General features: G+C 40.3%; 1 protein-coding gene across 1 annotated transcript; it reads left to right on the top strand.

Moving 5' to 3' along the window:
• The first annotated feature begins 75,435 nt into the window (after nucleotides 1-75,435).
• Nucleotides 75,436-119,322, top strand: RPL36A (ribosomal protein L36a). Its single transcript, XM_044057124.1, has 5 exons — nucleotides 75,436-75,526; nucleotides 90,814-90,919; nucleotides 116,367-116,434; nucleotides 118,738-118,860; nucleotides 119,253-119,322. Exons 1-5 carry the CDS (start codon nucleotides 75,524-75,526, stop codon nucleotides 119,271-119,273), a joined length of 321 nt encoding a protein of 106 aa, XP_043913059.1. The 5' UTR covers nucleotides 75,436-75,523; the 3' UTR covers nucleotides 119,274-119,322.
• The last annotated feature ends 24,857 nt before the right edge of the window (nucleotides 119,323-144,179 follow it).

Genomic DNA, 144,179 nt, shown 5'->3' with positions numbered 1-144,179 from the left:
CAGTTTTGTACCTACCATAAATGTAGATGTTCGAAGATCCACATTGCTGCAGTCCAATTTACCCTCCCTCCTTCCCCTCTGTAGTTAGAGGCGGTTGTGTGGGTTGGGTTGTAAATATTATGTATATTGTCTATATTGTACATATTATTAGTGCAAGGGTGGTTGGTTGGTTGTTTGCTGTTTTTTGGTTTTGACCTTTCTTTGTAGGGTCTTCTGACATCTGGGGCAAGAAAAGACTGAGGATATGACGTTGGTCATGCGCATTTGTACCCTGACGTCCTGATGTCAGTCTAATGCGCCTTGACCGACGTCAGCCTTATACTTTGATATTCGGGCCGACCGAGGACAGCGGACTACCCAAGTGTAAGGACTGCAGCAATGTGGATCTTCGAACATCTACATTTATGGTAGGTACAAAACTGTACTTTTCCTGGTTCTGTACAAATGACAGGACCTTCATATTGAATGCTGAAGTACTCTTCGCATGTTGTGTCTAGGCCTGTGCAGTTTTTGATTCCTAAGTCTATGCCGAGTCTGTGACTATTCTTGCCATGATGCCCCCAAATGTCATACTAAACTTTAATACTAGCTTTTATACCTTCAGCATCAGAAATACCTTCTACTGAGCACAAAGCCCCACAGAATGTCATGCAGAACATATACAGAGTGAGGTCCTTTCACAGCTCCCTGGGCACATTTCAACCAATAAAAGGTCTATCCTCTGACTCACTCCCTCAAAATCCTCATTTGGATCTTTCTGACATATTACTCATGACTGACTTAAATGTTGATAATTGTACAAATTTCTCTGCATTCATTCCTGATTATGTTGAGTATGGAAATGGCTTGGAAATGATGCTTCAGGTAAAGTGTAGTTGACAGGCACAATGTTTTCCCCATACCAGATGCTGTAGAAGATCATCCTGTCAATCCACCAAACACCTTGAGAGATTCCACCATTGCTGTATGTTTTAAAGATAGCCATACATTCTACATGGTAGAATCAGGATACTATAGCTTCTATCCTCATATAAATAAGACTGTGACCTGCCTCACAGGGACTGGACTTTAGGTCAGAGGCTTCCAAATCAGACACTTAGGTTTCAGCAGCTGGTCTTAAGATGGCTCCCACATACAAGCCCTTACAGACTGTAGAGGTCCACCTCCCCACCCCCCCCCCTGCTGAAAGGAGTTCAAAGCATTGGACTGCCTTGGGAAGAATATGTACATGTGTACTATTTCTTGGAGGGCACTCTGTCATCTAGCTGATGTGTAGTAGACTTTCTACTTTTATCATGGAGAGCAATCTGTCATCTAGCTGATGTAGTGGACTTTCAGAGGAAGTATCTCTAATGTCATGTATGTTAACCAGCTGTCAAACAGCCCAATCAAGAGCAAGTTACTATCCCAATTGACAACAGTGTTAATGGCAAAAAACATGATGTAGGAATCTTATAGTGCTGTTGAAGATTGTGTCTGGGCCTTGTGATCTACTGTAATGAGTGCAGTCATCTAATAACTTTCAACAGAGTGTACCAAGGCAGCCCTTTTAAATGCTGCTTTTCAAGGTCTTGACTGTATTGGAGCCAAAAGTGGAAGCAAGCATAGAAAATATGGAGAAAAATTATAGACTCTGACAGTTGTTGGTATGAGAAAGAATAAAAGACTTACAAACGTTGGTTTTAAGTTCCTGTCATTTCAATTCTCCTTTCTTTAGGAGGCAGAGTAGCCTTCACCAAATATGCTTCAAACTTGGTCAACACCCACAAAGTTAACAATCTGGAAATGTTATTTCTCTGGACAATTTTCAGAGCGGTCACAGACGTAGAAGAAGGGTTTTCAGCAACTGTCTTAGAGCGTCTGAACTTCTTCAGGTAATCAGCCATAGTCTTGAGGTCTTGCCAACTACTCCACTCTGGAGACACTATGAAGTCACGTGTCCCTACATCTGTCTCTGTGGCAAACCATAACCAAAGACGATGGGTCAGGATAGTTATATGCATAGACTGGAAAAATTTCCTTTCTCATGACTCCTTTCCCCCATTCAAACTGCCTGAATGTTCTACCCCAACAGATGAAAACAGCAAAGGGAGTTGTCTGAAGCATGTTCAGTACAAATAGTCATTTGAGAGGGCTCATTTGTCCAGACATGATCTGTATTTTACTATAGGATATTTTTAGTGCCCTGAAAAAAAGATACTACGTCAAACCACTTTTCGGAACAAGCAGTCAAAATACTCTCATTCCCCCCAAAAAACTTTCAGGTGGTGTGACAGTGCACTGAATCTTTCCATGATTAGTACAAGACAGCTGGATGTGATCTGCTGACCTCCATGGAGTACACCTATCTGCACAAGATTGCAAAGGAATCTAGGAAGTTTCTGTCATGTCAGAAGCAGTTACTTTCAGTTCTGAACTGTACCATTTGATCTCACTTTAACCACCAGAGCATTTCTCAAGTGCTTGCTAGTGGTAGCAGTTTCTATACTACTGAGTAAGAACTGGCCACTTTCAGTTCTGAACTCTACTGTCCAGTCTCACCACAGCCACCAGCTGTTTACCAAATGCAAATTGATGTAAGGTGATTAAAAATAAACAAAACACTGAAGAAGTATATCAGCTCAAATAAAAGTCTGGAAAATGGAAATATTTAGATGACCGGATAAAACTGTAAAAAAAAGCTGTATCCTGCTGTCTTCAGAATATTTTTGGAGGATCTAAGTTTTTTGATGCAGAAAAGGCTAAGGAGGAAATACAAATTTTTGTCTAACCACAAAATGACCCATCAAGGAGAAGGGTACTCTGCTTCTCATTCTTCTGATAATACAGAGAGATTTTGTCTGTGAAACCCTTTCCACTGTTTCAAAGAAAAATGCTTGAGAGAAAAAAGCACAGGAGTTGACTAGATCTCAGAAGTACCATGGAATAAAACTAGTCTAAAGTTGGGAGATGAAGATAACAGGAAAAAGACCAGCGACGTGTAAATGTGTGAATATAGGTGAGACTGCAAAGCATCAATCACATTTGTGAAATACAGCTGTATCAGGATAAGTGGAAAGAGTGGACCCTTTGCTGACTTTGTTAAACTTGTGAGGAACTGAAAAACATTTGCCTTACTTGATGTCAATAATGTTTGGAAGAACTCTGAGGGGAGAAAGAAGGAAAAGGGTAACTAAGTAAAACAATTTCTTAATAGTATTTCTGTAACATTTTACTGTGAAATATGCAATTTACATTGTGAAAAGTATTTTAGTTCTTTTATGTGATAAAATTATTAAAGTAAACATATGCCTTTTTTGATTTAAGAAATGTAGGCATTACAGTGCAAAGAAAAGAAAAGTAGAGAAAAGCATGTTTAAGTTAATGGGTTGTAATCTTGGGTTGCTGAAGTGGGGGCTGAGGTGTAAAAGTATACAGATCATAATTTATGTACAGTGGATATGTTTTCTCTTACTTTTGCATAGATGATTGGATTAAGACCCTTGACTTAATCTAATAAAACATTTTAAGTGGTAAGTAAATATGAGAACACCAAATATAATGAAAAGTTTTTCTTTAGCAATAAATGTTTCAGCTTATCTTTCAAGCTGCAACACAGGACTATATTTTTCTTTTTTCTCTTACTTTTCCATGGAAGCAAGCTGATAGTGGAGCAATAAAAGACAACACTGGTTAAAAGTTAATAATTTCTGAATGCATGCAAGTAATTTTCATATGGGGGTAAATATTACAAAAAAAGAACACACAAATTAGTGTAAGTAGAAGGACAGGTAATAGCATGCATCTTAGCATGAATAACCTTAATTTCAGGTTAATTAGGGCCTATGCCGGCAGCTGCCCATTTGGCCCAAATGTTCCTTTTAGGAGGATTAAACTTCATTATTTGAAGATGTACATAGATGTGTATGTTTGTATTAAGTTATGTGGTTATGGGGGTTTTCTGGGGGCATTTTTTGAGATTTTTTTTATATTAAAACAAAAAATCTTGTAAAATGTGACATAGGGTCCAATGCTGATTAGAAAAAAAAAACTATATTAAGGATTAACCTGATACATGTATCACTAAAGCTGGAAACCGACATTTAAAAAAAACTGTCATATATAATAGGTAGGAATAATGACTTCTTACCATAATGGTGACACTTTCCATACTATCTTGGAATGTGAATGGCCTCACAGGTATAGACAAAGTAAAGAATATTTAAATATATTAAGAAATGCAGAGTGTAAATAGTAATACCACAGAAGACACATTTGGAAAGAACAGAGCACGTGAATTTGCTAAAGAAAGGATTTCAGGGTGGATACTCTGCAGAATATCAAGATCAATAATTGCTAGAGGATTTCCAGTAGTGATAGAAGAGGAAAACTATAATAATGGCAAATTTGTTGTAGTAAGCAAGGATGATGGGATTATGCTAGTATACATTTATATTCCACCTAAAACTGCTATTTTGGAGCTCAAAAGATTTGGGAGAAATAATCAGCTTTGAGCAGGAAATATTACTTGTAGATGAGGACTGGAATTTGATTTGGAACAATGATATATCTGTGGGGGTCTAGAAGGAAAAATATAACAAAAGAGGGTAGATATTTAAAGAACTTTATGAAAATATTTGGTATGAAAGATGTGAATTCAGTATTAGGATCTCAGACAGACTTTACATACTATTCTGCAAGGTACAGTAACTGGGCTAGACTTGACAGAAATTATATTCCACAGGAACATGTGCATTTAATCACTTTAATTAATTTGATACACAACCAATGATGCTTTCAGTTTATGTGCCAATTACTAAGATAACAATGCAGGGTAAAGAAGTAAGGCTGAGACACTGGCGATTTAAGGAATGTGTGGTGGAATTTATACAGTAGTTATAAAGGAAGATAAAAAGTACTCCAGAAGGTATAGCTTGTGAATGGGATAAAATGAAAGGGGAGTTTAAAAATAGAATTGCAATAAAAGAAAAAAGAGCTCTGGTTAAGAAGTAATAATTATTTAGAGGGGATGACAAAGAAAGTATTACAAAATAGGGTCAGTCTCACAGAACAAGAAACACAATTGCAGAGAACTAAAGAGAAAATATGGGAGTACCTGGATAATATGCACAAGTTTATAAAAATTGCTGTTCAGCAACTTTTTTTATAATAACTTCAAAGCACAAAAACTTTTGGCACAGTGACTTAGGCAACAGAAAGTAGAAAAGGTTGTTGCTAAACGTAGGAAGCCTGTAACAGGAAAAATAACCAGAGATCCTGTAGAGGTATTACAGACATTTCAGACATTTTATGAAAATTTGTTTAAAACAGAGAAGTGAGGAAAACGAGAAAAATTATGAAAGGAAATATTTATGGAAGACTTAATATGCCAATGTTAGAGGTAGATGAGGATCAACAAGCAAACATTTAAGATAGGAGATAAAAATGGTGATGTGTAACTGATCTGCAGGAAAAGATGGTGTTCTGGTGGAAGTTTGGAAGTTAGGAGGGAAGAAAGTGATAAAGATCTGGAAGGTTTGTTTAACAATATTTTAAAAAGGAGGGGAGACACCAACTTCACAGAAAAAGCTGTGGTGGCTGTAATACCTAAATACAGTAAAGACCCATCTGATCCAGCTTCATATAGGCCCATCTTAATTTTAAACCATGATTATAGAGTGTTTCTGTCTATAATGGCTAAAAGAATGGCAAAGGTGATGCCATAATTGATAGATATGAAACAATTAGTTTTGTGGAGGGAAGCCAAACATTTGACAACATTAATAGAACAATGATAATCCAGAGGGAAGAAGAATGTAAGAAAATACCGCTGTTATTGGTGGATCTTGGTGCAGAGAAAGCATTCAACAGAGTAAGCTGGGATTTTATGAATAGGGCAATTTGATTTTATGCATTTCCTAATACAATAATAAGATGAATTAGAACACCGTATAAGGGATTGCAGGCAAACCTCAAAGTAGGAGGGTTCCTTTCTACGTTGTATCGAAACATTCCCTTTATTTGTGGTATATTTAGAACCATTGGCAAATAAAATAAGGAACAGAAGTTCAAGGATATAGTTGGTATGGTGCTCAAGAAAAGTTGTCTTGATTTGCAGAAGATATTTTGGACCTGATGGAACCAGAAAATGACATCTCAGTGTTGTGGAATATTCTGAGACACTTCTGGGGTATAAAATTAAAGAATATAAACCAAAAGCTATAGCTATAAACTACACATCCACACATGGATTGGTGCAGCAATACTCATATTTATTGGGACATGATAAAACTAAGTTATTTAGAAGTATGGATTAAAAAGACTTCAGTTATGGCAGCTAACAATACGTAGAAAGAGATGAAACAAAACATAATACAAAAGCTGAAAAACTTGAAGCTGTTGCCTATGGATATGGATAGCAGGATACAAACAGTAAAAATGTTTTGGTCCATATATACATATGTCAGGCATATTTTTATCAATCAGAGGAGAAGTTATGGACCGTAATTAATAAAGGGTTGAAGCATTTTATTTGGGAGGGAAAGAGGGCAGAGTCAAGTTGATCCTCCCAACAGAACAAGGACATTTAAGATTATCTGATTTGAAGGAATATTTTAGAGCTACACAGTTAAGGCTCTTATACATAACACAAGTAGAAAGCTACAATTCAGAGTGAAAGGGATGCTGATGAAATAGGGGGTAAATAAAGAAATAAGGAAAGAATGGGATTTTGGATACAGATCTTTAAAGAGAATAACTACAGTCATACAGAATATTATATTCATAAAGTAGCAGAAAGTATGCTAAGAACTAAGCAAACAATGAAATGGAGAAGGTAGAGTCTGCTGATAGGGATGGCTGCAATTAGGGGTACAGAGACCAGACAAGAGAGGGATGGAATTTACTGGAGGAACATGACAAAGGAACCAATGTATTGGGAACAAATAATTAGAAAAGGAAAGGTAATAGAATGGGAATAGACCAAAAAAAAAATTGGATTGCAGGCTAGTGATTGCTCTGACTGTCAGATACTGGTATCAGAGTATAGGCAGAGAGAAAGGGATAGAGGGATCCTAAATGAAAGGCCTGCACTGGTTGAACATTTGGTTGAATCTAGAACAGAAGCTGTTTTTAAAAATTGGATAATTAGTAGGGCATATGAAATATTGCACAATAACTATAGGAAATCAGAAGAGGTCAGAAAAGATTGGAGAGAGAGATTAGATATGCAATTCACAAAGAAACTATGGGAGGACATAAGTGTGGCTCCCAAATATGCAGCAAAATCTTAAAGATTTAGGATTTTTGCGGAAAGTGTTAGCATATATACATTTATACCCCAAGCAGAATCTAAATAATTTTCCTCAGATAGCAAATGTTGGAGGTGGGATGTGATGAAACAGGTAACTAGGAACATATGTTATGGAAGTGTAATGAGTTGGCAGACTTGAAAAATTCTCAACAGGGTGCTCTGTCAATACTGGGTGTAACTAAGAAAAGTTTTTTTTTTTTTAATCCGGGATACAGCATCTGAATTGGCTAGACACAGTAAGGCAAAGTTAAGTTGGCTGCAAAAAAAAGCAATTACTAAAAAATAGAAATCTAAATCAGCTATACTTGAAGTAGTGAATATTGTGAACAGAGATAAAAGAAAAGGAAGTGGGATCTTTAGAAAAGGATAAGAGTACATTACATATGGAAAATGGAAATTGTGGGAACAATAAATGCAGAAAAATCTTTTGGAAGAGGAGTGGGGTTTAAGAGAAGGCAGGATTTGAATAATTGATGTAATTTGCTTAGATTATAGGATATAACAATATATGTGATATATAACGTTTGTAAACATGAATGTTAATATGGTTTGATTAATTTTACATAAATGTGAGTTAGCCTGTGTTGCAAGTGATATTTTAAGCACCTTTATTGAATTAAGGAAAATGAAGCAAGATGGGAAATCAGAAAATTGATATATGTCCTTTGATTTTAAATTATGCAAATTATATACTTTTGATAGTGAATAGTAAAAGAAGGTTAAAAGCAGTCAAAAGGCTAGAGTTAGAATTAAAGAGGGCTAGATTGGCATTAAAGATAAGTGTAAAAATTAGATGACAAGGTAAGGAGTGAAGGCTACAACTCGGAAAGACAGAATACATACATTGTAACCACAAAGCACCAAAAAATTGTCACACCAAGTAACAAAAACCTGTTCCACGAACAATAAAGGTCTTCCTCCCACAGAATTCCAAAAGGATAAAGTCCACCAGTAAAGTTATGTAATCTATTTATTTTCACACCAAACAAAAAACAAAAAATCTTAGCGCTTTCGTCTCCCTCCGGAGACTTCTTCAGAGATGAATTAAAACCACAAAATGCATCAGTTTTTATACTTTATCTAGTGGGCTGGTCAATAGGTTAATTAATTGATTAACACATTTCATTCATTTCCTTCTAAAAGTGAAATGCACACTATTTTCATTGTGTGTAGAAAATACAATTTTCTCACAGAAAACATTGGTCTTTAAATTCAGTTATCAAATGTCTGTCTACAAATTCAGTATAAATATAAAATATATAACGTTATATTGAATATATCAAAATACGTTGCAATATATTAAATGACTTCAATAAATCATAAGTACATTTAATATACTTATTATAATGAAGAAAAAAATGAATGCAAAAAGATCAACATAACTTTCAATGCTTTTTCTAATAAATGAATACTGAAAAAATATTTTGAGCTCTCTCTGCTTACTGCTTGCTGTGATGGATCTGCAGTGTTCTTAAGACAGTCTTGCTGGCTGGATTCTGCTAAAATTTAAAGTCTGGTTATATTTGCATTCACAGTCTGTTGCATACAGAAACTTGGAGAATATACACTGATGAGAGAATATACTTTGCAGCACTTGTCTTTAAGAGCAGTAACCAATAACTTTTTTATAATGAACCAAACAGCATAACGTTGCAGCTTAAAAGTACTGTTCCAACTTTACTTCTCATATAGTACAGATGATGTGAGAGATATAACATTTACCTTAGGACTTGTGTCCCTACCATACCTCTAACATAGCTGGATTTATACAGCTCTTTATATACACTTTTTAGTCATGCATAAACATATTTTTGAGGAAACACATTGTTCTGTATTATATTTTGGATAATTGCTTATCCTGTAGAAACAATACTAAGCTTCCTTGTTTAACAATGTCTTGTAAGAGACCAGCTTTTCTGACAGTGTGAATATCCTGTAACAGTGTCCTGATGTCCATGTAGAAAAACATATTTTTGAGAAAACACATTGTCAGAGATCAGCTTTTCTGACAGTGTGAACATCCTGTATTTTATTTGGATCTTTGTATAAAAACATCTGTTCTTGTGCCATATCCTGTTTTTCATGCAGAAAAACATATTTTTGAGAAAACACATTGTCACAGTGTCATAAATATATCCTGTTGTTTTAGGAAACACATTGTGTCCATTTTTTATATGCAGAAAAGCATGTCAGTGTTCTTTAAAAGCAGATTTTGCATTTTTGTTCTTGCATACATCCTGTTTGAGTCTGTAAGGGAAAATGTCCATTCAGCAGATTCCTTTTCCAAGCCATGGTCATTTAGTATGACTGCTGATCACATATTACTAAACTCTGTTTCTGCATTTAAGCAAGCCTTTTCTTTCAGCATATTTACAACATAATTAATTTCAGACTAATATTCATAAAATCTAACAAATACAAGTAGATCCACACAACAGTATATCGTACCAAAACCTTAAGACATATACAGTGGGAGACCACTGTTAACATACTAAAAAAAGAAACACTAATATCTTGTTAAATATATTACATACAATAATAATGATAATATTAGTATAAATAGTATAAAAATACAAAATGTAGAAATATAAAAATATAAATATAAATGGTAAAAATACAAATAATATAAATGGTAAAAATACAAATAATATAGAAAAATGTATAAAAATGTATGTATACACATAATGTGCACACAAAAGACATATGTGCATATACATACCCATACACACATATATATCATGTACCCACACATCTACATACCCACACACATAAACACACATGTATAGCCAAATACATACACACACCCCTCCCCCATGCATACACATACCCCCACATGCATATAACTGTTCTTAATATTAAATACTTTAATTCAATAATTTAATATAATATAAATATACAATATGATATTGTTAAAATGTCCACCTATCTATACAAAATATGATTGTTGTTTGATTATTGTTTCAATTCCTAACTATTATTCAACTTTTTTACAGCCATTTTAGGATCAGCAGCAAACATTTTTAAAACAGGTGAAATAGATATGTGGTCATTTAATCCTTTCCCTCCACATGCATCCAAACGCAATTGCCACATCATTTCCTTATATTCTAACTTTGTTTCCCAGTCCCCACCTCTTTCAGGGTGTCCAACCTCTTCTAATACCCAGAATTTGAAATTAGCCTCCTTGCAACACATCAGGTGCCTATATAATGCATTATTCACATTTTGCTTATTAATATCCCTTATATGTTCTTATATTCTGGCTCTAAAATGTCTCTCAGTTTTACCCACATAATATTTTGAACACACCATACAAAAAGCCAAATAAACCACACCCTGAGTATAACAACTACTATAATTCTTAGCTTTCAAAGTAATTCCTACGCTAGCTATTGTCAAATTCTTTTATTCTGCAATGAAAGAGCACTGGGCACACCGTCCACATTTAAAAGTTCCCCGTTTTCTATTTACACCTATAACTGTATTGGTTTTGTTAGTCTTGTAATGTTCCAGCATATTCTTTATATTCCTATTCCTCCTGTAACTATATTTTATATTCTTCTGAAATATATTAGTTTTACCATACATTCCATTGAACATCCTCCATGTCTCGTCTATACATTTTCTTAGCCACCCCATACCTTTGTGGTAAGTTAATGTAAGGAAGGGTAAACCATCATTTATATTACTATTCTTATTAATTACTTGTCTGTTTTCTTGCATTTCATTAGCTGTAGAAGTATCGTTTTCCTCTAATTTATCCGATCAGTCCCTCTTTTTAATAGTAAGTAATGCTACATATCTATTTTCATTTCTTCCTTTTAGAACGTACTCTGCTACCTTATCAATAACTCTTGATGGATAGCCTCTCTCCTGAAACATCTGTTCTACATTTTTAATTTCCATGATAAAATCACTGTCGCTTGAAATCATTCTTGCCATTCTAATCATTTGCCCTTTTACAATGTTCTTTTTTAAGAACTGGGGGTGATCACTACTGTAATGTAGGTAGGCATTAGAAAAATGCTTTTTCCGATAAATATTGGATTTATAACAACCATTATAATAATCTTTCTCTAATTGAACATCTAAAAAGTGGATGGCATCCTTTCCAGTCTCAAAAGTAAATTCTAAAAAATTAGTAGTATGACTTGTATACCTTATAAATTCGTCAATTGTATTCTCTGCTCCTTCCCATACAATAAAAATGTCATCCAAGAACCTAAAATATTTTATTATATGTTTTTTGTATATGCAAGGGAAGATAAAATGTAACTCCCAATACAACATCACAATATTGGCATATATTGGTGCACAGGCTGATCCCATGGCAACACCTTCCTTTTGATGGTAGTACTCCCCCTGGAAGTAAAGATAATTATATTTTAAAATAAGTTCCATATTTTCCAGAATCACTCTATATTCGTCATGTGTAAGACCATCCATTCCTATTATAATCTCATCAAACCTTTTTAACCCTTCATCATGTGGAATGACTGAGAACAGATCTTTAACATCAACTGTTAAGAATATATAATCATTATTGTATGGGCAATTCACAATTTTCTTTAAAAAATCCCATGAGTCAATAAGAATATGTTCAAAACTATTAAAAATATGCTTGAGTTTGTAGTCCACATATATAGCCAAAGGTTGAGTTTTTGAGCCCTGGGAAGACACAGTTGGCCGCATAGGGGGATCTTTAATAGATTTATGTACCTTCGGAATTCCGAAAATAATAGGTATTACAGGTTTAGGAACACTGAAAAAATTATACACATCTTTGTCAATCAAACCTTGTAGGAGATTGTCCTCATTTATCAGATCAATTTTCTTATACGAAATATTAATTTTATTCTTTGATACAATCTCATATCGATTCTCCTTATCCAAAATTTCCAGCATTTTCCTATTATATTCCCATTTGTCCATTAGTACCACCCCTCCACCTTTATCTGGCTTCATCACTCTAACTTTGTTGTTTCTACCAAACTCATTTAATATATTGAACTCAGTGGGTGTTAAATTGCCTGTCCTTCCCATATTAATATCTTTTCGATTTTTATTGTATAAATACCTAATGTTCTTCATGATACATTTTTCCAAATGAAATAGTTCTTTCTGTAATAGTGGGTTGTAGGTACTAGATCTTTTTAATTTTGACATACTGCCTTTATTATCTTCATATGTTTTGTCCTTAAAATTATGAATAAAATTTAATTTCCTTGTATATAACTTAATATCTAACAAGATATTGTCCAAAGGTGGCATACTACTAGGAACACAACTAAAATCTTTTATAAATAAATTAAAATAGTCTTCACTAATCTGAATGTCTGTATAATTAAATATATTAAAATTGTTAAAAGAATTTATAATATTATTGTCATCAGTCTCTTGATTAGTGCTCTCCTGTCTCCCAATTGATGTCTCTTCCGCATTACTTAAAACACTACTACTAGTTAATGTTGCAGTCTCCCTGTATACTGATTGTTGTTCTCCGCTATCTGTGCATATGTTGGTTGTACATTCCGGTTTCTTATTCTTTCTGATCTCCTCGGTTCGTCTATTTCTAAAGGGATAACATCCCTCCAGTTAAACCTACTTTCATTGCCTTCATATCTTTGATAATCGGTACTGCCAGTAGCTTGCAATTCATTATAAAACTGTTCTCCATCCCTAAATTCATAGTTTCTCTGATATTGGTTATTATTGTAATGCTTACTAGCAGAGTGATAATTTTTCTTTTTATAGTTTAAATCTTGTCTCCTGTCACAATAATATGCTAGATTTAATTCATATTCCTTTAAATCTCTTTCTATTTTAGACAGTTTTCTATTCATGTTAATATTTGTATAATAATCAACATCCTGCAATATTCTATAATATATGTTTTTATATTCTTCTACTGAAAATAAAACATCTGTGCTGATACTCAAATACAAGTTATCAATCTCCTTCTTAGTGTTTTCCATATTCACTTTGTTATATTTAATCATTTCTTTTAAAATGGCCAGCCCACAATCATTTAATATACCAGTAACAATTTTAAAAAACTTGTTGTCATGCTTCGCATTATTATGATACTTATTCAATCTAAGACCTTTAGGCACAATTTTTTCTTTTAAACATTTTTCAAAATAATTATTTTCGACTGCCCAGGCCTTATATTTCTGTAACAATATTTTAAATGTCTTACAGTTGTCTTTGAAAGTAGGGACTTCCTTATTCTCCTTTCTTCTTTCTTTTTCGTCAGATACGAAATGAGCGATTAAGCCAAGTTCCAAAATCCATGTCCTTGTATGTATCTGCTATTAGAGCCACTTTCCGTTGCATGTCCTGTCCCAGGTTAGACCTCAGAACTGTACAGTTCCTTGCATTTGCATTCAACAGCCCATTCTCCTCACCTCGCCGCTCTTTTCTAGCATCTGACGTCATCAATTCTGCGTCAAGTACTCTCAGACTGCTTTGCGCCCATGGAATCTTGCTAGCTGTACTTAAAGGTATAGCATCTGCTTGCGAATGCGTTTGTATTAACTTGATAATTCAGATAATAAACTACTGGTATCCATGGCAGGATATCCTCATTCACAGATCAGGTACCTCCCAAAGGGCAACTAGTAACCACAAAGCACCAAGACATTGTCCCACCAAGTAACAAAAATGTGTTCCACGAACAATAAAGGTCTTCCTCCCACAGAATTCCAAAAGGATAAAGTCCACCAGTAAAGTTATGTAATCGATTTATTTTCACACCAAACAAAAAACAAAAAATCTTAGCGCTTTCATCTCCCTCCGGAGACTTCTTCAGAGATGAATTAAAACGTTATATATTGCAACGTATTTTGATATATTCAATATAACGTTATATATTTTATATTTATACTGAATTTGTAGACAGACATTTGATAACTGAATTTAAAGACCAATGTTTTCTGTGAGAAAATTGTATTTTCTACACACAATGAAAATAGTGTGCATTTCACTTTTAGAAGGAAATGAATGAAATGTGTTAATCAATTAATTAACCTATTGACCAGCCCACTAGATAAAGTATAAAAACTGATGCATTTTGTGGTTTTAATTCATCTCTGAAGAAGTCTCCGGAGGGAGACGAAAGCGCTAAGATTTTTTGTTTTTTGTTTGGTGTGAAAATAAATCGATTACATAACTTTACTGGTGGACTTTATCCTTTTGGAATTCTGTGGGAGGAAGACCTTTATTGTTCGTGGAACAGGTTTTTGTTACTTGGTGTGACAATGTCTTGGTGCTTTGTGGTTACTAGTTGCCCTTTGGGAGGTACCTGATCTGTGAACGAGGATATCCTGCCATGGATACCAGTAGTTTATTATCTGAATTAATCAAGTTAATACAAACGCATTCGCAAGCAGATGCTATACCTTTAAGTACAGCCAGCGAGATTCCATGTGCGCAAAGCAGTCCGAGAGTACTTGACGCAGAATTGATGACGTCAGACGCTAGAAAAGAGCGGCGAGGTGAGGAGAATGGGTTGTTGAATGCAAACGCAAGGAACTGTACAGTTCTGAGGTCTAACCTGGGACAGGACATGCAATGGAAAGTGGCTCTAATAGCAGATACATACAAGGACATGGATTTTGGAACTTGGCTTAATCGCTCATTTCGTAATACGAGCGAAAAGAAAGAAGAAAGGAGAATAAGGAAGTTCCTACTTTCAAAGACAACTGTAAGACATTTAAAATATTGTTACAGAAATATAAGGCCTGGGCAGTCAAAAATAATTATTTTGAAAAATGTTTAAAAGAAAAAATTGTGCCTAAAGGTCTTAGATTGAATAAGTATCCTAATAATGCGAAGCATGACAACAAGTTTTTTAAAATTGTTACTGGTATATTAAATGATTGTGGGCTGGCCATTTTAAAAGAAATGATTAAATATAACAAAGTGAATATGGAAAACACTAAGAAAGAGATTGATAACTTGCATTTGAGTATCAGCACAGATGTTTTATTTTCAGTAGAAGAATATAAAAACATATTTTATAGAATATTGCAGGATGTTGATTATTATACAAATATTAACATGAATAGAAAACTGTCTAAAATAGAAAGAGATTTAAAGGAATATGAATTAAATCTAGCATATTATTGTGACAGGAGACCAGATTTGAACTATAAAAAGAAAAAGTATCACTCTGCTAGTAAGCATTACAATAATAACCAATATCAGAGAAACTATGAATTTAGGGATGGAGAACAGTTTTATAATGAATTGCAAGCTACTGGCAGTACTGATTATCAAAGATATAAAGGCAATGAAAGTAGGTTTAACCGGAGGGATGTTATCCCTTTAGAAATAGACGAACCAAGGAGATCAGAAAGAATAAGAAACCGGAATGTACAACCAACATATGCACAGATAGTGGAGAACAACAATCAGTATACAGGGAGACCGCAATATTAACTACTAGTAATGTTTTAAGTAATGCAGAAGAGACCTCAATTGGGAGACAGGAGAGCACTAATCAAGAGACTGATGACAATAATATAAATTCTTTTAACAATTTTAATATATTTAATTATACAGACATTCAGATTAGTGAAGACTATTTTAATTTATTTATAAAAGGTTTTAGTTTTGTTCCTAGTAGTATGCCACCTTTGGACAATATCTTGTTAGATATTAAGTTATATACAAGGAAATTAAATTTTATTCAAAATTTTAAGGACAAAACATATGAAGATAATAAAGGCAGTATGTCAAAATTAAAAAGATCTAGTACCTACAACCCACCATTACAGAAAGAACTATTTAATTTTGAAAAATGTGTCATGAAGAACATTGGGTATTTATACAATAAAAATAGAAAAGATATTAATATGGGAAGAACAGACAATTTAACACCCACTGAGTTCAATATATTAAATGAGTTTGGTAGAAACGACAAAGTTAGAGTGATGAAGCCAGATAAAGGTGGAGGGGTGGTACTAATGGACAAATGGGAATATAATAGGAAAATGCTGGAAATTTTTGGATAAGGAGAATCAATATGAGATTGTATCAAAGAATGAAATTAATATTTCGTATAAGAAAATTGATCTGATAAATGAGGACAATCTCCTACAAGGTTTGATTGACAAAGATGTGTATAATTTTTTCAGTGTTCCTAAACCTGTAATACCTATTATTTTCGAATTCAAGGTACATAAATCTATTAAAGATCCCCCTATGCGGCCAATTGTGTCTTCCCAGGGCTCAAAAACTCAACGTTTGGCTATATATGTGGACTACAAACTCAAGCATATTTTTAATAGTTTTGAACATATTCTTATTGACTCATGGGATTTTTTAAAGAAAATTGTGAATTGCCCATACAATAATGATTATATATTCTTAACAGTTGATGTTAAAGATCTGTTCTCAGTCATTCCACATGATGAAGGGTTAAAATGGTTTGATGAGATTATAATAGGAATGGATGGTCTTACACATGATGAATATAGAGTGATTCTGGAAAATATGGAACTTATTTTAAAATATAATTATCTTTACTTCCAGGGGGAGTGCTACCATCAAAAGGAAGGTGTTGCCATGAGATCAGCCTGTGCACCAATATATGCCAATATTGTGATGTTGTATTGGGAGTTAAATTTTATCTTCCCTTGCATATACAAAAAACATATAATAAAATATTTTAGGCTCTTGGATGACATTTTTATTGTATGGGGAGGAGCAGAGAATACAATTGACGATTTTATAAGGTATATAAGTCATACTACTAATTTTTTTAGAATTTACTTTTGAGACTGGAAAGGATGCCATCCACTTTTTAGATGTTCAGTTAGAGAAAGATTATTATAATGGTTGTTATAAATCCAATATTTATCGGAAAAAGCATTTTTCTAATGCCTACCTACATTACAGTAGTGATCACCCCCAGTTCTTAAAAAGAACATTGTAAAAGGGCAAATGATTAGAATGGCAAGAATGATTTCAAGCGACAGTGATTTTATCATGGAAATTAAAAATGTAGAACAGATGTTTCAGGAGAGAGGCTATCCATCAAGAGTTATTGATAAGGTAGCAGAGTACATTCTAAAAGGAAGAAATGAAAATAGATATGTACCATTACTTACTATTAAAAAGAGGGACTTATCGGATCTATTGGAGGAAAACAATACTTCTACAGCTAATGAAATGCAAGAAAACAGACAAGTAATTTATAAGAATAGTAATATAAATGATGGTTTACCCTTCCTTACATTAACTTACCACAAAGGTATGGGGTGGCTAAGAAAATGTATAGATGAGACATGGAGGATGTTCAATGGAATGTATGGTAAAACTAATATATTTCAGAAGAATATAAAATATAGTTACAGGAGGAATAGGAATATAAAGAATATGCTGGAACATTACAAGACTAACAAAACCAATACAGTTATAGGTGCAAATAGAAAACGGGGAACTTTTAAATGTGGACGGTGTGCCCAGTGCTCTTTCATTGCAGAACAAAAGAATTTGACAATAGCTAGCGTAGGAATTACTTTGAAAGCTAAGAATTATAGTAGTTGTTATACTTAGGGTGTGGTTTATTTGGCTTTTTGTAAGGTGTGTTCAAAATATTATGTGGGTAAAACTGAGAGACATTTTAGAGCCAGAATATATGAACATATAAGGGATATTAATAAGCAAAATGTGAATAATGCATTATATAGGCACCTGATGTGTTGCAAGGAGGCTAATTTCAAATTCTGGATATTAGAAGAGGTTGGACACCCTGAAAGAGGTGGGGACTGGGAAACAAAGTTAGAATATAAGGAAATGATGTGGCAATTGCATTTGAATGTATGTGGAGGGAAAGGATTAAATGCCCACATATCTATTTCACCTGTTTTAAAAATTTTTGCTGCTGATCCTAAAAGGGCTGTAAAAAAGTTGAATAATAGTTATGAATTGAAACAATAATCAAACAACAATCATATTTTGTATAGATAGGTGGACATTTTAACAATATCATATTGTATATTTATATTATATTAAATTATTGAATTAAAGTATTTAATATTAAGAACAGTTATATGCATGTGGGGGTATGTGTATGCATGGGGGAGGGGTGTGTGTATGTATTTGGCTATACATGTGTGTTTATGTGTGTGGGTATGTAGATGTGTGGGTACATGATATATATGTGTGTATGGGTATGTATATGTACGTATGTCTTTTGTGTGCACATTATGTGTATACATACATTTTTTACACATTTTTCTATACATTTTTCTATATTATTTGTATTTTTACTATTTATATTTGTATTTTTACCATTTATATGTACATTTTTATATTTCTACATTTTGTATTTTTATACTATTTATACTATTTATACTAATATTATCATTATTATTGTATGTAATATATTTAACAGGATATTAGTGTTTCTTTTTTTAGTATGTTAACAGTGGTCTCCCACTGTATATGTCTTAAGGTTTTGGTACGATATACTGTTGTGTGGATCTACTTGTATTCATTTATTAGAAAAAGCATTGAAAGTTATGTTGATCTTTTTGCATTCATTTTTTCTTCATTATAATAAGTATATTAAATGTACTTATGATTTATTGAATTCATTTAATATATTGCAACGTATTTTGATATATTCAATATAACATTATATATTTTATATTTATACTGAATTTGTAGACAGACATTTGATAACTGAATTTAAAGACCAATGTTTTCTGTGAGAAAATTGTATTTTCTACACACAATGAAAATAGTGTGCATTTCACTTTTAGAAGGAAATGAATGAAATGTGTTAATCAATTAATTAACCTATTGACCAGCCCACTAGATAAAGTATAAAAACTGATGCATTTTGTGGTTTTAATTCATTTCTGAAGAAGTCTCCGAAGGGAGACGAAAGCGCTAAAATTTTTTTGTTTTTTGTTTGGTGTGAAAATAAATCGATTACATAACTTTACTGGTGGACTTTATCCTTTTGGAATTCTGTGGGAGGAAGACCTTTATTGTTCATGGAACAGGTTTTTGTTACTTAGAATACATACATTAATGAAAGCACCGATTAGAATAATGGAACAAAACAGTTTTAGGAATCATTAAAATGTCATTTACGAAAGTAATATTTATGCATTCAATTCTGTCAGTTATTACAGGGTAGGATGCAGCTGTTTCCACTGGAATCAGAATTATTAGGCACTTTTTTACAATATTCGGAATCTCAGTTAAAGATAGAGTGGATTGTGTACAATATGACAGGGAATAAAGTTAAATAATTCATCTATATTACAGTGTGCTACTTTTTTATTTCTGCATATATTAAAATATTAAAGCAACAGCATGGTAATCAGAGTCATATGTCAAAATATAAAGATTACTGGGAGAGTTTAATTACAGAGCAAATAAATATGAACAAGAATGTTCAATGTATGGATGCAAAAAATGGGTAGTTAAATTTAACTATAGAGAGAACCAATAGAAAAATGTGTTATGTGAAGATTATGGAATAAAGTAAGTGGCTCGATGTATGGAAGGAGGGCTGTAAATGGCAGCAGAAAGGATGGCTGAAGGAGAAGAACTCCAAGAGTTTGAAATGAAATGGACTGGCATGATATTTTGTAGAGCTTCTGTTTAAGAAATTTACAAGTGAAACAAGAAATGAAATATAATGTGCTTAAAGATTGATTGCATATTGATAAATCAAGCAGTATGGAAGAATTTAAGAAATGTCTTAAGAAGACTGTAAACCCAATAAATTCTGTGAAAGAATTTGAAAAAATGCCGACAACAGAGGAGTTGAAATAGTTGATATGGAAATAAATGCATATTATTATTATTATTACTATTATAATTAAGACAGATGAAATTTTGATCACTCATGTTGGGAATATTTGGAGTGGTTAATGTACTGAGCTACTGCACATCCAAAAGTGAAGTTATTTAATAGATTAAGTTATGGCTAAGGGAAAAAAAGGGTAACACAGGTTCACAGATAAATATTAGGCAATCAGTCTGCAGACCATTACAAGCCTAGCCCCCATTTCAGAAGTTCCCTCCAACCGCAAGCATGGCAAGACAAGGTAGACCAGGGATGAAATTAAGGCTGCCCATCCAGTTATCTAGGTTTACCTTGAAGTTGGCAAGTGTGCTACTCTGTCATGTAGTAGAAGTTTGCTCCAGGGGTGAGGGATACATTGGGGTATGAATCTATCATGCCAATGTATCTTATCTATCTGTTGATGAAGGTGTAGTTCCTTTAACTGTGTATTTCAGGTATTACCTGTTCTGTGAAGGACTAAAATATAAAGTGGGTTGGATGTTTCGTGGCTGAAAGGCTAGACACAGATCACCACCAAAGAGTCTATAAGAGACTGAGTAAAGAGAGGAATGTCGTGTTTTCTGCTAATTAAGATTTGTGTGGCCATTGACCTTTTTAGTTATGAATTTCTGAGATCTCAAACATTGAGTGATGTATTTAGACAAATGCATGCCAAAAGGTACATTATTTTCAATAATGGATCAGATGAGATGCCTGGATCCATTATGGCAGTATCTGATTGCAGTGTGTTACCTATATGGTATTTGAAAATGTTTTATTTACAGAAGTGAATTACATTTACATTTAATTTGAGGTTATTGTCCATTCACCAGTTGTTAACTTGGTCTAACCCAAGCTGGTGCAGTTGAGACTCAGTAGAAGATCGAATAATAAACACCTGATTTATAGCTGTCTGCAAACTTAGATAACTATAGGTTAGGATTTTTGATCTGAAGGTCTGATAAATCGATATCAGATAGGACAGGGACCTGCAAATACCCCTGTGGCACACCACTGATAACTTTTTTCATAAGTTCATAGGCAAATACAAACTATCAGTGTGCAGACTATAACAAGCCCAGAATCAAACCATGTACCTTGTATCTATGAAATAAAGACCTTAGACATCATGTCAGTCCTACCCCCTTGCTTTTAGATATGACATCTGCAACTAACCATATGGGTTCTGTCAGATTACCAGTTAGCTATCTACTGCACAACATAAAGATTCATATTCACATTTACAAGTCTGTCAATAATGCCTGCATGGCGAATAGTGTCAAAGGCTTTGGTCAGGTCCAGATAACCTGTATGCACTGTATAATCACTATCTAGTGCTTCAATTACTTTCAAAGAAAATAGAGAGGTTAAAGAGCCAGGACCTTCTTTTGACAAAGCTAAATTGGTAAGTGTCCAGGATTAAGAGATGTTCAATGTACAGATTAATGAGAGCTGAGAAACTGCACTACATAGCTTTATATATGAGGCTAGTGAGATTCGTACGTCACATAAGAAACAGAAAAATGAAATAGTAATTGGAAGAGTATTTTGTCAGTGCTTTTTGATTAAAGAATACATATAAGGTGTACATAATAAGAGATGCTCTGAATGTAGTGGTCATTGTGGAACTTGTCTCCCCTGTTCTTTACATTAAGTACCACAGTCATTTACATCCATCTGAGGTACCACCAACTCATGCAATTGGAACCTTAATTTAATGCCTTACCCAAATGACAACATCCCTCTTTTTGCTGCACCACAGTGTCAGTAATAAAAAAAGAATTGCACCTATTGTAGGAGCAGATGTTACAGCTTTCATATTGTCCCAGCAAAGGTTGAGTGAGCTATCATTTCAGACACTTATCCAATTACTGTGATCTATTGACTCTAATTTTGATTCATTTCTTTTAGGAGCAGTTGGTAAATTATTTCATTAGTGCAAATTAAGAAGTAACAGAATAATTAAGCCTAAATTATCCAAGGGCAAGAAAGAGTTTTTAAATTATTATTTAAAAACTATATCCCTGCCAATCAAAAGAATATGTATGTTAATCACCCACTGCTAACAAATGGAAATAAAATAAAATGATGATGAAATAACTTGCTACTCGTATAGCACAAGAAACCTGCACCTAAAGTTAAAGGGTTGAAATAATATGTTTTCCAGTTTGTACAGAGTTTGTTTTTTGATCAGGCAGTTCACATCTCACTCTATGAACCAGATTAAAAAATAGTCACTGAAAAACTTGGTTTGTTCAAGTGAAGAGAGTAAATATTTCTCCTTTTACAATAAAATACACTTTTAGCTATACAAGTATTCTGTGAATCTGTCTAACTGATCGAGATATTACAGTAAACAATATATGTCAACAATGCCAACAGGGCTGATGTCAACATTCATTTGGCCCTTCCCACCACTAATGACAAATAACGACCCTCTAAATGACTACCTCAAGTATCATTTCAACTTCTAAAGAAGGAATGACTCCTTTTCTCTTGCACTTCTCTCTTCTCCAAACTAAGCATAGCTGGAAAGTAGGGGGAGTCTCCAAAAATGGCAAGAGTTATGTATGAAGTCCTAACATTAATTATAGGACTCCCACCAAAGCTACATCATGCTGTCCCTACTGGTTTGTGATTTTTCATGGCTAGGATATCAAGACCAGATGAGATTTGGACATTATCCACTTTGGCAGTGTGGGGATTGCATCTTTGTTGTTTGCGGATAATGTCCTGTTGATCTCAAGTAACTGGTATGTGTCCTGCACTGAGACAGTTCATTGCATAGTGTGAGGTGGCCAGAATGAGAATCAGTACTTCCAATGAGGAACCATGGTTCTTTTCCAGAAGAAAGTGGGCTGCTTTCCAAAGGTGATTCAGAGCAGCTAACTCAAGTGGAGACGTTTAAGTATATTGGGTTCTTCTTTGCAAGTGAGGATAGAGGGAATCAGGAGATGGACCTGCAGATGGGTGTAGCAATACCAGTACTGCAGGTATGGTATTAGGTTGTGTGGTGATGCAAACATTGAGTTATGTGGCAAAGATTTCAATTTACTGGTCAACACTGTCTTTGCCTATGGTTACAAAGTTTGGGTAGTGACTGAATTATAAGATCACAAATGCAAGTAACAGAAATGAATTTGTTTTGCAAGGTTGCTGTGATTACTCTCCACAACAGAGTTAGGAGCTTAGAAAACCAAGATGATCTCAGAGTAGAGCTGCTGTTCTTCCAAACCAAGTGAGACCAGTAACTTGAACACCTAATGAGTATGCTCCCTGTTTGCCTACTGTTATGAGCAGTGTACCAGTCACCTACCGGTGGGATGAAGTCCTAGGGCAGACCCTGTCATGCTGGAGAGATATATTTCTCAAATAGCCTGGAAACACATGGGAATACTCAATGTTGAGCTGTAAAATATTGCTTGATATACAGAAGTCTGGTCTATCCTACTTGGGTTGCTACCACCAAAACCATCAGTGGGAAGAGTGGTTTAGAAAATGGATGGATTGTGAGTCCTTTATTTCTTTCACCCTGTTAAGTTATTCAGAGTGGGAAACAAACCATTTAACTGGTCAGCCAACGGTGTTGCTTTCTGGCATTTTATTTTATTTCCATTTGTTAGCAGGTAGATCACAGACCTCCACAAACCATATTCAGGTATAGCCTGAAGAAAGGACAATAAACGTCATAAAAATCGAAGCACAAAAAAAAAACGTAAGTTACATGCATAACTACACATTGTATTGTACCAGTAAGGACCCATTTAGGAACAATAGGTAAAGAATCACTGGTTTGTTGTTTAGTTCAAAGACATAGTACTACTGTTTCAGATTCTACTGTAAAACTGATTACATACAATTGTACAAGTGAAAAGGGGGAAGAGGACAGGGTAGAAGAGGGGAATTGGTGGGGTGAGAAAAAGGGGAAAGTAAGGGGTTAGAAAAATCAAGGGATGCAATTGTAAGTCAGAGAAAATAATGTGTTAAAAGTGAGGCAGTAGGAGATGAGAGTTGTAAGTTTAGCTGGCAAGCCTTTGCCAGGTGAGGTCAAGTCCCATTGTATTATTGGTGCTACCCCAATGGTATCCTCCTTCAGGAGTCCATGCAAGAGAACTCAAAAGCTGTGACCTGGTCTGTAGTTCACACATTTACCAAACATCACAAACTGGGTCAATAGTTCAAAACAAAATGATGATTTGCTACTGCTATGGTACAAGGTGAGATAGTGCCTCCTCTATGAATAATCCATTGCTTGATATTCTACTGCCAAATATAATTGACCAAGAAAAGGAAGTAAAATATAGTACAGTAGTCTGAAACAGTCTTACTCTAGCTGTAGATATCCAAGTTCCTTTGTCTAGTTTTAGTACAAATATTGCTACTCTTTTCTAACCTATGTTTATACAGGGCTTTGTGTAGTAGTTTTGAGTGATCAATGCCAAACTCTCTGAGGGTAGCGGGAGACTTTTTTTTAAACGCCTCTATGCCCAAAATGTCAGACCTGAGCTGCCTGAATTATAACCATGTTAAACACCATTTATCTGAAGGTTTTAAAAGGTTTCCTGAAGATTATAGAAAAAAATGTGGCAAGCACTGAAGAAAGGCAGATGACAGTGTAAGGGGTTATGTATTGTAGAAATAACCATTTACTTTCATGGGGGTGGGTGAGGGGATGCCAAGTCAGTACTTTTGAAATTGTAGAAGAGGTTATCATAAGGGTGCAAGCAATCAGTACTTTGCCTTAGGGCAACATAATTTGGTTGGCAGACCAGAGGCATAACACTGATGAGGATATGGGGAAAAACAATGACCTCTATCATGCTAGCAGGGCACAGACACATAAGAAGAGATACCCAGCAGCACACATCTGTATACGTAGAGCCCATAGGAAGCTATCTACCTTTTCAGAGCAGGTTGCACAGGGGGAAATGGGAAAGCAATGGATAAAGTATATGACAAGGTATTGGAGTAGGAAGTTTACACTGAAACCACATGGGGCATTTAAGATCCAAATATCCACATAGACAAGTTGGGGAACAGCAGCTATTCACTAGAGTTGATAAAAAAACAGTAGTGACATGTTGTCTTGAAACTGCAGGTAATCCAAATTATCTCAAAGGGCTGTAACCTATCTTGGTAGAGAATAGAGAAACCTTTACTAAGATGGATACTGCATCAAAAAGCTAATTATTAAGCCTGCAGTTCTTAAAGGGACACATTTTTCAGGTACTATTGGCCATTTTTTTTCTGGCGTGGTAAGTGGGGCATGGAGACATGGATATGACATATTTTCATGATATCCAAGTAGCAATTCCAATAGGTAATGACTGATGCACCAGTGTCCCATGTGTATGCAGGTATACACAGTCCAGTGTAGAGGCAATCATGAAAAAGGTAGGGGGTAAGACCTAGCCAATGACCATACCTCCAGTACAGGATAGTATGATGACCACTTTGGAAAAAGTGCAAGATGGAAGTGAAAAACTTGAGCCAGAGTCTCAGATGTCAGAAGGTACCGGACCTCCTCTTTAGGATAAAAATGGGTAACAGAAATGAGATAGTAAAGAACCATACAGTCAAAAGGGCAGAACTATCTTTCAAAGGTGCCATGTAAAAATAATGAAAGTTTTCTACCATGTCAAAAACTCCAAAAAGAGTCTTTCAAAACAAAACACTGGGCAAGTGTGACACAAGACTTTTCTCAAAAACGTGCTTGAGTCTAGGAAGGAGGGTTGTGTAAGAAGAACTTAAACTGGGAAAAAAGTTTGTTTTTTTAAGGAAATGCATAAAAAAATGAACTAGCTCAACTAGAGCTGTATCATTTTTTTTAAAAAATGCTTGTAAATAATTGCTTAAAAGATAAGTGAAAGTTGAGGCATTGCACTTGCCTTTACAGTAAAATATAATATATGAAAGAAAATTTGTGAAAAGGTAAACACCTACATTTTATTCTGTAAAAATGTAGTGCACTTTATAGGCGAAATTAAATATTGCTTCTTGACTGTGCAAATGTGTGTTCTATTGCAAAGTCTATCTCTCACATAGATATGAGATCTCTTTATTTGTATTCTAGCTTGTTGAAGCTTACCTTTCCATTGTACAAAGTGGAACAAACATCTCCTAACAATTGTAAAGCAATGACTAGAGGAAATGCTGTTTTGGGAATTATATAAGCAGAGACAGACCATTAATTAAAGTTAGTTAAGGCAGTCTGCTTGCTACAGCATACCTACCCTTGGAGACAGATATTAAGCTGTCTTATATTGCCTGTATGGGGTATATATTACCTTGTTGAAAGACGTTTTCATCGAACACCTTTTCGTCAACACATCAAAAGCGAACTCCCAAAACTCTGAACGGCCACTTGAGCGAATTTTTTTCCAGGGGAAAAAATTGTTTGGCCAGCCAAAAAACAAACAGTCAGACCCTACAATGTGGGGGGCTGTGTTCCCCACAACCCTCCTAACTAAATATACCAACTCTGAGACCACACTACAGTGAAGTAAAGGGCAAATTCCTGATGGCCAAACATTTTTTCCCTGAGAAAAAATTCACTGAAGTGGCCATTTGGAGTTTTGGGAGTTCGCTGTTTATGTGTTGTCGAAAAGACATTCAATGAAAACATCTTTTGACAAGGTAATATAGACCTTGCCTGTATGTAAGGACTCTGAAAACTCTGTATTGAATGTAAAAGCTAGAAATAGTAAGGAAACATTGTAAAAGTTTAGGCAGAAACAGATAGCTTATAGTTTAGATATTGACAGTTTTTAACATTATCCATCTGCTGAATATTTTATTTTCAATAATTTCATGTGCAGAGTCCATGCTGTTTCCATATTTATGTAAAAAGAAAACGTTTTTACTTATTCCAGGTAAATAGTTGTATTATCCAACTCTCAACGCTTGTGGCTGATGTTTTATTTGCTTTTACTGATAAAACTAACTCTGGGTATCCACCTTTCAAAGAGACACTGCTTATACCTTTGCTGTCATTCAGCTGGTAGAATATTGGCTTATATTAATGGTAAATAAAAGTTGTGCTCTTGCTCGTTAGTTCATTGGTTTATAGATTAGTACTAAGCTAACTGCCCTTGTGGGCCTTCTTAAGCCTAGCCAATTACCCCATGTAAGGATCAAACTCTGCACCTTGTGTCTGTAATGTAAACACCTTAACCATTTTACCAACCTCCCACCCTACACCTACCACCCTAATTGATGGCAGCATACCATAAACTTGGGAAGGGATGGTGGTGGTAGTGGGATTTACTCTTTATCTCCAATTCTGGAAAATATTGTGTGTGACTGTGTATGCCTGTTGCACACAAAATAATTTGGTCAGTTTTTAAATTACTGGTGGCAAGATTGCACTGGACTCAGTCTGAGATGGGTGAAACCTCCAGAAGCCAGTGATTATAACTCTGATTTCTAGCCCAGTAATGTAAAGTATGCATTACAGGTGTTGGCCATTACTTAAGGCAGCACTACACTTTTCCTGTAAACCCTTAAAGCCAACTGCCCTTGGTATAGTAAGGTGTGCCAATGGTGGTAGTCAAACCCAATGCTGCTGATCACACTGCATATAAAATATTCATGGCAGAAGTGGAGGAGTTAAAGCCCATAGCCTCTGTCCCTCACAAGGCATCCACTGTCCATTAAGGTTTCATCATCTGTTGCCTGGTTATTTCACTGTCCTTTTTTATCCCAAGGACAGGATACCTGGCTATAGCCTATGAAAAAAATCTTATACAAAAATAATGGTAGAATGCTGCGTTTTTCTGTTTACTTTCTTGCTCAAACAAAACCAATCCACTCAGTCTGTTCCAAATGGACTCACAAAGCACCAGCACTTCACAGATCCAATGTGAACCGTATTTCCTTTATTAACATACACAAGTACAAAAGTTAAGCGCTTTCATCTAATTAAGACTTTATCAGAACTAACTTGGAAATCCAAATATTCTCCTTTTAAAACTAATACATCATCACATGACATTCCTCCAATTGGTATTTAAAGTGCTAGTGCCTATTAAAAGTTCCTTCATCAAAATGTGTATTACATATATTACCATTTGTTATTTATAAATACATTTGTTGTTCAATTCCTACCCTTAGTGTAAACTGTATAAATGCTTACCTAACCATTATTATATATTGTTAATAATACTTGAACACATCATAAAAAATGTCAAAAAATATCATAAAAAATAACTTAATTGATAGTTAAAAATTAATAAAAAATTCCTATCATATACAAATTCATCTTACATATGTTCTAAGTGTCTAAAATAGGTTTAATTGATACATGTTCGTTGATTCCAGGGTATATAGACGCATTCAATTTTATTTGCCACCTGACCTCCTTGTCACTGACTTTCCTTTTTATATCACCACCCCTTGTATTCATTTTTACTACTTCCAAAATTCCAAATTTAAACCCGGAACATGTTTCATTGTCTTTAAGATGTTTCCATAGGGCATTATTACTGTCTTCCTTCTTAATGCTATATGTATGGTCGTAGATCCTATTCCTTAAACAACGGGTGGTCTTGCCTACATAAAAACATGGACATTCGGTACAGGTGGCCAAATATACTAGGTTGGTTGTCCTACAATTCCCCCTCTGATAATATATTCTAGTTTTGTTATAATTAAACAACGTAGTTTCCTTACTTTCTGTTATATACTTGCATTGTTTGCAGGTACCACATTTAGTGGTACCACATCTTTCCAGTAAATCTGATTTCTTATCAGTTTTCCTTTCCAACAATGCCTTCATATTATTCCCCCTCCTTGAAACAAAATGTGGCTCTTGTCCCACAATTTTGTAAATCCTATCATCTACTTTCAAAGTATTCCAATTGTGTTGAATAATTTTCCTAATATCTCCACTAAAATTATTATGTTGTAGCACATGCCATACCATACTTATTTAATGTTTCTTCTTTATTATTACAATTTCCTTCTCCATCTGGTCCTTTTCCTAGACCCACACCTAATAGGAGTTTGTATTTTATTCCCATTGTTTTCTGACATACCCTGTAACATCTTCTATCATATCTCTCGGTATCCCCTATCCATAAGGAAAGATGCTATTTTTGCAAATTCACTATCCACATCCCCTTCAGAGGTCATCTCGTCACCAGATCCCCTTCAGAGAGGTCATCCCACAACTGTATACACTGTCCCTTAATAATGTTCTTTTCTGGGCCGGAAAGGGGAATACAAGGATGATTGCTGGAAAAGAGTAGGGAGGAGTTGTTAAATGTGTTCTTCCTGTATATATTGGACCTAAATTTTCCTTCCTTCAATGTTATTTGGACATCTAAATAGGTATAGTTTCCTGATGTTTGTTCATGGTAAACTTAAAATGTTCACTACAAGAATTTATGTAGTCATAGAACATTTCTAAATGTCGCTTCATTAAGGTCAATTCTCACAAAATAAGGTCACCCCTCCACAAAATAAAAATATCATCTAAAAACGAAAATAACAAGATATATATTGGTACCAATGGTGTTGAAAACAAATTCCTTTTCCCAATCATAGACTACCAGGTTGGCATAAATGGGCATAAAGTTAAACACGCTGCCCCCATAGCACACGCTGCCCCCATAGCCACACCTCTGTTTGTAGTATTCTCCTTCATACCAAATATAGTTGTAACATAATACCTCTTCCATAAATCCCATAATCAGTAATGTTTTGTCCCAAGAAATGGAATTGGACCATATTATACTATCCTGTAGTCTTTGCATACCTTCTTCTCTAGGTATATTCGAAAAAAGGTCAACAACATCTATGGTTACCAACCATTTTACCCTTGCTAGGTTTTGGTCTGCAGCCTACCTACCTTGCTTCCGAAAATCCCATGAATCCAAAACCAAATGTGGAATTTTCTTTACAATAGGTTTCAACCATTTGTCTATGACCTTCCCAAATGGAAAGGTCTTGGACTGGCTCCCAGAAATAATGGGCCTAAATGGAGGATCCCTCGGATCTTTATGGACTTTGGGAATGCCCACAATTGTACTAATAATAGGAGATTTCACCTTGAGAAATTGATATAAGTTGTTGTCACTCCTACCGTCCATCAAAAGATCTTCCAAGTGCAGGTCTATTTTATGGTACCCTATGTTAACCTCATTAACAGAGGACACACTGTACTTTCCAGAATGCAACAAGATACTACTGATTTTATTCCTATATTCCTGGGTGGATACACCACCCCACCCCCCCTTCGGTTTCATAACAACTCGATACTTCATTCTCTCTTTCTTCTCTCACCGACCTCGATTCTTCCTTTGTTAAATTAAACCTGACAGAATAGTTCTTTTTACTATACCTATATATATCCTCCAAAACCATTTTCTCAAAAGTATCTAATAAGTGGTTTAACGGGTGTATAATGCTGCTGTTTTAGTTTGAAATTCATTGTTTTATAGCTTACACATAGCATTTGACTTTCAAATTTAATTTCCTAATGTATTTCTTGACATCTATTACACTGTCAACCACATTAAATTTTACACTTTTGAGGAATAAATTTCATCCCCTCAGAGCCAAGGGTAAAAAGTGTTCTTTTGGGTCACGCCAGTATAATTATAGATGAAAAATTATCGTAAGAACTGATAACATCATCAACCCTAATAATCTCATTGGTTATTACTTCCTGGGGATGTGTAATTACTTTATTTCCCCTTTCTTAGATGGAACTCCCCTGGTTGTCATTTCTCGGGGTACGTAATTTACCCTTCCCCTTTCCTTAGATCCCATTCGAAATGTCTTATTTGATGGTCTTCCCAATCCATTTCTCCCCTAAAAATCATTGTTGTTATTGTTGTTATTATGATCGTTGGCTCGGTTGTTGTACCTAACCCCACCTTTCGTTTGTGTAGGCGTGTGAATGTTGTAAATATAATCATCCCTACCATTCATTCTACCCTGGTGTCTACTTTTAACATTATTATACGGTTTGTACACTTTCCTACCCGTATCCTTTTCCCATCTGTATGCCTCTCCTTTTTTGTATTGTTCTAAAAAATTTTTTTAATTTCCCACACTTCCTATCAAACTGTTTAGTTGTCACACTTCCTACCCAGTTGAATTGTGTGTCATATAAAGTTTCATATTCATCAAACAATACATCATGTACTATACTATTATTTAACTCATCCATTTCAGCCAATAACATACAAATTCTGTTATCATTACACCCCATAATGAATTTCATAAAAGCAAAACCCATCAAACATTTTGTTTCATTCTCTTTTATTATTTTCGCCCATTACTATCTATAGGGGGATTTAAAGAATCGCGAATCTCATTAAATTCACTCTGTCCAGCAACATCTTTACTAAAATGGTTATTGTCCAACGGTTGCTGGCTTCAAATTTATTTAACATGGAATTGTCCACCGTCGGGATCCATTAGAGCTGGAACTCTGAATTGGTCATGACATTCATCCGAATATTTTTACCATTTAGCATTCGTTTTCGGTTCACAATCTGTCAACGCCCACAGACCTGCTGTTACTGACTGTGGGGTTAGGTTGTGTCATCAGATCAATCAACCTTAGCTCTTCCTCAGACAAACGCCATTTCTGACTGAAGCCCCCTTATTTCGTCTCTTCTAGGGGAAAAAATTGAAGGTAACTCGTCAAGAGAGTCCATCTTCCAAGTGCAACCACGAAAAAACCAATTACTTTATTTCCTTTATAATAATATCTAATTTAGAATCTAATAAAGATGAAAGCGCTTAACTTTTGTACTTGTGTATGTCAATAAAGGAAATACGGTTCACATTGGATCTGTGAAGTGCTGGTGCTTTGTGAGTCCATTTGGAACAGACTGAGTGGATTGGTTTTGTTTTAGTTGTTCGCTGTTCCAGTAATTGGTTTTTTTGTGGTTGCACTTGGAAGATGGACTCTCTTGACGAGTTACCTTCAATTTTTTCCCCTAGACGAGATGAAATAAGGGGGCTTCAGTCCGAAATGGCGATAATGCGAGGAGAGCTTACAAGGTTGATTGATCTGATGACACAACCTAACCCTACAGTCGGTAACAGCAGGTCTGTGACGTCGACGCTTTGTGAGGGCCGTAATGGAGTCCAGAAGGATGGTAGGAGCTGCTCGGATGAGTCACACGCGGCAATTGGAGGTTCCAGCCTCTTATGGATCCCGACCGGTGGACAATTCCATGTTAAGAAATGTGTCTGGAGGTGAAGGGAACGGATCGGAGGTGGATTTTAATAAATCAGGAGCGCAACCAAAAAGAACAGTTCCTAAGAAAACGACGCTGCCGGGCGCTTGAAAAGGGTACAGGTACTGTAAAAAAGCCCGTAGTACAACAACCCTTTAGAGTTAAAGGGCGGGCAGAATACAATAATTTTTTAGAAGAGCAATTCGACTTTAATGATAACTTGAAGCCAGCAGATGATAACCATTTTAGTAAAGATGTTGCTGGAAGTGAGAAATGTACACTTAAAGACCTTATAGTGACATTTGGTAAGAAATTGAAAATGCTTAAGACCCTACAGTTGGACAATAATTATTTAAAGAAATGTTTGGACAGTGGAGTGGTCCCAATGGGGTTGCGATTCTTCAAAATCCCTATGGGAATAGTAATGGACGAAAATAATAAAAGAGAATGTAACAAAATGTTTGATGGGTTTGGTTTTGCTTTTATGAAATTCATTATGGGGTGTAATGATAACAGAATTTGTATGTTATTGGCTGAAATGGATGAGTTAAATAATAGTATAGTACATGATGTATTGTTTGATGAATATGAAACTTTATATGACACACAATTCAACTGGGTAGGAAGTGTGACAACTAAACAGTTTGATAGGAAGTGTGGGAAATTAAAAAGGGATTTAGAACAATACAAAAAAGGAGAGGCATACAGATGGAAAAAGGATACGGGTAGGAAAGTGTACAAACCGTATAATAATGTTAAAAGTAGACACCAGGGTAGAATGAATGGTAGGGATGATTATATTTACAACATTCACGATGCCTACAAACAGAAAGGTGGGGTTAGGTACAACAACCGAGCCCCCAACAGTCACAATAACAACAATAACAACAATGATTTTTTTAGGGGGAGAAATGGATTGGGAAGACCATCAAATAAGACATTTCAGATCGGGGGGGGAGTTCCATCTAAGGGGAAGGGTAACAAAGTAATTACACATCCCCAGGAAGTAATAACCAATGAGATTATTAGGGTTGATGATGTTATCAGTTCTTACGATAATTTTTTCATCTATAATTATACTGACGTGACCCTCAAAAAGGAACACTTTACCCTTCTGTCTAAGGGGATGAAATTTATTCCTAGTGTAAAATTTAATGTGGTTGACAGTGTAATAGATGTCAAGAAATACATTAGGAAATTAAATTTGAAAGTCAAATTTGAAGGTGCTATGTGTAAGCAAAACAATGAATTTCAAACTAAAAGCACGTATACACCACCGTTAAACCACTTATTAGATACTTTTGAGAAAATGGTTTTGGAGGATATATATAGGTATAGTAAAAAGAACTATTCTGTCAGGTTTAATTTAACAAAGGAAGAATCGGGTGCGCTGAGAGAACTACAAGAGAATGAGGGTATCCGAGTTATGAAACCGGACAAGGGGGGTGGGGTGGTGTTGTATCCCACCCAGGAATATAGGAATAAAATCAGTAGTATCTTGTTGCATTCTGGAAAGTACAGTGTGTCCTCTGTTAATGAGGTTAACATAGGGTACCATAAAATAGACCTGCACTTGGAAGATCTTTTGATGGACGGTAGGATTGACAACAACTTATATCAATTTCTCAAGGTGAAATCTCCTATTATTAGTACAATTGTGGGCATTCCCAAAGTCCATAAAGATCCGAGGGATCCTCCATTTAGGCCCATTATTTCTGGGAGCCAGTCCAAGACCTTTCCATTTGGGAAGGTCATAGACAAATGGTTGAAACCTATTGTAAAGAAAATTCCACATTTGGTTTTGGATTCATGGGATTTTCTAGGTAGGCTGGAACCCAAACTAGCCCAAGGGGTAAAATGGTTGGTAACCATAGATGTTGTTGACCTTTTTTCGAATATACCTAGAGAAGAAGGTATGCAAAGACTACAGGATAGTATAATATGGTCCAATTCCGTTTCTTGGGACAAAACATTACTGATTATGGGATTTATGGAAGAGGTATTGGCCCACAACTATATTTGGTATGAAGGAGAATACTACAAACAGAGTAAGGGTGTGGCTATGGGGGCAGCGTGTGCCCCCATTTATGCCAACCTGGTAGTCTATGATTGGGAAAAGAAATTTGTTTTCAACACCCATTGGTACCAATATATATCTTGTTATTTTCGTTTTTTAGATGATATTTTTATTTTGTGGAAGGGTGACCTTAATCATTTAGAAATGTTCTATGACTACATAAATTCTTGTAGTGAACATTTTAAGTTTACCATGAACAAACATCAGGAAACTATACCCTATTTAGATGTCCAAATAACATTGAAGGAAGGAAAATTTAGGTCCAATATATACAGGAAGAACACATTTAGCAACTCCTACCTACACTTTTCCAGCAATCATCCTTGGGCCCAGAAAAAGAACATTATTAAGGGACAGTGTATACGGGCGGCAAGGATGACCTCTGAAGGGGATGATGTGGATAGTGAATTTACAAAAATAGCATCTTTCTTTATGGATAGGGGATACCCGAGAGATATGATAGAAGATGTTACAGGGTATGTCAGAAAACAATGGGGAATAAAATACAAACTCCTATTAGGTGTGGGTCTAGGAAAAGGACCAGATGGAGAAGGAAATTGTAATAATAAAGAAGAAACGTTAAATAAGTATGGTATGGCATGTGTGCTACAACATAATAATTTTAGTGGAGATATTAGGAAAATTATTCAACACAATTGGAATACTTTGAAAGTAGATGATAGGATTTACAAAATTGTGGGACAAGAGCCACATTTTGTTTCAAGGAGGGGGAATAATATGAAGGCATTGTTGGAAAGGAAAACTGATAAGAAATCAGATTTACTGGAAAGATGTGGTACCACTAAATGTGGTACCTGCAAACAATGCAAGTATATAACAGAAAGTAAGGAAACTACGTTGTTTAATTATAACAAAACTAGAATATATTATCAGAGGGGGAATTGTAGGACAACCAACCTAGTATATTTGGCCACCTGTACCGAATGTCCATGTTTTTATGTAGGCAAGACCACCCGTTGTTTAAGGAATAGGATCTACGACCATACATATAGCATTAAGAAGGAAGACAGTAATAATGCCCTATGGAAACATCTTAAAGACAATGAAACATGTTCCGGGTTTAAATTTGGAATTTTGGAAGTAGTAAAAATGAATACAAGGGGTGGTGATATAAAAAAAAAGTCAGTGACAAGGAGGTCAGGTGGCAAATAAAATTGAATGCGTCTATATACCCTGGAATCAACGAACATGTATCAATTAAACCTATTTTAGACACTTAGAACATATGTAAGATGAATTTGTATATGATAGGAATTTTTAATCAATTTTTAACTATCAACTAAGTTATTTTTTATGATATTTTTTTGACATTTTTTATGATGTGTTCAAGTATTATTAACAATATATAATAATGGTTAGGTAAGCATTTATACAGTTTACACTAAGGGTAGGAATTGAACAACAAATGTATTTATAAATAACAAATGGTAATATATGTAATACACATTTTGATGAAGGAACTTTTAATAGGCACTAGCACTTTAAATACCAATTGGAGGAATGTCATGTGATGATGTATTAGTTTTAAAAGGAGAATATTTGGATTTCCAAGTTAGTTCTGATGAAGTCTTAATTAGATGAAAGCGCTTAACTTTTGTACTTGTGTATGTTAATAAAGGAAATACGGTTCACATTGGATCTGTGAAGTGCTGGTGCTTTGTGAGTCCATTTGGAACAGACTGAGTGGATTGGTTTTGTTTTAGTTGTTCGCTGTTCCAGTAATTGGTACTTTCTTGCTCATCACACTTTGAATATGTGGTAGGATGGTGGGTCAGTAAAGATCTGTGCCTCACACCTGCACGGTTGGGGGTTCAGTCCTGTTTTCCAGTCATTGTGCAAGTTATCTTTGTGTCTGCATTTATTTTTCTAAGAATGTTTTTTTTTTCTCCTGTGTCTCAAATCATGCTGGTTTATTAACTACTTCAAAATGTCCATATATATTGCATAAACCCTTGCCCTTGTGACCTGGTGAAGTGGATCCACAATGAGCCATTCACATATGTGATAAACAAATGAATAAATTAAATAAAATGTCTTTCCACAAAAGTATTCAGGTGCATTAGAACTCTGTCTTACAATTTATTGTTTCTGTAGTGGGTGTAGCTCTAAAAAGTACTGTGAAGCTCTCGTACTGCATTTTTTATTTATACAGCAGCCTGTAATGGATATAAACTTTAACTGCAGACAATACAATTACTGCTAAAAAGACTAGCTTGATGTCATTAGAGGTGGCATGACCCATATGTGGAACTAAGACGAGAAAAAAATGAGTTACTGAATTGTAAGTCAGTCATATGAATTCCTCATAAAACTGTACTTTCCCCTCTAAAAATAACCATTTTCTATATTTATCATCCTTTCTTTTTCTACTGCCAGACTGCATCATCTCATTTCTTACTATCTGATTCTTCCTTCCTTGTTCAAATTATTCCACCTTGGCTTTTCAATTTTTTTTTTTTTTTTTTTTTTTGCATATCCTTCTCAAAGTTTGTACATATTAAGCTCATTTATTCTCTCCACGTGGCTCATGCTGTAAACTTTGCTTTTGTTCCTCTAAACTGGCTTCAACCTTTAAGATATATGCACATCTGTACATGCAGCACCAACTAAGGAAATACTAGAAGGCCTGTTTTACTGTTTTACCATTTCTCATGTTTACTGTGTAAATGTCACTTGTGTAACAACAAAGCCTTTAATACAGCTTTTGCAGAATAAATAAAAAATGTATAGGTGAAATTTCTTGCTTTGCAGGGGATGGTACCTCCTACCCCCCTGCCTATAAGGAACAATAAGTTTGCTGTACCTCAGCTCTTCCCCTGCCAAGGCCAAAGACTTTGTATATCAGATAGTTATGCACTATCTCATTGCTTCTTTGCAAAGAGGGGATTCACATTACTAGACATTTGCACAAACTTTCTGCACTGCATCTTTCTATGTGATTTGTTACCACTTATAGTTTCTTTATTATTTTCTTATGCTTTGGCTCATTTTAAAGCCATATAATTGCATTATCTCATTTATTTGCTTTTCGTGTTTACTGTGAGGTAATACAATACAAGTTTAAACAATACATACAAATCAGAGGGAAGTATGAATGCACAACAAGTTGTAGATGTAGCACAGGCAGAGTAAGCACTGGGTGTGATGTTATCAGTTTTCATTCGATCCTCAGCTGGTGGATTCAGATCTGATCCCTGGGATCTGACTTGGCCGTTGCTAAAGCTTGTGGCAACAAAAACTCTCAAGCTTCTCCCTTACCCACAATGCATTAACCCCAGTTACTTCAGATCTTGTTTGCTGCTTCAAGCAGAAAGACATGGTTGTCCAACTATCTCGAACTTCATTTGAGATAAGTCCTGAAATGTTTGATTTCCCCTCATATTTTTACTAGAATTTCCATTTCATAATATATATATATATATATTTTTTTTTTTCTTTTTGTTTTCTGCTTCTTCTCTCCTGAACTACTCTAAGCCTAAGTTACTATCACCTTTTTCACTACTACAACAGTCGTACTACTAAATACCATTGTTGGTAGTCCTTTTTCATCCTTCCTCTACAAAACTAGTTCTTGATACCATTGTTGGTAGCCATTTTTCCCGTTTTCTTGTACTTTGCAAAAAAAAAATTTTCCTTCTAACTTTCCTGTCAATTTCAAAAACTTACCTTCCTTTCTTAAGATGGCAGATAAGCCTGCTGGCTTTCAAAAATGTTTAAAGTGTGGTCATAAAATGCCTGTTTCTGATGCCCACACTTTATGCATTTATTGTTTGGGGCCTCTTTATCTATAAGAGACCTGCTCTATATGTCACTGATTCTATCCCCATGCTTTAGTGGAGCATAAGAATAAACTTATTCTGAAGACACTTCTCCCTTCCTCCTTTGGAGAAGCTATTTTGGAGGGTTCTCCTTCTAAGTCTAAACAAAAGAAGTTCTCTTCTTCAAAGCTGTCTTCTTCTTCATCGGCTTTGGAGCCTTTTCAGAAGTAGATTCTCTCATGATCCGGTCTCAACCCCGAATCACAGACCCTATTGGATCCGATGACATCTAAGTCATATCCCAGGAAGTCAGACTTTGCCAGGTCTGACTGTAGCAAAATTGGAGACATTACCTAGAACAGGGTACTCTTTCCTCCTTGGATCCTGTCCCAGATTGAATACCTTCACCCTTCTTGCAGTGTCCAAAATCTCCATCCATCTATTCCACTCGATCTTCTAGAAGCCTAACAGAGGAAGATGTGGAGAGAGTGGTGAGGAAGATTCTTCTGGCAGAGGGTCAGATTGGTATCTCATCAACTCCTACAGGACATCCGAGTGTCTGCAATTCCCCCCCTTACAGGTTCCTCCTCTGACCCCTTTGGCAGTTTCAGAGCTTTCAGATCTGAGACATCCATTTCAATCTGACTCTGATCTGAGGATGACCTCATCCTCGGTTCCAAGGGTCTCTCTCAGAGCTCCGGTCCTGTTGGATCTGGGGAGCTCCCACAGCCATAGTCTGCCCCTCGAATTCGAGGTGCTACATTTAACTCTGAAGCTTTTAGAGCTGTCTTTACACCTCAGAGCCTCTGCACTTGGACAGTTCATCTCCAGCTTCCACTTTGGAGGTTGTGCCCTCAGGGCAGGGGGGGAGGATTACGGATTTGACATCTTTCCCTCCTCTGGGTTGCTCTGCCTTTGAAGCTGAAAAGAGGGTGTTTTCTGCTCTGACAGATCAAATGGAGCTATCCTCCTTAGATCCAAAATATTCTACCATTATGTCTCAGTGCTCAGAACCTCACCTTCTCCTTCCACATGGGCAGCCATTACCATTACCCCAGGTTCCCTCCCAGGGAATTGTAATTTCCTCTTCTGATCTCTCCCTGGAACATCCCACCAAGGAAGTCCCTAAGAAGAGAACATGCAAGAGGAAGCACCTTCACTCCCCAGAGGAGTCTATCACTGCAGAAACAGATTTTGATTAGGGCAAAGGGTCCCCATTGTCTCCTCCTGAAGATTTCTCTTTTGGAGACATCCTTGAAATTCTTAAACAGGGGGTGGCTGGACATCTGTTAACCCTACATATGAGGAATCTGTTCTCATGGAGGATTTTGGTACTCGACCTTCTACCTCTTGGGTGACTCCACCCACCGATGAACTCATTGACTTGATCTTGCAATGGGCGTGAAAGGATCCAGACAACATAAAACCCATTTCTCGGAGACCAGACAGGATCATAGCACAACCTGCAGGTAGGCAGTTCTGGATTAAAGGAGTTGCTGTTGATGCCATGGTTGTTGCGGCAGCCACTAAGAAGGAACTAGACTAAGAAAGTTCCGCTGTCCAGCCTCATAATAGGGAATTATGGGCGATGGACAGATTTGGGAAGCATGTATATGCCTCTTCCACTTTTGCACTCTAGTCTCTCAACTACTTGCCATATCTTACAAGACTACAGGGGGATTTGATTAAGGAATTATCAAATACCCTCTCAGGTGCTGCTTTGGAGCAAGTTCAGACCTCTGTAACTTCCCAGTTGACTACCCTTCAGTCCATATCCAGTTCATCCATGAGGTTGCTCTCAAACATAGCAGAGGGAACCTCAAGGGTAGCAGGTTCAGGAATTTCCATAAGGAGACATGCCTGGATGCACCTTTGTGAGTTTGTGGAGCCCTTCAAGTCCTCTTTCATCAGTGGCCCTTTGATTATGTGAGTTATTGTCAGCTATGCCAGGAGAAGTAGGGCAGTGGATATGTAACATATGCCAGCACACCTAGCTGGAATTTAGTAAAGAATTATATGTTATTTGAATATCAAACAGATTTGTACAGATGCTTTTGTTGAAAATGTATCAACAGTGGGTCTCGGTGGGCACAAAAGAAATATATATGCATGTAGTAACTGATTTAATGTATGCATTGCAACTGTTGAAATGAATATATTATAACAGAGGATACTGAAAGAGAAGATGTTAATCACAGTCCAGCTGCTGCTAACTTTGTAAAATGTTCTGAAATTAAACTACTTGGTCTAGACCATAAAGATGTTATCTCTCTGTTTTGAATGAAGCCAGAGATGTAATGTCTATAAGAACTATGGTTTGCCAGTCTCTGTAGGAAGAGCAGAAGTGTAAAAATTGTTTTACCACTTCCAGATGATGCAATAAACTTTAGCAAAGCTTGAGATATGTATTGTAACACATATGTGCTAAACCCTGGCAGCTTCTAATGATGGGGGTAGTCTGGGAAACACATAACCAGATGTGATGTCATTCTGTAATCTATCACTACAATAATGTTTTAATACTAGCTGAGACTGAAGTCTCATAGCAGTCTGTACCTTGGAACCTGACAAAGAAGGACCCCTTATCTACTTCATCTTGCCTTGCTCTAATAAGTGAACCAGGGAATAGTAATTATTTAGATCAGTCAGGAAAATATACTAAGGTTAGTTACGTACTGTTTTTCTGTATCTGTGAGAATTGATTCATCTGTGTTAGTTTAATGTTTCCTGTGCTTGAAACTCTGGTGTTTATTGTAAATAGCTATTTAGTATTTTAATGTTCCTATATTATTTATTATTAAATATGTTTAAACTTTTCATTGTGGCTGGTCTTTTGGAGAATATTTTAACATTTGAGAGTACTTATGTGTATTTGGTGGCACACTATGGCTGCTCCTGAAAGTCGTGTTGTTTGTTCAACATTACCATTTGTATTAATATTAATTTCAGTTAGTATAAGTGGGTACCCTTGTAAGGGCTTTAGAGTAGCTGCCTTTGGAGTGTTTGGAGGCAGTAACTACCTTATTGACTCGGCAGAAGGGGGCATAGCCAGTAAATCTGTGCCAGTTTTCCCAGGTGTGTGTGTGTGTGTGTGTGTGTGTGTGTGTGTGTGTGTGTGTGTGTGTGTGTGTGTGTGTGAAAATCAAATCTCAAAAAGGTTTTTGTGTCAGCTGCTTGGAGCAGGGACACAAAGCACTGGTTTCACAGCTGGAGGACTTGGCTTGGATACTCGGCTGAGGACTCAACTCTATAGCTGTGCCAGTGGGGAATCTTACCGGGGACCTGGATGGGGAAAAAGGGAGAAATCCAGACCCCCGGATGGAGTGTGTTCCCTCTGTACTCTTAAGGGAAATTGTGCTTGATGCAGAGAGCTGCATCTGGAAATACTGGATGTATCCATTTTTGTTCCAAGTGAATGTCCCTCTACAGTGTTGGTGGTGAGGATTCATGTTCCTTGATTACTGGCCCAGAGTGGGGGTGTCACGTTAATGAGCAGTGGTGCGGATATAAGTTGAACTTTTGTAGCCTGTAATTAGTTGTCACTGAAGGTGGGTGTACTCTCAAGCAGCCACAAGGTAAACATACACGGCTTCATTTCACAGCAGTTTTATTTATTAATGTTTGTTGTTAGTTTAGTTTAGTCAGGGAAAGCAGGCAAAGTTGTCAGCAGAAGATTATGGCAAGCTGACAAAGAAACAGTTGGCCAAGGTGTGTGAAGCCAAGAGACAGGTGCATGCCAACCTGACTAAAGAGGAAATGATTTCAGCCTTAGTCTCAGATCAGACTATCAACCAGGAGGATAAACAGACTGGTGATGGGAATTTGCAGCCCTGAGAAACAGAACAGGTCACCTTTTAATCAGAGGACTTAAAAATCTGTCTGGAGTTAGAGACTTAAACTGGAGACCTAACTTTGGAACTACAATCAGCATGGAGACTGCAGCATTTGGAAGACAAAGAAAATGAGAAACTGCAGCGTGTGGAGGCTGAAAAAAGTGAGAGACTGCAGTGTTTGGAAGCCAAAGAAAAGGAGAAGCAGCATCAACATGAGAGGGAGATGCTAACTCTTTACCAAGGTCATGGAGGTAATGGGGAAGGGAATAACTGAACCCCAGAAGTAATAAATGTCAGTAAATTTCTTCTACAATTTATAGAGAGTGATAATTTGATAGTTGTATTCATATATTTGAAAGATTATGTAAACAGTATCATGCTAACCAAGGGCTCTGGGTATGGTTTCTGACACCCTTACTCCATGATAAAACTCTAACTGCTGTTTCTAGATTGTCTGATATTGATTACTTAAACTATGATAAACTAAAGAAAGGTTTACTTGAATGTTTTAAGTTAACACCTGAAGCTTACAGAAAAAAATTGTGAGCATGGACGCAAGGCAAATGAAACTGTGTGTGATTATATTGCTGTGCTAAGCACTTATTTTCATAGGTGGATGAGTGGATGTCTGGTCACCACTTTTGAAGGGCTGGCAGACCTTTTGGTGAGGGAACAAGCCCTTAGCACTTTGCTTGAGGTCATGAGAATCTGACTGGCAGATGGGGAGTGTAACAACCTACCAATGTGCATGTCTAACAAAGGGGATCTCTACTTAGCATGCAGGGTATCACTGCACAAGAAGGGGATACCCAGTAATGCACATGGATATAAGGGAACCCATGGTGGATAGCCTAAGCCACCCCAACAGATCCACCAATAACAGGGGAAGCCACTAGTTCAGGTACACAGCCAGGATCAAGGGTTAAATGTTTTAAATATAACCAGTGGTGCCATGTATTATATAGATGTCCAAGGAAGCAAGGTGGGGAACAAAATGTTGTGGAGCCAGCAAGTGGGAATAACACTATGTTAGTGGTATGTTTTCTGGAGATAACAGGGGTACCAAACTATCGCCAGAGTTTATATCCAATCTTAGTGGATGAAAAACAGGCCACTGCTAAGAGAGACACAGCCTCTGACATAACAATTGTGAAGTCTGCAGTGGTTAAAGAGGAGCAGTACTTGCTTGGGCAGTGCACTCCAGTAAGAGCTTTAGGAGGGACCCCATTCCAAATGTCTTTGGCCAGAGTTCACCTTGCCAGAGAGGGTAGAAAAGGAAGCGAGCAAGTAGGTATGTTTGAGGATATCCCTGCAGATGTCTTGATAGGGAATTATTTTGATAATGCAGTACCTTGTGTGCATGCAATTACATGTAGTCAGACAGGCTTGGAGACAGGCATATGGGTCTGGTAGCCTGGGGGAGACCCAGACAGACTCCATACCTGAAGCTAGGGCTGGTGTGGTGGTTATTTCAGGGAGGAAGCTACCCTGTAGCAGGTTCATAGGTTGGTACTAGGCTATCAGCCCTAGGGCCTATACAAGCCTAGCCATAACAATTCCCTGGCTATTTCTTCCCACACAATTTACTTCCCTGGACCCCTGTCTAGCAGGGCGACTGACGTGATCCCTGGGGTGAATTTCCTTTCTCCCATCCAATCATCAAGGTTCCTTTTGAAGAGGGCCAAAGAGGCACTCTGCTTGACATGTATGGGCAATCTATTCCAGAGTCTGGGGAGTCTCTGGGTCAGGAACCTATCCGTCCAGCATGTTTTGTTTATTGTGATGACAAGGTTTAGATCCCTGGAATGTGTGGCTCTGAGGGATTGGAATTTCTTTAAATGTAGCATGTCCAACAGCTCTGGGTTTGACATGGCCTTGTATGTTAAGCAGAGATCGCCTCTGAGTAGACGATATGCGACAGAGTATAGCTGGAGTTCTTTAAGGCAGTCAGCATAGGGCATCTGCTTTAGGCCTGTGATTCTTTTAGTTAAGTATTTCTGCAGCCTTTCCAGTTGTTGCAGATGTCTTGAGTGGTACATACCAAATGGGGCATTGTATTCTATAATGGGTCTAATGAGGGATGAGTAAAGTGGGACAATGACCTCCTTTTTTTCTGGATAAAAAGCCCTTAGTGATGAGGTGTGCCATATAGAAGGATTTCCTGACTGTTGTGGCGATGTGGTTATCGAAGGTGAGACCACTATCCACCTGTGTCCCTAAGTCTCTTATCACACTTTCGGTGTTTAGTGTACTGCCACCTATATGGTAATTTATGGGTACATGTTTTATCCCAAAGGGGATAACTATACATTTCTTGGCATTGAGCTTGAGCCTATGGCTCTGGCACCAAGCATCTGTTTCTGTAAGGCCCTTTTGTAGAGCAGTGAGCCTGAAGGTGAGCCACGGCTGCTGGTAGGTACTGATGTTCCTTTGGATAGAGTGATTGCAAGGGCAGAGGTGAGTGGTAGTACTCAGGCTGACAGTGAGGCACCGGTGTCAGAGGATACCAGACTTCCTGTGTAAGGGGAGCTGGGAAGAGTTACAAAGATACAGTTGAGACAGGCTCAGATCTTAGACCCTACACTATGAGGCTTGAGGAAGGTAGCTAAAGAGGCACCTGATTCTCAAGGAAAAGGGGAGTCTGTATAAAGTAACAAAGGGTTACTGTATGGATAGTGGACCCGTGATGGAGGGTTAGAGGGTGAGGTAATACAGCAGTTGGTAGTGCCTACACCCTACCAATTTGCACGTCTAACCATAGCTCACGACATTCCTTTTGCAGGTCATATGGGCATAAAGCATACCAAGAGACATATTATGCAGAACTTTTACTAGCTTGGGATTGCAGGGGATGTAACAGGGTACTGCAGGTCCTGTGAGCAGTGCCAAAAAGTAGGCAAAGCAGAAGATAAGGTCAAAGCTCATTTGATGCCTTTGTCTGTGATTGAGGAACTGTTTCAGAGGGTTGCTATGGATATTGTGGGAACTCTGAGTACCCCAAGTTCCACAGGGAAGAAGTATATCCTGGTGGTAGTAGATTATGCTACTAGATACCCTGAGGAGGTGGCTCTGTCCTCCATCGAGGCAAAGAAAGTGGCAAATACTTTGTTAGAGATTTTCAGCAGGGTAGGTTTCCTGAGAGAAGTACTGACTGACAGAGGTGCCAATTTCATGTCAGACCTGCTGGCTTGTCTGTGGATGTGCTGTAGGGTGATGTACCTAAAGACCAGCCCTACCACCCCAGACTAATGGTCTTGTGGAGAGGTTAAACTACACTAAAGACCATGCTACAGGCATTTACAGACCAGGTTAAGAGAGAGTGGGACAAATATTTTCCCAATCTGCTGTTTGCTTATAGAGAGGTACCCCAGGAATCCATAGTTTTTTCACCCTTTGAGTTGCTGTATGGGCATAGGATGAGAGGGCTTTTAGATTTGATTTTTTATGAGAGGGAAGGTGAGTGTGAATCCCACAAGGAGTCTTTTGTGGCATATGTCTTAAACTTCAGGACAGGGCTTAAGGAGTTCATGGGCTTGGCCCAGGAGAATCTGGCAGGAGCTCATCAGCAGAAAAAGGTCTGGTATGACAGGAATGCTGAAGTCCAAGAGTATGCTGTGGGACAGCAGGTTATAGTTCTCATTCTTGTCCAACACAATAAGCTGCAGGCAGCTTGGGAGGGACCCTTCAAAGTGGTAAGGAAGGTCAGTGATGTCAACTACATGGTAGAACTGCTAAGCAGGAGGCAGGGGCACAAATAGTATCATGTTAACATGATGAAGTCTTACAATCATAGGGAGGCCCTTTGTGCTACATATTTTGCAGTAGGAGGCAGGAGGAGTCTGAGAGGGATCTATGGCTACATCAAGCCGGCCAGCAAAATGCCAAGTTATTAAGGTGGAGCCTAGGTTTGCAGACATATGACATGACAGTGCAGCACTGTAGCAAGGTCAGCAATGCCAATGCAGATGGGTTGTCAAGACATTATATATAGGTTAATGTATTCCCAGACAGGCTTATTCCTCTCAAGCCACATTTCTGAAGGGACACTGGAAAAACTAGCTTGAGTCTTCACAGGTGGGTGAGATGTGACAATGTGAGGTATTGCCAGCTGTACCAGGAGAAGTAGGGCAGTGGGTATGTAACATATGCCAGCACAGTTAGCTGGAATTTATAGAACAGAGGATACTGGAAGAGAAGAGGTTAATCACAGTCTAGCTGCAGCTAACTTTGAAAAATATTGTGAAATTAAATTATTGGGCCTAGGCCATAAAGATGTTATCTCACAGATTTGAATGAAGTCAGAGATGCAATGTCTGTAAGAAGTATGGTTTGTTAGTCTCTGTAGGAAGAGCAGAAGTATTCAAATTGTTTTACAACTTCCATATGCTGCAATAAACTTTAGCAAAGCTTGAGATATGTATTGTAACACATATATGCTAAATCCTGGCAGCTTCTAGTGATGGAGGTAGTGTGGGAAACACAGTCAAATGACCAGATGTGATGCCATTTTCTAATCCATCACTAAAATAATGATGACGCAGTGACGCAATGGGGCAGCAGTCGAGTTGTCGCCTCACAGCAAGAGGTTCTGTGGTTCAATTCTCAGCTGGAATACCTTCTATGCAGAGGCTGCATGTCCTCTCTACATTCGTGTGGGTTTTCTCCGGGTGCTCCAGTTTCCTACCACATTTCAAAAACGTGTGTGGAGCATTTCTCCCCAGGCCTCCTCTGAAAATTGGCATAATTCCAAGTTGGACTTTCCCGATAAACAAATGTTAAATAAATAAATAAATAAATAATACTAGCTGAGACTGAAATCTCATAGCAGTCTGTTTCTTGGAACCTGACAAGGAAGGACCCCTCACCTACTTCATCTTGCCTTGCTCTAGTAAGTGAACCAGAGAATAGTAATTCTTTAGATCTATCAAAAAATATATAGTAAGATTAGTTAAGTACTGTTTTTCTGTATCTGTGTGAATCTATTTTTCTGTGTTATTTTAATATTTCCTGTTGTTCAAACTCTGGTGTTTATTGTAAACAGATATTTAGTATATTCATGTTCTTTGATTATTAACTGTTAAATATAGTTAAACTTTTCATTGTGGCTGGTCTTTTGGAGAATATTTTCACATTTCAGAGTACTTATATGTATTTGGTGACACACTGTGGCTGCTCCTGAAAGCCTTGCTGTTTGTCAACATTACCATTTGTATTAATATTAATTTCATTCAGTGTAATTGGGTGTCCTTGTAAGACCTTTAGAGTAGCTGCCTTTGGAGTATCTGGTGGCAGTAACTACCTTATAGTCTGGGCAGAAAGAGGGATAGCTAGTAAATCTGTGCCAGCCTTTCCTGTGTGTGTGTGTGTGTGTGTGTGTGTGTGTGTGTGTGTGTGTGTGTGTGTGTGTGTGTGTGTGTGAAAATCAAATCTCAAAAGCGAGTATGTTGTGCGTCAGCTGCTTGGAGCAAGGACACAAAGCTCTGGTTTCATAGAGAGAGTGCTGGAGGACTTGGCGTGGACACTCGGTTGAACACTCAACTCTATAGCTGTGCCAGTGGGGAATTTTATTGCAGACCTGGAGGGGGACAACGAGAGAAACCCAGACCCCAGACTTAGTGTGTTCTCGTGTGCTCTTAAAGGAAATTTTGCTGAGAGCTGCATCTGGAAATATTGGGTGTATCCATTTTTGTTCCAAGTGAACATCCCTCTACAAGTGTCAGTGGAGATGATTCAGGCTCCTTGATTACTGGCCCAGAGTGAGGATGTCACAACCTCCTTTGACACAGCATCCTTATTTGACCCCAAAGTAAAGAACACTCTATCCAGGTGTGAGAAAGATGGAAAGACCCTGTTTGCCCTAGGCATGCATTTTTCGACCCCTCAATAAACATTTTCCAGGAATCAGTGAGGTGGTCAGAAAATGTGGTTCAAAAAGTCTCAGGGTCCTTTCCAGGACACACACATGGAGGAGGTTCCCTTGAGGCAGAAGATGGAACTCTAATGGACATCACCACCCTCGTGGCAAAGGTGGCCTGCAAAATTAGGGTTCCAGAGATTCGTTCTTTGACAAACCCTGTCAGTGCTCCTGAAAGGAGGCCCAATTGCCCATCTCTGGAGGCAGTCAGGTGATGATTACCCCTGCACCAGAGAGCCTGGCTAGATATAACAAAAGATACTTGGGTGCAAAGGATTATTTTCAGAGGATATATATAACACCCTGTTCCTTTCCACCTCCAATCTTAAGAAAAATCCCTGATATTAACCCAGTCATAGCGAACAAGCAGCAATTCAAATATAAAAGCTGCTAGAAAAAGAGTCACCCAAGAGGTCCCACCAGACCAGATAGAATGCAGAACTTATTCAAGGTTCTTTTTAGTGCCAAAGAAAATGGGACTGAAGACCAATTCTGGATCTCACCAAACTAAAAAAGACAGTTCAAAGAACCAAGTTTCAGATGGTCATGTTTCAGTTCATTCTCCCTTTTATGGGCAAGAATGACTGGATGTGCTCAATAGATCTTCATGACACATACTATCATGATGAACAGATGATCCAGAAGGTACTTACACTTCCATCTGGGAGCCAGTCATTACTAATTCAGACTATTGCCCTTTGGACTCACCACAGTGCCCAGGGTGTTTATCAAATACATGGTAGAGGTAGCAGCTCATCTCAGACTGCAAGGATTCTGAGTGTTTCCATACTTAGACAACTGGCTCATATCTGTTTTGACCAGGCATCAATTCATATTGGCAAAGGGCCAGGTTATCCAGTCATGCTCGCTTCTGGGGATAACCACAAACTATGAGAAATCTCATCTACAACTTACCCATACCTTAGAGTTTATAGGAACAATTCACAATATGAAAACTACCATTGCATCCCTGACACTATCAAGAGTTCGAACAATAAGGTCACAAGTCAAAAGGATAATCTGCAATGCCATGATTTCGTACCATCTGGTCCTTCAAGACCCAGGATCAATGGTGGCAGCAATAACATTAGTACTGCTAGCCAGATTTTACATGAGAATTCTTCAATGGATGTTAGCTTCCCAGTTCTTCATCAGTCTGTGTCCTACCAGATAACAATTACTCAGATTTGCAAGAGAGACCTGAAATGGTAGATTAATTCAGACCAAGTTCTTCTAGGCCGACCATTCATTCCCCCTCAACCCAATGCTGTAGTGGCCACGGACACTTCCCAGTTAGGATGGGGGGGCATTATCTGGGGAAGACAGTCCAAGGCACCTGGTTCCCCAAGGATGCCAAATTGCATATAAATGTCCTAGAGTTGAGAACAGTGCTGTTAGCATTGCAAGCATTCCAGGATGCTCTCCACTTAGGAACCATTGCAATACAAACAAACAACAAGTCAGTGGTTTGGTACATCAGCAAACAAGGTGGAACCAAATCCTACCCATTATGTTGAGAAACTGTAAGGGTGTGGCAGTTGGCGATCTCTTCCAGCCACTTTCTCTTAGCAATGCACATTCCTGGAACTCCAATATGGTAGCAGACAAATTTAGCAGGTGCATTCTTCTACCCCATGAATGGTTCCTCGGCAAGAAAATTGCAGACAAAATGTTCCTTCATTCAGGCCAGCCTTGCTGTGATCTATTTACTTCTATCCTGAACAACAAGTACAGCACCTACTTTGTCCTGTTCCCCCAAAGGGACAATCTCAAAGAGGTGTTCTACGTCATGACTGGCCCCCCATTCCTTTGATTCCCAAACTCCTGCAGAAAGCTTTCAGGTTGAAGAGCAAAGTCATCTTCCTTGCTTCATGTTGGGCTGAACATATTTGTTTCCCCTTTCTTTGGCCTTATCTAATTCAACCACCTTGGTGTCTGGATCCAACTCCCAAACTTCTGTCTCACCCAACAGACATGATACACCCATATCTGGCAAACCTCAGGGTGACTGCCTGGCTTCTCCAATTCCATTGATAGCCAGACAACCAATGCTCTCTTCTGTCCGTCATATCCTGATGTCCTCCCAAAAACCTTTCTAGTAAATGGAAAAGATTTGTTTTTTGGCCTCACATTGAACCATTTACAGCTCCTATACATAACATATTGGATTTTTTATCAGATCTCTTTGACAAAGGAGTTAGTTCTTCTACATTTAGGGTACACTTAGCAGCAATATCAAATATCCATGTGGGGATAAATGGCTCATCAGTAGCATCTCATAAGCTAAGTAAAGCATTTTAAGAGGCATACTACTCTTAAGGAATCCCTTTAAAGATCTTACATCTCCTTGGGATCTAAATTTAGTATTGCAGAACCTTACTGACCCTCCATTTGAGCCCACAGCTACCTGTGATCTTAAGTTTCTTTCATGGAAGACAATTTTTTTAGTAGCCATTACGTTGGCCAGAACAATTTCCAGTATTGAAGTATTATCTTCAAAACCCCCATACTTGACTTTTCATAGTGACAGGGTGACCTTACATACCAATGCATCATTCCTTCCAAAGGTGTCAGAATCCAAAATTAGTCAGTCTATTAATCTGCTTGTATTCTTCCCCAAATTTTCTAACAAAGGTGAATGTGCATTACACTTATTGGATATTCAGGGGCATTTGTGTTTTTATTTACATAGCACAAAGAACTTAAGGAAATTGGACCAACTGTTTGTTTCATTTACAGATCCTACATTTGGTAAACCAGTTACCAAAGTTACACTATCTAAATGGATAACAAATTGTATTTCCTTTTTATATAACAAATTGGGCATCACTCTTACTAAAACAATCTGTGCTCATTCTACTAGATCCATGGCAACTTCCTCAGTGTTTTAATTGATAATGTTCCTGGATGATATTTGTGCAGCAGCTACTTGGGATACTCCCCATACCTTTATTACTCATTACAAGTAAGATATGGTCTCCAGAGGAAGGACATCATTTGATTCTATGGTACTCAGGAATATTCTTCCTTGAGTCTGCCCTGGGGGTTAGGTAGCTGGGGACTCTGTCCCATCAGTTGAGAATAGAATGAAAATTGACATCATCAGATAAAGAAGTTATGTACTCATCATAACGTTCCATCTGTGTTATCCATTTTTATTCTTCTTCAACTCCCCTCCCACTAACTCCCATCCTAAAGGCTTCTGGAAGATTGGGTGTGCATGGAGACTTTTGCCCTTACTTTGTGTATCTCTGAAGATAGCTTCTCCATAATAATGTTCATCTTTTGCTTTATATTATAGCAGTAAACAAGATCTGAGGTAACTGGGGCTAGTGCATTGTGAGTAAGAGAGATGCTCGAGAGTTTTTGGTTGCCACAAGCTTTAGCAATGGCTGAGTCGTATATGAGGGATCAGATTCAAACCCATCAGTTGAAATGAGAGAACTCTGTTTCAGAAAGCAGTGTTACATATAAAACTAAAAGTGCTTCCAATTTTATGATATTAACTTATCTCATTTTTTCCCTTATTGGTCCTGTAGTATCCAACCTACATAAATATAATGCTAATTAAAATTTCAATGAAGGAATATAAAAAATACAGTATCTAACTGTTAGCAAAGGCTATTGTGGTCTAGTTTTTCAAGTTCAAGTACAGATTTAATGGAACATTTTGTGTTCAGTGCTGGGTGTCAGTAAGCTTTTATGTGAATTTGCCTTTTTCCTCAAGTATAGCTTCTGTACTGCCTTCAAGTGGGCCAAATGTTACTTTTGCCACTATATGGAACACAATTTTTTTCAAAGTTTCTGCAGTGTAGAGCATGTCTGGTTAGTGGATTATTAAGATCTTTTAGTCAGATGTCTGATAAATGTTTAGTAACCCTTATCTTTAGGGCATTGATAGTCTTGCCCATGTAGAATGCTCTATATGCTGTACGGCTGGCCCTGTAAACTACAAACTTGCTTTTGCAGTCATCTCTTATTGTGCTGTAATATCTCTTTTTTGAGTTTGGTTGATTAAAGCTGCTTCTCTTACTCATAAAGTCACAGCATCTGTATCCTGGAGGCATACAGGGAAGGGTGCCATTTGACTATGTAGTTGGAAAAGCATGTCCTCCTACCCAGCTCCTAATATTTTTCCTTTTATGATAGATGAAAGTAGGTTCAGGGTCAAGTATCTTATTAATGGACTGGTCACCAAAATAACCCCCAGAAGTTCTGGCATGCCATCAACTGTTTGCAAAACCCAGTCAGACTACAACCACAACTCAAAACACTACCAACACTACTGATAGTATTGCCTCCCAGTTTAACTCTCACTTTGTAAATTCTATTGTATCCATTATAAAAAACAACAGTCCTAGCCCTCTATACTTACCTACATAGACAACAGATAACCTCAAATCCTTCTCAGTTAAACCTATACAAACTAGCACCATAAAGAATGTACTTTCCAAACTAAAGCCCTCATCCTTTGCTGCAGACCAGCTTCCCAATGAATTTCTCAAAATAGGATAAGATGCCATTTCTTTCTCTATTTCTATCCTAATCAACCGGTCCATTACTGAACAATATATCTCAAAACTCTGGAAAATATCTCATATAATACCTCTACATAAAGGCAACACATCCACTGAATTCAGTAACTCTAGACCAAAAGCCGTGCCCACCCCCCCATTGCCAAGATTCTTGAAAAATGTATCCATACACAAATACTTGACTATCTACTAAACAACGACTTCCTATCTGCATCTCAATATGGTTTTAGGCCAATGCATAGCACCACTACTGCTCTGGTTAGCTTTACTAATACAATCAACAGTCTTTGGAATTCCAGCCTTCATGTCTCCTTTATCTTTCTTGGCATGTCAAAATGTTTTGACACAGTTCTCTAGCAAAAACTATTCAGTGAGCTACACTCATTAAACCTTTCCCAGCCTGCCCTCTCCTGGTTTCTTAGCTATATATCCGATCATCAATAGACAGTCAAGCGGCATAATGAACTCTTTTCCCTTTTACCTGTCTCCGTCGGTGTACCCCAAAGATCCATACTCGGCCCACTGCTTTTCACTATTTTCACCAATAGACTCTCCTCATCCACTCAACACGGAACCATGGTTCAATACGCAGACAACGCCTCCCTTATTTGTTCAGCTCCCTCCATACCAGTACTCCTTCAAACAACCCAAAAAGCTTTCGGTGACATCAAACATTACCTGTCTGACTCACAACTTGTTCTCAGTCCTAATAACACCAAGATCATGCTCCTCACTAATAGCAGAACACATGATCACCCTCCACCCTTTACCATTTATACTTCCAATAAAACTATAAAAGAACCAGTTCAACACACCAAACTCCTTGGGGTGACCATCAACAGCAACCTGAGATTTGACAAGCACCTAGTCCTAACTATCAAGAAGGTACACTCCAAGCTTGGCTCACTCTGTAGAGCCAAGCCTTTCCTAAATGACTCCACCAGAATTGCTATATCCAGAATGCATCTAATTTCCATCCTGCTATATTCTTCACCATTACTCACTAACCTCAGAAAAAGTGAGCTAAACAAATTTGTATCCTGTTATACCAAAATAGCAAGATTTGCTACAAACCTCCCATATAGGCCTCACCATTGCATTTTCACTGCACCAAAACAAAGGCTTGAACTTTCCAATTTTTTTTATTTTTAACCAACTAAATTTCAGTCATATCATCATCCACCCCCGACAACTGCCCTACTTTAAAACACTTCATCTAGCCCTACTCCAACTGTAGATCCCTCAAATCTTCCAACAAAATCCTACTAAAAATAAATCCAAAAATAGCTATGGTGATTCCCTGTTCTCAAACTAAGTATGGAATTCCATACCCCAGCAATACTCAATAACACATTTCCAGATTTAAACTACTTCTAAAGGAACACCTTATCAACAACTGGATTTGCACTTGTACTAAGCCAGGCTGAAAAAGTGCCTACTTACATTTAACACTTCCACACTAGGCCTCTCTCTCATCAACTCTATCTCTAGCCTACTTCATCTTGTTTCCCCTGATTCCTTTTTTCCTCTCTCTTCAACTTTATCCTTCTTCATCTAGCTCTCCCTCTCTTTCTTTTCTTTTTCTATTTTTGTACAAATGCTACATGTCATAACACTTCCAGTATCCCCCCATAACATCTAGTATGCTTACTAGTGTATATCTATCATGAGAACTCTATCCTAAATCTAACACTAAGTCTAATATTTCCACACTACGGCTCTCTCTCCTATTCCTTTTGTATCCTACTTCACCTAATTACCCCTCTTCTTTACCTCTTAGTGCTATAGATAGTTCTTCTCTGGTCCTGCTCCACTTTACTAACTTTCTCTTCTTTTCTTCCCAAGTTGCACATTATTCAACGTATCAGTTAATCTGTTATAGATATTGTGCTCCTTGCTACTCCTTTTTCTCCTCTAAGCCATTTATGTATCAAGTATATATTTATTATCTCTAGTATGTATTAGTTAATCATCTTACATATGTTTGCATTGGTAGATAATGTAACTTTTTTCCTCCCTTCTGCGATAATCCTCCTTTTGAAAAAATGCTTTCTTGTTAAAAATCCTCATGTATAAATTACTTGCATGGAGTTTTTCTCCCTGGGTCTCCGCTGAAAATGAGTCATTGGCCCAGTCGAACATTCCCGGTAAACAAATGTAAAATAAATAAAATAAAAATAATTTTGCTGGGAATCATGAATTTACAACACAACACAACTACCTATATGTATTACTTGGTAGCCATACAGTAGCCATTTTTTGTATGTAGATGTATGTATGCATGCATAGGTATATACGAGTGTGAGTGTGTGACTGTGTATATGTATATATTTTATATATATTTATATACTACGTTTTTTTTTTTTACATAAGTCTGTTCTTATGTCGTCCACATCTCTGACTCTTCCTTTTCCCTTTGTTTTTTTAACCTGAGAATTTCCATATGCAAACATCTTCACACTTGGTTATTCTTTTAACTTGCCTCACAACCAGCCCTGTAAGCATTTTTCTCTCTTGACTCCTTTTACAGAGACTTCCCAGACTCACACACATTTCCTAAATCCTATTTATAACTCTACCCCTAGCAAGAGACTTTTCTTTCCACTCTCCTTCCCTCTCCCATCACAGTATTTCACATAGAGTTTAAGCTTGAAATCCACTTGACTCCGTTCACTAACCCCTCCCAACTCAATCCATGCTAGGGAGATCTAATCCACACACACACATACACACACACACACACACACACACATATATATATATATATATATATATATATATATATATATATATATATATATATAGGTTCCCTTCAAAACATCTAAAACTCATAACATCTAAATCCATAACACTAAGATCAGAACATCTAAAATCCATAACATCTAAAACTTATAACTAAAATGTATACTATGTAATAGTGTATCATCAAATATGTAAATGTTATAGTTTAATCTGTTAATCTTGTGGTATCACTATGAGATGTTGTAGTTTTTATTTCTATAGTTATTATTTATATAGTGTAGGAATTTATCATCTTTCTATAGTGTTTATTTTGCCATTCTGTATGTGTTTTTTGGTCATACAGGTAAGTGATATAGACATTATGTGTACATTCTTTATGGTGATCATCATACAGTGGGGTTAGGAAATTAACTTTTTCCCACTGTAGTGCGACCTCGGAGTTGGTATATATAATTTATGGGAGGTGGGGGGTGCAGGGGGGGCTTGCCGCCCTGCAGAAACGTAGTAAAATGTGTGTTTGGTAGTTTGGTGTTATATGTGGATGGGATGTTATTTTATCTGATTTGTAGTGTTCGATGTTGTGATGCACATTTTAGATGTTATGGGTTTATATTTTAGATGTTTTAGTTTTTAGATGTTCTGGTTTCGATGTTATGAATTTAGATGTTATGGATTTTAGATGTTTTGAAGGGGACCCATATATATATATATATATATTTGTTTATGTCTTTCGGCTTTTTCCCGGTTAGGAGTCACCACAGCGGAACTCCGGTCCGCTAATGATTGGCAGTAGATTTTTACATGCTGGCTTGCCGAGCCTAACGCACAACCTTCAACGAAGGAACGCCCATTCACGCATGTCGCCACACAAAAGATGCTCTAACTGAGAATTGAACGGGCAACGTCTAACTGTAAGGAGACAACGCTACCGCAGTACCACCACCGCAGTATTGGACCTATATATATATATATATATATATATATATATATATATATATATATATCTTTATAGACACACACACACACACACACACACACGAATCTGTCACAAGTTTTGGCACCAGTCTGTATTAATAATTCATATGCCGGTATCAGGAATAACCATTCCTGTATAATTAGTTTTCCTTTTCTGTGTTTTTATATATATATAAATATATATAGGGTCTATGTTAAATAAACAAATGCTTAAAATGTCGAGTGCAGCATACTCTAACACTTTTAAGCGAACATTTACTTAATCGACTGCTCAGAACTTTGGAAAACGGAGTTCTGAAATATTTTGTTTGGCCAGCACTGACGTACGTGACATAATACGTCATGTAAGCTAGTGCCAATGGTGCCGTACAGTGCAGAATGGGAGAATTTCCCTTTTCTGCATTGAAGTGCGGTCTCTAAGTTGGTATATTTAAGTAGGGGGTGTGGGGGGTGCAGGGAGGCTTGCACCCCTGCTTGCAATGTTACAGTATGTTTTCTCCTTTTTTTTTGTTATTATATGTATGTACATTGTATTAGTTGGTTTCATGTACTGTAGCACTTGGGAGGAGTAGGAGGCCAAACAAAACATTTCGGGATTATGTTTTTCTATATTCTGAAAGATCGGCTAAATAAACTTTTGCTTAAAAGTGTTCGAGTATGTTGTACTCGACATTTTAAGCGTTTGTTTATTTAACATAGACTATATATATATATATATATATATATATATATATATATGTACATATAGCGTTGTCGCCTCATAGTAAGACGTTGTCCTGTTCGATTCTCAGCTAAAGCGTCTTCTGTGTGGAGACATGCGTGAATGGGCGTACCTTCGTTGAAGGTTGTGCATCAGGCCTGGAAAGTCGGTACATAAAAATCTACTGCCAATCATTAGCGGACCGGAGTTCCGCTGTGGCAACCCCTAACCGGGAAAAGCCGAAAGATACAACATACAACATATATATATATATATATATATATATATATATATATATATATATGTATATATATATATATATGTGTGTGTGTATATATATATATATATATATATAAATATATATATATATATATATATATATATATATATATATATATATATGTATACACAAACACACACACACACATACATATGAATCTATCACAACTGATCACGCTTATGTGTACACTTACTTTACACTTACTTGTGGTGGTATAGGTTCCCAAATGAATGGAGGGGTAGTGGAAGTCGCCATCTCCTTCAGCTACAATTCCCATTTCGGTGCTGTGTCTGAAGTAAAAAGTGTTTCAATAGCTACACATACATCTCTATTTTACAGGGTTAAGAATACCTGTATGCAGTGCAAGTTTTTGTTAAGGCTCCTAGCATTGAGCATTGCCACCTTAATATTGTTTTGATTTTGATTGGCTATGTAAGTAATTTGAAGAGACTGACCTTTCTTAAAAAAGGTACAATGGGGGAGGCAATAAAGTCTTGGTCAATATATAGAATGCAGAAGGATAGAGAAATGCTGAGTATCCCTAGCAAAGCAGCCAGGGTTGTCAATCATCTCCTCCCAGACTGTTATATATTGGATCCCCTTTCAATGATACCACTAGTGAAGCCAATAATTAAAGTCGATTATCTTTTGATTCTATTTAGGCATCATTCTTGGTGATGGTAGGATACTGTTCAGTACTAGTTTCACATCCAGTTCATATGCACATGCTGGGAACTCCATCATTTCCCTCTTTATATGAGCCAACGAGGTGCATTGTAATCGAGGTGAAGGGATTTGAGAGATCTAGTGACATTTCCCATCCTGACATCTGGCATTTCAAAGGTAACTGTCACTCTTTCTTTGATCAGCCTGGTGAGTGGAGAATATATGTAAATTAACTATGGAATCACCTATGACCAGGACATTGCCAGATGTGCTAGCTTGGTCCTGCTGCTTTAAGAGCTTCTGCATGCTGGTTGTGTGACACATTTTTGTGGCTGTGTTTGCTGTAGTGTCAGAACATGCTGCAGGTTGGTTTAGACCTGTTGGAGCTGAATATCATGCAGGAGGTAGATGTGAGGGTTAAGGATGATGGCGAATTTAGGAGTTATAGTAAGCTTGGGTACAGATGTTTAAGCACATTGTTGTGAGATAATTTTGTGCTTACAGTATGTGGATGTTGTGTAAGCATTGGTGGGGATAAAAAAGTGTTAAGCTCACTGCACTCTACTGGTTTAGTGAGGGATGCCTCATTTTAGTCAGGGCCGGCCTTAGGCATAGGTGAACTAGGTAACTGCCTAGGGAGCCATATAGGATGGCCTCATAAAGGGCGCAAATTAATTGAGTTAAAAAGTTAAACTTTACTTCTCCACTTTTCAGCATTTAGGCAGCATTGCATCAGTTTGTACTGTAGCATTGCGCCCTCCCCCACTTCCGTAATTAAAATCACAATGATTCTTCCACCACAGCACATAGAATGCCCCCTACATTGTTCTTCCATTCCCTCCCCCTGCATCTCTGTGATGAGTCTCTCAGTGGCTGCTGTTGTTGAGCTCTATTTAAAGCATCCAGTCAGTGATGCTTTTGTACCACTAATGTCCTTGGCTACTGCTCCATTCGACAGTATAGAATGCAGCTCACGCCTGCCTCTCATTCCTTTCTTCATTGACAAGATAGAGGCGGGTGCATCTATTGGCTGATGTTGCTATTTACTTCCTGAATCTGATCTCTGGACTGGACCCCATGGATCATCAGCGGCCTGGTTCCCTTCACCATGCAGGCTACCAACTATAATTTTTGTGCAGTCATGCCCTTGTTTGCTGCTTTATTTCTTTTGCTTGAAGGTAAGCTGATTCAGGCAGGCAGCTTTCATGCTTATGCGGTTATGCCATGCAAGAATTAATTATTAATATGCTGAAATTGCTGTATTTTCCTGCCCTGGGTTACAGGTTAGTGTTTAGTTGTGCATCAGTTAGCTGGTGGTCAGCAACTGCATTTTATGATCACGTCTTGTGTGCCTGCCAATTGCTAAAGCTTTGCTTTGTGGTGCTGATGGTGCATTAATGATAATCCTGCACATCGTAAATAAACCTGGCATGGTTTCCCTTACTCTGGGGTTGAAGTTAACCCGAAATAGTATTACTGTCTGCAGTCAGTGGAAAAGAATCTCATTACCGGGTGGGTCTGCAGGTAAAATATAGTTTGCAAAATGAGTCAGAGCTGCTTGTTTTAACACACTGGCTTCTGGCTAACTAGAATATGTTGCATTGGGATTTGGGCAAGATCTTATAACCTGCTAGTATCATTATTTTGTCTTCATTTGCATCCAGTAGATGTTTCCATGAAAAGGCCATGTTATCCCAAACTAGGCAGTGAAATAAATGTTTTGTAGCTTCCTACACATAACAAAATCTCCTATGCAAGGTTGTACAGAATTCACTGAGGCAATGACACAAACACCAAAGCAAAAAATAGAAAACTATGATAATTTAAGTAATTATTAGACTTTTTTTTGTAATAGCAGTTACAATTTACTGCTATTTTCTCGGTACTACCACATTTCAAAAGTATGAAGCTCCAGATTTTAAAGGTCTTCTTCAAGGAGAAAGTACATCCAAAGCAGGGTAACTATCTAGTAAGAAATTGTGCATTTTGACCTGCACATATTATGCTGATGAAAGAAATTCTAGCAGGATCATTTTCTGATGACCTTATTATATCTGCTGCGTGGAAAAGTTATGGCAAAATAATGCAATCTGTTTAATATTAGAACATCTCAAAAACCTGACCACACAGCCTCTAGTAGCCACAGGCCTGTCTTGAACAGCAGACACTTTCATTACTCTGACTGATTTTGTTAGTGAGTCATCTAGTCTCCTGGTGAGCATTTAATAGTCCCTATTTCACTTTCTTTAAGCCTAACATAAAATTCAATCGATGTGATTTTTGCTGATGAAATGCACCCTCAAGGCTGATCATGTATGTAGATAGAGCTATCCACATAAATTCTCTGTTTAAACATGCTCACTGGCATAAACAAATTCATTCCTAATTTTCAAACAGCAGATAGAATAATGCAGGCATTTGGAGAAAGTATGCATAAAAATTACTTTTACTTAATGCTATACTGCTAATTGTAATATTTTATAATAAGGCATTGTACCGAGAGTTGCTTCTACTATCATTTATGAGCTAGATATTGCTAACCCTCCCAGAAAAGCTTTATTAGCATGAGAAATGAACCTCATTCTGCTGATAGTGTTATGCCTGTATTGTCAGGATTTAACTTCTATTAGCATTTTACTTATTTTATTTTATTTTGCAAGTACACATTGGAATGGAAGAATGTTTTTGTTTTAGCACAACATGAAAGATTGTCTGCAAAATGAAATAAAATATGCAATTGAATGACACTACAATTAGCTGTTCTTCTGCTAATCACTTGTTAGACATTTAATTTAAGTTAATTATCAGACAAGCGAGCTAGTTCATAAGTAACACTATTTAACCAGATGTCAGTTGTTTGGTAATGAGCTGGTGCTGCAAAGAGTGCATGTCTGAGATCCAACCAGTGAACGCAAGTTCACAGAAACACTTTCAGTAAATTTGCTGTTAGGGCAAACCCCCTATGCCCACTTCATATAAAGGGATCCTAATGTGTCTTTTACTAATATTATCACCTTTGAATTGCTCATAGTTATCCAGTCCTCAAAAAGGCAGCTCATGGAGAAATAGCTGTCTCTTTTAGCCACAACCTGAGCTATAAACAGAATGGTAACTATCATGTGTTTGTAGCAAGCTAGCAGGTCCTAACTAAGTAATGCTGTTTATTTTGGTGTACAAACCACGGTGCTCCTGCATGCTGTTCCATAGTACCTTGATGGTCTTACACAGATGAATTCAGCCTTCACTTGCAGTTTAACTACACTACAAGGTATCTGTTACAGTATGATTGATTTTTCATGCATTTAAAAATTGAAAGAACTGGAGTGCCTTTGGTGGGAGTGACCCATCTGTGGGCATGGCTCAAATAAGGGTGTTCCTTAAGTACCGTGTGGGTGGGGCTTAAGGGGCACCAAAGCAGTACTTCACCTAGGGTGCCGTTTCAGCTAAGGTCGGCCCTGATTTTAGTTGTGTATTTACACCACTAACATTTAACCACTAACCCATCCTTTGGGTTAAGTAGGAGTTTTTCATTGAGCATGAGACATTTTTTACACTGCCTTTGGATACCATGTGCTATAAGACTGGGAATAGAAGGGAGACTGGTCTGCATTCTCTCCATGATGACCAGTGGTAGCATGTGATGAAGGTTGCTGAAGAGTAAAAGAGAGACTGGGAGATTAACACAGGATAAAAGTCTGTTTGACTTCAAAAATGCAGAACCATGCAGCTAAGAGATGGATCACAGAAATCTGCTCATATGAACTGAGTCAGCTCACCTCAGTACAGCTCTGTGCAGCACAGTGAAAGGTGTTAAAACAGGGTAGAAGTGGATATCTCACTCACAGGAAATAAAAGAAAGCATCCTTTTAATAGTACAAGAGTAGACAACAGAATGTTCTTACGTGTACTACCCACTATGTAAATGCAACTGTTGTGGCATTACACTCAGTACAACTCTGTGCAGAAAGTATTAAACAAGAAAACAAACAGTAGCAACAACAACAAAAAACAATGAGAAACAAGTGAAATCTGAAGCATAAGTGATCTAAGCTACCCAAGACTTGTAGTAATTACTCTAACACGCATTTAGATAAATCACTGCTTAATGCCAAGCAATACAGATTTACTAAAAGAACAAAACAAAATTCAGATTTACTGAAAGTAGAAAAGCAAATGCAGAAAATACCACCTTTAAATGGCTGGATCAGTTAGGAAACAAATGCAGAAACTAAAAAATAATTTTCTGGCTTTTTCTCTCATTTTAAAATGCAGTAGTTAGTCAAACAGCTGGTGCATGTGTTGTAGGCCTCTACAGTCTTATCAGAAAGCCAATGCTGAGCTGCATTCTGTTCAATAAATATTAAACAAGAAAAAAAGAACCAATGAAAAACACATGAAATCTGAAGCCCAAGTGTTCTATGCTACCCATGACTTGTAGTACTTAGTCTAAATCTCTTTTAGATTAATCACTCCTTAAATCCAAGATGACTTCTACACCAGGCCAAGCAGATTTACTCAAAGCAAAAACTTAAATGCAGAAACAGTTCTAAATGCCTTGATCAGTTAGCCAGCTTAAGTACAGACACTAAAAACACTCTCCTGGCTATTTCCTATATTAAAATCTAGCAGTCAGTCTTATCAGAAAGACAAGGTAGAGCTGCACCTTGCCCAGTAAATATGAATGTGTATGTTTATTAAAAGTATATGTACTGTGGCAATTGAGCTCTGGATGACATTATTATCCACTGAGAGTAGAGAGAACGGGGTCGGGGAAGCTAAGGAAAAACTCTGCTTAGTGGAGTATTCACTGAGAAGTCCATTCTTGGGTGTGGATGGTGCAAGCCCATACCCAGCACAGCAGTGCATCTTTCCTGTATGCTTTTGTAGCCAAGCTGCCTTAGTGAATTGTTTAGAGAGTTTTGTTTGTGTGCTTGTTCATTATCTTGACCTGTTTGGTACCACTGGTGTGACTTGATAGGGCACACATCTGGTGGCCATCACATTTAAGATTTATTTTAGATTAAGGGTTTAGATCTAACGCTGAAGAGTAAATGCAGCACAACGCCATAGCACCTGTCAACTTTCTGCCCTTTATTTTGGTATAAATATTTTAATTGGATTCAGCTGGCCTGCAAAAGATATTGATCAGTGTGTGTGTGTGTGTGTGTGTGTGTGTGTGTGTGTGTGTGTGTGTGTGTGTGTGTGTGTGTGTGTGCGTGTGTGTGTGTGTGTATCCTTATCCATTAGAGAGTTTCTGACTTCACAAACATGTCTAATAGCACATAAAGTTGAAAATATTTGCTCCCTTCTGAACCTGGTCCTAACCAATAATATTTTTTTTGTTTGATGAACAATTGTATTTACAACTTACTGGTGTGGCTATGGGTACTTCAGTGGCGAATACCTATGCTAACTTGGTCTTGCATCAATGGGAGAGAACATATGTTTGTAGTGATAGGAATCCCTTTATTAGGTGTGTTAACTTTTATCAGCGTTTTGTGGATGACTGCTTTATGATATGGAATGGATCCCTAACTCAACTTGACGAATTTTTACAATATTTAAATGGAACAACTGAATTTTTGAAGTTTAAGATGGATGTTTCAGATAACATGATTGTATTTTTGGATGTTAGACTAAGACTTGTAGATGGTTCCATTCATACTAGCATTTATAAGAAGGAAGTGTATTCTGGTAGGTATTTACATTCTACCAGTATGCATGCTCCACATGTGTTTAAAGGTGTAGTGACTTCTCAATTCAATAGAGTCAGTAGGTTGAATACTGATGATACTTATTTCAGTATTCAATTGAATGAAATGTTCAATGAATTTTTACATAGTGGATATGATGAAAAGTTGTTATGTGATCTGAAAACTAAAGTAATAGTAGATAGAAACACTACACTAAAACCAATCTTTTTAGGTGGAAATATTGAAAGTGGCAATAATGTACAACAAAAGTTAGTGACCAGATATATTACTTCCTTTAACGTTAAGACACATTTAGTTAGACAAATCATACAAATAAATTGGACAATTCTGATGGCGTCTATGGATGTTAAGAATGTTTTAAGTGAAAGACCTTATTTCTCTTATAGAAATATGAAAACATTAAAACAAAGACTGTGTTATAAAGATTTCTATTCTTTTTCAAACCCTATTGCTGTTAAACCAGGCACTTATAGGTGCATGAATTGTACCTGTTGTGTGGATATTTTTGGTGTAGGTAGTCACCAGTTTAAACACCCTCTAACGGACAAATTATATTGCTTTAATCTATCAGCAGCTTGTGTTACAACCTCTGTGGTCTATATGGTTACTTGTGTCAAGTGTCCCTCGTTTTATATAGGGAAAACAACTAGAAAATTAAAGAATAGAATTATTGAACATAAGTCAGAAATTAGAAGATCTATTGACACAAATGCATTATATAAACATATAGCTGAACATGGGATGGAACACAGGTTTCAGTTTAGGGTTATTGACACTGTACGTATGACTTCTAGAGGTGGGGACATCAACAACATACTTGAAATTAAAGAGTATGAATGGATGCTTAGGTTGGCTTCAGACCATCCTCCAGGTTTGAATGATGTGGTTACATTAAAACCTGTTCTTATTAGGTTACAACGTACCAAATTGCGTTAAATAGTTTATTGTAGTTTTATATTTTTTATATATATTTTTTATTTTATTGTGTATATATATAAAAAATGTTTTTTGAAAATATGTATGTATGTATATATGTATATATATATATATATATATATATATATATTTTTTTTTTTAAGTTGTTGTCATATGACCATTGGACTGCTGGTCATGTGATTTTGACCTGTATATAAACCAATTGTGGTTTGTAGTTGTATGTTATGCACTGAAGAAGGGTTTTTACCTGAAAGCTTTGTCGTTGTGTCATAAAGTGGTTTTCTCAAAAGTTCTTTTTGTTCCTATTTATTTGTTCACAGCCTTTTTTTTTATGTATCCTTATGGCCACATGGTAACTATGCATAGATTTGGACTACAGAGTGGTTGTTTTATTCTATAGCTACAGTAAGCTTGGGAAACAGGTAGAAATGAGCTCTGAGGTATGTTTTAAACTGTTACATCTAGTGAAACTTGAATGGCCATCAAATGGATACTAAATGTGTAATATGATTGGTTTTAGTGCTCTGTTATGCCTCCTATGATTGGTGACACTGTCTTACTTAAATGTTTCACTATAGTGTAACATTAAATCGTTCTGATGAAGGAACTGTTTATTATTTTTATATTCTATTTTATTATATAATTTTAGACCTGGTGTGTGGGTTGGTCTCATTCTTTGCATTTTTTGTTACTTTGGAACTGCTGAGTGGACCATTTCCCTTTGGAGTAATATTGCTCTTGTTTTTTTTGATATTTTAAACTGACTCCAGAAATGTATAGTGAGAAAGTCAGAGTGCCTAGAAAAATGGCAAATGATAGTGTGCGGGGACTTTAGTTTAATTGCTGTTTGAATGGCTTTTAAGTCTCTAAATCTGAAAGGCAAGCAGACATTTTAGTGAGGGAGTAGACAGTACTCTGTCTGAGGATATAAGAATCTGATTGACAGACAGGGATTGTAACACTGATGAAGAAATGGGGAGGAAAGGGAACCTTTATCCAGCAGGAAGGTCACAACCACACAAAAAGGGGGTATCCAGCACTACAAATGGGCATAACAGAAGCCATTTTGTGCAGCCTAAGCCATCACAGTGAGTTACACAGGGATAGAGGCAGTCCACTAGTTCTAACATATGCCCATGTCTTGGGGCCAAATGTTTTCAGTGTAACAAAAAGGAGCACATGTGGCACCGATATTCACTGAGCAAGGTGGAGTACAAAAGTCATGGGAGGCAGCTAGGAGGATATTATGACAATGGTGGTAAATTGCCTGCACCAAACTGCTACAGGGATCTGTACTCTATCCAGGTGGATGGGAAAGAGATTGTTACCAAGAGGGATATAGCATCAGCTATAACCACTGTAACACCTGCCATGTGGTTACAAAGAAGCAATACCTGCATGGCAAGTTCGTTAAAGTGAGTTCTGTGGGTGGGACATATTTTCAAGTACCATTCATCAAAGTTTATTTGGGATTGAAAAGAAATGCAAAGGAAGAGGCAGTTGACAGCATTCAGTGATATCCCATTCAGTGAGTGATTTCTAGTGTTCAGTGAACACACTGCCTTACTACACTCACACTGGAATGAGCACCACTGCCTTATACACTCACAGTGGAATGAGCACCACTGCCTTATACACTCACAGTGGAATGAGCACCACTGCCTTACTACACTCACAGTGGAATGAACACCACTGCCTTACTACACTCACAGTGGAATGAGCACCACTGCCTTACTACACTCACAGTGGAATGAACACCACTGCCTTACTACACTCACAGTGGAATGAGCACCACTGCCTTACTACACTCACACTGGAATGAGCACCACTGCCTTTCTACACTCACAGTGGAATGAGCACCACTGCCTTACTACACTCACAGTGGAATGAACACCACTGCCTTACTACACTCACACTGGAATGAACACACTGCCTTACTACACTCACAGTGGAATGAGCACCACTGCCTTACTACACTCACAGTGGAATGAACACACTGCCTTACTACACTCACACTGGAATGAGCACCACTGCCTTACTAAACTCACACTGGAATGAACACCACTGCCTTACTACACTCACAGTGGAATGAGCACCACTGCCTTACTACACTCACAGTGGAATGAGCACCACTGCCTTACTACGCTCACAGTGGAATGAGCACCACTGCCTTACTACTCTCACAGTGGAATGAGCACCACTGCCTTACTACACTCACAGTGGAATGAGCACCACTGCCTTACTACACTCACAGTGGAATGAGCACTACTGCCTGACTACACTCACAGTGGAATGAACACCACTGCCTTAGTTGACCCAGCATGGAATGAACACCACTGCCTTATTGTTTCAAAGGCTAAGTGGCTTCCAGTACAGGCCAGGTCAAATCTTCTTCTTGGTTCCATATACTTCAAAATGTTCACAACTGACACCCCCTTCTCTCTCTTCCACAATTTTTAATGCCATTCCAACCTGTAACCTAATAAACCAAGCCAGATCTGGTCCCTGCCTACAAACCCCTTCTCTCAAACTGCACTCGGCTAGCCAGTGCATCTCTGTTCTGGCCCTAAAACTGTGGCGATCACTTCCTCCTGCTTTAACTGATCACACAAAGTACTCCCAGTTCAGATCACAGTTCAAACAATAAAACAGTTGGATGGAACTGTCCATCTAAAGGACATGTCACATAAACTGATATCTCCAGCTGGTAGCACCTTTACCTCCCATACATGTGATCCACCTGATTAACTCACATACTCTAAACTGTGATTCAACTTACCACACCATTATTGCTCTAAACACACTGCACACATAATCTAATCTCCTCTTTCATCTTACTTGTCTCTGTTAGCTTTCCTAACCTAGAAATTACTACCCATATCTACTCCACTTCTACCTTTCCTACTTTATTTTTCCCTTTTCTACTCCAATTGCATAACTGTGAATATATTTGATTTCTTAAATCTTCTCTGAATATATTGCTTCTCAGACTGTCTGTGCTTACTTTAAATTTAGACTACTTATATTTACTTGTTGTATATTCTTTTGCTTAGGGGGGCCAGAGTGGTGCAGCGATTAGCATTCCCGCCTCACTGTAAGAGTTTTCTCAGTTTGATTCTCAGCTGAGGTGCCTTCTGTGTGGAGTCTGCATGTCCTCAGTGTGGTCTTGTAGGTTTCCTCTGGGTACTCCAGTTTCCTCCCACATTCCAAAGACATGCTACAAATGGATTGGGCACTCTAAATTTGCCCTAGGTATGAGTGTGTGCATGTGTACACCTTCTGTGGTAGTTGGCCACTGGGCTGGCAACTCAACACTGTAAAACTCCACTGCCAATCATTCTGAGGACTGTTCCACTGTGGTGACCCCTAATGGGAAAAAGCCGAAAGGAGAAGTATATTCTTTTGCTACATTATGATGTAACCTAGGCTAAGCCTGTAATTGGTCATTATTTGATTACTGTTCTATCCCAGTAAAGAAATTTAAATAAACAAATTAATTAGTTAATTAAATCCCAGCAGATGTTTTAATAGGGAATGATTTTGATAATGCAGCACTTTGTGGACATATGGGTTACATCCAGCCAGCCATGCAGGCAAGCATGTGAACAAGGAAAAAGGGGGGACACCTAGCCAGTGTCCATACCTCAAACAGAAGATGGTGATGAGGCTATTTCAGGAGGGGCTAGTAGCAGTGAGCCTGAAACTGAGCCACAGCTGTTGTAAAGTACTGGGCTTCCCTTGGAAGGTGGGACCTAATGGGCAGAGTTTTGTGGTAGTAACAAACCTGAATTTGAAGTACTGCTGTCAGAAGACATCAGACTTTGTTTGGAATGGGAGCTGGAGAGGGTCAGAAAGAAAGAGAATAAAAAAACTTACCTCTCAGAGTCTATTCTATAGATCTCAAAGGGGGTAGCCGGAGGCTGCTATCATCAAGGGGAAGAGGAGGTCACAAACTGGTACAAAACCATTGTTGTTCAGAGAATAGTGCTAAAAGGAGAAGTGTTAACTGGTACTACTAAGGACATACCATCATTTCTTGTCATAGCACACAATTACCTTCTCAGGCCACATGGGTATACAATATACAAAAAAGTATTATGCAACATTCCTGTCAGCCAGGTATTGCAAATGATGTGAAGGAGTACATCAAGACATTTAATCAGTGCAAGATGGTTGACAAGGCAGGATATAAATCTAAAAGTGCTTTAATGCCTATATCTATTATTGAGGAACTATTTCAGAGAGTAACTATGGATATTGTTTGGCCCTGAGCTCCACAGGTAAGAGATATATTCTGGTAGTGGTGAACTATGTTACTAGATACCCTGTGGTGGTAACTCTGTCATCTACTAAGGCAGAGAAGGTCGCAAATGTTCTTTTAGAAATTTTCAGCCAGGTAGGTTTCCCAAGAGAAATACTGACAGGGAGAGGTGATGATTTCTTATCAGACCTGTTGTGGCCTGTTTGTCGAAGCAGTTTGTGACAAAGCATATAAAGGCTACTTCCTATCCCCAGGCCAGTGATTTTGTGGAGAGGTTAAACTTTACACTAAAGACTACATTGAAAGTGATCACTAATCAGTTCGATCAAAGGTAGGGCAGGCACCTGCTCCATTTCCTCTTTGTATACAGAGAGGCACCCCAGAATCTAAAGAATGTTCAACCCTTTAGTTGCTGTATAGTCACAATGTGAAAGGTCCCAAGATTAAATTCATAATCAGTGGGAAGGTGTCTGCCATTCCAACAAGGGATCTGTTGTGAAATATGTCCTAAGCTTCATAACCAGGCTTAGCAAGCTCATGGGAATGACACAGGATCACCCAGGACAACCACAACAACAAACAGTCTGGTATAACAGAACAACTGTGCAAGGGAGTATTCTATTGGGAATAAAGTGGTGGTACATTTTCCTGTCAGACACAATGAAGTACAGAGGTCCTTTTACTACTGTGAGAAAAGTAAAAGTAAGTGATGTTAACTACATGGTGGAATTGTCAGACGAGGCAAAAGCACAGACTCTACCATGTTAACATGATGAAGCCATACCATGAAAGGTAGTCACTTGTCTTCAGTATCTGCAGTGGGTTACAATGGAAAATGATCTTGTGGTAGACCTTCGTGAGACTCAGACACCTCAGGGCATGATGTATCCCTTTCATAGCAACTATCTCCTACCCAAGATCAGGAGATCTGGGCAGTACTACAGCAGTTTTGAAGAGATGATTTCTGGTAAGCCAGGATGTACCTACTTGGTGAAGCATCATGTAGACACAAGGCCCCAGCAGCCCATCAAACTGACCCTTTACAGAGTGCCTGAACAGTCTAAGCAAACCCTGGGAAAACTGCTGCAGATGTTGGATCTGTGGGTAATCCAGGAGTCCAAAAATCCCTGGGTCTGTGGTATCTGTGCCAAAGAGAGATGTCAGCACCAGATTCTGTGCAGACTATAGAAAATTGAATAGTCACACATGATTGGATACTTACCTCATGCCCAAGACAGATGAAGCCTTAAAGCACTTGTGGGGCTAAAGAGCTAATATTGACCTGACCATAGGTTCCTGAAAGGCACCTAGACACCAGCAGTGAGGTAAGAATCAGTTTTTATTACACTTTTTTGGTTGTATGACTTCAGAAATATGCCCTTTGAGATGACAAATCTTGCAGCAGCCTGCTAGCAGTTGGTAGATCAGATCCTAACAGGAGCTTGGGACTTGGCTGTTGCTTACCAGAAAAATACTGCAATCTACAGCTAGGCCTGGCAAGAATATGTTCAACATGTTAAGATGATGTTAGGCAGACTAAAAAAGAAGAATTAACTATTAAGATAAAAAAATGTCAAGTACAAATGGCAGAAGTGTCTTATCTGGGCCACAGAGGGGTGCTGGTAACATTCAGTCAAAGTCTTCAAAACTGGAGATAATTTAGGCAGAGACTAACACTATTATTAAGGATACACACCTAAATAGACATTTAAAATAAGGAGTTGGATAGTGTACACCAAAAGGGTGCACTCACATCTCAAGCATAATTTTTTGAGGGTGCTTAAGAAAATTTGCTCATGGTGTGTAGACTGTAGGGGATGTGACATGTGACAATAAATATGACACTGCTCTCCAAGTCTGAGTGTAGAAGATATGTGAGCTGCAGTCTAGGATTATACAATTTGTAACATGTAAACTAAAATATGTAATTTAATTTGCATTACATGTATTTTCTCTTGGATAAAAAGATGTGTAAACTTCTGATTTTTCTATAAAATGTCTAGAGAAATATATGGAGTCTGTAACTGAAGATGTGACTTATTTCTACTTGAAAACAGAGCAATTACATCTAGGATGTGAAATGTGTGACACACATGTGACGGAAACTGTAACTGACCAATACCTGAGGATGCTCCTGAGCCATGAAGCTAAATGACTCTTTAACGTGTAATTATAAGATTCTTTAAGGAAATAGCTAACTTGAGCAAGCAAACAGACTCAGTATGTAAATGCGAATTCTGCTTAATTGTTTCAGTGGCTTCTGTATGAAAAAAAAAGGCAAAAGTCACACAGAGAACAGAACAGAAGAGAACTCCTCTGCAGCCTGTAACTTATGAGTTATTTCCAGTTTTGTTTTAATATGAAAAGCTCTGAAAATTCAGTTTAGTTTATGATTCAATAATTCTCTCAGTTAAGAAAAACTAGATAAAATGACTAGCTGTAGACATTTTTCTTTCTTGTATTCTACTTGTTCAAAATGAATATTTTCTGATTCTGTGTGCAATTCCATATCTCTTTATGTAGCTAACTGTTACCTGTATTGCTTAACTCATTTATTTCTAAGTATTTTTATTTATTTACTTTTTAAAAAGTGTATTCACCGTCTTCTATTTATTAAATGATGAGGTATTAATTGCTGATTGGTGACAAGTTGGTGACATTGACCTCCATTGGTCAGACTACACTGTACACTATCATTTGTGTTTATAATTCTTCAGTTTATTATCAGGAGTGAACAGTAACTGGAAGGTTCTTCACCTGGTAATCTGAGGTAGTGGCTAATTACTATCATGAGCCACGAAAAAAAACAGAGTGATGGAGAATACCTTGGAAAGCACTCAAACCCAGAAAGAGTAGTGAGAACAGGGTCTGGAAAACTAAGTCAAGACTCTGCTTCTTGGTATGTCTAGTGTGCAGCCTATTCTTTGATGTAGATGGTATATGTCCATACCTAGGTTAGCAGTGCATATTTCCTGCATGATCTTGTAGTATACTACACTTAGTGAAATGTTTTGCAAACCTTGTTTGTGTGCTTCATTCATGTCATAACATGTTTGGTACCAGTGGTGTTTGAGGCTACACTCTTGCTGGACATCAGATATTAACATGCTTTAAAATAAAAGTTAAAATATAATCATAGGCAGTGGAGCAGATTACAGCACAATAGTCCCTGACCACCATCTAATTATACATACACACACACACACACATATATATATATATATATATATATATATATATATATATATATATATATATATACATATATATATATATATATATATATATATATAAAATGATTGATTGATTGATTCATTCATTGGGATACTACAATTGGGAAATGTTCCATTATAGTGAAGACTCAGGGAGAAAAGCTCCAAGTATTCAAAAAGGAAGAGAAGTGAAATCAGTCGCATATGGAAAATATTTATAATAATGAAAAAGAATAAATACTTTGAGTAACGAATAATAAAGGGACTAATAAGCAGTATGCATGTATACATACAATAATGAAAGAAATTAAATTTATTTAAAACTACAGTATAAGATATAAATGAATATGCAGTACAGTGTGTGTGTGTGTGTGTGTGTGTGTGTGTGTGTGTGTAAGTATACGTACACATATAAAATTAATTTCATGAAGTTCCAGCAATTTAATTTCAAATTGTTTAATATCAATTGGAACCTTAATATGTATGCATATATACATGTGTGTAAGGGTATGTATAGGAATGTTTGTTTTATATACACACACACACACACACACACACACATAGAAACACAAACACACACACAGGTTTCTTGGGGTAGGTTGTTCATTTGGTAGTTGCTCAAGTCTGGATGTTGAAGGACATATCTTCCTCGTGTATTTGTGGATTATTTTATTAGATATTATATTAATATGTGTATGTTTGCTTTTGTTGTTGCAGTGTTCTCTACAATCACTAAGTCAGAGAAGGAACAAATAATGTTTTTATTTTTCAAGATTACTGCTTTTTGTCTGAAGAACAGCAACCTCACATTGAGGATAATAAAATTAATGCTGCAAGTGGCCTTGATCCCCACCCCAACAGATACATTTCTTTCAGTTACGGTTTTGAGTATCTCTGCATGAAACTCATTTCGCATTCAGTACTGCTGAAAAGTTGTTGCTACATGGATATTTATACATTTGATGTTGAGGGAATGTGTTTTTCAGAGGTTGAACTGATATGATATAGCAGATCCATGGAGGAGATGGAAAGAGTACTTTGAGGGGTTGATGACTGAAGATAATGAGAGGGAGAGAAAGTTGGATGGTGTGGGGATAGTGAATCATGAAGTACAATGGATTAGCAAGGAAGAAGTAAGGATAGCTATGAAGAATGGAAAGGCTGTTGGTCCAGATGACATACCTGTGGAAACATGGAGGTGTTTAGGTGAAATGGCAGTGGAGTTTATAACCAGATTGTTTAATGAAATCTTGTTAAGTGAGAGGATGCCTGAGGAATGGAGAAAAAGTGTTTTGGTACCGAATTTTATGAATAAGGGTGATGTGCAGAGCTGTAGTAACTACAGAGGAATTAAATTGATCAGTCACAGTATGAAGTTATGGGAAAGAGTAGTGGAAGCTAGGTTAAGAAGGGACGTGATGATTAGTGACCAGCAGTATGGTTTTATGTCGGGAAAGAGCACTACAGATGCGATGCTTGCTCTGAGAGTGTTGATGGAGAAGTACAGAGAAGGTCAGAAGGAGTTGCATTGTGTTTTTGTAGACTTAGAGAAAGCATATGACAGGGTGCCTAGAGAGGAGTTGTGGTATTGTATGAAGACGTCGGGAGTGTCAGAGAACTATGTAAGAGTGGTACAGGATATGTACGATGGTAGTGTGACAGCGGTGAGGTCTGCAGTGGAAGTGACAGATGCATTTAAGGTGGAGGTGGGGTTACATCAAGGATCAACTCTGAGCCCTTTCTTATTTGCAATGGTGATGGACAGGTTGACAGACGAGATCAGACAGGAGTCCCCATGGACTATGATGTTTGCAGATGACATTGTGATCTGTAGTGAGAGTAGGGAACAGGTGTAGGAGACCCTGGAGAGATGGAGATATGCTCTAGAGAGAAGAGGAATGAAGGTCACAGGACTAAGACAGAATATATGTGTGTGAATGAGAGGGAGGACAGAGGAATGGTGAGGATGCAAGGAGGAGAGGTGGTGAAGGTGGATGAGTTTAAATACTTAGGATCAATAGTCCAGAGTAACTGTGAGTGTAGAAGAGATGTGAAGAGATTACAGGCAGGATGGAGTGGGTGGAGAAGAGTGTCAGGAGTGATTTGTGACAGATGAGTACCAGTAAGAGTGAAAGGGAAGGTCTACAAGAGAGTAGTGAGACCAGCTATGTTATATGGGTTGGAAACAGTGGCACTGACAAAAAGGCAGGAGTTTGAGCTGGATGTGACAGAGTTAAAGATGTTAAGATTTGCACTGGGTCTGACAAGGGTGGACAGGATTAGGAATAAGTATATTAGAGGGTCAGCCCAGGTTGGAAGGTTTGGAGACAAAGCCAGAGAGGCAAGATTACGTTGGTTTGGACATGTGCTGAGGAGGGATGCTGAGTATATTGGGAAAAAGATGCTAAGCATGAAGCTACCAGGTAACAGGAAAAGAGGAAGGCCTAAAATAAGGTTTATGGATGTGGTGCGAGAAAACATGCAGGTGGTTGGTGTGACAGAGCAAGATGCAGAGGACAGGAAGAAATGGAAACAGAAGATCCGCTGTGGTGACCTGTAAGCGAAGACTAAAAAAAAAAAAGGTTTTCCACGATAGGGTCTTTAATGCGAAACATCAGAGTTCCGCATTAAACAAAAGTAGCTCTGTGTTTCTTTTTTATTTGATTTGCCCGGGCCATTCAAAAATAAATAAACACGGAGCTGCTTCTGTTTAATGCGAAACATCGCAGTTCCGCATTAAACAGAAGTAGCTCTGTTTTGAGATTTTTTTGATTGGCCCGTATACCAGTATACGGGCCAATCAAAAATCGCTAAACATGGTGCTACTTCTGTTTAATGCGGAACAGAAAAAGCTCTGTGTTTTGCGATTTCTGATTGGCCCGTATGCCGGTATACGGGCCAATAAAAAAAAAAAAAAAAAACCAAAGCGGAGGCTGCCCGGGATTTAAACCGGCAGTGCGGGACTCGGGATCAGGCTGCTGATCTCGGGACAGTCCCGCCAAAATAGGGACGTCTGGCAACCCTGTCATTGCTCAGCATACCTCTCAACCTCTTACAGCAAAAAAAGCTCGACAAAGCCAAAACTTATAGCTGTACAAACGACCAAAAATAGGGACAATTTTTAAATATTTCTCCTATAAACTTGGAAAGTTGGTAAGATAACAGCTTTTGCATTATCATGCATTTTCTGGACAGTCTGAAGTCTGAAACCCAAGCTTATGTCATTATTTAGTGACTTAATCCTCATTGATTTTCCAGAAAACCTCAGGTTTTATGAGGAACGGACCAAAATATGAGGCAAAAATCTGGACAGGTGAGATGCATGTTGCTTAGTGATACATATATAGAAAATAAAGTTGTACGCCTTTCTAACTTCATCACGAACTAATCTAAGCCTGTTAAAAAAAACACATCTTAAAAAATGTGTACAACAGTAATAGTCTAAACAATCACGGTCAAGAAGATACAGTCCGGTTTAAATACTCCGCGTCTAAAGGGGGCGCTCTTACAAACTACCAAGCTGATAACAGCAGAACCGGATATACATAGTCTTTCCTGGACCTCCTCTTTCTTTTCCGTAAAGGGTCATCCGGCAAAATGGTGAGTTTGTAGTTACTGTTGTTGATAGTATCCGCAATCATCCAATAAATTATGTGCTGTAAATTATTTGCATTGTTTAAGACTAGTTGTGCAGGCTGTAGATTCCCCCATATAGGCTATATTGAAACTCGCTGCGTTGAAATGTGACCAAAGCAAACAATTATCCGTATAGTATTTGGTGGGGACATTGCCGCAAAATGGCCCATAAGAAATCCCTGCCTTAAGTGAAGTTGTAGAATAGTTCCCGAGTTTTATAACGCTTTAGAAGAAGGTGGTGTTTCTGAGCCTTTTATTTTAAGAGTTTAAAGAAGCCTCGAACTCCATTGACGTTGCTGTGGAGTTGAGAAGCTGGTTGTTAATAGGCATTCTCTACGCATCCAGGGTGAAGAATAATGTCTTTCTCTGGAACAAATTTTATGTAAATATGAAAGCAAGCTTGTAACCTTACTTACAGATGAGCAGCATAATTTCATTACAGCGCTTATTGCTAGTTTCTTTTTACACTGAAATTAAGCATGAACATTTAATGTTTTAATGTTAGAGCTGTTCTCCCCGGGCCTCCGCTGAAAATGGACATGTATCCAGTCTGACAATCCCGGTCAGTGTAAAATAAAATAAATAAAACTAGTGGCTTACAGGACAGGAACTTTAATTTTTTGTTTTGGTGCAGAACAGGGGATCTGGTATTGCGGATCGTATTTGCGTTTATTGATTTCGTAAGTAAAAATGTGAGTGCTGGCTTATTGAACTAAATATCTCCTTGATTTTAGTTCTATTTTTAATTGTTTGCTTTGTCTGTAATTCTGGAGGCAGTCTTAACATTTAGTCGGTCAGATCTCGAGCTAAAGTAGTAAACTGATCATGAATCCTTCAGTTCTGGGATTATCCTTCTGATTTTATTGGCGCGTAGTCTTTATTGAGCTCCACTGTAGTTCAAAACTGCATAGCGATGGATTTTGAATAAAACATGTTTTTTTTTTTGGGGGGGGGGGTATGAGCTTTTCCTTGAATTGTGATTGAGCAAAACAAACAAAGCATTAAAATGTCCCTGAGCAGTCCCGTTGAGGTGGCATTACATTTTAATTGTCTTGAGTACTACGTTCGTGCTTAAAATATGTACGTGAAAGATGAATGTTGTATATGGAGGGCGCGGAATGATGTGCAAAAAGCTGTAGGTGCGTAGAAGCAAATTCTGTGCGTTGCTAGCTTTAATGAACAGGCAAGCTCATACTGGCAGGAGTCTCTTTCTTGGCAAGCAAAAAGCTGCACAGGCGACCCCTAACCGGGATAACCCGAAAGACAGCAACATTGTAGCTTCTGTGAAACACTGTCACAAGTTTTGGCAATTTGAAAGTTCCAGGACTGTGGAGGTTATGAAAGAAAAATGTCTAACATCTTCAAATCGCAGATGTTGTAATTTTTGTGGGATGGGGGGGTTGCCATCTCTCTCTACCCCTGCTAGTACAGAAGTTACCAGAGTAATGTTTTTTGGTAGCGGTAGGCTACGTGTTTCAAGGCATCAAACTGTTCAAATGAAATAGTTCAGAAATATAGAGACTGTTTACAGGGCAGGGGGGAAATGGTACTGAGTGCAGGCTGCCGTGTGCTGCATCAAGGATTGCTTTTATTTATAAGATAGTGAATGTTGTAAAAGTAAGCAGTCATCTGCTGTTTAGATGTATTAACATAATCTATCAGACACTGCCAGTGGCGCAGCAGGTAGCGCACCCCCCTTTGGTGCTGGTGTATGGGAGTTGGAACACTTACCTCAAGCAGAAGTACAGGGTTTGATTCTTACCTAAGGGAAATTGGTTGGGTTAAAGTAGCCTACAAGTACAGATAGTGTAGTCCTTCTCTGAGCCTAGAAGGCTGCCAGGTCTACTGCATGACTCCATGTTGTTAGATTGTTGCCGCTGTAGTGTAGCATTGTGGGAGTGCTGTACCCCTCTTGAGTATGCCGTCCTTTGGATGAGAAGTTAAACTGAAGTCTCATCTACTTGAGTATGTGGGAGTTCAGGTAGATTCCAAACATATAGTTATGTACTTGGCTTGTAGCATCTAATCAATCTCTCCATGGTACTGAAGTTGTAATTTATGTATTTTGAAACTGTGATATTAATCAACAAGTTGGTTACATCGTACCTGGTTGTATTATAGCTGGGCAGTGGTGTCAGTCTGTTTGTCATTGAACCTGAGCGTGTCCACTAGTGTGTATCTTTGTGGGAACACTTGGTTATGCAAATTGTACTGGGGATACTAAAATACAGCATTTTTTAAACTCTTTGGTCTAACAGTGCTACATACTCAAGCGTGCTAGCTTGCACTGCATTTGAATTGTTTTTACTGTCTTTTAGCTACTTTTCTGTATATAGAAAAAAATATAAGCCTGTTTTCTACCTTTCTTGTAACTAGTATAGTTCAGATTTGCTGTATCCAGGACTGTATGTAAGCTTCTGAGCCCCCCAAGCTTTCTGTGTTTGGAGGGAAGCTGCCTAGCTTATCAGTGGGAGTGGTAAGCACTAGGTAACCCATAAGGAGTGGTTCTGGCTGTTTCTGTAGTTTTTTCCTCTCTCAACTTTCTAATTTAAAAGCTTGCATGTGCACTTTCCTTTCCTGTAACTAGTTTAGTCCAGGTACAGATTTAGTTTTAGCACTTGAATTTGCTTATTTGTGATCAGCACTTGTTCAGAACTAAGCACAAAATAAGCTACTAATTACTACAGCACTCAAATAGTTTTGGTACTTAATTTCCTTACTTGCTTAGAGAAAAATGGTTCTTGTACTCACTTTCCTCACTTATCTAGAGGAAAATAGTTTTTTATTCAGGTGTGTTCAAGGGTCAGCTCCCAGTGTTCTCTCCTGTCTGATGAATGTGGGCGTCTTGGGGCAATGTAGAAATTGCCTCATGTACACAGACAACCCTCTCCTCCTACCACCAAAACTACAACCTGTGAGAGATGCACTTATCTAGCCTCCAACCAAGACTGAACTTGACAGTCAAGAGGAGAAGGTAAACACTTGCACCACACTCATCACATAGTCTCACTAAATCTACACCACCAAAATCCACACATGGAAACACAAAAACATTCGCGGAGGCTCTCAGTAATAATCTGCTCAAGCAACAGAGACCTCCAAAGCAGAAATGCAAGCAACTTCCACCCCCCAACACAACCCAAATGACACACAGCCTGCAGACTGTGTACCACTCAACCACAACCGATAAGGCAAAACAACATACCCAACACACTAGTCATAGGTGACTCTATAGTCGGGCACACTGATGTCCCACTCACTAGGCTAAACAAGGTTACTGTCAGCTGCCTGTTGGGTGTCAGGATCCGCCGCATAACCCATGCACTCGGGTCACTCCACAAGTACAAATGTGACTCTGTCATTGTTGGTGTGAACGACCTGAGACATACCTCCCTGGACTACATGTAAAGAGACATGGTAGAGCTCTCTGATCTTGTAGCCCAGGCAGGTATGACCCTAGCCCTGAGTAGCATTCTGCCATTACCCAGAATGATACCAAAGTACAAGGACAAAATGATTGACACCAGAAGCTTAGCCAATTGTTGAAGTCATTCTAAAGGGATCCAGTATCTGTCTGCCTGAGATGATATGGTCGACAGACCCCCAATGCTTTGCCAGAGATGGCCTGCACCTGTCACCCCTGGGATTCCAGATACTGGCTAAGGTTCTTGCTGCCCCTATAGTGCCTTTTTGGGCAAGGTTCAAACGACAAATTCACCACAGGAACAGGCAAGCAAAAACTGAAGGTGATGCTACTCCATGCTAGAAGTCTAAATCTCAAAATGCACTCACTCGAGGCACTCCTTAAAATGCAGAACATCAATATCTGTGCAGTGACTGAGACCTGGTTCAAGGCTCCAGGGAGCACCCCTGCACTACCAGGCTGTAACTCATACCGCACTTTTCGGCCATATAACCTGGACCAGAACACCAAAGGCGGAAGTGTGTCCATATTCATTAAGGATGTCCACATTTCCAGGCTAGTTGCTCAGCATAATGCTTCCGAGGTTATCAAGTGCAACTAACTCTGGGCAAAACTGCAATCTAAATTGTAGCTTGCTACAGATCCCGCACCATGCCCCAGGATTCCCACTCCTCTTTTCTTGATGTACTGGAAAATATTAGGCTTCAACCAAACACCCTAATATTGGGAGATTTCAACTACCCCACCATTAACTGGGAAAACTACTCATGTACCAACTCCTTCGCTCAACGCTTTCTGGAATTCATAAACTCCAATGCCTTGGGTCAACTTATTCACACCTCCACCAGGGGCGACAATATCCAGATCTAGTCATTACCAACATGAGTGAGTGATGTTCTACCCCTGAAGTCTTGGCCTCATTGGTCCGATCTGACCACAAGCTAATCACTCTAGATATCCACATCCTGCCCCCACCCCCCATTAAGGAAACCATGGTAAAAAAAATTCTCCAAAGCCGACTTCATGCTTCTTAAGATAGAAGTGGCGAACTTCATGACACCCATGCAGATGGATAATACAGTTACGACTACTGAATCTTACACAATTGCACTTTATAAGCACTTACACGGGTGTATGGATTGTGCTATCCCAAACAGAACCAAGATGCTATCCTCCAAAAAAAGGAAGCCAATCTGGTGGTCCCCTGCCATAAACAAATTATGCAACAGAATGAAGAAACTGTTCATCCTCAGTAAGAAGCTGTGATCCCTGATAAACTCCTCCAAAGCTAGTTACGAAAACAAAATTGCCACTGATTCTAAAGACAACCACAAAGCATTCTATAGCTATATCAAGAATCTCAATGGCAGCATTCAGATCTGCTCTGAGTTACAGCACAATGGCACTAAATATATAGACCCAACTGATATTGCCAACATCCTGGTAGATGGGTTCAGTGCTAACTTTTGCCCCCTCTCACCCCCTAAAGGGCCTATCTCTATGCCAGAAGAATGCAAAGTTTCTGTAATCACGGCTACACGGGTAAAAACCACACTCTCCAAAGCCAAGAACACAGCATCCATGGGACCAGACTTCCCTGGCTGCATTCTGCACTAACTACAGAATGAACTGGCACCCTCCCCAAGTACCATGTTCAATCATAGCCTCACCTCTGGCTTTGTGCCTGCTGAATGGTGCACAGCAACGGTTATCCCACTCCACAAGGGGGGGGGGGGCACCACGAATCCTGGGAACTACCACCCCATTAGCCTGACGAGCCTGGTCTGCAAAGCCATTGAAAGTATCATCATGGAACTTATAAAACAGACATTGGTAATCTTCAAACTCTGGACCCCACCCAGTTCGGGTTTGTAAAAGGCAGATCATGTCTCCTAAACCTGATGGACTTCTTTGAAGCAGTCACCAAAACCGTAGACTAGGGTAAGGTGGTTCACACAGCCTATCTAGATCTTGCCAAGGCTTTCAACACCATCCCTAACTCTGGAATTATAGATAAACAAACTCACTAAACTAGGTATAAATCCCTATGTCACAACATGGGTCGCCAACTGGCTCACTGACAGAAACCTACAGTGTGAAAGTAGACTCCAAATCTGAATTCAGACCAGTGACAAGTGGAGTACCACAGGGTTCAGTCCTGGGTCCTCTCCTGTTTGGTATCTACTTCTCTGAAATACAGGTTAACCCAGAAGGTCTTTGGCTAGCAAAGTTTGCAGATGACTACAAATTAGGAGCCGTAATCGAAACTCCTAACTATGTGGACATCTGCCTGGTGTCAAAGCCAAAGTGCATTGCCATCCCCTTTGGTAAAAACTCTGTACACATGAACTACAACATAGGCGGTAGTATACTTAACACTGAAAGTGTGATGAGACCTTGGGACACAGGTGGACAGTAGTCTCTCCTTTGATAATCTCATCGCCACAGTAATCGTGAAATTCTTCTACGTGGCACACTTCATCACAAAACGTTTCTCATCCAGAAAAAAAGAGGGTCATTGTTCCCCTCTACTCATCACTCATTAGACCCATTATAGAGTACAATGCCCCTTTTGGTATGTACCTCACAAGACCTCTACAACAACTGGAAAGGCCGCAGAAATACCTCTCAGAGGATTACCGGCCTCAAACAGATGCTCTACGCAGACAGTCTCAAAAAACTCCAGCTTTACTCTGTCGCATATCGCCTACTCAGAGGTGATCTCTGCTTAACGTACAAAGCTATGTCAAACCCAGAGCTGTTGGACATGCTCCACTTAAAGAAATCCCAATCCCTCCAAGCTACACACTTTAGGGACCTAAACCTTGTCACCACAATAAACAGAACATGCCAGAGGGATAGATTATTTTCCCAGAGACTACCCATACTCTGGAATAAACTACCTATCTATAACAAACAAAGCTCCTCATTAGCACTCTTCAAGAAAAATCTTGATTGGATGGGAAATAGGAAATTCACTCTGGGGATCACTTCTGTGGCTCTGCTCAACAGTGGTACAGGAAAATTATTTTTTTGGGGTGGCAAAAGCCAGGGTACCATTTGGCTGGGCTTGTATAGGCCCTAGGGCCGATAGCCTAGTACCTACCTATGACATTTGTGCTGCAGTAAATTTCACAATGTAGTAGATTTGTATTTTTTTTTTAATCATTCACATAAAATCAGATCTGATGTTGTAAATCTTTTTTCATTAATTACTAATAGGACCTTGGTTCTGTCCTCGGAAAATATATGGCCGTTTCCAAGCTCGTGCCAGCCAAAAACTCTCCGCTAACACCTTCCTATAATGCCCACCTTCTAGATACTCCAGATCTCGTTTGCTGCGTTCCTAGTCAGATGTGCTAGCCATCTCTCAAAGCTAAGTAAAAATTATTTTTAAGACCGTTTCTGTTCAAAATTGTTTATTTTTTTAGTCAAGTTAGCCTTTTCCTCACTGTCGCCTACAAACCTAATCCTATTCCCTACCCTTTACCTTGGTAATTTAATTTCTACCACTATTGATACTGTCCCTCTCTCATGCCTTTGACAGGCCCTTCCTTACCACTTGTGGTATTTTTTAAATACCATCATTGGTATTCTCTCCCTTATTTTGTTTTTTCTATAGGATAGCCTTGTTGCCTTACTATGTCAGACAAAGTTAAGTTTGAGTTTAAAAAGTGTGACAAGTGTGGGCGTAAGATGCCTAAATCGGATACACATGCTCGTTGTGTCTACTGTTTGGGCGTGGATCATATTAAAACTGACTTGGGCATCTGTGCTAGTTTTAGTAATCATACACTAGCAGAACATAAAAATAAACTTACTTTAAAAGGTTTACTGAAGACACCTTTTTCGGAGGCTGTATTTGGGTCAGAGGTCTCACCCCCTCCAAAGAACAAAAAAATAAGGAAAAACCGAGCCACTCGTTTCCTGCATCTCCAGTTATGGAACAGATTCTGCTCTGTGCTTTGCCGGCGCCCTCGCCGCAGACCTCTTCGGCACCAGACTCTGTGTCCTCTCCCTCTGTGCCGTCCATGATATTCACCACTGACCGGTGCCGTCCTTGGATCCGACATTTGCTCCAATGACTGTACCTGCTTCGGCACCATTCCCCGGCCACGGTGCCGACAATTTCATCGGCTCCAAAATTCACATACCTGCCAAGGGCAAGATACTCTCCAACTTATGACCCTTTTTTGGGGCAGAGGTCTAGCCCTTTTCTAGAAAGACCTGATTCTTCTTCAACAGCCTCCTTTAGATCCACTAGGAGTTTTTTTGAACTGGATCTAGTGCGGGTTGTGGACCAGCTTCTGGCAGCTAGGGGATTGCCCATTCCAGCTAGACCTTCGACCCTCTTGGCTTGGAATCGTTTACTACATCTTCCCTTGTTTATCCTCCAGCCTCTGTCCAGATCCCGGTACAGATGTCTACTCCGGTGCATACTGTCTCAGCTCCGACAGTGTTTTTCCTGTCGGCACCAAGCACACTTGCTGCATCTGCTCCGGTGGAGCTGACTCTCTCGGAGCAGTGCTTGGACTGTCCGCACCTTTGTACCTAGCCTGGTGCCTGTTTTCTCACTGGCGCCATCTGTCCGTGGCTACTCCAGCTTCCAGTTCTCTCAGAGCTCCTCACCTGGAGGTGGGCTCCTCGGGGTGGGGTGTGGCCCCGGTTCTGAGGTTGTCCCTCCCGGTTCAGGGCTCCCATCCCTCCTTGGGTGGGCCTGCTGTCCAGGTGATGGAGAGGGTCCTGCACTCGGAAGGTTCGCAGTCAGCACCAATGACATCAGTATCAGAGCGCCCCCAGCATGCACCTCTCCAACCCTCTATTTTGGGAGCCTGGGCACGGGAGTCACAAGAGCCCCCTTTTGAATGGAACCCCTTCTCTGGAGTCGTCCTCAGAAGATCCCACTGTTGAGCCACCGCGGAAGAAACGGTGCAAGAGGAAGCTCCTTGATTTACCGGAGGATTCGGAGACTTTCTCAAAATCATCATGCAGCGTGGAGACTTAAGTCCTCTAACCCTTTTTCTGAGGTATCTGTGTTCTTGCAGACCTTCCGTGCCCAACCATCTACTTCCTGTGTGACCCCACCGGCAGATGACATTGTTAAACTCATTGTGCACCGTGCCTCGAAGGTCCTTGGCGATGTAGAATCTGTCCCCCACAGGCCAGACAAAATTTTATCTACACCTGAAGACCAGCCCCACTTGTCCAATCAGTTGATTCTATGTTCGTGGCGGCAGCCACCAAGAGTGACCTGGCAGAAGATAGTTCCACTGTCCATCCTCCAAACAGGGAGTCCGGACCATGGACAGACTAGGGAAGCGGACCTATGCTTCAACGACCTTTGCCATTCGGTCGCTGAACTATCTGGCACACTTTATTCGCCTCCAGAGACCTAATTTCCAAAATGTCTTCCTCTTTGGTGGGGCTACTGCCTGATGAGGTGTGTGATACTGTCACCTCGCAGCTAGCTACCCTTGAATCTATCTTTAACCCCTGATGCGTCTGATATCTCACACCACCGAGGGGGCAGCTTGAGCTGCCGCATCAGGCATCTTCATGAGACCTGGATTCGGTTGTGTGACTTCACAGACCCCTTTAAATCTTCCTTTGTCAATGCACCTGTCGACAGATCTGCACTTTTTGGACCCAGAGTACGAGAGACACTTGCGCATAGTGAGAAAGACGGAAAGACCTTGTCTGCTTTGGGCATACGCTTTTCCAATCCCCAGAGGTCTTATTCCAGGAACCAGAAGAGAGGAAAAAATGTGGTTCAAGTAATCCCAAGAATCTTTTCGTGACACTCTTGAACAATCTCCTCGAGGCAGAGGGGGCAACTCGTATGGAAAATGCCCTTTTTGGGGCAGAGGGGGTCCACGTAACCAGGGCGCTAGAGATCCTTTCTCCAGCAGACCCTACCAGCGCTCCTGAGCAGCTGCCCGATTGCTTTCCTCTGGAAGCAGTTGGGGGTTGTTTTTCTTTGCATCTGCCAGCCTGGCATCTTATTACTACCGATGTTTGGGTGCAGAGAATAATATCCAGAGGCTACCAAACACCATTCAATTTAACTCCCAGACCCGTTAAACTAATCTCTGATGTACCACCCAATCAGAGGGAATTAGCAGCCTTAGAAATAGAAAAGCTGCTAAAAAAAGTCATCCGACCAGACAGGATCCGGATTTTACTCCCAAGTTCTTTTTAGTGCCAAAAAGGACAGGGGACTGGAGACCAATCCTGGATCTCAGCCTTTTGAACAAATTTATCAAACCTCAAAAATTCCGGATGGTCACGGTACAGTCCATTCTTCCCTTCCTAGGGAGGGACAACTGGATGTGCTCTATAGACCTCCAGGATGCGTGCTACCACATAAAGGTGGATCACTGCTCCTGGAATTTATTGGAGCGGTCTTCGACACAACATCCTGTCAAGCTTCTCTTCCCCCCTCACAGGCTTTCGAAAATAAGACACCAAATCCAAGGCCACCTTCCTCAGACCTATGTACCAGCACGTCTTGTACTGCAACTCTTGGGCTCCATGGTGGCTGCCATTACATTAGTAACCCTGGCGAGACTGCACATGAGAATCCTGCAGTGGCTCTTTTCCGCACAATGGTTGTTGCTAACTCACCCTCTCGGCCACATGATACGTCTTAAAACTGTTGCAAGGAAGAAATACTATGGTGGATGAAGCTACAAATGAATCTTTGGTGTCAACCGTTCTGTCTTCCCCAGCCCATGGCCACTTCCCTGTTAGGATGGGGGGCATTTCCAGGGGAAGACTGTCCAAGGCACCTGGTCCCCCAAGGAGGCCAATTTGTAAATAAATGTCCTGGAACTGATGGCTGTTCTCTTAGCGTTGCAAGGTCTTACCCCCTGTCGGGAAGCCCATGAGGATTGGCTGTGGGGCGATAGCTTCCCAACTGCTTTTTATGCATTCCACATGAGTTCCAACAACCTTATTGCAGACAAGCTGGTAGGAACAGTATCCTGATGCTGCGATGAGTGGTCCTCAACCCTGTAACCCGGTATGGGATCTTTCTTCCAAGCAAAACCTTGCTGCAATCTGTTGTTTTCCCCCCCTAAACTACAAAAACTACAGCTATTTTGCCCCCTCCCCTCTGATCCTGAGAGTAGAGATTGTCCCCCTGTCTTCTCCCCTCCCTTCCTTTCCTCCCCCCCCCCTTCTCCAGAAATTTCCAGAATTTCTCCAGAGAGAGAAGAGTTGCCCAAGCAGCCCCCCTCATTGCCCCCCAGTGGCCCTTCTCCCTCTGGTTCCTGTTTCTATGGCTGATTCTGATTCTGGAAGACCTGTTATCTTCCATTCGAGTGCCTCCTGTTAGGACATCTCAGGGACTGCTTCCTGCAGCTTCCTCATTCAACTCAAGTTCCCCCAGGTCTCCACTGCATCAGCCTGCACCAGCTGCATGAGTCATTCATTCCTCATGAAATTCTTCTGGCTTATTCATCACACAATCTTCTGGTTTTCTCTTCTTTGGGACTAAGTTTCTAGGTTTTTATTTTCTCTTTATCTAAACTTAGACCTTTTTTCTTTATGCCTTCTAAAATTTCAATGCAAAGACTTTTTTTTTTTTTTTAGATTCCATCAGCACACTATCACTGTACATTTAGCAGCTATCGCCTATTTTCATAATGGACTTTAATTCGATTGTCACACTGCCTTTGCAAGACCTTTTTGAAAGGAGTATTACATGTCAACCTTCCCTTAGAATCCTGGGACTTGACTTTGGTACTTCAGTCTCTCATAGGTCCTCCTTTCGTCCCCTTTGATTCATGTGATTTAAATTTTTTGTCATGGAAAACCTTACTTCTAGTCGCACTTACTCAGCGAGAAGAGTATCTGAGCTGCAGGCCTTGAGTGTCAAGAGATCTTACCTGGTCTTCCACATGGATAGTGTCCCTTCGTACTGACCCTTCTTTCTTGCCCAAAGTCATTTCTGGTTTTTCCATTAACCAATCTATTGACCTGCTGGTTTTCTTTCCTCAGCATTCTAATAGAGGGAAGTATCTCTTGCACACCCTTGATGTGCATCGGCAGCTTTATTTGGACAGGACTAAATCTTTCAGGAAAACAGATCAGTTGTTTGTGGCCTTTGCAGACCCAGATTGGGTAAACCTGTTTCCAAAGTGACTTTATCCTCCTGGCTTAGAAACATCATTACCTTTATCTGCCAACAGAATAAGCTATCCTTACCTTCCAGAGTAAAGGCTCATTCTACCAGATCAATGGTACTTCTGTAGCATTTCATTCCAGAGCCTCTATATCTGCGCAGCAGCCACTTGTGCAAGACCCTCATACCTTGGGCTCTCGTTACAAACTGGATTTGGCCTCCAGGGAACTAGCGTCTTTTTAGTTCTATGGTGCTCAGGAATATCCTTCCTTAGGGCCACCCAGGACTCGAGTAGCTGGGGACTTGGTCCTGTTAGTAATTTAATGAACAAAGATTTGCATCAGATGAAGAAGTGGTCTTACCATAACGTTCCATCTGTGCTGTAGATCTTTGTTCATTCATTACTTCCCGCCTTCCTTCCCCCTGCCTGGACTCCTGGTGGACTTTAGGAACTCCTGGTTAGGGTATTTGCTCAGACAGAGCCTTCTACTATTTTTCTATTACTACATCTATTATCTAGGGGCGGGCAAACTCTATCTGGAGTAAGGAGAGGGGCATTATGGGTAGGTCTTAGCAGAGTTTTTGGCTGGCGCTAGCTTGGAAATGGGTGTATCGGTTCCAATGATGGAACCGAGGTCCTGTTACGTTATGGGTAAGACATAACTTTTTATCTGTTCAGTCTGAGTGGGTTTGTGTATACTGTTATATCTCTATATATATGCCAAAGAATGGCTGATGCTGTGAAGCAGGTACAGTTGGGTTCCAGACAAATGGCCTGCAGGGCTGGTGACTTAAGTGATATCACGTTATGATGGCTGTATCCATGAGAGCCGGTGGTTTAAGGTAGCCCAGCAGTATTCCTTTGACGGTGCATAACTGAAACAAATGTATATTCGGACCACATTGATATTGGGGGGGCATAATGGTTGAGTCTTCAACTCATAAATCCAAGATATGGGATTTGATTCTGGCTTTAGGTTATTGGCTAGGCTTAAAATGTCTCTACAAGGCAGTTACCTAGTATTCGGCTATGAACCACATGTCTTCTATTTGTGGGAGGGTGGTCTAATGAAAAATGATAGAAACACCACTAATAGGTTCATAGGTGTGTACTAGGCTAATGTCCCTGGAGCCTTTACAAGTCTAGCCCATAGGATTACCCTGGCATCGTGCCATCTGACCTTGGTTCCTAGTGCCTCTGTCGAGTAGAGCCACTGGTGTGATCCCCGGGTGAATTTTCTTTTTCCATCCACTCAAGATGTTTCTTGAAGAGGGCCAGTGAGGTGCTCTGCTTGACATGTATGGTAAGTCTGTTCCATAACATGGGCAGTCTCTGGGTTATGAACCTGTCCCTCCAGCATATTCTGTTGATTGATTGTGGTAATGAGGTTGATGTCTCTGGAGCGTGTGGTGTGGGGGATTGGGATTTCTTTAGATGTAGCATTTCTAACAGAGCTGGGTCAGACATGGCTTTGTAAGTCTAGCAGAGATCGCCTTTAAGTAGTAATATGAAGAGAAGTAAACGGATTGTAGTTTCTGGTGCAGTGCTGTACAGCTTACAAGGTACATGAAGTTAATTAAATTGGTTCCCTTTGTTGAAAAGGGAAGAAAATTATATTTTCATTGCATCCCCTTCATTTTCCAAGTGGAATTTGAATATGGGTGTTGCGGTTGCCGACACTTGCCCTGGGTATGTGATCTAATGTAATGGTCTTATAAACTATGGGCCGTTGTGATGTGCTGGCTGTGAGAACTGATGAAAAACGCTTTGCCAAGCTTGCTGGATGCAGAGTACATGCTCTCTGACACTTGCTTAACCACACTTGTCAATTTATTATCTGAAAATACATGCATGTGTGTGTGCATGAATATAGATATATACGTGCACACACATGTATATGTAGTGTGATGAGATTAAGCAGCAGGCAGCACAAAATAGGTATTGCTATCTCTGACAGTCATTCTTCTGGGTATTGGCTGTAGGGGATCATGACATTTGATCGTTATGAGTAGTCCCCATGTTTGCCACTTGTGTTATTTGGTAATACAGTATTTCACTGTTTTTTTGTTTAACCATGACTAGACTGGCAGAAAACCCTTTTCAGCCAGAAACCATCTGCTCTCGTCAAATCCAAACTGTGTTGGATCAAATGTCTGAAGATGTCCTGTGTCTGTCCATTGTAATTCTTTCCATGGTCTTGCAAATGAGACTAGTCAGACTTATGGGTCTGTAGTTACTAGGATGTGTAGGTCCTTTGCCCTTGTGCAGATGAATGACTTGCAGTTCTTCATTCACTGGCACAAAATTAGTTTGAAGACTGAGGTTGAACACTTGATTCTAGGAGGCAGGATAGGTTATGGTTCATGTTGTTTAGGCAGCATCCCAGGATGTTATGGCCCATTGCTGCAGTATTTTAGGCCTTTGAGAATGCATTGAAGATCTGTTTGCTAGTGATAGTAGAGGGTGTTATGGTCAACAGTGTGTATTGGGGGGGGGGGATTGACTAGGGAAAGTGGGGTGAAGTTGGGAGCTGAAGTTATGAGCCAGTAGATTTGCTGTATTGTTTGTCTAAATAGTTCTGTTCATTATTAGTTCAGCACACCTGGCTATAACTTTGAGGTTGCAGATGTAGCTGAAAAAAAATTCTTACCCACCAAACTACATGAACTCCACTGTGGAAATGTTATCTTGCCTGCAAGGCTGTTTTCACCTCTGGTTTGGGTTTGTTCGTCTTGAGAACTTTCGAGTTGCTTATTGGGGTTTCTTTCCTTGTTGGTCATTGCCGTTTCTGAATTTAGCTATAGTTTTCTTTATTTTGTTGTAGAGCTTGCTGATGTTTTGTTTTCCACCACGGTGGCATGTTCTGTGAGGTGGTCTTATGCTTATTTTGGATGGATACCATTCTGTCTACAGTTGTTTGCATGAGGGTATAGGGTTTCTGTAAACATTTCCATAGTGGAGTTCATGTAGTTTGGTGGGTATTAAATTTTTCCATGGAATTGCTCCAGTAGTAGGTTAGCCTTGGAATAATTCCTAAATGTTTTGAGGTTTGGGTGGGGTCATAATTTTTAGCTTAATTTCAGAGATGGATTTATGGTCCAACCTGACAAAGGATAAACTACACAACTGTATTAATACTTCCTCCCAAATTAAATTTATAAAGTGGACGTGAATTTGTTCATTGCATTTTTACAGTGCAGTGCTGAGGTCTTCATGCTTGGATTGGGTGGTTCCAGTTATAAATCATCTGATTCTTTCTGCGGCTCTTTTAGTAATACGAGTAGTGACTTTTTACGTGAGTTTCTGGCAACCATTGAATTCTGTAATTTTGCCATCTGGTGTGTGGCAGTACTGACACATTTGAGGATTAGTAAGGAAATTTTTCTGCAGAGTTTCTCTGATTGTTATTGGCTGTCATAAAGTAATTTGTATCCCTATACAGTTATGTGGTGTTTATCCATGGTCTATATGCTTTATACAGGATTTGAGTTACTTAATGTGCTTTATAGCTGTTGAAACACAGTGATCATTCTGGAAAAGTAGACCTTGTTAGAAAAGTAACATGAACCCCCCCCCTCCCCCATATGATTTGTGGAAGGGAGTATGTAAATTATATGTTAAATTTTATATACACACACACACACTAGGGATTCAAGTTTTGCTTCCACTTTTTGAAATTGTATGCATTTTTCATCTTTCAGGTAAACGTTCCGAAAACCCGCAGGACATACTGCAAGAAGTGCCGGAAGCACCAGCCCCACAAAGTGACTCAGTACAAAAAGGGCAAAGACTCTCTCTATGCCCAGGGTAAGCTCTTTTGTGTACCTCTGTATCAAATGCTGTACTTGCTGTGGAATGGGTTAACCTTTGTGACATTTCTCCAACCCCATCCCTGCCCAGTCTTGCACGTCTTTGGAATGTGGGGAATCAGAAACATGTAACGGTATAAAATCAGAAGAGTAGACGTTTTCAATTGTTTTGGAAATCTGAAACTTGAAATGTAGTTGTGTTCTACCACCATCACTGCACAAATTTACATATTCTAGCCCTGGCTTGCCACATAGTGTTGGAGAGAAAGGGGGTTCCTCTTGTGTTCCAAATTTAGTTTTATATTATTGGTCTTGCATGTAATAAGGCTATTTGTTAGCTGAGAAGCAAGCTGCTTCCCAGGTGCTTTTTTTAGACTGTCTCACATAAGGGCTTTGTCCTTTTACTTTTTTATTGATAATGTTTCAGTTCTTGTGGTTCATTTAGTTGTACTATTTTTAAAACTAGTAGCCTTGCTCTCACTAATATTGATGAGCTCTGAAAGGTCTAACAAGTATATAATTATATCTCTGGAAAGGAAATGTTATTGGAAGATGGGTTTGTGTTAGTTATTTTCTTTGTTCCTTCATGTTGAAATTTGACTGGTTTGGAATATGTTTTTTGAATCCGTTGTATTTGGAAGCATTCTACCCTGTCCCCACAAGCCTCGAGTGCTTGGGTGAAAGTACTGTAAACTCATTGTGAAATTACATACTGACTCTGTGCCATATTGTTAGTGACCTTTAGTAGTTTAATATGTGTTGGACTTGTATTTTGGGGCGGCGGGGGGCATTGGTCTTGCATAAAAAGGGTAATGTTGGTATGGCTTGGTTTGATGTACACATTGCTTACTGTGCATCTAGTGTATTTTATTTGGATTTTTTTTCTGTATTTGTCTCTTGATTTTTGGCCGCCCTGCAGACACTTGATGTTCATTGTGTTACACTGTTGCAGTCATTACAGTGGAGTTATCCTGCTGGCAGGCTACCTAAGTCCAGGTCCGGCGTCTGCTGCTGTCGCTTCCTCCCTGACGTCATTGCGCCAGGGGTATAAAAGATGCAGCCGACGCCATTTTTTTCAGTCTTTCTTTGCCCGAAGCAAAAGCAGTTCGCAAGTGCCGGTCGGCCGACTCCTGAGATTTTCAAATTCGAATTTCAGATCCGAAGTCTTCATTAAAGTTAAGTACCCCATTGGGTAAACTTTTTTTTTTTTCTTGCTCCAGACCGAGGAAAAGTTAATAATTGTATTTCTTGTGGGAAGCAAATACCTCATAAGGATTTTCATTCTTACTGTATTCCTTGCCTGGGCCCTGACCAAGACGTTTCTAGTTGTCGGTTTTGTGCTAGATTTAACCAATGCACTTAAGCGTCGGTACGATTTTGCATTTCATTATTTTGGCAGAAGATTTAACTATATAATGCCGTCAGAGCAACTGACTACCGGAGTTTATAAAAAGCACAAAGAAAAGGACAGACACCCGAGGTCCAAAACAGACGACGAGGCTTCTGCTTGGCCTGTCGGTTCTCAGTGAGGCGCTTTCCAGATGGGTCCGGAGTCGCTGAGCAGGCATCTGCTTCTGAGGGTGTTTTTAGGCCTACACAATTATATGTAAAGCCATCTTCAGCTTCAAAGGCAAAGACTAAAGCAGCTCTAAAGACAAAAAGTACAGCATTCTCCTGGACAGGCCTCCATGCCTAAAAAACAGATGCTTAAAATGGCCGAAGACCTAATTACTTTGATCAGGGGTTCCCATCCCCCTCCTGATAAGAGGCCTAGGCAAGAGATAGAATATGCATTTTCAGATCGGGTTTCCATTTCCTCTGATTCCTCTTCTGACCAGGAGTAATTCTCTTCCTCCCTATGAGGATTCTGATGCTGAAAAATCTCTTCTTTCAGCCTCTCCTCCTGAGGATTATTCTTTTGGGGAAACCCTGCATACTATGAGGGAGCATTTCCACTGGGAGAGCCAAGATTACTCAGAATCCAAGAAAAGGCTCCGAGACCTCCTTCTATTACCTCAGTACAGGCCCCTTGCTTTTCCTCCTGTTTTAGACATTGTAGATGTATTTTCAGAGTCCAGACTATCTCCTGACTCTCTGCCACCAGCTCCTGTTAAGCCAGACAGATACTACAGGGTTCCTGATTCATATAAATTTCTTTATAAAAACGCTGCTGCAGACCCAGAAACAATTTCTCAGGTTCCCAAAGGGGTCAAGGTGTCCACTGCAAAAAAAAACCCTATACCCTCCGATAGGGATTCAAGGGCCCTGGACAGATGGGGGAAAAAGATTTATACTTCTGCTACCTTGGCTGTAAGAGCTTTAAATTGTCAATTTCATATGCTTAAATATCAGCAATATCTAATGTCACTGCTTAAACAAAAAATGTTGACAAATTCAGAATGTGCAGAAAACAGAAGTGCAGGATTTATTGCATGCAGCTGAACAAGTAGGAAAGCATACTTTGCAATGTGGTTTTGATTCTCTAGAGGCCTATTGCAGGGCCGCAGTTACAGGTTCTGTCATTAGGGGACATGCTTTGGTTAAAAGAACAGAATCTGCCTGATCATGTTAAAGCAAAACTATTAGATGCTTCATTATAACATGATACCTTGTTTGGTGTTAAAGCAGAAGAGGTTTTGAAGAAAATGGAGGACAAAGCTAAATCTATGCAAACAGTCAAGGATTTCTTACAGGTACAGCCACCCAGATTTAGCAGGAACTGGCCTGCAAAGAATTGGTCCTTTCCAGTGTCAGGTCACAGAGGTAGATACAGACGCCCCAGAGGCAGATCATAGCCCCAAGGCTCATTCAGGCCTAAACAATGGGGTGCTTCAACCTCCAGAAGCGGAGAAGAAAAATCGCAGCCATTCAGGAAACAAGTCTCAATGACTTTACCCTGCCAGCACCAAGCACTTATCTTCTGGCAGCTCCTTTAGGGGGAAAACTAGCACTTTTTGCTCAAAATTGGCATATGATCAACTCGGGATAAATGGGTCTTAAATATCGTATCCCAGGGCTACAGGTTCCATTTTCACACCCTGCCAAGGCCAAACGCTATGCCAGATCTGCCATGCAATCAATGGGCAGAGGAACAAAAAAGTTTCATCCCTCATGGACATGAGGGCCATTCAGCAAGTACCGCCTCAAGCAGGGACAAGGATTTTACTCCTCCATGCTATTCTTGGTGCCCAGAAAGAACAAAACCTGGAGACCAATACTGGACCTGTCTATCCTGAACACATTCCTGGACATTCCAAAATTCAAAATGTTAACTCTGCAGCAGATTCTGCCCATGCTGGGCAAGAAGGCTTGGCGTGTGACTTTAGACCTAAAAGAGGCATACCTGCATGTCCCAATCAAGCATGCAGAAGATACCACAGATTTATAGCTGGCTCAATGCATTACCAATTCTCTGTAGTGCCCTTTGGCTTATCTACTGCGCCCAGGGTCTTCACAAAGTGCCTGGCACCAGTAATTGCTTTTTGCAGACAGAGGAATTCAAATATATCCTTACTTGGACGACTGCCTTATTCAAGCAGAGAACAAGGACATTCTACTACAGCATCTGGCGTTTGTAAAAACATTACTAGTAGGCCTAGGGTACACAGTAAACAAAAAATCAAAACTCGTACCCTCTCGATAATATTCCTGGGTGCAAGCTTAAATACAACTGCCCAGATGGCTTATCTCACGCCAGACAAACACAGACAACTGACTACTTATTTCAAAATGTTGGCAACAAAGACCCAGTTATCTGCAAAAAAAATTCTGCAGGCTTTGGGCTTCATGACCTCCTGCATTCTGCTAATTCCATATGCAGGACTGCATATGAGGAAACTTCAATGGTATCTAAAAAGTGTTTGGACTCCACATTGCCACAGCCTGGAAACAATAATTACCCTCAATTCCCTGCCTGCAACAAGAGTTTCGATGGTGGGCAAAAGCCTGTCACCACAACACGGGACAGCCATTCACCTTACCCACAGCCAGGCAGACATTGACAAGAGATGCATCAGATTATGCCTGGGGGGGCCCATATGTCGGGAAGATGTATTCAGGGCACATGGTCCGCAAGTCAAATGCATCTACATATCAATCAAAAAGAGATGCTAGCAGTTCAAAATGCCCTGACCGCCTTCAAGGATCTACTTCATCCAGGACAACTACTGATAAAGACTGACAATAATACAGTCATGTGGTACACAAACAAGCAAGGGGGTACACATTCCTACCCCCTCTGCAGACTAGCCAAGAACTTGTGTCGACACAGCATTGACTTACCAAGTACATCTGCAAGCACAATTCCTGCCAGGAAGGATAAATACTCTGGCAGACGAAATAAACAAACCTAATGGATCCCCACAAGTGGAAATTGGATCCCCAAGTCTTCAACATAACAAGGAACTGGGGATGCCCAGACCTAGACCTATTTGTCTCTCCTCACAATTGCCGACTTCAAAGATTCTGCACAAGGACTTTTCACAATCGGGCATGGAAAGTGGATGCTCTTTCAGCTGGAAAAAACCTAACAGAATATGCCTTTCCTCCTCTGCCTCTCCTTCCCAAGGTACTCCTCGAGGTCAGACGAGAAGCCAAAAATGATTCTGATTGTCCCAGACTGGCCCCGCCAGCACTGGTACCCAATCCTAAAGAGCTTGCCCCACTGCCCAGCTTGGACACTACCTGAAATTCCTCACTTACTGACTCAACAAGACAGTCGGATACTGAGCAGCCAACTCAGGACCGTAAACCTGGCAGCATGGCAGATAATGTAGCCATTCAAGACGCACCTCTTTCTAAAGCAGTTATGATGTTATTTTTAAGGCCAGGAGGCTTAGCACCAGAAAATCTTATGCAGAAAAATGGAAGAGATTCTGTGCTTGGAACCAGGCACAAGGTATTGACACGATTGTTCCAGATATTCCTCAGATTTTGCAATACTTAACGGAGATACTGGATAAAGGCCTTTCCTTTTCATCCATTAAAATTCATGCCTCTGCCATTTCAGCTCATTACAATACAGAACCACCTATTTTTTCTCATCCATTACTAAGGCAGTACCTCAGAGGGGCCAAAAACATGACCCCCAAGGAGAGCATCAGTACCTACATGGGACTTAAACTCCTGTCTTGGAAAAACTTACACTGCCTCCCTTTGAGCCAGCCCCTGCAGCTGATATAAAATTCTTATCCTGAAAAAACAGCTCTGCTCCTAGCAATAACCTCCGCTAGAGAGTCTTGAGTTAAGGCACTCATGGCTGTGGAACAGTTTATCATTTTCCATCCTGACAGGGTTTCTCTGAGGACAAACCCTACATTTATGCCTAAGGTGGTGACCAGTGTGGCCCTTAACCAAGCAATTCACTTGCAACCTTTTACCCAAACCCACAGAATAAGTGTGAGAGACTTCTGCATTCTCTGGCATATCGCAGACAGCTACGCTTCTACTTGGACAGAACCAAAGCTTTCAGAAAAACTGAACAACTTCTAGTAGCATATGCTGCAGGATCACAAGGAAAGCCTATCTCAAAACAGAACATTTCAAAGTGGATAGGCCACTGCATTCGTTTCTGCTATTCACAGCATGGCCACATTCCACCAGAGCAGCAGCCACTTCAGCAGCCTTCCTTGGGAGTACCACCAACCAAATACATCTTAGATGCTGCAACTTGGAGTTCAGTGCATACTTTTACAAAGCACCATCACTTTCCTCTCTATTCTAAGCCCAGGGCAGGCTTTGCCACTGCAGTTCTTCAGCGCCTGATAGCCTCTCCTAATCCTATTTAGCACCAGCCTCCCAGCCATAGCTTTGGGATTCAACCCAGTTGTAATGACTGCAACAGTGAAACACGATGAACATAGTACAGTTGCGTACCTACCATAAATGTAGATGGTAGTGTATTCACTGTTGCAGTCCAGGTTACCCTCCCTCCACCCCCCTTTTCCTTGCTGGGACTTCTCTATTCTATACAACCTATGTGGTGTATTTGCTTGTAGATGAAGGAAAAGTTGTTTTTTGGTTATGCATGCTTTTTGGCATTAGTGAGCCTACTATTTTAGGGGCAACTGACATCTGGGGCAAGAAAAACTGAAGAAAATGGCTGCATCTTTTATACCTCTGGTGCACTGACTTCGGGGAGGAGGCGACAGCAGCTGACACTGGACCTGGACTTTGGAATTCGGGCCGACTGCGGGTAGCCTGCCAGCAGGATAACCCAGTTGTAATGACTGCAACAGTGAATAACACTCTTAACATCTACATTTATGGTAGGTACACAACTGTACGTACTTCAGGGTGTATAGAAATGTCCAGACCTCTTTCCTTGTACTTTTGTGTGTTGCCGGTCAGATGGAATGGTATGGACTGAACGAATTTCATGCATGTCATACCAGTCACGTTCCCTGAAGCAGTCCTTGGTATATCAAGATAGTGTTCATTGTACAATATATTTAGTCAAATATTCAAGGATGGTTTCAGAATTAACGTTTTCTAACATGTAGCACTGAAGAATGGAATCTGATGAAATGCACGTTAGTCTTAAAACACCAGTGAACAAGTTATAACTGCATTACTACAGTCTTGCCCTGTAGTCTGTCATTTTGTTAAAAATTAAACCTTTGGGTAAATAATAGTCCTAATTTAACCCTGTCTTTGTTATTCATATACTGAATAAGATACTAGAAGAAAGTCTATATTTGTCATCAATTGCTGTTCTTCTAATCCAAAGTAACAAATATGAAATATTGCATCGTGTTCATACCAAAATGCTTTTGTTTTTTTATACAATCGTGCACCAGAGTTTTTATGATTTATATCAGTCAGTGTGTAATGGCATGGCGACCCCTAATCGGGAAAAAGCCGAAAGACACAAGTGTGTAATGGCATAAACTATAATAGGGTAAGTACAATGTGAAGCTTAATTATCCCACCATGTAATGTGTACAAATATCCTTGTAAGAAAAAGACAGTTTGTCTTTTTAGTTTAACAAACTGTGTGGCTTAGCTTTTGCACTCATAAATCATATGAAGAAGTATAATTCTTTCTTATAATAGAATTTGCTCTTTAACAGACCAAAATTCAGTTGCCAACTTTTCAAAAAAGTCAAAATGTTCTCACCCACATATCAAGTGTAAAATGTACTTGCTAGTCTGTTTATCATTATAGCTTTCACTTGTAAAGCTTTTATAGTAGGGAGTCAGTCTTGCTAGACATTTTTGGTTCTAGATAGCGTAACAGTAGATATGTCATGAAACGTATTTAACTTTGTAAAGAAATGGGCATAACCTGCATGTAAATCAGTTGAGGTGTGTTGTCAGTTTTTATTATACTCATTTTCATTGCTGATTGTTCATTGTCATGTTCGTTTTTATTATACTCATTTTCATTGCTGATTGTTCATTGTCATGTTCCTTGTAATTTCAAAAACAACTTCATTGTGGGAGTACACTTGCATGTGTGTAAATATTTTGCTTTTGGACATAATGTACTGTTTACAAGTGGCACTATCTTCACCCCATTTTATAAGTGTACCATGAATTGCCAGTGCACCTTTTGTTTTTGCCCTTTGCGGAAATGGCTTCCATGCAGTTGGCCATTGTCCTTGGTAAACTTGACGTGGCATTTCTTATAAGTTGTTCTAGAAATCTGATTTGTGTGTGTAGTTTCTGACACATGAAATTTACTATGTAGTGTAGGGTATTGACAAGTCTGTGCCACCATAGACTAGGTGAAAGTTCTCCCCCATTTGTGAGATCACATTCAGTCATTCAAAGTTTCTGACCCCCCCCCCCCCCCTGCCGCCGCTGTAACCAGGCTAAAAGACTTCTCAAAAGCTTACTACAACCTCCCAAGGGGGTAGTGTCAGTAGTTTCACACCACCACCCTGTTCAGAGAATGCAGACAACTATGCTGAACAGTACGTCAGTGTAGTATACAGGCACCTGTACAACTGCATGGACTCAGCCATACTCAACAGAACTAAAACCTGTTCCTGAAGGAAACGCAAACCTGTCTGGTGGGCAACCTCATCAACAAGCTTTACAGCAAAAGAAAAAAACTGTTGTCCACGCGTAAAAAGGCACAAATTCTCAATTTTAAAATCTCCCTCATCCTCAGCAAGCAAATTAGATCCCTAGTGAAAATCTCAAAAGCCAATTATGAATCAAAACTAGCCTCCGAAACAAAGGGAAACCACAAAGCCACCTTCCATTACGCGAGGAAATGTCAAAGCTCAGGTTTGTTTTGATTTAGTACTTAACACTACCACTTACACTGATCCTGTTGACTTAGCCAGCCTGCTAGCAGATAGATTTAGTGCACCCCCACCCCCCCAGGTCCATTTGACATCCCTGATGCTTATCCCGCACCTCACATCTCTGTAGATCAAGTGGTAAAGGTCCTATCCAAGGCAAAGAACACAGCTTCCATGGGACCCCCATAGTATCCCAGGCTGTGTTCTGCATCATCTCCAGCAAGAACAGTTTCTCTATTCTATTCCCTATTGCCCTAAGTACAGGCTTCATTCCAGAAGAGTGGAGAACTGCTGTTGTCATCCCCTTGCACTAAGGTGATGCCACTACTGACCCTGGAAACTATTGTCCTGTTAGCTTGACAAGTCTGATCTGTAAAGCATTATGGATCTTATAAACAGGGCAAATCTTGCTTGTTGAACCTGGTTGACATCTTTGAGACTGTCACCAAGGCCCTAGATGAGGGAAAGTTGATACATACAGCTAACCAAAGCCTTTGACACAATCACCCACTCGGGCATCATCGAAAAGCTAACAACTTGGCGTGTAAAGCCCTGTCTCATCAGGTGGGTGACCAGCTGGCTCACCGATAGGGCCCACAAGGTCAAAGTAGGCACCTCCACAAGCAGACCTGTCACTAGTGGTTGTTCCTCAGGGATTTGTCCTGGGACCCCTGCTGTTTGGCATATACTTCTCAGAGGTCCAGACAAAAGGCCTGTGGCTGACGACTGCAAGATGGGTGCTGTCCTTAACTCCCCAGATAACGTACTGCAAGAGGTCTCAGCAATAAATGACTGATGCCAAAGTCATGGCCTTAAGTTAAATGCAAAAGTGTTATACCACTTGGCAAAAACACGGCCCCTACTGATTACCACATCAATGGCAATACCCCTAGGCACACAACCTGTAAGGAGACCTGGGTACACAGGTTGACGACAGTCTTGCATTCAACCGTCCTGAAAAGCCTTTTACTTGGTTCATCTCATAAGTAAGGGGATTGCATCCAGAAAAAAGTTTACCGCCACCTCTCTCTACTCCTCCCTCATTAGGCCAATAATTGAGTACAACGTACGTTGGTTGGTACCTGTACCTCTCCAATACAACACCAACTAGAAAGGCCCCAAATACCTCACGAAGAGAATCCATGGTATCCAATGCCTGTCCTATGCGGACAGGCTCAAATCACTGTCACTCTACTCTGTGTCATACAGATTGTTCAGAGGTGATCTGTGTCTCGCCTATAGGGCAGTCTCAGACCCTGCCCTAGTAGAGATACTCGACATCGGAAGTCTCAACTCCTGGCACATTCCCCTCTTGAAAGGCCTAAATATAATGTGGCATTAGCAAAAGCTGCTGGAGACACTGGTTGGTCTCAGAGAGGCTGCCCTGTCTCTGGAATAGACTTCTCATACATGTCAGTACCTCACTGACCCTCTTCAAGTGCAGCCTTGATGAAGTGGATGGGAGACCACAGATTTATTCCAGGGGTTCCACCTGTGTCCTTCATTGACGGGGGTGACCGGTGCTGACTGAGGTGTGTGTTTTTTTTGGGATAAACTGTCTGCTAGCTTTGTAAGGGCCTCATGGCTATTAGCTAGTAACCTCCTATGATCCTATAAGTTGCAAATGCAGATTAGCTAAGCATCAATCCTAGTGCCTTGATTTAGCATAGTTAATGCACACAGTTGATGTCCTACTAATGTAGCTTTTTTATCCGTTCAGTTGAAGTTGGTCAAAAGTATCAAACCTCATTTGTAAACTTATGAATGAGGGGTAGGACTTGGTTATTCTAGGAAGCTTGTCTATAGTCATTTCCAAATAGCATCAACGGTGTAATACCGGTTTAGTCTTCCTTATCTGCACCGGAGTTTACAGAATTACTAGATAGAAAGTAGTTTGTAGTATATGAATTCTGTGTATCCTTGGTTAGATGTTGCATTGCAGGTATGTAACACAACTCAACACTGCCTTTCTGGAGCAGTCAAAACATGTGGAATGTACTATGTAAACCTTGTTACTGAATAATGTTCTGCAGTATTTTACCTTTCATGGCATGAATCAAATGCAAAAATGTAATACCTGATCCCTTAGGTATACACAGTAGTGCTTTTATTCTAGTCCCTTAAATTATCTTTTCTAAACTGCTTAACCTTAAACTACATAATTCAATTGCATGTGAAAAGTAAATAGCCATGTTGTCACTGTCTAGTGACAGGATAACTTGTTTGCTATATCGATTTCTACAGCGCATTGTAATCTGAAGTTTTTAGCTTTCAGTGCAATATGTATCAGATGTTCTGAATTACTGAAAATCTTGAGTGCATTACCCAAGTGGTCCGTTTTAAGGTTCTGAAAATTGTCCATTGGCAATATGCCATTGAGTACATATGTGTTTGAGAAGTTGGTTCACAGATTTCTAGCCCAGAAGATTTAGCTTGTGGGTGATGTGACTACAGTTCTCTCTCAACTGTCCAGATTTTGACTTAATGTTTTGATTTGTTCCTTACAAAATGTGTGGTTTTCTGGTAAATTACTGAGGATTGAAGGCTCTAAGTAATAGACTTCTAGTTTCAAAACTTTGTATCCGTCCTAAAATACATAATGCAAACCTGTTCTAGCAATTTTCTAAGTTTGTAGGAGCAGTATTTGAAATCTGTCCCTATTTTTGGGCCTTTGTTGTCACCCCCCCCCCCCCAATTATTTTTGGCGTTGTCCAAATTTTTTGCACTGAGAGGTTGAGTGGTATGCTCGGGTTGCTTCCAGGAATGAGAACTTTTTTTTTTTAGGTCGTAAGCTTTACCTTTGACAACTTGAACTGTTGGTGTGGTCTTGCATTTGGAATTCTGGTACTTGCATTCGGAATTCTGGTATTAGTGTCCTGAAGTCACTTATCCATACTTCAAAAACAATATTTCAGCATACTTGCTGAATGCCACTGGCGCTCCTTGTTGGGTTCATGTTATTACACACAGCATAGTAGTGCTAACTTTGCAAGTCTTCACTGTTGGGGATTTTTAGCTAGGTTCTCAGGTTTACTCCTACCTCGCAAACATGTTGTAGGTGAATGGGCAGTCCTCCTTATTGCTGTGGGGGGGGTGAATATTGTTACAGATTGGTAGTCTTTCCAGCCTGCTTTCTTTGCCTCGTGCCAGTTGATTTGCCATGATGGATCCAGTTCCCCCGCTGCACTGAATATAAGCAGGTATATATGAATGTTGACTCTAGAGAGAGAATTTTTTTCAACCACTAAGGAGCTAAAATCGCTTTAAGGATCTCTCTAGTATCAAAAATGGCATCATGAACCTCTGTGATTTGCACCTGTACATAGATTTATCAGTTTGTCATCTGCATGCTTTAAACTTTAAAGCAAAAGCTTATCACTGCTGTTTCCCAAAACACAGTTCAGTCTCTTCCTTTCTTTGCTGAATACACTCTGTAATTCTAAATTGTTTTCATTTGCCTTCATCTTTACCTGATTTTTTAGGTTTTTTTTTTATTTATTTATTTATTTATTTATTTGTTTATTACTTCTAACGGTGGTGGTGCTGCTGTAGCATTGTCACCTCACAGTAAGACGTCCCGTTTGATTCTCTGCAAGAGCGTCTTCTGTGTGGAGATGTGCATGAATGGGTGTATCTTCGTTGAAGGTTGTGCGTCAGGGCCGGCAACTCTGCACGTAAAAATCTACTGCCAATCATTAGCGGACCGGAGTTCCGCTGTGGCGACCCCTAACCAGGAAAAGCCGAAAGACCCAACCCAACAACTTCTAACATACCCTTCTGATCAGAGTTGGCATTGTGTTGGTCATGTACAGTCTATGCTGGATAATTTTGTTTTCATTTTCAAGTTCATTAATGGTTTAGTAATGGCTGCTGCCAGCAGAAAGGCAGAGCCCTTAATTCAGTAATAGTAAGACAGTTCAAATTGTACAGCTAATTATTTTCTGCACTCCCGTTTGTTACTTGGGTTGACCATCAAATGACTTCAGTGTCTGCACTCATGCAGTTTCATTCACACTTTAGGATTTTTAACATTGTTGCAGATTACCTTTTGCTCTGTGCACTGCTGTGGTGTTTCTCTCCACTTATGTTGCTGTACGTAGAAGGTATTTTGAACTTTACAGAAAGCATGGTTGTTTTAAGAAAGTCCTGTTTATTTTGTAGTCTGTGCCCTCTCCATTAGTGATGGGAGTTCATTCTGCTGTCTGGTGAATGTCTGGACATTTTTTGCAGGCGGTCAGCCCGATTACCATTGGCCTATTTTGTCTTTCAGGTGACTTCACTTTTTTGCTGTATGTTGTCTATTGTGGGTCGCAGAGGACTGCTTTGTGGCTAAGCTGTTAGGAGGATGCACTGATTTGCTTTTGCCTGTAATTCCCTGAATGTTTTTTTTTTTTTTTTTCTGTGTGTGTGCATGTTAAGAGTCCTAGGATGGGTGGTGATAAAATACAGCCGTTAACACTTCACGGATTCATTCAGTTAATGTAAGTTGAAATTATTTTCTGGTGGTGGTTATTTTACGGCAAGTATCTCGGCTAGAATCTGAGCAGCAGAACTGAATTTGATTGTTGATATGTAGAGGTTATGGGAAGCAGCCACTGGGTTGTGTGTGGGGAGCTTTAAAGATGTGAGTTTCATCATTGACTTTTTGCAATTAATTATCATTCAAGTGACAGGATTTAATGTCTGGCCTTGCACTTCTGGCAGCATTTTTTACAAACCCCTTTTGATTGGTGTCAACATGTTTATAGTAGTAGTTGTCCAGATGACTCACTTTTTCATTGCAGCAGCAAAGGATGTCAGTGGATGGCTTGCCATAGCTTGGAAAGTACCAGCCTTGATGTAGTCATTGAGGGGGGTACAAACTAGAACCTTGTGATTTTCCAACAACAGATCTGTTCAAATCTCCTTTTAAAATGTCCGAAATGTGGAACCGTGTCTCATGAAGTCTGTTATGGAAAATGGAAAAGGGTAATGGGTCAGCTGAGGAAAGTGGCTTGAGGTAGGACATAGAAGGTAAAGGATAGTAAGTGCTCTGTAACAATCTAGGAGTTTGGGGTTTTTAACAATCCTGTCAATCGTTTAACCTGTGGTGAATGTTAAACTTGATGCCTTCGTGAACTGCTTTTAGATTGGAGGTGGGGCTGGACTGGCTTTATGCAGAAGGCATTGCTTGAGAATTTCACTTTTATGTTGGAGAAGGGTGCTTAACATGAAGAGGAAGGCTCGGTTGTAAACATTTACAGTCACTTTGCTTGTTGTGAGACTATCAGGGAAGTGACAAGGAGATGGGAGATTTGTTTTTGTGTACAAGGCATTCACTCTGCCTTAGAGCAATGCAAAGCGTTCTGAAGGCTACCTCGTGAGAATGCCAAGCTGAATAAACAAGTATAACAGGGGAAGGAAAAATGATACAAGTGCTGTGTTTTTTTTTTTTTTTTTTTTATATATATAAACTGCAATGAAACAAAATGTCCTCTTGTAGGAGTAGTTCATAGGTGTGTACTAGGTTAATGGCCCTGGAGCCTTTTCAAGCCTAGCCCATAGGATTACCCTGGCATCGTGCCACCCGACCTTAGTTCCCAGTGCCTCTGTCTAGTAGAGCCACTGTTGTGATCCCTGGGGTGACTTTTCTATTTCCCATCCACTCAAAGATTTCTCTTGAAGAGGGCCAGTGGCATGCTCTGTTTGACATTTATGGGAAGTCTATTCCATAGCATGGGCAGTCTCTGGGTTATGAACCTTTTCCTCCAGCTTGTTCTGTTGGTTGTGGTAATGAAGTTGCGGTCTCTGGAGCATGTGGTGTGGGGGGATTGGGATTTCTTGATGTAGCATTTCTGTAGCATTTGTAACGGACCCGAGTCAGACCAAGTCAAGCAGAGATTGCCTCTAAGGCGAGATGAGACAGACAGTAGGAGTTTTTTGAGTCTATCCATATAGGATAAGTGTTTAAGGCCTAGAATCCTCTTTGTGCGGTACTTTTTGCAGCCTCTCCAGTTGTTGCAGGTGTCTGAGGTACATGCCAAATGGGGCATTGTACCATTGGTCTAATGAGGGAAGAGTAGAGGGAGGAGACACTGACCTCTTCCTGGATGCAAAACCCTTACTAATGAGATGTGCTACGTAGGACTTTCGTGGCAATGTGGTGGTCAAGAGTGGCCATGTTCAATAATAGCCTTGCATCAGGCTTTGTGCCCACTGAATGGCGCACAGCAACAGTTATCCCACTCCACAAAGTGGGAGCCAAAACTGATCCCGGGAACTATAGACCTATTAGCCTGACGAGCCTGCTCTGCAAAGCCATGGAATATATCATGGAACTCCTAAACAAAGTCATTGGTAACCTCCAAACTCTGGATCCCACCCAGTTCGGGTTTGTGAAAGGCAGATCATGCCTCCTGAACCTGATTGACTTCTTTGAGGCAGTCACCAAAACCATAGATAAGGGTAAGGTGGTTCACACAGCCTACCTTGACCTCGCCAAGGCTTTCAACACCTTCCCCCCATTCTGGAATTGTAGCTAAACTCAAACTAGGCATAAATCCCTACGTCACAAGATGGGTTGCCAACTGGCTCACTGACAGAACCCACACTGTAAAAGTTGCAGACTCCAAGTCCTGACCTCAAACCAGTGACAAGTGGAGTACCACAGGGTTCCCTCCTGGGACCGCTCCTGTTGGCCTGTACTTCATAGAAGTAGATACCAAACACAGAAGGCCTCTGGCTAATGAAGTTCGCAGATGACTGCAAACTAGGAGCCATAGTAAAGTCCCCAAATGATGTCAACATCCTACAGAAGGGCCTCTCTGAGACAGATGCCTGGTGTCAGAGCCATCGCCTCAAGCTCAATGCCAAAAAGTGCAGTGTCATCCCCTTTGGTAAAAACTCTGTACCCATGAACTACCACATAGGCAGCAATCTACTTAACACTGAATGTGTGATGAGACCTTGGGACCCAGGTGGACAGTAGTCTCTCCTTTGATAGTCACATCGCCACAGTAGTCAAGAAGTCCTTCTACGTGGCACACGTCATCATAAAAGGGTTCTCATCCGGGGGAAAAGAGGTCATCGTTCCCCTCTACTCGACACTCATTAGACCCACTATAGAGTACAATGCCCCTTTTGGAATATACCTCGCAAGACATCTGCAGCAGCTGGAAAGGCCACAGAAGTACCTCACAAAGGGGATTACTGGACTCAAATGCCCTACACTGACCGCCATAAAAAACTCCAGCTTTACTCCGTAGCATATCGCTTACTCAGAGGTGATATCTGCCTAACATATAAAGCTATGTCAAACCCAGTGCTGTTGGACATGCTACACCTAAAGAAATCCCAATCCCTCCGAGCTATACGCTCTAGGGACCTAAACCTAGTCACCACAATAAACAGGACATGCTGGAGGGATAGATTCCTATCCCAGAGACTTCCCATACTCTGGAACAGCCTACCCATCTATGTCAAGTAAAGTTCTTCATTAGCACTCTTCAAGAAAAATCTTGAGTGGATGGGAAATAGGAAATACACCCCGGGGATCACTTCTGTGTCTCTGCTCGACAGTGGCACAGGAAAATAACTTTCTTGGGTGGCGTAAGCCAGGGAACCTTGTTGGCTAGGCTTGCGTATGCCCTTGGGCCGATAGCCTAGTACCTACCTATGAACCTATGTGGTGGTCAAGAGAGGTTGCTGTCACCCTGTGTTCCCAGATCTCTTGTAACTCCTGTGTTCAGTGGACTACCATCTATGTAGTAATTCGTGGGAGATGGGTTTTTCCCAAAGGGAATGGTTCTGACACCAGTTGTTGGTATCAGTGAGGCTTCTGTAGGATGTCAACATCACTTGGGGAGTTAATAGCTCCCAACTTGCAATAGTCTGCAAGCTTTGTCAGCTAGAGTCCCTTCATGTTGGCCTGGACTTAAAGTAGATACCAAACAGGAGAGAGCCGAACCCTGTGGGACTCCACTTATGACAGGTCAGCAGTCTGAGTTGGAGTCGGCTACTTTCGCACTGTGGATTCTACCTGTGAGCCAGTTTGCAACCCACCTAGTGATAATAATAGGGGTTGTTGCCTAGCTTGGTGAGTTTTTCTAGGATTCCCGAGTGAGGAATGGTATCAGAGGTCTTTGCCAGATGAAGGTAGGCTGTATGGAACCACCTTACCTTCATCCATAGATCTGGTGACTGACTTAAGTCGACCAGGTTGAGCAGTCATGATCTACCCTTGACAGAACCAAACTGTGTGGGATCCAGAGTTTGAAGATTCCCTATATCCTTGTTTATTAGGTCCGTGGTAATGCATTCCATAGCTTTGCATATCAGACTCATCAGGCTAATGGGGCGATAGTTCCCAAGGTCTGTAGTTGCTCCTCCTTTGTGGAGAGGGATGACTGTAGCAGTGCGCCATTTCGTAGGGACAAAGCCTGAGGTGAGGCTGATTGAACAGGGTACACTTATGAGGTGCCAGTTCACTCCGTAGTTCATGTAGAACACAGCCAGGGATATTGTCAGGTCCCATAGAATCTGTATTTCTTGGCCTTGGACAGTGCTGTTTTAACCTGTGCAGTAGTAATACTGGGTGTCTGGCAATCTACTGGTATTGTGGTTTGTACTTTGGTGTGTGTGAGAGCGGTAAAGTTGGCACTGAATGTGTGTCGTCCAGTATATTGGCAATATCTGTTGGTTTGGTGTAGGAGGTACCATTGTGTAGTACCTCACAGCAAATCTGGGTATTGCAGTGGAGATTCTTTACATAACTATCGAAGGCCTTGAGGTTGTCTTTACTATCTGCTGCAATTATGTTTTCATACGAAGCTTTTGAGGATTTGATGCGGGATCTCAACTTTTTGTTGAAGCTGATAAGGATCTCAACTTTTTGTTGAGGCTGATAAGGGAGTTTTTTCCAGTCTTGGGACATCACCTTATTCAGCATCAGCTTCCTCCTCCTGTTGTGGAGTTTGTTTATGGCAGGGGGCCACCGGATTGGCTTCCTTTTTTGGAGAATAGCATCTTGGTTCTGTTGGGTATGGTGAGATCCATGCGTTTGTGTATTGTGTTCGTACAGTGCATTGGTGTATGATTCAACGGTTATGCAACTATTCTCCATTTGCATGGGTGCCGTGAAGTTTTTCGTGGTGGTTATCTTTGCGGGGGTGGGGTGGGAGGGATGTCGATTTCCAGGATGATTCGTTTGTGGTCGTGTCTAACCAGGGAGGAGTTGACTGTTGCTGTAGAGCAGCGGTTGCTCATGTTAGTAATGACCGGGTCAATGATTTTGCTATCTCTAATGGGGGTAAGAACGAGCTGGTCCAAGAAGTAATTAATTCCAGGAAACTGGCAATTGTATTGGTACATAAGTAGTTTTCTCAGTTAATGGAGGGGTAGTTGAAGTCGCCCAGTATGAGTGTTAGGTTAGACCCAAATTTTCTCCAGGGTGCTTAGGAACATGGAGTGAGTGTCTTGTTGCATGGTTGGGGACCTATAGCAGGTGACTACCTGAATCGCTGTCTTACCCCGTGATATGTTGTCCTATCTCACAGTAATTCTTGCTGCTTATGTTCGGAGCCGTGAACTGCTCTGACTTTGCCTCGAGAGCTTCCAGTGGCTCGAGGCTAACCCCTATTCCATGATGCTCTGGGCCACATCCCCAGATTTCGTTTGCCACTCAAGCGATCGAGAACTGTTCCTGCTGGCTCATTGGTTTAGTATACGTTTTTTCGGTCTATTTTTTTCTATATACTCTTACTTTTCTAGAGTATTAGTTTGTGTGTTGTCTGCATTAGGGCACCGTAGTTTTAAGTCCCCTTCCCAACCCGGTGAGAGAGTCCATTTAACTTGGAGGGCTCTTGCGGCCCATTTTAAGTTAGATGGCCATTTCCCACGTGTTTACTTGTCTGTTTAGAAGTCAGAATTAGTTTTAAGTTAGAGGATTCTTCTTTCCCACTTTTTTCTTAATTAAAAAAAAAAAAAAAAAATAGTTTCCCCCTTTTATAGTTTGCTGTTGGTCTAGTTAAACTGTTTTTGTATACTTATAATTACGGCCTTTTGTTTTCAGAGGTGCATAATGTCCAAAGACAAGGCTAGAGGAACCCAAGGACCATATGCAGTCAGGGTTCAAAAAGTGCAATAGATGCGCACAAAAGATGTCTCTTACGGATGGGCACATGAGTTGCGTCTATTGCCTCTGTGCTGTCCATTTACAGGACCCTTGCACCATATGTCATGGGTTTTAGTAGCAGGGTGCTCCGTGAGCTTAAGAATAAACTGATGGCAAGGGGTTTATTGAAAGGACCTTTTCAGGAAGCTTTAGTTAACTCAGATCTCCAAATCTTCCTCCCCTTCTTCAACCCAGTATAAATCATCCAAAAGACCAGCTACGACTGCTCCAGTTTCGGAGCCACCAAAAAAGATTGTGTCATCGGAACAGAGGGCTCTCTACTCCAATAGACCTGGAACTTCTGTCTGCTCTATAGACACTCTTGGCGCTGAATAAGAAGTATTGATGAGTCTGTCTCCTTTATTGGAGCCAATATCTCTGCTGAGATCTCCTATTAATAAAGGCAGATCTTCTTTGTCCACCTGTTCTTCCAGGAGTTTCTGATGATGTGGAGCAGGTGGTGAAGAGATTGCTTTGAACATCGGCTCTGGCTAAAATTTTGTCTCCAGACCCAAAGGAATCTGAGTCATCCCATTCAATGCTTGCCTCGGTTCCTCGTGTGTGTGTGTGTGTGTGTGTGTGTGTGTGTGTGTGTGTGTGTGTGTGTGTGTGTGTGTCTGTGTGTGTGTATGTATATATGTATATATATGTGTATATGTGTATATGTATATGTATATGTATATATGTGTATATATATGTATATGTGTGTATATATATATATATATATGTGTATATATGTATATGTATATATATATATATATATATGTGCGTGTATATATAGATAGATACAGATATATATATATATATATATATATGTATATGTATATATATATATATATATATATATATATATATAATATATCTGTGTGTATATATGGAGATAGATATGTGTGTGTATGTGTGTGTGTATATATATATATATATATATATATGTACATATATGTATATATATATTGTGTGTATGTATGTATGCGTATATATATGTGTATATATATATATATATGTATATATATCATGTGTATGTGTGTGTATGTATATGTCTATATGAATGTGTGTGTATATATAGCAAAGCCGCCAAGTATAAGAACAAGACATCACTGAGGGACGGCGAGAACAAAATGCAGTCCCCAAGGCGAGCAGTCTCAAGCAAATTTAATAAATGCAGAAGCTTAGTTGACTGTCACTGATATCAGATTAAGTGCCAGATGTAGGATTTCTGTCCAGATGTTTATTAAATCAGTCACATCTGGGCCACAAAGAGCAACTAGATACTGATGCTGTCTCACAGAATTGTAACTTCTACTGTACTATAAAGGAAAACTTGCCTCTGGGATTCAGATAACCCAAAAAGCTGTGCCTCACACATTGGAAGGCTGGCTTCAGAAGAGGGTAGACAACCCCCGCTATGAAGCCAACTGAACAGGATCTACATGGTGACCAGAAATATCAAGCATATAACAGCACTACAGTTTTAACTATCAGTAAAACATTGGCTGTTGGTGAAGCACCCACCAAGAGGAGAAAATGCTGAGAGAAGAAAGGAGCCACTTTTGAGATTTTTAAGTATTTTTCTTCAGATTATTTAAGATTTCTGCATTGCCGCCTACTTTTTGGCATTTTCCAGCTTGCTAAACTTGATATCTGTATTGGGAATTGTATTTAGAACACATCTAGAGCCTGTTTACTGCATTTCCTGTGTTGCACTTATTTTAAAATCGTTTTTTTTTCTTAAAACTTGCATTTTACCTGTCACTGGCCTAGTACTCGTGTGGGGTCATTTATTGCACTGTTCTGACTTGTTGCTACTTGTGTATATCTGCTATCTTTAAACAAAACAAAAAAATCTCGCTTTTTTCCCCACTTTCTGAAATTTAAAAAATTCAGTTACAGATGTGCTGTTCTGAACTGTTTGTAAGTTTCTTGGAGGCAATTGCTTGCTTGGGCTAAAGGGAAGTCTCTGTGTTGATCAGTGGTAAACACTGAACAGCCTGCCTGTCCCTGTGGGAGTGGTTACTGCCTAGAAACTGTAGTTTTATTGGCCATTTTGGATCAATTCCAAACTCCGTGATCCCCCTCTTTTGCACGTTTATGCGCATAGCGCAGCATCGGGCAGCGCTGCTTAATCAGGTTTAGACTATTCCCGGCTCCACAAAGTCTTCTCTTCACTTTTCCCTTAGAACTGTTCCAAATCTCAAAGTAAGCACTCTATTTTCCTTCTAAAAACCCAGCAGTAGGTAGGATAAGTGTCTTCTAAGTAAGCACTAATAAACTAAAGCACTACACCCTCTTATACTCCCTTTAAGTACTTGGTTCCTCCCTATTGGTCCTTTTTGATAGTCAAAAAGTAATTCCTTAAACTATTCTGGCATGCCCAAAAGTAATTCCTTAAACTATTCTGGCATGCCTAAAAGTCAGTTTCAGGTTTACTCTCCAGTTCAGCTGGTGAATATGGGAATCTTGAGGCAATGTTACAACTGCCTTCTGCACACAGACCACCCTCTCCTCTTCCCAACAAGCTCAAATATATGTGAGAGATGCAACTATATAGCCAAACTGGAGGCTGAGCTCTCTCAACATAGTACTGGCACGGTCAGTCTGGAGGAGAAGGTGATCACACACACCACAAATCCAGTCTCGCATAGACCTATCGCAACAACAAACCAAACACAAAAACATACTCGGAGGCTCTAAATAAAAATCTGCCCAAGCAACAGAGACCTCCAAAGCGGACATCCAAGCAACTGCTACCCCACAACAATATCACATAGTTCACAAAGTCAGTGTGCCACACAGTCACAGCCCTTAAGGCTAAACAGCACACCTAATACACTTGTAATAGGTGACTCTATTGTCAGACACACTGACGTCCCTCTCACCAGGCTGAACAAGGAGAAGGTCACTGTAAGCTGCCTGTCGGGTGCCAGGATCCGCCACATAACACAAGCACTCGGGTCACTCCAAAAGCAAGTACAAATATGACTCCGTCATTGTCCATGCTGGTGTGAATGACCTGAGACGTACCTCCCTAGATTACATGGAGACACATAAAGGAGCTCTCTGATCATGTGGCCCAGGCGGGTATGACCCTGACCTTGAGTAGCATCTTACCCTAACCAAGAATGATACCACAGTATAAAGACAGAGTGATCAATTTCAACAATTGGCTAAAGTATTGGTGTCACTCAAAGGGGATCCAGCGTCTGTTAGCCTGGGATGACATGCTTGACAAGCCACGTTGCTTCGTTGGGGATGGCTTGCACCTGTTACCCCTGGGTTTTCGAAAACTGGCCAAGTCTCTTGCCACCCCCATAGTGCCTTTTTTAGGCAAGGCTCAAAAGACAAACCCACCTCCTTAGACAACACAAGGAAAAAGAAACTAAGGGTAATGCTGCTCAACGCCAAAGTCTAAACCTCAAGATGCATGCACTTGAGGCTCTCCTCAGTATGAAGAATATCGATATCTGTGCAGTAACAAACCTGGTTCAAGGCTCCCGAGAGCACCCCAGCACTACCAGGCTATACCTCATACCATGCTTTTTGGCTCCAAAACTTGGACCAAACCACAAGAGGGGGGGTATCCATATTCATCAGATACCCATACCTCCAGGCTAGTGGCACTGCACGAAGCATCTGAGACCATCCATGTGCAACTAACAGTGGGCAAAACTGCCTTCCAGTTTGTAGCCTGCTACAGACCACCATACACTGGAGAATATGAAGGTCTCTCCAAACACCATTATATTGGGTGACTTTAACTACCCAAACATCGACTGAGAGCACTACTCAAGCCCCAACACCCTAGCCCAATGGTTCCTAGAATTTATAAACTCAAATGCTATGGAACAACTGGTCACCACTCCCACAAGAGGGGAAAACATATTGGACCTGATCATCACCAACATGGGGACTCATGTTCCATACCAGAGGTATACCCCTCATTGGTAAGATCTGACCATAAATTAATCACTGTGGACATCCATATCCCGTCCCCACCCCCAGCAAAGGAAACCATGGTCAAAAACTTCTCAAAAGCAAACTTCCCACTTCTCAAAACCGAGGTGGAATCCTTTAGAGCCCCAGGGCCAGTGGAAAATACGGCCCAAAATGCAGAATCCTTTACAAACGCATTCTATGGATACCTACAGGAATGCATGGATCGTGCTATCCCAAATAAAACCAAGACACACTCCTCCAAAGGCAGGAGACCTGTCTGGTGGACCCCAGCCATAAATAAGCTGTACAACAGAAGGAGGAAGCTACTACATGATGGAGCAAAATCCCTGAAAGGGAAGGCAACTCTAATCAGTACTAGCAAGAAACAACAATCCCTCATAAAATCATCTAAGGCTAGCTTCGAAAGAAAAATTGCACAAGACGCTAAAGATAATCACAAGGCTTTCTTTGGCTATGTCAGAAACCTGGGTGGAAACTCCCAGATATGCTCTGAGTTGGTGCAAAATGACAAAAAAATAACACTGAACCCACAGACATTGCCAACATCTTGGCAGACAGGTTCAGTGCAAACCCCACCCCCAAATGAGCAAATGACTATCCCAACAGAGTGTAGCCTCCCCGACATCTCAGATGCACAGGTGAGAGCTGCCCTCTCCAAAGCAAAAAACACAGCATCAATGGGACTGGACTGTGTCCCGGGCTGCATTTTACATGAGCTCCAAGAACTGAACCCTCACTTAAAGACATTGAGAACCTCCAAACACTGGATCCTACCCAATTTGGCTTTAAGGGCAGATCTTGCCTCTTGAACCTGGTCAGTTTCTTTGAAAGTCACCAAAGCCATAGACTAAGGGAAGGTAGTCCACACAGCCTACCTTGACCTTGTAAACGCCTTTGACACAATACCCCACTCGGGCATCATAAATAAGCTCACCAGCTTAAATATCAACCCCTATGTCACAAGATGGGTTGCAAACTGGCTTAGGGATAGAACCCACATGGTCAGAGTTGCAGGTGCCATGTTAGACTCTAAACCAGTTACAAGTGGCGTCCCACAAGGCTCAGTCCTGGGACCTCTCTTATTCGGTATATATTTCTCTGAGGTACAGGCTGACACAGGAGGACTATGGCTGACAAAGTTTGCAGATGACTGCAAACTGGGGGCCATAATCGACTCGCTGGCTGACACAAGCATCCTCCAAAAAGGTCTCTGAGACAGATAACTGGTGCCAGAGCCATGCCCTAAAGCTAAATGCCAAAAAGTGCATAAGTCATCCCCTTTGGGAAAAGCAAAGTGCCCACAAATTACCACATAGGTGGTAATCCATTAAGTACGGAAGAAGTAATTAGGGATTTGGGGACCCAAGTAGATTGCAATCTCTCCTTTGACAATCACATTGCCAAAGTGGTTAGAAAGACCTTCTATATAGCCCACCTTATCACGAAGGGCTTCACATCTAGATAGAGAGGTCATTGTGCCCCTCTACTCATCAAGCCCATAATTGAATACAATGCCCCATTTGGGATGTACCTTACCCGACACCTGCTACAACTAGAAAGACCCCAAAAGTACCTCACCAAGAGGATCAAGAGACTCTGACAGATGCCCTACGCAGTTAGGCTAAAGAAACTCCAGCTCTACTCAGTTGCTTACCGCCTACTCAGAGGCGATCTGTGCCTGACTTATAAAGCCATGTCCAACCCAGAATTAATGGACATGCTCCACCTCAAGAAATCCAAATCCATCAGAACTACAAACTCCAGTGACTTAAACCTCAGCACAGAAATAAATAGAACATACTGGAGGGACAGATTCATATCCCAGAGGCTCCTCTCACTCTGGAACAAAATCCCAATCCATGTCCGACAGAGCCCCTCAATGACCCTCTTCAAAAAGAATCTTGACGTTTGGATGGGAGAGAGTAAATTTACCCCTGGGATCTCTTCTGTGTCACTGCTAGACAGAGGCACGGTAAACTAACCTTAAATGGGCTATCTTCTGTGACCTACTATACAGAGGCACAGTCAACTAATCCAAGAAGGGTGGCGAAAGCCAAACACACTCTGGCTAGGCTTGCAAATGCCCTAGGGGCAGATAGCCTAGTATCAAGTATCAGCCTAAGAAAACAAAATGTAGATACAAGAAAAGCAATCTCAAGCAAATTAATAAATGCAGCATTTTGTTAACTAAAACAAAATACAGACACAAGCAATCTCAAGCAAATTAATAAATGCAGCAGTTTAGTTGACTATCACTGATAACAGATTAAGTTGGCAATATAGTTTTAAAATGAGAGATTTCCTCTTGAGTTCATTTTTCCTTCAGCTGTGCTGCTGGGATATTTGCTTACTTCGGAGGAAAATGAACCCATCCCATTCACTTAAGAGTAACTGGTTTACGAAAGTTCACTCTTATGCTCCCAGCTACACTGACTGTAACTTTTTAAAGCTATTTCTTTATTTTGTGAAGATCTTATCGTTCCAAAATGCAAATTACATATCCAGTGATCGGAGCTAAAGAAGCTCTTTAAGGGCTGCGTCCAGGGAGCGTAGACAGTATGGAAGAGAAAGTCAGGGCTAATGGCATTCTAAAATGAAGTCTTGAAAGGGTAGTTGCAGTGGATTTGGTAAGTAGCCAACTAGTTGAAGGATCATAGTTCAGGTAGGGTTGGGAGGCTGGAATTCTTTCCATGGTTAGTTGAGTGGCTGGAACTTTTTTTTTTTTTTTCATGGTTAGTTGAATGTAGCTCAGAAAGTTTCTCTGTAGTAAATCTGTTGCATGTGGCTGGGCATTACAATATTGTCATACTAATAAGCTGCTTTTTACCATTGTCATAATGTGGTTAAGATAGTAGTTTTATGTACAGAGATTATCGAATGCCTGCATAAACTTGACAGCAGTACTTTGGCATAAGTGCAGCTATTCATTTAGAATTTTTTTTTTTTTGTATATGCATTTGTTTTGGTCTTTATCCCTAATTGGAGATCATGTATTGGTGTGTAGTGCATCTGCTGGCTGTTGGGCAATAAGTCGATGCTATTCAGATTTGCTTGTATGGAGTAATAGTTAAACTGTGTTTTCTTACCAGGTAAACGTCGTTACGACAGAAAGCAAAGTGGTTACGGTGGTCAAACGAAGCCTATTTTCCGAAAAAAGGTACAGTTAAGATTTTTTTCCCTAACATTCCATAGTGATTATGTGCACGTCGTAAGAGATAGAAAATGACATTAGTCCAACCATGTAGCATATACCTTATTTGGACTTTTGCATGTAAACATGTCTCAGTTGATGCATGTACGCACTAGCAAAGTAATTTGTATAGATTTTGTTTTACTTTTTTTTATCGGTTTACTTTATTTGCATAAATTGATAACTACTTGCTATTTATGTAATGTACATCCCCTTTTTATATGGTGGATTCATAGGGATGATGGTATATCTGTTTAAAAATCATCAGATGATAGGGCATTTTGCTGCACTGGGGTTATGTCGGCCATCGAATGAGCTAACCATACAACGGCTGAGCGTTGAAAGTTCACACCCCTCCTTTCTCTCTTTCCACCTGTCTCGTACTCCTTTAAATGTCTTTGTGGATTCCCCATCCGTTATCTGTTCTGGTAGTTCATTGCATGAGTTTTCAGCCCTCACTATGAAAAGTATTTTTGGAGACTTGGAGTATTTGACCCCTGTAATTTGCAGCCTTCCTCTTACTTTCTTTTCAGGATGACTTTACTCCTCCCTGCTGTGATATAACACTTCTCCGTCCCATGATCTTTCTGGTAGCATTCCTCTAGATTCCTTTCAACAGTCCAGTATCCTTTATCTTGCTCCTTGTAAGTCTTCAGCTGTATGCGGTACTGAAGGTGTGATTTTACCAGGACCATGTAGCGTAGAACCATTGCCTGGTACATTGTCAAACTAGCTGTAGTGTCATAAAACTGGGTTCAGTTTACTGCTTTTTTCTATCCGTAAACCCCTCTGGGTTATTCTAAAGACTCTAATCCTGTATAAATGTCAGCCTTACCCTCCGGGTTCTGCCTATGGCTTTCTCTTCTAGTGTTAAATTCTTTAACTCTTCTGTTTTAAAGATCTGTAGGTGAGGTGGGGTTTGCCACCACACTTGGATTTCGGAGGACTGGGGGTAGTGTTTGTGCTTTACCTCCCCCAAGGTTTGTGCTTTGCCACCCCCAGTGGCATCCAGTTCCCGTTGCACTTCCTCCATGTCTGTCCACTTCTCAGTTTGTCTTGACCTCCCCTCAAAAACATGGCACCATTTTGTTGCTTTCTTTTGTGAAAAATTAGTAAATGTGTTCAGAATCTTTCCCTTTTTCTCCTGTCATTTGTCAGCGTGTTCTGTTGTCTGTATTGTAACATTTTCCATGTACTTACTAAGTTAATAGCAGAAAGATTCTTTTAAAAACCTTATTGATCCTTTCTTCAGACCAGAGTTCCGCTGTGGCGACCCCTAACCGGGAAAAGCCAAAATACGCAAACAGTTGATCCTTTCTTCTTTTGCCTTTCTTGCCTTGGCTTCCTTGTACAGAACTTTCTCTCCAACTCTCTTCTTGTAAGCCCTGTGTCTTGCCCTACATCCCTTAAACCATGTTGGCATTCTGTCTTTTTTGCATTGCTGTTCATCGTCCTAAGGTATTCCCCTCTGTGACCCATTTCAGTAGCTGTTTGACTTCCACAGTTTGCTCTTTGTCTCCTAACTCGTTACCATCTTCCCTAGTGTAGCATAAAGCAGTCTTCTAAAATCTCCAGTGGCCATCTTTCATCTTACCATTGCTGCAAAGTGATACATTCTAGCAAAAGTGCACATGTACAAGAGCTTTCTGTTTGGGGGAGGTTATAAACTTGAAGTCATACTTGTTCCTATGCCATAAAATTGTGATTAGAGCAGTCTTTTTCTGGATAAAGAAGGTGTGGGGGGTTTTGTCTGATGCATTGTAACAACCGATTTGTTATGTAAACAAGCTTGATGTCTCTCCTTCCACCTCCCTTAATCTATAGTTGCTCAAGTTCTTGGGTTAGGCACCGTGTCTTAATGAAGCGGACATTATAGCCTATTCCTGCTTAAGATAGCTGTACTAAGTGAAACTAGTATGCTGTATGCATATGTCCTAGCATCCACCTAGGAAGGTCCCTGTAAATTTGCTGGATGTATGAAGACCCATTTCAAAAGTGAGACATCGTTGATAGAATGTGAAGCTAGCCTTTGCAAGCCCATTGTGAAAATGTCAAATTTCCCAGTTCACAGTTCAATACTCTATTGAACCTTTAGTGTGTATTGTGACGAATAATACTTTGAAAGAAGTTTAACTTTATGTAGCCCAGTTACAAAAGGGCAGTCTACAAAGAGTTTCATAAGTAATGAAGGAATGTATTGAGTGCATGTCTCATTTCCTTGAAGCAGTTTTTTGCTTGACTAGAGCTCGTTTTGTATTGCACCTTTTCAGGCTAAAACCACAAAAAAAATTGTATTGAGACTTGAGTGTGTGGAGCCGAACTGCAGGTCCAAAAGAATGCTGGCCATTAAGAGATGCAAGCACTTTGAGCTGGGAGGAGACAAGAAGAGAAAGGTAACTTGCTTTATGATAACAGATGTCAGGCTTTTACTTAAGCAGGTGTACCTCTTGGTATTTCAGTATGTTATGGGCATTTTTTTTCTTTCACCCCACACTGGGTGTTTCACGTTGCTTAAAGTGAATGTCCAACTGCATAGTGAAGCATTTGAAACTGTTCCATCACAATGTTTAGCTTCTGTGCATGGTCAAAGTAGTTAATGTAAAGGTTTTTTCCGTAGATGGCTACGTAGAAGCTAGTCTTCATGTGTGCATTTTAATCAAATTAAGTTATTTTTAGTTTCACTGTTTGCTTTGGCAAGTTCAAAGGTGTTGTATTGGAGACCAGTTTGTGTTTAAAAACCAAGTCCTTTTTACCTTTACTGATGATGCTTATTTTCTCTTTACAGGGCCAGGTGATCCAGTTCTAAGCTGCATTTTTTGTCTTTGGAAATTTTCAATAAAGTCATTAAAATGGAATGAGATTTGTGGTTAACGTTCTTTTTCCAACAAAAACAATACACCCTCATGATTGGTACACCAAGCTAGTTAAGACATTTAAAAAAATGGACAGAGTTTAGTGGCAAATGTTGAATTTGTAAAATGTGTTAACTGGCACCTGTAATATTGTACTTTAAGACTACAGTCTTGACCATGTTGTCTTGAAAACATTACAACTTCAGTGCACATCCTTGATTAGCCAAAGTTGACAGTAACCTTGATAAAGAAGCTGCAGCAGTGTTTTAACTTTATGTAGTTTTTGCTAACTTTATGGGTGTTTGAAACAATATATCTTTGTTCAGATCCCCCCATTTTTATTTATTTATATATATAGATATATATATATATATATATAGATATATATATAGATATAGGTATATAGATATATATAGATATAGATAGAATATTTAGATATATATATTTACAGTTGTAGGATTTGCAGACCAGTTACTGAGGCAGAGAAATGTTTAGCTGACTTGTACACGGAAATGTATTAGGTTCATAGGTTCATAGGTTCATACTAGGCTATCTGCCCAAGGGCATTTATAAGCCTAGCCCATAGTTATGTGGCTTTCGCCACCCCTTTAGTTTGAATAAAAACTATGCCTATCATTTTTCTGTGCCTCTGTCAAGCAGTGACACTGAAGTAATCCCTGGGTATATCTATCTCCCATCCATTGGTCAAGATTCCTCTTGAACAAGGCCAGCGAGGTGCTCTGCCTCACATGTACCGGGATTTTGTTCCACAGCATAGGGAGTCTCTGGGTGATGAATCTGTCCCTCCAGCACGTTCTATTTATAACCGTGTCAAGGTTTAAGTCTCCGCCCTTGTGGTTCTGAGGGATCTAGATTTTTGAGGTGAAGCATATTCATCAAATCTGGGTTTGACATGGCCTTATATGTCAGGCACAGGTCACCTCTGAGCAAGCGGTATGAGACTGAATAAAGCTGGAGTTCTTTCAGTCGGGCAGCATAAGACATATTTTTGAGACCCTTTATCCTTTTGGTGAGGAACTTTGGGGCCTTTCAAGCTGCATCAGGTGTCTGGTCAGATACATTCGAACGGGCATTGTACTCAATCATAGGTCTAATGAGTGATGAGTACAGGGGACGATGACCTCCCTTGATCTAGATGTGAATCCCTTCATGATCAGGTGGGCGATATAGAAGGTTTTCCTAACTACTTTAGCAACATGAGTGTCAAACGAAGACTACTGTCAACTTGGGTCCCCAGATCCCTGATGACTTTTTCTGTGCTCAGTGGATTGTCACCTATATGGTAGCTAGGGTAACCTTGTTTTTCCCGGAGGGTATGACTATGCATTTTTGGCGTTTAACTTCAGGCCATGGCTCTGGCACCAGTTATCCGCTTCTGTGAGGCCCTTCTGGAGGATATCTGTGTCAGATGTGTTTTCGACTATGGCGCCCAGTTTGCAGTCATCTGCAAACTTTGTCAGCCATAACCCTCCTGTGTTTGCTTGTACTTCAGAAAAGTAGATGCCGAACAAGAGTGGACCCAGGACTGAGCCCTGTGGGACACCACTTGTGACAGGCTTTGAGTCTGACATGGCTCCAGCAACTCTGACCCTGTGGGTTCTGTCACTTAGCCAGTTTGCAACCCATCTTGTGATGTATGGGTTTACATTCAAGCTGATGAGTTTTTCGATGATACCTGAGTGGGGTATTGTGTCGGCCTTTGCCAGGACGAGGTAGGCTGTATGGACTGCCTTTCCTCATCAATGGCCTTGGTGACTGTCTCAAAAGTCAACCAAGTTTAATAGGCAGGATCTGCCTTTGACAAAGCCAAACTGGGTTGGATCCAAAGTCTGCAAGTTCCCTATGTCTTTATTTATGAGTTCCATTATGATCCTCTCCATGGCTTTGCAGATAAGGCTTGTCAAGCTAATGGGGCGGTAATTTCCAGGGTCTGTGGAGGCACCGCCCTTATGAAGTGGGACCACAGTCGCCACCACTCCTTGGAGTGTAATATCCTGAGGTGAGGTTAAGATTAAACAGCTGTCCTAACTGTGGGTTTAATTCCTCGTTGAGTTCATGAAGCACACAGCCGGGGACACCATCCGGTCCCATGGATGCTGTGTTTTTTGCCTTAGTGAGGGCAGTTCTCACCTGGGCGTTGGAGATGTTTGGGGGCTACAATCCTCTGGAATAGATCTCTCCTTTTGGGAGTTTGCACTGAACCTGTCAGCCAGTATGTTAGCAATGTGTGTAGGTTCAGTAATTTTCACATCATTTTGAACTAATTCTGAGCATATCTGGGAGTTTCCTCCTAGGTTTCTAACATAGCTAAAGAAGGCCTTATGATTGTCTTTAGAGTCCTTGGCGATTTTTCTCTCAAAATTTGCCTTGGATGATTTTATGAGAGCTCTTAGTTTTTACTTATAATGATCAAAGGTGTCTTACCTTTCAAGGATTTTGCTCTATCTTGTAGTAGCTTCCTCCTTTTGTTGTAGAGCTTGTTTATGGCTGGGGTCCACCAGACTGGACGCTTGCCTTTGGTACAGAGAGTCTTAGTTTTGTTTGGGATTGCCTGATCCATGCAGTCCTGTAGGTGCTGGTAGAAGGCATTTGTAAGTGATTCAGCGGTTTGAGTAATGTTTACCACTGGCTCAGGGCCTTAAAGGAGACCACACTAGTTTTTAGAAGTGTGAAATCGGCTTTTGAGAAGTTTTTCACTGTGGTCTTTTTGTTTCAGGTGGGGCGGGATGAGGACCTCCAGCGAGATTAGTTTATGATCTGATCTCACCAGTGAGGGTATACTTCCGGTGTTGAACATTTTGATCCCATGTTCGTGATGATGAGATCAAGTATGTTTTCACCTCTTGTGGGGATGGTGACTAGTTGTTCCATGGCATTTGAGTTTATGAACTCCAGGAATCTTTGGGTTAGAGTGTTCGGGCTTGAGTAGTGTTCCCAGTCTATATTAGGGTAGTTGAAGTCACCTAGTATGATGGTGTTTGGAGATACATTTATCCCTCCAATGTTTTCAGGAAGGCCATGTGAGGTTCCTGAGTTTGAGAGGGTGGCCTGTAACATGCTACAAATTGCAGAGCAGTCTTGCCTATGGTTAATTGCACCTGGATGGTCTCCGATGCATCGTACCAACCTTGAGGTGTGGGTGTCCTTTATGAATATGGACACCCCTCCTTTCTTGGTGTTGTCCGGATTTTGGGGCGGAACGTATGATATGAGGTGAAACCTGTTAGTGCTGGGGTGCTCTCAGGAGCCTTGAACCAGGTTTCTGTCACAGCACAGACATCGATGTTCTCCATATTGAGAAGGGCCTAGAGTGCGTGCATCTTGAGATTGAGACTTCTGGCATTGAGCAGCATTACCCTTAGTTTTTTCCTTTTGGTGTTCTAGGGTGGTAGGTTTAGAATTTGAGCCTTGCCTAAAAAGGCACTGTGGGGTGGCAAGAGCCTTTGCCAATATCCGAAGCCCAGGGTGACAGGTGCAAGCCGTCCCTTGCGCAGCGTGGCTTGTCCAGCATGTCATCCCAGGCAGACAGACATTGGATCCCCTTTGAATGACACCAGAATTTAAGCCAATTATTAAAGCTGATCATCTTATCACTGTATTGTGGCATCATTCTAGGTGAAGGTAGGATACTGCTCAAGGTCAGGGTCATACCTGCCTGGGCTACATAATCAGAGAGCTCCTCGATGTCCCTTTCATGTCGTCCATGGAGGTACGCCTCAGGTCGTTGACACCAGCGTGGACAATGACTGAGTCGTACTTGTACCTGCTGTTGAGAGACCTGAGTGCTTGCGTTATGTGGCGGATTCTAGCGCCCGACAGGCAGCTTACTGTGACCTTCTCCTTACTCAGTCTGGTGAGCGGGACGTCAGTGTGCCTGACTATGGAATCACCAATGACAAGTGTGTCTGGCATTTTGTTTGGCCTTAAGGGCTGTGACTGTTTGACACTCTGACTGTGTGGTCTAAGTGTTGCATGTGTTGGGTCGTGAGGTGGTAGTTGTTTGGGTGTCTGCTTTCGTGGCCTCTGCTGTTTTGGTAAATTTTTGACCAGAGCCTCCGAGTATGTCTTTGTGTGAGTATGTGTATGATTTGAAGTTGTGATGGTACCATGTGTGACTGGGTATGTATTGTGTGTGGTTGCCTTCTCCTCCTGTCTGGTCTTGCCAGTCCTATGTTGAGAGAGCTCAGCCTCCAGTTTGGCCGTATAGTTGCATCTCTCGCATGTATTTGTGTTTTGTGGGAGAAGGAGAGGATTGTCTGTGTACATGAGGCAATTGTAACATTGCCTCAATATTCCCAGGTTCACCAGTTGAGCTGGAGAGGACACTAGCAATTGATCCCTCGACATACTAGAAGTAGTAGATAAAGAACTTTCAAAGGACTCGGGAAGTGGGTTTTGGGCTGGTGGGGTACTATCTATAATAAGAGTGCTTTATCAAGGTGCAAGTACTGTAGGAGTAAGTGCTAGGCTTTACAGATAGAGAATAGTCTACTTGGGAATCAAGTAGAGATGAACTTTTCAGTTATAGGATATGCTGGTTAGATCAGCAGTACAGTTTAGCGTGTTTTATAGCAGGGGGCTGAAGGGAGCTAGGAATTGGCCCAAAACGACCAATGGACTACTAGTTTCTGGCTGAAACTTCACCAAATCGGACCCAGTGCTTCCCACTCCCACTGGTAAGCAAAGAAACTTCCCTCCTTCCTAATAAGGCAATGGATCAGTAACAGGAACTAAAAACAAAGCCCAGGGATCAGCAACTCTGAAACTGGACTACTAAGGTGGGAAAACAAGAGATTTTTTTTTTTTTTTTTTTTTTTTACAGAGACAAGGAAAAAAACAGACAGTAAATGCTATAAATGCTTTTAAGTGGCTAGCACACTTGAGTGTGTTAGCCTACAGGTAAAATTAAGCAACAAATAACTTTTTAAGAGTGCAAAACAGTTAATCAACACAAAAACAGTTTAAATAGAATGCAGAGCTGTGTAAACAGGCTAAGATGCAGTCGCTAAGCAGTAAATATTCAAAAGCCAGAAAAAATACTTAAATCAGTTATAGCAAATACAGTTATAACAAATGCTCTGAAATATACTGTATATTTCCAATATGTTTGAGAAGGACAGTCAGAACACAAGAAGATTCAGGCGAAGAAGAAAAAAAAAGTTTTGTTTTACTTTTTGAAAAGGTAAAAAGGAGGAACAGAAGGCCTTATCAAATGTTCTCTCTGTATTAAGAAGAATGAGCTAATGACACTAGACTGGGAGGTGTGTCACAGTAGGGTGTGGCAACTGCAAAGCCACCAAGTATAAGAGCAAGACACCAACAGGGAGGGAGGGTGGGACAAAATAGCCTAAGACAACAAGCTATGAAAGTTTGAGCAAGACACCAACAGGGAGGGAGGGTGGGACAAAATAGCCTAAGACAACAAGCTATGAAAGTTTTTAAACAGAAAAAGATTTCTGAAGATTCTGAATAGACAAAGTGCTTTATATATATTAAATTATAAAAACAGTAATCTGTTAAAATAATCAAAAAATACTTATATTTTGTAGCTCAGTTGCGGTCAACTTCTCCAGCCTGCACCAAATGTTTTCTGTTTTGCTTTACCACTGCCAGAGATATTTACAAAGGCAGTCTTTCATATTCATTTGTACTTCAGGCAGCCTACACACATTCTTGTACATGATACCAATAAATTTAGAGTGCTTGTGAATTTCCTCTAGAAATGTTATCAATCGCATCTCTCTAAGAATGGTGCAACATTGAGTCTCGAGCTGTACAACTTGCAGTGCAAGTATCTGATCTGATGTTAATCTTCATTCATAGGTTCATTGGTTGGTACTAGGTTATCGGCCCTAGGGTCTATACGAACCTAGCCATAACAATTCCCTGAATATTTCTTCCCACAATATTTACTTCTCTGGACCCCTGTCTAGCAGGGTGACTGACATGATCCCCGGGTTGAATTTTCCTATCTCCCATCCAATCATCAAGGTTCCTTTTGAAGAGGGCCAAGGAGGCGCATTGCTTTGACATGTATGGGCAGTCTATTCCAGAGTATGGGGAGTCTCTGGGTCAGGAACCCTATCCCTCCAGCATGTTTTGTTCATTGTGATGACCAGGTTTAGATCCCTGGCGCTTGTGGCTCTGAGGATTGAGATTTCTTTAAGTGGAGCATGTCCAGTAGCTCAGGGTTTGACATGGCCTGTATGTTGAGCAGAGATTGCATCTGAGTAGACAATATGACACAGAGTATAGCTTGAGTTTTTTAGACGGTCAGCATATGGCATCTGCTTTACACCTGTGATTTTTTTAGTGAGGTATTTCTGTGGCCTTTCCAGCTGTTGCAGATGTCTTGTGAGGTACATACAAAGGGTCATCTGGCAAAATGGTGAGTTGGTAGTTACTGTTGATAGTATCCATAATCGTCCAATAAATTGTGCTGTAGATTCTTTGCATTGTTAAAGACTAGTGCAGACTGTAGATTCCCCCATATAGGCTATATTGAAACTCTCTGCATTGAAATGTGGCCAAAGCAAACAAATATGTATAGTTTTTGGTGGGGACATTGCCGCAAAATGGCCCATAGGAATTCCCTGCCTTAATAGTTCCCGAGTTTTGTAACGCTTTAGAAGAAGGTGGTGATGTTTTTGAGCCTTTTATTTTAAGAGTTTAAAGAAGCCTCGAACTCCATGGACATTGCTGTGGAGTTTAGAAGCTGGTTGTTAATAGGCATTCTCTATGCTTATTACTAGTTTATTTTTAAATGTTCATGCTTAATTTCAGAGTAATGTTTTTAATGTTGGTGCTGTTCTCCCCGGGCCTCCGCTGAAAATGGACATGTATCCAGTCTGACAATCCCCAATCCCGGTCAGTGTAAAATAAAATAAATAAAACTAGTGGATTACAGGACAGGAACATTCATTTTCTTGTGATTTCCAAAAGTCCTGTTTTGGTGCAGAACAGGGGATCTGGTATTGTGGATCGTGTTTTCGTAAGTAAAAATGCGAGTGCTGGCTTATTGAACTAAATATCTCCTTGATTTTAGTTCTATTTTTAATTGTTTGCTTTGTCTGTAATTCAGTTCTGGAGGTAGTCTTAACATCGGTCAGATCACGAGCTAAAGTAGAAAACTGATCATGAATCCTTCAGTTTTGAGATTACCCTTCTGATTTTGCTTGTTCTGACTTGCTGAACAGATGTGTTACTGAGCACTTTCTGAAAACATTTGGCGCTTAGTCTTTATTGAGCTCCACTGTAGTTCAAAACTGCATAGCGATGGTTTTTGAATATAACTTTTTTTGGGGGGGGTGGTTTTATGAGCTTTTCCTTGAATTGTGATTGTGTCCATTTTTGGTTTTGCTCAAAGCATTAAAATGTCCCTGAGCAGTCCCGTTGAGGTGGCATTACATTTCAACTGTCTTGCGTACTACGTTTGTGCTCAAAATATGTACGTGAAAGATGAATGTTGTATATGGAGGGCACGGAATTATGTGCAAAAAGCTGTAGGTGCGTAGAAGCAAATTCTGTGTGGTAGGAGTCTCTCTTTTTTTTTTTTTTTTTGGGAAAGCAAAAAGCTGCACAGGCGACCCCTAACCGGGATAACCCGAAAGACACAACAACATTGTAGCTTCTGTGAAACTCAGTCACAAGTTTTGGCAATTTGAAAGTTCCAGGACTCTAGAGGTTATGAAAGAAAAATGTCTAACATCCTCAAATCGTAGCTGTTGTAATTTTTGTGGGATGGGGGGCTGCCATCTCTCTCTACCCCTGCTAGTACAGAAGTTACCAGCGTAATGTTTTTTGGTAGCAGTAGGCTACGTGTTTTAAGGCATCAAACTGTTCAAATGGAAAAAAAATTGTTCAGAATCATAAAGACTGGTTACAGGAAAGGGGGGGAAATGGTACTGAGTGCAGGCTGCCGTGTGCTGCATCAAGGATGCTTTTATTTATAAGATAGTGAATGTTATAAAAGTAAACAGTCATCTGCTGTTTAGATGTATTAACATAATCTATCAGACACTGTCAGTGGCGCAACAGGTAGTGCACTCCCCTTTGGTGCTGGTGTATGGGAGTTGGAATACATGCCTCAAGCAGAAGTACAGGGCTTGATTCTTACGTAAGGGAAATTGGTTGGGTTAAAGTAGCCTACAAGTACAGATAGTGTAGTACTTCTCTATGAGCCTAGAAGGCTGCCAGGTGTACTGCATGACTCCATGTTATTAGATTGTTGCCGCTGTAGTGTTGCATTGTGGGGGTGTTGTACCCTTCTTGAGTATGCCGTCCTTTGGATGAGAAGTTAAACTGAAGTCTCATCTACTTGAGTATGTGGGAGTTCAGGTAGATTCCAAACATATAGTTATGTACTTGGCTTGCAAGCATCTAATCATCCTCTCCATGGTACTGAAGTTGTAATTTATGTATTTTGAAACCGTGATATTAATTAACAAGTTGATTAACATCGTACCTGGTTGTGTTATAGCTGGGCAGTGGTGTCGGTCTGTTTGTCATTGAACCTGAGCGTGTCCACTAGTGTGTATCTTTTTGGGAACACTTGGTTATGCAAATTGTACTGGGGATACTAAAATACAGCATTTTCTTAAACTCTTTGGTCTAACAGTGCTACATACTCAAGTGTGCTAGCTTGCACTGCCTTTGAATTGTTTTTACTGCTGTTTTAGCTACTTTTCTGTATATAAAAAAAATCTAAGCCTGTTTCCTACCTTTCTTGTAACTAGTATAGTCCAGATTCTGATTTGCTGTATCCAGGACTGTATGTAAGCTTCTGAGCCCCCCCCCCCCCAAGCTTTCTGTGTTTGGGAAGCCTTCTAGCTTATCAGTGGGAGTGGTAAGCACTAGGTAACCCATAAGGAGTGGTTCTGTCTGTTTCTGTAGTTTTTCCATCTCAGCTTTCTGATTTAAAAGCTTGCATTTGCACTTTTCCCACGTTTCCTGTAACTAGTATAGTCCAGATACAGATTTAGTTTTAGCACTTGAATTTGCTTATTCGTGATCAGCACTTGTTCAGAACTTGTAAGCACTAAATAAGCTACTAATTACTACAGCACTCAACCTTCCTCATTACCTAGAGGAAAATAGTTTTGGTACTTACTTTCCTTACTTGCTTAGAGAAAAACTGCTCTTGTACTCACTTTCCTCACTTATCTAGAGGAAAATAGTTTTTATTGAGGCATGTCCAAGGGTCAGCTCCCAGTGTTCTCTCCTGTCTGTCTGATGAATCTGGGCATCTTGGGGTAATGTAGAAATTGCCTCGTGCACAGACAACCCTCTCCTCCTACCACCAAAGCTACTACCTGTGAGAGATGCACTTATCTAGCCAAACCAGAGGTAAAGCTCTCTCCAACCAAGACTGAACTTGACAGTCAAGAGGAGAAGGTAAACACTTGCAGCACACTCATCACATAGCATCACTAAATCTACACCACCAAACTCCACACATAGAAACACAAAAACATTCGCGGAGGCTCTCTGTAATAATCTGCTCAAGCAACAGAGACCTCCAAAGCAGAAGTGCAAGCAACCTCAACCCCAACACAACCCAAATGACACAGCCTGCAGACTGTGTACCACTCAACCACAGCCAATAAGGCAAAACAACATACCCAACACACTAGTCATAGGTGACTCTATAGTCGGGCACACTGATGTCCCACTCACTAGGCTAAACAAGGTTACTGTCTGCTGCCTGTTTGGTGCCAGGATCCGCCGCATAACCTATGCACTCGGGTCACTCCAAGTACAAATGTGACTCTGTCATTGTCAATGTTGGTGTGAACGACCTGAGACATACCACCCTGGACTTACATGAGAGACATGGAAGAGCTCTCTGATCTTGTAGCCCAGGCAGGTATGACCCTAGCCCTAAGTAGCATTCTGCCATTACCCAGAATGATACCGCAGTACAAGGGCAAAATGATCGACTTCAACAATTGGCTAAGCTTCTGGTGTCATTCTAAAGGGATCCAGTATCTGCCTGGGATGACATGGTCGACAGACCCCAATGCTTTGCCAGAGATGGCCTGCACCTGTCACCCCTGGGATTCCAGATACTGGCTAAGGTTCTTGCTGCCTCTATAGTGCTTTTTTAGGCAAGGTTCAAATGACAAATTCACCACAGGAACAGGCAAGCAAAAACAGGGTGATGCTACTCAATGCCAGAAGTCTAAATCTCAAAATGCACTCACTCAAGACACTCCTTAAAATGGAGAACATCTATATCTGTGCAGTGACCTGAGACCTGGTTCAAGGCTCCAGAGGGCACCCCTGCCCTACCAGGCTGTAACTCGTACCGCACTTTTCGGCCATATAACCTGGACTGGAACATCAAAGGTGGAGGTATGTCCATATTCATTAAGGATATCCACACCTCCGGGCTAGTTGCTCTGCATAATGCATCCGAGGTTATCAAAGTGCAACTAACTCTGGGCAAAGCTTGCTACAGATCCCCCACCATGCCCCAGAATTCCCACTCTCTTCTTGATGTACTGGAAAATATTAAGGTTCAACCAAACACCCTAATAATGGGAGATTTCAACTACCCCATCATTAACTGAAAAAACTACTCCTGTACCAACACCTTCGCTCAACGCTTTCTGAAATTCATAAACTACAATGCCCAGGATCAGCTTATTCACACCTCCACCAGGGGCAACAATATCCTAGATCTAGTCATTACCAACATGAGTGAGTGGTGTTCCACCCCTGAAGTCTTGGCCTCATTGGTCCGATACAACCATAAGCTAATCGCTCTAGATATCCACATCCTGCCCCCACCCCCCATTAATGAAACCACGGTAAAAAATTTCTCCAAAGCCGATTCTGGACAGAAGTGGTGAACTCCATGACACCCATGCAGATGGACAATACAGTTACGACTACTGAATCTTACACAATTGCACTTTATAAGCACTTACACGAGTGCATGGATCGGGCTATCCCTAACCAAGACGCTATCCTCCAAAAAAGCAGGCCAATCTGGTGGTCCCCTGCCATAAACTATACAACAGAATGAAGAAACTGTTGCAAAAGAGAGTAAAATCCCATGAGTGGAGGAGTTCCATGGTCAGCCTCAGTAAGAAGCTGTGATCCCTGATAAAATCCTCCAAAGCTAGTTACGAAAACAAAATCGCCACTGATTCTAAAGACAACCACAAAGCATTCTATAGCTATGTCAAGAATCTCAATGGCAACATTCAGATCTGCTCCGAGTTGCAGCACAATGGCACTAAATATATAGACCCAACTGATATTGTCAACATCCTGGTAGATAGGTTCAGTGCTAACTTTACCCCCCTCTCACCCCCTAAAGGGCCCATCTCTATGCCAGAAGAATGCAAAGTTTCTGTAATCACAGCTACACTGGTAAAAAACACACTCTCCAAAGCCAAGAACACAGCATCCATGGGACCAGACTGGCTGCATTCTACACTAATTACAGAATGAACTGGCACCCTCCCCAAGTACCATGTTCAATCATAGCCTCACCTCAGGCATTGTGCCTGCTGAATGGCGCACAGCAATGGTTATCCCACTCCACAAGGGGTGGCCACCACGAATCCTGGGAACTACCGCCCCATTAGCCTGACAAGCTTGGTCTGCAAGGTCATGGAAAGTATCATCATGGCACTTATAAAACAGACATTGGTAATATTCAAACTCTGGACCCCACCCAGTTCGGGTTTGTAAAAGGCAGATCATGTCTCCTAAACTTGATGGACGACTTTGAAGCAGTCGCCAAAACCATAGACTAGGGTAAGGTGGTTCACACAGCCTATCTAGATCTTGCCAAGGCTTTCAACACCATGCCCAACTCTGGAATTATAGATAAACTCACTAAACTAGGTATAAATCCCTGTGTCACAACATGGGTTGCCAACTGGCTCACTGACCGAACCTACACTGTGAAAGTAGACTCCAAATCTGACTTCAGACCAGTGACAAGTGGAGTACCACAGGGTTCAGTCCTGGGTCCTCTCCTGTTTGGTATCTACTTCTCTGAAGTACAGGTTAACCCAGAAGGTCTTTGGCTAGCAAAGTTTGCAGATGACTGCAAATTTAGGAGCCGTAATCGAAACTCCTAACTATGTGGACATCCTACAAAAGGGCCTCACTGAGACAGATGCCTGGTGTCAAAGCCAAAGTGCATTGTCATCCCCTTTGATAAAAACTCTGTACACATGAACTACAACATAGGCGGTAGTATGCTTAACACTGAAAGTGTGATGAGACCTTGGGACACAGGTGGACAGTAGTCTCTCCTTTGATCTCATCGCCACAGTAATCGGGAAATTCTTCTACGTGGCACACCATCACAAAAGGTTTCTCATCCAGAAAAAGAGAGGTCATTGTTCCCCTCTACTCATCAGACCCATTCTAGAGTACAGTGCCACTTTTGGTATGTACATCACAAGACCTGTACAACAACTGGAAAGGCCACAGAAATACCTCACAGAGGATTACCGGCCTCAAACAGATGCCCTACGCAGACCGTATCAAAAAACTCCAGCTTTACTCTGTCGCATATCGCCTACTCAGAGGTGATCTCTGCCTAACGTACAAATCTATGTCAAACCCAGAGCTGTTGGACATGCTCCAGTTATAGAAATCCCAATCCCTCCAAGCTACACACTCTAGGGACCTAAACCTTGTCACCACAATAAACAGAACATGCCAGAGGGATAGATTATTTTCCCAGAGACTACCCATACTCTCGAATAAGCTACCTATCTATAACAAAGCTCCTCATTAGCACTCGAGAAAAATCTTGATTGGATGGGAAATAGAAAATTCACCCTGGGGATCACTTCTGTGGCTCTGCTCAACAGTGGCACAGGAAAATTATTTTTTTGGGTGGCAAAAGCCAGGGTACCATTTGACTGGGCTTGTATAGGCCCAAGGGCAGATAGCCTAGTACCTACCTATGACTCTATAATGGGTCTAATGAGTGAGTGCAGTGGGACAATGACCTTTTTTCTGGATGAAAAGCCCTTGGTGATGAGGTGTGCCACATAGGATTTCCTGACTGTTGTGGTGATGTGGTTATCGAAAGTGCGACCACTGTCCACCTGTGTCCCCAAGTCTTTCATCACACTTTCGATGTTTAGTGTACTGTCACCTGTGTGGTAATTCATGGGTACATATTTTTTTTCCAAAGGGGATAGCTATACATTTCTTGGCATTAAGCTTGAGCCCATGGCTCTGGCACCAGGCATATGTTTCTGTAAGGCCCTTTTGTAGAATATCCACATCATTTGGGGATTCAGTAATGGCTCCCAGTTTGCAGTCATCTGAGATCTTTGTTAGCCAGAGTCCCTTAGTAAAAAGAAAAATGAACTATACTGAACAAGTTAGTTCACTGAAGGTAGCAAAACGAAATGAAAGTAGCAAAACGAAATGAAATACACTTGTAACAGCACCAATAATGTTGTCCCAGTCAAAAAATAGCGTAGGATCCACTTTAATAAATGCTTTCATCACACAACTTCATCAGAATACTTTACAAACTCATTTTGACCCATTTAAATACACACTCAATCAACAAATAATTAAAAACAATTAAACAATTAATCAACTCAATTTAAAATATGTTAAAAACTCATCACAATTCATACTGAATTAAATAATTGTAATATATTATATTCCTTATTTATACTTAACTTTCTATATTTTAAAAAACACTTCACATTTATTGCTTCATTTAACCCAGGATGTTTATCAGAATTTAACCTAATCTGCCGTAATGTTTCCTTTTGTTCTAACATATTCTTGAAATCCCCAGCCCTATTGTTAGTTTCACAAACTTCAAGTACTGAAAAAACAAATTTTTTGAAAAAATTACAATTTCTGGAGTGTTTATATAGTCCCTTAGTGTTGGCCTGTACTTCAGAGAAGTAGATGCCAAACAAGAGTGGTCCCAGGACTGAACCCTGAGGTACTCCACTTGTTTGGAGCTGGATTTGGAGTCTGCTACTTTTTCAGTCTGGGTTCTGTCAGTAAGCCAGTTAGCAACCCATCGAGAGACGTAGAGATTTTTGCCCAGCTTGCTAAGTTTATCTACGATTCCAGAGTGGTGGGGGGTGGTGTCGAAGGCTTTGGCGAGGTCCAGATAGGCTGTGTGGACCACCTTACCCACGTCCACAGCTCTGGAAACTGATTAGAAGTCAAGTCAGGTTCAGGAGACAGGATCGGCCCTTCACAAACCCAAACTGGGTGGGGTCTAGTGTTTGAAGGTTGCCAATGTCTTTGTTTAAGTTCCATGATAATGCGTTCCATGCCCTTGCAGATCAGGCTCGTCAGACTGAAGGGGCAGTAGTCCCCGGGATCCAAGGTGGATCCCCCTTGTGGAGTGGGAATAACTGTAGCCGTGCGCCACTCAGTGAGCACAAAGCTTGAGGTGAGGCAATGATTAAACATTACACTTCGGTGAGGTGCCAGTTCATTGTGTAGTTCATGTAGTACACAGCCTGGGATGTCATATGGTCCCATGGATGCTATATTCTTAGCTTTGGAGAGTGCAGTTTCTACCTGTGTGGCCGTGACTACTGGAATTCGGTGATCTTTTGGTATTGAGATGGGCCTTTTAGGGGGTGAGAGGGGTTGAAGTTGGCACTAAATCGATCTGCCAGGATATTGGCTATATCCTTGGGATCAGTATATTTAATGGCATTCTGTAGAAGCTCAGAACAGATCTGAGCATTGCCATTTGGATTCTTGATACAGCTGTAGAATGCCTTGTGCTTGTCTTTGGAATCTTTGGCAATTTTATTTTTGTAACTCGCTTTTGAGGATTTTATGAGGGATCTCAGCTTCTTACTGAGGCTGGTGAGGGAGTTTTTTGAATCCTGGGATTTTGCTCTTTTCTGCAACAGCTTCTTCCTTCTGTTGTATAGTTTGTTTATAGCAGGGGGACCACCAGATTGGCTTCCTTTTTTTGGAGGATTTGGGATGGCACGATTCATGCATGAGTGGATGTGCTCGTACAGTGCCTTAGTGTAGGATTCTGCAGTCGAACTTTCAGATCCCGTCTGCATGGGTGTCATGACGTTTGTCACTTCTGACTTCAGTAGCATGAAGTTGGCTTTGGAGAAGTTTTTTAAGGAGGTTTCCTTACTGGGGGGTGGGATGTAGATGTCAAAGGTAATTTGCTTATGGTCAGACCTGACCAATGAGAGGGTGACCACTGGTGTGGAGCATCTATCTTCCATGTTGGTAATGACCAGGTCTAGGATATTGGAGCCCCTGGTGGGACAATGGATTAGTTGATCCAGAACATTGGAATTTATGAATTCCAAGAACCATTGGGAAAAGGAGCTTGTACCAGAGTAGTTTTCCCAGTTAATGGCAGGGTAATTGAAATCACCCAGTATTAGGATGTTTGGTTGCATCTTAATATGTTCCAGTATGTTTAGAAAGATGATGTGAGAATCTTGGGGCATGGTGGGGGATCTGTAGCAAGCTACAATTTGGATTGCAGTCTTACCTAGTGTTAGTTGCACCTGGAGAATTTCAGATGCTTTGTGTTGGGCAACTAGCCTGGAGGTGTGAATATGGACACGCCTCCACCTTTACTGTTTCAGTCTTGGTTTTGTGGCCAAAAAGTGTGGTAAGAGTTGTAGCCTGGTATTGCAGGGGTGCCCTCTGGAGCCTTGAACCAGTTCTCAGTTACTGCACAGATATCGATATTCTCCATTTTACGAGTGCCTCGAGAGAGTGCATTTTGAGGTTTAGACTTATATCATTGAGTAGCATTACCTTCATATTGTGCATGCTTGTATCTGTTACGGTGGTAGTTTTTGTCCTTTGAACCTTGCCTAAAAAAGGCACTATAGGGGTGGAAAAGCTTTAGATGGTAACCTGACTCCAAGGGGTGACAGGTGCAGACCATCTCTGGCAAAGCATCGTGGTTTGTCGATCATGCCTTCCCAGGCAGACAGATACTGGATCCCCTTTGAATGACACCAAAAGCTTAGCCAATTGTTGAAGTCAATCATTTTTGTCCTTATACTGTGGTATCATGCTGGGCAAAGGCAGGATGCTACTCAGGGCTAGGGTCATACCTTCCTGGGCCACATGATCCAAGAGCTCTTCCATGTCTCTTCGTGTAGTCCAGGGAGGTACGTCTCAAGTCATTCACTCCAGCATGGACAATGACAGTGTCATATTTGTACTTGTTGTGGAGTGACTTGAATGCATGCATTATGTGGTGGATCCTGGCACCTGACAGGCAGCTGACTAATTTTCTCCTTGTTCTGCCTGGTGAGTGGGACATCAGTGTGCCTGACTATAAAGTCACCTGAGACTATGTTGGGTGCATTGTCTTGCCTTAGGGGCTGTTGGGTGGCACACTGGTGTTGTCTCACTTTGGTTGTGACTGGTGTTTGCGTTTAAGCTTCGGAGGTCCTTGTTGCTTGGGCAGGTTAATGTTAAGGGCCTCCGCATATGTGGATTTAGTGTTGCTATGTGTGGGTTTTGAAGGGCTATGAGTTGCTTGAGGTGTAGTGCAGATGTTAACCTTCTCTTGACTGTCTAGCACAGTCTTGGCCGGAGAGAGCTTTGCTTCCAGTTTGGCTATGTAAGTGCGTCTCTCGCAATACACACTGAGCAGAGTGGATGAGGGGCGTTGACTACAACTCTGATCTGAGATATACAAGTATCCTGTTTTTTTGGCTGATGGGTGTCCCATCCTCTGAACCGAGTCGGCTTTATAACAAGCTCGTGCCAGCCAAAAAAACTCTCAAGCCAAGCTTCATCTATAGTGCCCCTTTCCCTGTTGCCTCAGATCTCATTTGCCCGTGTAGTTATCAAGACGTGTCAGGCCAGCTCCAACTAAGTGCTTTAGAAATTTTTCTATTAAAACCTCTTTTGATAGTTTTTGTTACTAATTTTATTATATATTACTTTATCAGTCGCTAGCCTTCTGTACCTCTTTTAGTGCCTACCTTTCTCTTTTCTTACCAATTTTGGGTATTCTTAGTACTATCACTGGTACAGGCCTTTTCCTGTACCCTCAGAATTCCTTAATACACTTTCTGGTATCCCCCCTCCCTTTTTTCCTCCTTTTTTTCTGTCTACTTAGCTATTTAAAAAAAAAAAAGTTTAGAGTTTGCCTTTTCTCTAATTTTTTGTGTGGGTGTGGATTAATCAGTTTAGTGTGTCACTATTCTTGGATTGTCCTCTGCTGTGTCAGGAAAAGAAAGGAACAGCTGCATTTAAACAGTACAGCCAATGTGGTCGCAAAATGCCAAATCACCCACGGCAGACCCCTTCTTTGGTCAGCAATATAGCTCCTTTTTGAAGTGACCTGACTGAGCGTCGGGGATATCAACCCGCTCCTCTAGGAGCCTCTCAGAATTTGATGTGGTGAGACTTGTGAACCAGATTCTAGCAGACAGAGGAATCACAACCCCTTTTAAGACCTGCCTCCTAACTGGAGCAGAGTTTTTTGTCCACGGAGTCCTACATATACTCCTCCTTCGACCTCTTTGAGGTATCAAAGCCCCTGACACAGATGCCTGTCCCGGTTCCTCCTCTTCGGTACCACTGGTAGACCTTACCTTGGTTTCGGAGCCGAGCCATCCAATCGTGACTGAACTGCCAGCATAGTGACTCCTAGTGCAGTGCCCATTTTTTCTACAGTGCAGACCGCTGTGGTTCCCGTTGTCATGGCAGCACCAAGTCCTCTTGGGCCACCTTCCCTGGGAGTGAGCTCATCTGAGTTGGGTGTGACTTCACTTTGGTTCTGGGCTTGTATCCCTCTTCAGGCAGGCCAGCTTTCCAGGTGATGGAAAGGGCCCTTGCCTCAGCTGGCACACACATGATTCCTTCAGCGTCTGAGTGCCATACATGTACCCCCTCTGGTACGCAGATGACGCAGTCCACATAGGAACTTGGTGCACAAGAGCCTCAAGCTGCCTTACCACAGGGTGCCCTCTCTCGAGTCCTCTTCAGATGTTCCCGCCAAGGAGGTACCATGCAAGAGATTTTGCAAGAGGAAACGCATGGACTCCCCTGAAGAGTCCCTCACAGAAGCTGTGGACTAAGATGGGGGGGGGGGTCCCCACAGTCGCCCCCTGAGGATGTCTCCTTCGGAGACCTACTGGAAATCTTAAAACAGCAGGGAGGCTGGAAGCCCACCAACCCCTCCCCTGAGGAGTCCATATTCTTGTAGGCTTTTCGTGTTTGACCGTCTCCTTCTTGGGTGACCCCTGCCTGCAGACGAACTAGTCCAACCTGTCGTGCTGCACGCATGGAATAGTCCTGATACCATCGAACCAGTCCCCCAGAGACCAGACAAAATCCGCCGGAAGAAAGTCCACACTGGTCCAAAGGCCACCTAGTAGACACTATGGTGGTGGCCACTAAGAGAATTTGCCGAGGAGAGCCATACTGTCCAGCCCTCAAACACGGAGTTTCTGCTATTGGACAGGTTATGGAAGAGAGTGTTGCCTCATCGACTTTTTGCCATTCGGTCCATGAATTACTTTGCACACTTTACCTGGCTCCAGAGAGACCTAATCTCTGAACTCTCGGGAACCGTAGCAGGAGCAGTCTATGACTAGGTACGCAAGAAAGTTGACTCCCTGCTTGCAATCCTGGAATCTATATCCAACTTGTCCATGCAGTCACTCTCGCACTACCGAAGGGGCGGCAAGAGCTGCAGGTTCAGACGTTGTCATGAGACGTCACGTCATGCCTAGGTGTGCCCTTGTGACTTTGCGGATCCTTTTAAGTCTTTCTTTAACGCTCCAATGGAAGCTTCTTCCCTCTTTGGCCGTAAAGTGAAAGACACGTTTGCCAGGTGTGAAAAGGAAGGCAAGACCCAGTCTGCCATGGATATGTTTTTCCACCCCTCGGCAATCCTTCTCTAGGAATCGGAGGAGTGGAAAGATGTGGCACAAGAAATCCCAGGGTCCTTTCTGTGACACGTCGGGTTTACCCCCCTCCCCTGAGGCAGAGGGGGTAACTCATCTGGAAGATGTCCCCACAGAGGCAGTGAGGGTTTGCGTAACCAGGGGTCCAGAGATTCTTTCTCTGGACAACCCTGCCAGTGCTCCTGAACAGCAGCCCAATTGCTTTCCTCTGGAAGCATTCGAGGGACGTTTCTCTCTGCACCACCCTGCCTGGCAAACAATAACCCCACAGACTCTTGGGTGCAGAATATAATCGCCAGAGGTTACCACATACCCTTCAATATCTGCCCAAAGCCATTAAGGCATATTCCCAGCATTCCACACCATTAAAAGGAAGCAACAGCTCAAATACGAAAGCGGTTTCAAAAAAGTCATCCAAGCAGTCCCACCAGACCAAATAGGTCTTGATTTTACTTAAGGTTTTTTTTTACTGCCAAAAAGACATGGAACTGGAGACCTATTTTTGATCTCTGCATTCTGAACAAATTTGTCAACCAAACAAACTTCCGGGTGGTCACTGTTCAGTCTAATCCCACCATTCCCAGAAAAAGATGATTGGATGTGCTCAGTAGATCTTCAGGATGCGTTCTCGCATAAAAATGGACAAACGCTCCAGAAGATTCCTTTGCTTCTGGCTCTGAGCCATTAATTACCAATTCCAGGCGCTGCCCTTTGGACTCTATACAGCCCCCATAGTGTTCACCGAATTGCGTGGCAGTGGTAACAGCTCACCTGAGACTGCAAGAATTCAGTGTGTTTCCCTACTTAGACGATTAGCTCCTTACCACCCCCACCACGCTTCTACTTGTTACAGCCTTACATTACAGTCTAAAACTTGCAAAATACCTAGGAATCTCAAACAAGGAGAAGTGAAAATTGACTCCTTCTCAAACCCTGGGATTCGTGAGAGCAACTTTCAGTACTCAGTCTTGCCTAGTCTCCCTTCCAGGTCACAGATTAGAAAGACTGAGGTCTCATCTCCGGATGGCACTCTCTCAAGACAAGTTCCAGCTCGGGCTGTCCTTCAACTTCTAGGATCAATGGCAGTATCAATTACAACAGTTCTCCTGATGAGACTACACGAGACTTATTCAATGGCTCCAACTAACACAGTGGTTCCTTCGAATCACCCTCTGTTCTTTCAGATGTGCATAACAAACCAATGCAAACAAGATTTAACTTGGTGGATGAAGCCAGAAAAAGACCTATTGAGTCACCCTTTCTCCCCATCTCAGCCCAAGGCCATAATGACCACAGATGCTTCCCTGATAGGTTGGGGGGGCGCTCCTCTAGAGGCCAATCTGCATATCAGTGTTCTAGAACTGAGGGAAGTGCTTCAAATCCTACCCATTGAGTCGAGAGGCCATGAGAATTTAGCAATGGGCGACAGCTTCCAACCGCTTTGATAGCAACACACATTTCCATGGATTCCAACATGATTGCAGGCAGATTGAACAGATGCCTCCTCCTTGTCTCACGAGTGGTCCCTCAATTCAACCATAGCGGCAAAGATCTTCAGCCATTGGGGCCAGCCTTGCTGTGACCTGTTTGCCTCTCCAGCAAATCACAAATGCATTAGCTACTTTGCCCTAATTCCCCCACAAGGGAAGTCCTGAGGGATACTAATACACGATTGGCCCACGAGACTTCTTTATGCTTTCCCTCTCCTTCACTTGATTCCACAATTTCTAAAGAAGGCCCTTCAGTTGAGAAGCAGAGTAATCCTCATTGCACCCTACTGGCCCCCTTCCTTTGGCCTCACCTAGTAACCATCCATGGATTCTGGATCAAACTCCAGAATTACTGTCGCACCCACAGGGGTTGATGCATCCAAACATATCCAGTCTCAAGCTGACAGCTTGGTTTCTCCACTTCCAGTAATTGCCAGGCAGAATAACCTTGCCTCCCTTGTACAAAACATATCTTCTGGCTTCACACACACCACCCACTAGGAAAATGTATCTTAGCAAGTGGAATAGATTACTTTTTTGGTCTCAGCAGACAGGACTAGACCCCTGATCAGCACCAATTAGTGCAGTATTGGATTATTTGTCAAGACTTCGTTTGGGAGCAGTAGTCTCCACCGTTAAGAGTACATCTGGCTGCTTTCTCAAACTTCCACAATGGATTCCAAGACTCATCCTTTATTTCCCATTGTCTCTGTAAAACCTTGAAAGGGGTCTCTCACATCAGACCACCCTTCAAAGAACCAATCGAACCTTGGTGTTTGACACTAGTACTGCAGTCCCTGACACTATCACCATTCGTACCTGCTGCGATATAAAGTTCTTATCCTGGAAATCTCTATTTTTAGTGGTCATCATCTCAGCAAGACGCATATCCAAATTTCAGGCCTTGTGCATAAAACGCCTTTACATGGTCTGTCATAAGGACAGAGTATCACTCCGGACTAACCCTTCCCAACGTTATTTCGGACTTGACTGTTAATCAGACAGCTGACCTACCAACTTCTGAAATAGAGGAGAGTACTGCCTTCATTTACTGGATGTACATAGACAATTACGATTTTACCTAGACAGAACTAAATCAGTATGCAAGTCCGACCAGTTGTTTCCTAGTCAGGACCAAATTTGGGAAACTGTTTCTAAGGTAACTTAGTATCCAAGTGGTTGAGAAATATGCTTTATCTACCAACATTATAAAATTTCTCTATCAAGCAAGGTCAAAGCATACTTAACCAGTTCAGTGGTGCCTTCTGTTGCCTTTCATTCAAGGGCTTCAGTGGATATGTGTGCAGCCGCAAGATGGCCTACCCGTCATACTTTTATCACTTATTACAAGTTGGATTTTGTTTCTAGGGGGAGAGCATCCTTTGGTTCAGTGGTACTCAGGAACATCCTTCCATAGGGCCTCCCAAGGTGTAAAGTAGCTAGGGACTCTGTTCCATCAGTAAGGAATGAATGAAGATCAACAACACCGATGGGACGAGGTTTGGATTTGGTCCAAATCCTGCATTAGGGGACTTGCTCAGAAAAAGCCTCTGCTTTCTTTATCACGGGCAAACTTGACCTGAGGTAACAGGGAGAGGGACAGTATGGGCAAAGCTTAGCTCGAGAGTGTTTTGGCTGGCACGAGCTTGTTTTAAGGCTGACTCTGTTCTGAGGATGGAATCAACACCCATCAGTAATGAATGAATGACTATCAGCAACACAGATGGAATGTTATGGTAACATTCTTTTTTCTTCAGCATCCTCTGGATTTCACCCAATATGCTATAGCCTCAAGTTATTTGGTTTTGGAAATTGGTACATATGTGGAAGTATTGCATGTCTTTATATTAAATTACAGCTAATTTGTTGGTTGGATCTTGGTGCATTGTACACGGACAGTGTGGTGACTGTCTCCCATTGCCATGCATCCTAAATTAGCAATCTTGGGGGGTGTCTCTCTTTTTTTTTTTTTTTCCTTAACCCATGTCCTTCTCTGTTGTTTTGTCAGTTAGTTGTGGAATTGAGGCACACAAACTGTTAGGATGCCTTAACGAGCTGTGGGTGTTAGGAAGTTTATACTTTGTGTAGATGTAAGTTGAGATACGATTAGAGCCTCAGGTGAAAACATTAACCACCCTCCCCCAAAAAAAAAATCACTAATCACTTCAGCATTTAGTAAAAACTGCCATGTCTCGTTTTCTTGTTCTCCCCCTTTCCTTCCAAGTTATGAGAGAGAGAAACTTGATGTGACTGGAGTCTCTTCAGAGAGAGCAGTACACCGTATTTGTGTATAGATGCTTTTGTGCAAGTATGATGTATACATCCTATACTTTTATCCTGCACTCTATTTTTTTTTTTAGAGAATAGCTTTACTTTCAGTCACAGTTTTCAAAACTGCATTGGAATATTTTTTGTTTATGTAAAAAAATAAATAATTCTACTGCTGAAAACGAAGTATGAAACAGACTGGTATCTCTCTGTGATGGGTGTAGGGGGCAGCTCCCACTGTAACAAAAAAAAATTAAGCATTTCCATTAGTGCAATTTTTATTTAAATATTAACTAGCAAGTGTATTGGTCAAAGGACCCACTTCAGTTGTGGTGCAAGCCAGAGGCAGTGTGAAATAAATAGTGAAGCAATTCATTATGTAGAGCTTCAGTATGTATTTCTACATACATCGTTTTGGAAACCTGAGAGCAGTGTACAACGGCAGAGTCCAGTGATGCAGTACAGTTTATGTTCAAAGTCAAGTTTCTTTATTTGAAAGCAAGTATATCACTGGATTGAAATTGCAAGTAGACAAGGTAGGTAAAGCTACAAGGCAATAGGGTAGAGTGTGTCAAAAATGTCAGCAAACATGATTAAGGTGAAGGAAAGGAACTGTAAAAAAAAAACAAACAAACAAAAGAAGCAGACTAATTGGTGAGTGAAAAAGGAAATGAAGGGTGGAGAGAATCTAAGGAAATGGGGGCATATTTGGGCTTATGACGAGTGGAAAAGTAAAATTGAAGATTTACTGTTGAAGGTTAGTATGAATAACATGAGACTACTGTTGGCTTTTAAACCCAAGAAGTGGATAATGGATACTTTTTAAATACTTTAGTGGAAGATGTATATATACCTTTAATGAGATTTGTGCCCTTAGCATAGTTTAATTCAGTGTATTTGTTTTTGAATGGGTGATCTATGCAGATGTTCTTTGTGTTTCACTGTTGCAGTCATCACACTTATCTGCCTGCAGGTAGCCCTTAGTCGGCTCGAATACCAGAGACTTAGTATGTTGCTCCAGGACTGATGTCCGGTCGTTGGGGGTATAAAAATAGGCAGCCATCGCCATTACATCAGTCTTTCTTGCCGAGGAGCCTGAAGCAGAAGTTTGCACGAGTGTCAAGACTGCCACTACCTGAGTTTTTTGTTTAAGAATTGAATCATCCTTAAGTCTTCTAAAGCTAAGTACCCCATTGGAGATCCTTTTTTCTTGCTCTGATGTCAGAAAAAGTTAACAATTGTCTTGTCTGTGGAAAGTGAATACCACTATTTTCATTCTAACTGCGTCATCTGTTTAGGCCCAGGCCAACATACCTCGCTTTCGGTTTTGTGCCTTCTTCAATGCCTGAATCTTTCGTTGTTGGGCCCTTATTGTTGCTAAATACTTTCGATCTCCGTATTCCGAAATGGCTTCGGTAAGCCATCCAACTTCCGATATTCTGAAAAACCATAAGGATAAAAGACCGCACAGGTCCAAAACTGCCGATGACGTTTGTTAGCTAGTCACCAGTTCGCCTGTACTCGGGGACTTTTGCAGCCCCTGATGCACGCTTCTGTGGATTTGCAGGGCTCTACCGAGACCCGTTCGGAGTCCGGTGTGCAGCGAGACTCTTCGGCTTTGGAACCTGTGGATGGGTCCGGAGCCGCTGAGTAGGCACCGGCTTATGAGGACGTTCTTCGCACTATCGATGTTAAACACAACAGATCTCTTTCACGTCTTCAGTTCTGTCCAAAACTACAGAGTTTCTAAGGCCGAATATGCTCTATGCCTAGAAAACAGACTACCAAAGCGCATGCGCCTGCTTCCTTGCCCACATCATCAAATGCTTAAAATGGCAGTAGACTTTATTATGCTGATTAAGGGAAGTCATCCTTCCCCTGCTAAGAGAAGGAGACCAGTCCCCTGTATCTTCAACAGACTTAGTCAGACTCTGAGGTATCTGATTATGAAGACATGCCCTTATCTGCTTATGAGGATTCTAATGCAGAGGATTCCATTCCCTCTGCCTCTCCTCCAGAGGACTTTTCTTTTGGTGAAACCTTACATACTTTAAGAGAGCATTTCCATTGGGAATGCCAAGACTATCCTCAGTCCAAAAAGAGACTCTGAGAATTTCTGGATTTGCCACAACATAGGGCTTTAACAATTCCCCCAGTCCTGAAGTTGATGTCTTTATGGAATCCAGTCTTACTC

This window comes from Protopterus annectens, chromosome 15.part0 (assembly GCF_019279795.1).
Source record: "Protopterus annectens isolate FY-2018-M chromosome 15.part0, PAN1.0, whole genome shotgun sequence".
Lineage (NCBI taxonomy): Eukaryota > Metazoa > Chordata > Ceratodontiformes > Protopteridae > Protopterus > Protopterus annectens.
Note: the sequence above shows the minus strand (reverse complement) of the source record. Positions and strands in the feature narration are given on the sequence as shown.

What these genes read in the sequence shown, in the direction of transcription:
- RPL36A (XM_044057124.1), top strand. An exon ending in AGCCTATTTTCCGAAAAAAG is followed by an intron (nt 116,435 to 118,737) that starts GTACAGTTAAGA and finishes GCACCTTTTCAG; the next exon opens with GCTAAAACCACAAAAAAAAT. An exon ending in GAGGAGACAAGAAGAGAAAG is followed by an intron (nt 118,861 to 119,252) that starts GTAACTTGCTTT and finishes TTCTCTTTACAG; the next exon opens with GGCCAGGTGATCCAGTTCTA.